Source organism: Sebastes umbrosus, chromosome 11 (genome assembly GCF_015220745.1).
Source record: "Sebastes umbrosus isolate fSebUmb1 chromosome 11, fSebUmb1.pri, whole genome shotgun sequence".
NCBI classification, from domain to species: domain Eukaryota; kingdom Metazoa; phylum Chordata; class Actinopteri; order Perciformes; family Sebastidae; genus Sebastes; species Sebastes umbrosus.
Window position 1 is genome coordinate 11,027,185 of NC_051279.1, and position 144,179 is coordinate 11,171,363.

General features: G+C 39.3%; 1 protein-coding gene across 1 annotated transcript; it reads right to left on the minus strand.

Annotated features, from left to right (window-relative positions):
• Nucleotides 1-8,281: 8,281 nt before the first annotated feature.
• On the minus strand, nt 8,282-120,796 carry LOC119497121 (glutamate receptor ionotropic, kainate 3). The gene is made up of 16 exons (XM_037784991.1): nt 119,772-120,796; nt 62,682-62,855; nt 62,208-62,465; nt 60,420-60,601; nt 57,145-57,198; nt 53,183-53,353; nt 49,822-49,965; nt 45,806-45,913; nt 42,796-42,909; nt 38,342-38,545; nt 30,603-30,826; nt 23,742-23,860; nt 16,854-17,071; nt 12,928-13,153; nt 12,423-12,673; nt 8,282-11,682 (listed from the first exon to the last, which is right to left on the minus strand). The coding sequence occupies exons 1-16, from the start codon at nt 119,893-119,895 to the stop codon at nt 11,317-11,319; spliced, it is 2,937 nt and encodes a 978-aa protein (XP_037640919.1). The 5' UTR covers nt 119,896-120,796; the 3' UTR covers nt 8,282-11,316.
• Nucleotides 120,797-144,179: the final 23,383 nt, after the last annotated feature.

Below are 144,179 nucleotides of genomic sequence, written 5' to 3' on the forward strand. Positions count from 1 at the left end.
TCGAGCACCTTCCCCGTGGACTGTCCATATAACGTCCTCTTATAGAAGAGAGAGAAGAGAGGCTCTTTGGCTTCCATCACTCAGGATGTTTCATGTTTTACTAAGGAGGCAACAATAGCAAAAGACATACTTACATTTAGTTTCTGGGGTAATTACTTCCTCTCTGCCATGCAAAATTGGCCTCATCCTTTTCTAGTAAAAGAAAGTGTCCATTAAACTTATCATCGTGATCGTGTCATTATAGTGAATATGCCAAGCCAGGGAAGCTGCTGTTAGCCAATTCTGAAAATATACTTTTAGCTCCCAACTGACAAGGCTGTGCTTGAGAAAGCCAGCACAAACCCGTTCACCCGTAGTGGTCAAGGTTAAGTCAAACCATAAATGGTAAACATTGCCTTTACGCAATCTCGATGTTTTTTTTCACCTCCACTCTTTGTATGTTGTAAGCAAATTTTAGGGAGGTTTACATGCTGGCTGAATTGGCAGCTTCCCAAGCAGAGGGATGGAACTGTAGGGATGGAGTTTGATAGAGAATAGCAAATCATCTGCTGGTGAACTTCATCCCCCTATGGAACCGAATGAAGTCTGGTCCTGAGCCAACATCAAACAGCCTTGCTGTAGGCTGCAAGCATCCTTGGGATAAAACACTGGCAGTATATCCTCAGGTAGAAGCGAGCAAAGAGGTTTGGAGTTCCTGTTTGATGATGAGAGAGACCTGACTTAAAAAACGAATCCAAACCTTAAAAAAAAGCATACTCAGTGGTCATAATATTTGATAAACCTAGCCAGGATCACTTAGGAGGATCCATCTGTTTTGTTTTAGATACAAAGCAGCTCGAGATACTGGCTAGTAACTCAGTCTCGCTCACAAACTGACTCACATTTGGCAGACTGCAGATTTGCAATTGCAGTTTAATCAAGCCCCAAGGAAAAGTGCCGGGCTTTGAAGCAAATTATCGTAGTGGTCAAACAGTGGTACTACACCTTCCGTGTCCGTCACGTGATGCCATTGGGCCCAAAAATACTTTTTCCCATAGACTTATATTGGGAAAGAGACATCCGTAATTCAGCAGAAGGCTGGGAGGCGGGGTTAAAGGAAACGCTACTGCGCCTGCTCTATGGGCCCAGTGGTTGCGGAAGATCGCCGGATGATCCGGGTACTTTATCACTCGGCGTTTGAGCCATTTTTGCTTCATGGGCCACTGAGCAACTCTCATAGGAATGAACGGGCTCCCGCCTCCAACACTGTATCCAGTTCTCTTTATACATCCATGAGTTTAATCCTATAGACGTAGATAGTGATAGCACCTCCCAGAGGAAGTTAATAGCTCTTTAACTCGAATGCCCCCTGCTGGCAACGAGCTTTACAGCTCTGCAGTTGGATGAAGCTCGTTTTTTTAAGATCTTTGCATCTGTGACAATGATGCAAAGCTGTTCCTGTTTCATCTCGAGCAGAATTTGTCTATGCATGGACTCAACAAGACGCTAGAAGCTTTCAAAGGGGTCTTTGATGACTGGTTAACATCTAACATTTTCTGAAGTACCTTCAGTGAAACATTCATGCCGTCAACATATCATCCAGCTCATCTCAAAGGCGTTTTGCTGGTTTATGATCCATTGTGGGCTAATATGTTTAGTCTTCTTACAGCAGAAAACACAACAATTTATGGATATGTGGGGACACACAATCTGGTTGGAAATCCCTTCAAATCAGCACACTTTAACAAATCTGGTTGTTTTTCTGACTGTTGAGCAAAACTGAAAACAGCAAGCGTTATAAGTTATGAAGGCTTTTGGAGTCTTAAGTTCCTGAAACCATCTTGGGACAGATAATATCTACTTTGTTGTATAATATCTGCTTCCACCTCAAGGTTTTGCTTACAATCTCGAAGCAATTCCCCTCTGCCTTCAACTATCAATACAATAATTGCTAGGGATGCACCCAACCGACTTTTTCATGCCTGATAGCGATACCTGGTCTTTGGGTATCGGCCGATACCGAGTACTGATCCGATACCAATCTTTAATTAATAAGCTGTATGCTTTATAGTATATAAACATAGAATTTAATTTAATAGTTCGGCCCCACTATCACCGATAGCCGATCCAGTATTGGTATCAGTGCATCCGTAATAATTGCAAGTAGAAATTAACATTTTATGTCTTATGTATGTGAATATATTTATGTTCCATGTTACCATTAAGCAGTGATATGGGTAACTAATGTAGTATAACATCTACAACTGCACAGTACCTGAATTATCCATTTGTAAAGGTACTTTAAAGCTACTTGTAGAAAGCAAGACGTTTGGTATTCAAATTATATTTTATTGGTGTGAAATGGTGGAATGAAAACAAGATGGCGTTATGTTGTTCACATCACATTCTTGCTCATCAGCATGTTGCAGTAGAATCCCTTTCAGCATTTTTCCATCCTCCATCACACTGTTACACTTCAGCTTAAGCTACTTTACTGGTTTAACCTGGCTAATGTTAAGGTTCAATGAGCTGTGTATTAATGAGATGCCCTTTACACATTACTGTTGTACTGAGGGTATTCTTTGTGTACTTGTGGCCCGCATGTCAGCTTGAATCAGTCTTATCATTGCCTGACACCTCCTTTGAACAAGGTGTTTTTGCCCTCGGTACTGCAGCTGACTGCATGTGTTTTGTCTGCTGCACAATTTTCGGTAAAGTCTCAGATGCTGGGACAAACCATTTTGCATTTTAAACATGTTATTATTGCATCATGTGCATTCAAATTTTTAGCTCAATAGTGATAATAGTGAGTGTAAGCTTTACAGTATGCTTCATTGACATGTGACTCGCTCTCTAGAGGACTGAGTGATTTACATAAATGAAAAGGTGTTGTGCCCCTGAGTGCACAACGCAATGTTAAACTGCAAAAGCACAGTACCTTCTTGACAAACACTACTCCACATTAAATGTTCAAGGGTGTTATTTTATGTACACTGGAGAAAATTGCCTTTCATCCAGTTCTATATTTGTATTCATGAAAAGCCTCGATTCCAGTCATTATCAGGGTCAAAGACAGAGAACAGAAAGAGCAAGTCACTAAGGCATTTCATGGGCAATGTCTCTATCAGGCTATTTCACCTAAAGTCAAATGGATAATTCAACATGATGGTGTGAGGATAAAGCTCTGATACTGGTGGTGCCAGTGATTTGCAATAAAAGAGACAGGGTCTGGAATAAACAATGTTTTTTCTCTCATTCAGACGTTCTGCCATATGGTGTCTCGCTGTACAAATACGATACATGTAGCCTAATGCCAAGCTCATTATGGAAGGTAGAATATGCATGAGTATTCCCTCTGTGGTACCACTTCATTAGAGCATCATGGTGTGCTGTAATTACACACTCATTAATTGTTTATCATTTTTAACGTTATTGGGATGGACAGTGCTATCGATCTTCTAATGGTCTTGTAATCCAGCTTCTTTGGCACACTGCCCACGTGTGAAAGTGAAAATGTATCAGAGTCAATACAATCTTGACGTTTGACTTGCATCACTTGCGCGTGATCGATAATTGTAAAATACACTTTGCCCTGTGAGGAGCTGGAGATGTTCAGTGTGTCGCTTTCATCTAACAGCTCACTGTGGCTCCATTTTGTGCCATTACTCCTTTGCAAAAATTCGAAATCATCCACTGACAAAAAAAAAATGCAGAAAATGACTTGTCTTGTGTTGTAGACGTTTTTTAAAGATGATCGACTGCTGTCAGCGCCACCCCGTGTTTCGCGAGTTAAACGCTTTTATTATGAAGCTGCAGAAGTAAGAAGTGTTGACAAATAAACAAGAGGCTGATATCTTTGAAATAAAATGACTGTAACGCTGTATGACATGATGCATCTTTTCCTGTGAATCCCTCATGCATGTGCAGGCAATCTGAATCCAACGCAGGAATGGCGGACTCCGCCACTAACAATGAAATCTACTATATAGAGAAGTAATTACAGAATGTGAAAACACACCGAGTGGCTATTACTGAAAAATTACGACCATAGATATTATCAAAAACGGGGTTTGATTTGACCCTAAAGGGCCAGTGTGTAGCATTTAGAAGGATTTTATTGGCATAAATTGAATTTAAAATTGATAACTATTAGGGATGTCAAAGTTAACTCGACAACGCAAATTTGTTTTAACGCTACTAATTTCTTTGATGCTTTAACACAAATTGCGTTTTTTTTTAAGTAAGCAGGCTCAGTTTTAATGCTAAATGAAGATGCTGGCATCATATGAAACTAGAAAAAGGAATTCATTGGTTTATGTCATACTAGCTTCTCACGAAGGTCGCTAAATAAAACTTGCGCTAAATTCTGGCCAGCAAAAACTGGAATGACCATTTCAAAGGGTTCCCTTGACCTCTGGCCTCAAGATATGTGAATGAAAATGGGTTCTATGGGTACCCACAAGTCTCCCCTTTACATACATTCCCACTTTATCATAATCACATGCAGTTTGTGGCAAGTCATTGTCAAGTCAGCACACTGACACACTGACAGCTGTTGTTGCCTGTTGTTGCCTGTTTATTATGTTATGATTTGAGCATATTTATTATGCTAAATGCAGTACCTGTGAGGGTTCCTGGACAATATTTGTCATGGTTTGTGTTGTTAATTGACTTCCAATAATAAATATATACATGTTTGTTTAAAGCAAGCATATTTGCCCACTCCCATGTTGGTAAGAGTATTAAATACTTGATAAATCTCCCTTTAATGTACATTTTGAACAGATAAAAAAATGTGCGACTAATTTGCAATTAACTATGGACAATCATGCGATTAATTGCAATTAAATATTTTTATTTGACAGCCCTAATAACTATGTTTACATTAGTGTATAATCACCTGAAACCAAGAATCATTGTGTTTTTGTTAGCTTAGAAGGAGCCATTCATATCTACATAGGGAGCGGGTCCTCGTCACAGAGTTCGCCATGTTTCTACAGTTGCTCAGAATGGACTAACCAAACACTGGCTCTAGAAAGCCTTTCGTATTTTTATGTGAAGGCCACCGTAGTTCTCAGACACGCTTGGAAAGGGAGGAGTGAGCGGAGGGGTATTCATTTGGTTGCAGTCTGCAACCCCACCGCTAGATGCCACTAAATCCTACACACTGCTCCTTTAAGGATTATAATTTTAAAGTTAACTTTCCCTATCCTGGTTTGTTAAACCCTCTGTTCCTCTGTTCGAAGGTGATATCTACCTCCATTCCCCCAGCTGAATTTTTTATTCAGCTGCATCCTTTACAGGTACATATTCCGCGTTTCCTAGAGGGAATTCAGTTTTCTGGGATGATGCCATTGCCTATAATAAGATTCAGTGGCTTTCCCATCAAGCCAATCCTCTGGTGCAGCTTCTCTCACCCAGTGGATCCACAGAAACGGGCATGGCACAGGTCGGGCATTCATTCACCCCCAAATGGGTCGATGATGCACAGCCATCGGGCTCCAGCACATCGCCCCGGAGTGTCAAGCAGAACATCACCCGCTGACGGCCCTGTCAAGGTCATCAAAAAGAGGTCTGGACATGTGCCATCAGAGTGAGAAAAACCGCCACGAGCGCGCATGAGCAACAGACCGAAGCAGTCTCCATAATGGCAAAGACGCTGGAGGTCAGCTTTAGGTTGTACTTTCTCCGTGCAGCACTTCACTTATCGTACATGGTACAGTACAGTGATATATATGTGAGAATAAATCTGAGGACATGATGTTGAGGACTGTAAAGGTACTGCAAAGTCCTCATGTCATTCCATGCCTCTGCTATTCACAACATGAGGAACACTATGTAAAACCACTCTAGATAAATAGTTTATGGCTCTACATTAGACTGAGTCCCATTAACATTAAATCAAACATAGACTTTCCATCATAAAAAAAAGAAAATGTCCCTTTTCTTAAAAGCCACTCTAACATAATTGAGCACAACCACATACAACTGCCTTTGAACGGAATGATTCTTTTCATTAAAATCCATTTAGTAACCGTGTAGTTTATTTTCAAAAAGGCTCATTTCTTAAAATAGTCTAGTCGTTGACCTACTTCCAGAGATTATCTACGTTATTGCACCACCAGTCTAGCTCTAGTGTTTTCAAACTGAACATATAGCTAATCTTTAAAAGCATGTGCACAAAGCAGCTCGTATAGTGTTGAATCAATCTTCAAAATTCTGTTTTATGTTCCCTGAGTCTCCCATAGTGGTCTTGGGTTCTCTTTATCTACTGTTGCTTCACTCATCATTTGCTCTCCTCTATCTCATTCTGCATTGTTTTACCTCGCTCATATCTTATTACCAACTATACCTCTTTCTTCACTTTGTCATTAACCCTTTGTTCTTCTCCATTCGCCATCTGTATAGCTCTCAAATCTGTGTGGGTATTATCTTCAAATCATTCTCTCATTCTCCTTGCCTTTTTCCTATTCTCACCCCATCTTTTTTCATTTCGCCCCACTGCTCCTGCTCCCTCCACCTCTCATGTCCTTTCACATCTCTCTCTCTTCATCTGGCTGGCTCCCATCCTACCTCGCTCCACCTCCCCTCCCCCCCCTCTCTCTCTTTTACATACTCCTGATGCGCTCCTGCTGGCCCCGGTCTGTCCGAAGGGATTAATTGATAGTGAGAGATAATAAATCTTCCCATTAGGCGCAAGGCCCCTGCCCATCGCTCATTATGCGCCCGCTGCTCCTCAACGCCATGGCCTGGGGTTTCCCCTGCTTTTTTAACACGCACGTCTGCCATCCTTAACGCCAGCAAGGTTAATCTCTGCCCTATTGCAGTCGTTTGGCTACTGCACAACACGTATTCATTCATTCATGCATGAACACCATTTGAAGCACACATGTTTGTTCCTTTCTCCCTCTCTAGTTTTTGCAGTGTTTTACATGATAGGACCTGAGCAGCCTTATGTAGCAGCTGTTGCATGCAAACGTAATACAAACATACCGTTTTGAATTTGTGGACTGCTTTTCTTATTTAGTACAAGACAGGAAGGTTTAATGGTACTAAATAATTCTGTCTACCATGAGACACTTTTGAGAGATCTTCAGATGTTCAGCCTTCAAAGGTTCCTCCATTTTTTTGTTTTCAGCACAAAGAACTGCCACATGCATTAGCCTGTTTGTTAGTCACCGACCTGTATTATGCTACCAATCTAGGCAGCTCATCTATTTTCTCATATTTAATCTATCTCAGTGTGAGCAATATAGTATTATCTGCTTTACTTTGTTTGAACTGAATATGAATGTGGCAAAACATACTGTGCTTATTATAAAGTCATGTAGCTAAGACCATTGCTTTATGTTATTATGTGTATGTGTCCCTTCAGTTTGACCTTCAGTCACATAATGCTGCCTGGAAGTACTTAATCCCAAAAGTAAAAACCCTTAAATGGTGGATATTCAATACTTGGATCAGCACGATATTTGGCCCAGAATGTTCTGTTGACCAAACATCAGCCACATCTGTTTGTATAAAACAAAGAATCCCGCACACTGTCCATCACGTGCACTCACTTTTATGAAAAATACAATAAATAAATGTGTACAAGTGATGGACAATGTGTTGCATTCTTTATTTTCTTTAATGGAAATAATAATTTGAAAATTGTTAATGTCCTGAAAATCTGCAATTTACAAAATGAGTTTATTTCATTAAGTGATACGTTCATATTTGCATGCATGGAAACATCTGAAGAATGCTTGAATTCAACCATCTGATATCTGGTAAAATAGCCAGCAAAGAACACTTAGAAATAAGGATACAACATAATCACTTACAGATTTTCCATTTGTTTAAATCATTTTTCAATACATTTACTTGCTTTAATTATTCACTTTACTTTTGATGTTCGTTAGTTTTATCTTCTTCCATCTTATATAGGGCTGCGATCCCCACTGGGGTCATTAAAAACCTAATCTACAATAATCTAATCGAATCTAATCTAATCTAATCATGTTGCCGGTAATTTGGAAAAATCTGCATAAAAAATACTGTGTTGTAAAATGAAGTTGGTGTCAATATTTTACTTAATGTAATATTTCTAAATGTTAACACTAAAGTACGCCTAGTAAGCCTATATTACCAAGCATCCATAACCACAGCATTGCTAATAATCTGTTCATTGTAAGACTCAATTGAGAGCCCAAAAATAGTTAAGTCAAGTGTCCAGATAAAAGAGACCCATATTTCACTTTACCATGCTAAATCCATGCATAGTAACACAACACCAATCAATCAGTAGCTCAACAGGAGATATAGTTTATATTTTTTATTTAAAACTTCATATAACCCATACAGCAAACTGTACAATTGAATTATTCACAATGTGTTAAAAAGAAAATAATTCAATAGCTTTTTCTATAATATTTTGTTGAAGTTCCCCATGTTTTACTCGGATGTCGGTTATTCTAATGTTCTCTTAACACATACAGTTACTAGGAAAACAAAATCGTTTTTTTTTTCCTTTTTTTTTTACAAAACCTTACAAAAACTATATTCATAGAAATTCTGCATGTCCACAAAGAAAACCCTGGTTGGCACCAACATATTTATCGTATTGTTTGAGAGGTTTTCTGCCAAATGATAGAAGCTGTGCAACTCAAAAGAAAGGTATACATAAAAAAAAAGGCATACCGTTGTGACTGCTGGAAAATCAAAACTCATATCACACACTGCTAATGGAACACAGGTTATGTAGCTTACATTTTGCATTACTTTTCTCTCACGTTTCATACAATTTTGTGTAAAATGACATTATTATTCACATTAATTTATAAAAAAGATGTATATATTCAGTAACCAAACTGACTGAATCAGCCAAATCAGAAACCCTGTTGTAATTCCAACTAATTTTGATTATGATGAAATTTTCAATTATTTTCACATATTACAGAGGTGAAATACAAGTAAACTTGAGTCTTTGTATCACCTGCATGGGAAGCTACAGTACACATGGGGGTAACAGTAATATCTTATAACCACGCATCAGCCGCGGCCATACTTTCGACCAGGTCCTGATCGGGATTTCAAGAGCAGTAAAGGTCCAGTTACACAAGATAAACCCTATTCTCCCTATTCTAAGAGTGTCCCCTAAATTCTTAGGGAAGCTCAACATTTCCATTTCATGTTCACCTTATAGAAATATATCAGCCATCATAAATGAAGATTTACATACAGTTTCCCATCTTGATGATAGTAATCCAATATACCATAATATAATGCATTTCCATTAAATAAATAAACAAGGTTTGGGGCTGTGCAACTGGGGTAAAGTGAGGAAGTAGGTTAAAGTGACCTCTCTAACGAAATAAATAGCATCTATAACATATTTGACTGTGAACAGAAATCATTTATAACAGTATAAATTTAGCAAAATACATTTTCTCCTGCTGATCTTATCTACATACTCTACTTTGCAGAAGGGAATTGATAGACAATTATACAGTGAATCTCTACCAAACCAATGCTAAGTTTTACAGATTGGAGTTTCCTTGAATCATAGATAGTAACGATTTTTTTGTCTCGACGTATCGACAACGTAAACCTCACAGAGGTTTGCTGTTCGTTTGCTGAAGATATACACATACCTAATAGGCATTAAAGTCAACATGACCACACAAAATCATCATTTGTCTTTTGTCTATTCACCACATTATCTTTCAGCATGTTCACACACTACACATATGGATTTACTCTGTCCACACCAGGTAATCAAACAAAAAAAACCTTGTGACTTTCAAGTCTGAGTTAACCTTCAAAATCTGTTCACATTTAAAAACCAAACACTTGCTCAGTTTTCATAAACGCTCATAATGTAAAACAACCAATTTTCTGCCATAAAGCTTCTAGATCACACATGAAAAATGAAGTAACTGTTCTAAAAAGTGTACAGAAGTACTTTGGACATTCAATGGTCCTGTAGACACACAAGTCCAGCACATAGTTTGATGGATATGTCACAATTAAATGCACTCAAAAAAATGCACTTTACTTTTTAGGTCACAGTCTCTTACCTTTTGTCTCTGTGACTTACAATTCTTTATTAAACAAAGATATAAACAAAAATCCCTGATCCAATGCCTTCCAACCCAGTCTGTACATATATGTGTATATACAAAAACATATTTACATATATGCACAGACATACTACTATCGCATCAAAGGTGGCCACAAACTTTTGAAATTGGTTCATATACTTGCTTAATATTTCTGTGGTTATACTTTTGGAAATTACACAGTACCCAGGTTGTGTTTTAAGAAAGACGTTGTATCAGGAAATCCATGTTTTTTTTCTCATGCTTTTTAAGCGATGATTGTTTTACATTACAGTGTTGATAACAATAGAAAATGGCGTGGTTGCAAAACCAGCAAATACAGTGCCAATTACAATTTAGTTTGGATACATATTACCCTGCATGGTTGGGAAAACCGTTATAGCAAGATCCCTTAATAGTCCCATTTAAACCACTCCAATTTACTTTGTATTGAACGCAAGATTAGTGCTCTCGAAAAAGCTAAGTGAGCAGGAATTGGCCCCTACTGTTCTGTATCTAGTTCTGTTGAATGGTCAGATCTTTGGCAATCAATATTTTAACTGATTAAAATTAAATCATTTAGAAAATCCTTTTGACATTAAAATGTACTTCTGCTCAAATCATTCTCTGCATCAGTGATTAATTGTTTGTGTGTAACAATATGGTTAATTTCACATGACAACTTCAACAAACATATTTACTGCTGAACAGTTGTGTCTCTCTATGGGTTTCCACCAACAAGAGTACTGCAGATACTAAATGAGTGTTCTTACAGGTTATCATATGTGTACCTGTGAACCATGCTTTCAAAAGATCCTGTCTCATATCCCGCAGCTTATGACTCAAAGATAACCATTGGAGTCTAGACAACATGTTTGAGGTAACATCATTTTCTGCCGTCAAAGACCTTTATGTAAATTAACAGGATAAGGTGAGAACTCAATATCATAATTTTAACGTGTGGCAAAACTGAACTCTAATGGAAACGCCTCTTCCTCGTCCTCCGTGTATATCTGTCATTTATTGCCATTCTTAACAAAGCCTTTCTTCTTGCTTCGGTCCATATTTTCCAATACAATTCTCAGTCCTTTCACTGATTGAAGATTCCTTCAACGATGTGTATTTTCTTGTGTTTTTTGTGTTGCGCACGTAAACATCAGACTTGAAACTGATTATTTGGGTGTACTGTTTTCCCAGATCCTCCCCCAAATATTATTTTGACCTCTTGTGGTTTGGAATACAGTGGTGAACTTTGTCATACCTGTGTGGCTGATGCTGCCATTTTGAGATGCCCATGTTTTGTTAGTGTCCCCATGTCACTGTGGTTAATGGTGAATCTGGTGATCCCGTCTATGCCATTGTCTCTAGTCTCTGGCATCGCCCCCGAGACGTTGCTCAGGAGGTTCTTGCCCTGGGGGGAACACAATGTCATGGGAAGACGGGAGTCATCCCAGTGCTGCAGCTCATGTTGTCCTTTCCCGGGAGTCGTCGGTCGTTGTAGGCGTGCATGTTGATCACTGCATCCATCTTCCCCATGACTGGAGGCTGAGACTTGTGCTTCACCCGTCTCTCGCAGGTGAACGACAGTTTGATCTCGTCCACCATGGCATTGCACAAAGACCTCTGGGCGAAAAGGGAGGATGCGGGGAGGGGAGCAAGAAGAAGAAGAAGAAGAGGGGAAAGGGACGTGGGGGTAAATGCCTTAGCTTTAAATTGTTCTGACAGCAGAGAGTGTTCGACAGTCTAAAGAGCACAACATGCATTACAACACAACATCCGTGTTGTGTTACTGCTGGTGTGTGTACGTCCATGGCTGCCAGCAATGTCAAATCGCACCACCACCACCATCACATGTAGCCTGCACACAGTTCATTATTGCTGCTGTGTCAGAAATACTGAACAAGTATGGTGCGTGAGCATGCGTGCAACTGCTCACTTAGCGTGACTCAAATTAGTGATTTACAACAGTAAAGGGTTCATGCTATTCTGACAACTCCAATGACTAATAATGGATTCATTCTCTATGCTCCAATTTGCAATTATGCCTGTTAAAATAAGTAAATGTTGTGGTGTTATGGCCCAAGTACTCCTAGGGATTAGCCGAAGGCATGCAAATCCTTTTATAATGTGTTTGAACTAAAAGCCATGAATAGAGCACGGCTTTGGTTTAGAGGCTATGTGGAATAAGTATCATAGCAAAATAGGCATGGTTAGCAACTTCTTTGCTAAAATTGAGGAATTAAATTATAGTGGAGTGTAATTAAATTAATGTTACACTAATTTCCCATCTATCCTAACCACAGAGTAAAGATCAAATTAAGAAAATAACACATTAGGTATGTGATTTATGGGGACATATACCTGCTCGCGTTCTGCAGTCTTCCTTAGCTTGTAGACGAATTCAGCAATCGCCACAAAAACCGACAGCACTAGGCCAGACGCCAGCACAATGAATATACCACCCAGGTTCTGGATACCCATGGGGCCTGTCTCGTGACGCTCTTCATCCAAGCAGCTGCTCCCACTCCACCACTTCTCCTTCAGCATGTGTAGGCGCCCATCCTCCAAGATGCTTAGAATTGCTATGGTGATTTTGTCCCTGTATGGGGAGCCTGGAAGCAACATAAGGCATGTTTTTACTTTGGAAGAACCGCCAGCTGGATTCTGTGATAATAAGGTTCATAAACACGTTGTGGCATACTGTCTGACTGGTAGCTAAAAAGAAAAAAAAATAACTCGTCTTATGCTGCTGCGTTGTCTAAAAAAGCAATCCATCACCTCATCCTTCAAAAGGCAACATAAAAAAGAGGTTGATTTTTTTTTTTTTTAATTACTTGGCAGTCTGAAATGTATTCATAGGTCTTACCGAGGGGAGTGCCGATGCCATATCCTTTGCTGTCGATGATTCCTCCCACCTGTGTCAGGTTACAGTTCCTCCTAGTAATGTAATCGATAGTTGTGGACTCCATAATGAGGGCATAGTCTGACTTCAACACCCTCTGAATCCCATCCTCGATAGACTTCACCAGCGATGTGCTCGGCTTGCTGCTCATAAAGGCCCACATCTTCTCAAAAGTAGAAACCTTAGATTTCTGTAAGGTATGGAAAGAGACAGTTTAAAAAAATAAAAAAAAGTGCCTTTGAACCTCATTTGAACAATGTCTCTTTCAGCAGGTGAGGAAAAAGTGGTTGAAGAATATACAATGCTATTACCACCATAAAAAGGTTGAGCTTGAACAAAATTACTTTCAAACATTATAGCCAAAGGTGTTAAAGCTGAAAATACTGCTAACCCTGAAATCTCGCCGGTCCCTCTGTAGCCCTGACGGATTTCAGAATAACTTTACACCTGTGGGGTTTTTGAATGCTTGAATACAAAAGATGACATATAAAGTATTTGTTCACTTGCTGCATTTATGAATACAGATTTTAGCCAGTGCCCAAATAGATTTATATGATTACTCCTGCAGATCTCCATTGTCACAGGATTAAAGGACAGTAAATTGAAGCTTTGTGCACATCTATTCTCATAAGTGCTACTGGAGCAGCAATAATAGAATGCCTCTCCATTAGTCTTGCATCAGGCTATGTGGTATTTCATGCAATTTTATGTGAGGTCACATTTATGCCATGTCTAATCCTAGATAATTACTGTCTAAAGACTATAAGCCATTTCAAATTGTGAAAGATGCTATTATAAGAAGCCCTCCATTATGTGTAACTACAGTAGAAGCACAAGCTCCTGGTTGCTTAAAACTGAGACATGATAGTATGATATTAAAACTTAAAAGTACCAATTAGGACGTATAGCAAGTGTTGCCAAGTTGGCATCTTTATCACTAGATTTAGTTTTTCTTTGTTCTTTTGTACCTCCCAGATGTGTAGATGAGGTCAGAAAGGAAAATGGACCATATGGCAACTTCGTAAAGCTGATGGTGGTTTGCATCACAGCAATGTGTAATCCAAAGACATAAAGAAAGCTTCCCCATAGATCCCTTATCTCTTCTAAGCGTGCAAAATGGCGTGCTGCACAACCACCAATTTCCTTCAACCTTTTAACAGTTGGTGAAAGCTACTTTCTTTTGAAGCAATTGACTTGCCCTTAAATGCTCTCCATGTGCAATCTAACAAAACAACAGCTCCTCATAAGAGGGCTTTCAGGTGACATGGCAACCTCCTAGCCAGCAGTGGCTACAAACCTCTGACTGTGTTTTTAATACAACGTGTTTGTTTTGTTGTTCAGTATATTGTCTTCTTGTTGGCTATCAGAGTTCCTGCGGCCTGTACTACGAAGCAAGATTTGGGGTTAGCGGGGTAACTTCTGGGTTAACCTTTTTCTGTCCTGTGACGGTTGTTCACTTCTTACTGGGGTAGATCGTCATGGTAACTTATGCTGAACACCTAACCTGTTCCGGAGCAGGTGTTATTTTCCAGATAAGAGATCAACTCGTATAAAAGCACCGCCTACTGGCCAATCAAAGCTTGGTGGATCGTATGATAATATTACACAAAGAAGTTTAAGTTATAATTCAGGCTGAAAGCAACACAGTTTAAACTGACAAATGCAGGAAGGACAGCTGGTTGTAGGCTGTGGGTGCTTACTGCTTTGAATTATGTTTTTATATTTATTTTTTTACTTGCTCTCAAGTCTGTTTCACACCGCCGGAGTCGGGGACACAGCTGAAAGAAGGCTGAAATAGTCATACACGCCACAATTTTGTCAAAGGGCACAATGAAGTGTAATCTATTCATCCATTATGTTCTGAAAGCTTTTTATAATATCACTGTCCCATCTAGATGACTATATCTAACTTTTGAGTATTCTGTTAAATTAATAAATCAATTCATTTATGCATTCAAACATCTGCAATTTTGTCTTCCTGCATTTGGCAGCTTCAACTGTGTTACAATTAGTCAGGATTATGTGTTTAATTTCTTCGTATTTGTCTAATATTATAGTGTGCTCTGTTTGTAAAATATGCCACTCTGCTGACAGTAGACTTGTCCACGTCTGGTCATATGCTGCAAACACCACCTCTTTCATGTGAACGCGCTCATAGCCAGATTGAGATTGTTGATTAACTGAGTTGATAACCACCATCGTAGGAATGCTTAGCAGGATCACGTTTGTTAGGGCTAGTTAAGCCAGATAACAAGAAGATACCCTGGGTATGTTGAACTTGCTTCGTAGTACAGGCCTCAGGTCAGCCACCAGTATTTGTTTGCTGTTGAAGTAGTACATATATCTAGTAGACGTTGCAAGAAAATTCCAAGGAGAAATTTCTACACCCATCCAATGTCTTGTGAAGGTGGTGGAAGTGGTGATTCTAGTCAGAAATCGCAAACAAATTGGACCAAAAGCCTACAGGCTAATGTTTTGCCCCTTGTGGATTATGACTAACCATCTGCTATCTGGTGGCTAGTTACTTTAGTGGACTCTTCTCAAGCCACAACTAATATCACATTTGAGTAGAATCGAGAGGAAAAACACAGACAGTTTAGTATGTCACCGAAAAATGAGTTTATGACTAAATCCATCCTGTTACGTACATCTGCAAAGCATTTTATCTACTCCCCGGTCTCCTCAGTATTTATCATGCTTCTCCGCCTCATTGAATCGACATCATTAGGCTTTTCTGTAAGTGCAAGGGGGAGCAGAGGGCACTTGAGCCATGCGACTCTGATGAGGTAATTAAACACCTGTTTCTCCTTCTATTTATGACGCTACAATCACAACTAGAATTTATCAAAGTACACAGAATGAACGAAAAAAAACTTCCTTTACATGGCTATTCAGAGGAACGGATGGCTGATTTCTTTTTTTTTAGTTGAGTTGGATCCAGGCACGCTAGTTATCATTACAGGACATTTCGTATTCACAAGATGCAATGCAAAAAGTAAGCAATCTTCCAGTATCGTGATTAGTGTGGGTACAATTCCAAGACACTACTATTGTTTTGAACCTACTTGATATCAGCAAAAAAACCTAACTGGGGATTCAGTATACACCCCATCCAGCAGATCCAACAATGAGGCATGCAGTCTTTATGAGCTCCACTACACATTTTTTGGGGGCATTAAAACTAGGGCAGAAAGATGCCCTGGAAGAATCAATTTGTTTCTTTTCTCGCTATTGAATGTCATAAACTTATGGACTGCCTTCACTAGAAATGTGCAGTGTTTTCATTTTCTTACTCAGAGAAACTGTAACTCTGTTACATGTGTTATTCAGCACCACAGTAGCAGCAGCATCTAAAGCAAAGCTCAAAATAATAAAATAAAGTCAAAGACCCTGCAGGCACGCTGAAACTTTGGAATAAAAAAATCATTATGGAGAAACACATCAAACAGTGTAGAGAAGTGGAGAAGCTGAAGACTTTGCCTTTGCTGTGGGAATTAAGATCTAACTAGAAATATAAATACATATACGTATACAGATAGATTTTTTTTTTCCTTTGGAAACATAGACCTACTATATATATAAAAAAAGTTTTCTGACAAAGTCAACTTAATAACTACTTACAACTAATTTCTTACCATACATTTTACATCATTATTATTACTGTACATGTTTGTGCTTGGTGTGCTTCAGCTACTGTACGACTCTTCACACTGTAAAGTACATGATGAGACCAATTTCTGTGACTATATTGTGGTTGGTATATTTTATTCTATATCTGCATAGCACCTTCAGTAATTTATCTAACTTGTATTTTTTTTTAAATTTAAATCTTCATAATGATAACAACAGCTTGACCCAATCATATATACTCTTTATTGTGAGTACTATACCTTGAAGAAAGTCATGGTTGCGCCATCTTTGACCACACCGTATTCAATCTTGGTCTGCTTAGCGATGTCATCGGCTGAGTCCACAGGCGAGTCCATTCTCTCCACGGTGAGGAAAGCGGCTAAATTAGCTGTGTAGGATGAAATGATGATGAGCGTGAAGAACCACCAGATCCCACCGATGATCCTCGTCGACAGGGCTTTGGGCATCAGTTCTGAGCCTGTACGCAACACAAAGTGAGAGACTATTAAGCAATCATCTAGATGAAACTGTACCTGCCAACACTGCAACTGAATTAAACAAATGCAGAAACACGATTGCTTGAGTTTTTGTTAATTAGCCTGCAAATGTTTTTGGCAGTGCCACTGAAAATGAAGCCAGTTTGGCAGTTTAGCCAAACTCTAAGCTAAGAATTCAGAATGGGCAGATCAGACCAGCAAACCGTGTGTTCCTCAGGCTTCTACATTATACAGGTACAAGAGCCTTTCTCAGCAGCTCATGTAAGCCTTTATTGTTGACAGCAATAATAATATAACAGCAATAATTCAACTAAATCACTATGTACTCAATCACACTCACAGATGACTATCATTTTATGTTAATTTGAGATCTAACTTATATCGAAAAACAAAATGTGTTTTGATTGAAAATATTACGTGTATCAAAAGCTTGTAATGAGGAAATATAATAACTAGGGCTGTCAATGGATTCAAATATTTAATTGCGATTAATCACATGATTGTCCATGATTAATTGCAATTAATCACACATTTTTTTATCTGTCAAAATGTACATTAAAGGGAGATTTGTCAAGTATTTAATCCTCTTATCAACATGGGAATGGGCAAATATGCTTGCTTTATGCAAATGTATGTATATATTTGTTATTGTAAATCAATTAACAACACTAAACCATGACAGATATTGTCCAGAAACCCTCACAGGTACTGCATTTAGCATAAAAAATATGCTCAAATCATAACTTGTCAAACTCGAGCCAAACAGGCAACAACAGCTGTCAGTGTGTCAGTGTGCTGACTTGACTATAACTTGCCCCAAACTGCATGTGATTATCATAAAGTGGGCATGTCTATAAAGGGGAGACTCGTGGGTACCCATAGAACCCATTTTCATTCACATATATTGAGTTCAGAGGTCAAGGGAGCCCTTTGAAAATGGCCATGCCAGTTTTTCCTCGCCAAAATTTAGTGCGTTATTTAGCCTCCTTCGCGACGAGAGAGTATGACATGTTTGGTACCAATGGATTCCTTAGGTCTTCTGAGCCCAGTACAACCTCCGATGATCAATTGCGTTATCAATATTTCTAGTATGGTGTAGTTTAAGACCAGTATTTGCTGCATTTATCATAAGCACTATAACATGGAAGACTAATTGATTGATTAATACCATTTACAGTTGATTCTAGTCTATTACTGAATCTTTTGTCTGAAAATAGTTTTGATGAACCATTTGAAATATGTAATTCACATCACTACTGTATAATTCAGACAGTTCCCTTGCATGTTCCCATTATGCCACTGTGTCAGATTTATGTTTTGCAAACAAAGCATTACAGTATGAAAAATAGAAAAAGAAAGATCAAGCTAGTAGTACATAGCCAGACTGACAGTACGCTTCAGCATCAGCCTTGACTTTGAGTGGTCCTCTGCTGAGCAATACTATGTTTACAATGGCTCACTGACTGGTGTTAAAGTTACTTTATATCTCATCTCTGACAACCTTTAAAATACCCTTGTGCTTTGTGCACTCTGTTACTTTACTGAGAAGATTTATGAGGGCAATTCTAAAGAGTAACAAGCCCACAGGAGGGGGGCAGAGTGGTCAGCTCTTTAACCTCTTCTCCCAAATTTGATTGGATTTGTCCTTTGTGGTTTGACAAAGACTCTACATGGTTACAAACAAGGGAAGACAGTAGCATTCCTTAATTCACTGTGACTTCACAGCGGGAAGATCCAGATGCATTCTCTTGTTGCACTAAAAATGAAGTGAAGCAACGGGTAACTCAATTGAATTCCACACAATAAAGTGCTGTTGTCAGCAGGGAACAGTATATGGCGCTGCATCAGAGCACTAATAAATACAAAAAGCAGATCAGTCAAATGGTGCCAGGGAAATAAAACGGTGTCAATATGCCATACATTTCCTTGAGGAAGGACTCATGTCTTATAAACCAAGGAAATATAAATGTTCTTTCAGGAAAGACAATACTGATTCTATTTCAGTAACCAAAACATCACATCTATCTCACTGACTGTTGCACTGCTCATTCACATGAAGGCTGTAAATAGCTGCCTACAACTATACATACTATTAGGAAACACTGAAGTGCAAGTATCAGTGTGGGATATGTGTTGTGGCAAAATAGACATTTTTAATTTGGAAACCAGGTTCAGGAATTTACTTGTAATCAAAACTAATAAATCCGTATAATAACATATTAGTGGATTTAAGATTGTTTCATCACCACGCCCCCTTTTGGGGGAAAACAGTCCTACATCCCGGCAACAGCGTAGGAAGGAACATAACATAGGAAGTTGACCAATGTCTCCAAACTTCTACTTTAAACAAACCAGTCATAGTAACAATGCTATGCCGAAGAGTTGCTGTATAGTTGGTTGCACTAAAAATAAATCCAAAAACGCTAATCTCAAATTTTTTTCTCTGTCATGTCCTAAAAAGATATAATAGAGGGGCTTTATGGCTCCAAGCTAGCAGCATCGCATCATTGCCAAGGCTGCGCTCTCTTTTTACAACCAAGGCTTTCACACTAAAATTTCAGGCACATAAGTTACGTGAATATTCACTGTCAGTGTAGTAAATCTCTAAGAGATGCTGGTAACAGTGACTACGATGGCTAGCTAACGTTTGCTTGAGCAAACAATTGGCTATTAACATGTTGGTTATTTACAGACGACACTTAGCCTAACGTGATTCAATCAAATACGTATAGATGTCTGAAGAAGCAACCATCGACTGTGTTAGACGTGGGTAGACTGAAGGGACATGATGGCGATCAAACTTTAATTTAGTAAGGTATCACGAACGGTGGTGCAGTGGTTAGCACTGGCGCCTCACAGCTAGAGGGTTGCAGGTTTGAATCCGGCTTGGGACCCTTCTGTGTGGAGTTTGCATGTTCTCCCCGTGTTAGCGTGGGTTTTCTCCGGGTACTCCGGTTTCCTCCCACAGTCCAAAGACATGCAGGTTAGGTTAATCGTGGACTCTAAATTGCCCGTAGGTGTGAATGTGAGCGTGAATGGTTGTCTGTCTATATGTGTCAGCCCTGCGATGGACTGGCGACCTGTCCAGGGTGTACCCTGCCTTCGCCCAATGTCGGCTGGGATCAGCTCCAGCCCCCCCGCGACCCCTAACGGGATAAGCGGTTGCAGATGGATGGATGGATGGATCACGAACGCTCACGCCGACATTCAGGCAAAATACTTATTAGACATGTACAGTATATAAAACAGATGTTTGTTTAAGAAGCGATAAATGTATACAAATTTGTCAAAATTACAATCCAAACACATGTCAAATTGGATCTTGGGTTTTCGATCCTCCCAAAAAGGGGCGCGGCCTTGACGTTTTGCCAATTACCCATATGTGCCGGTCTGATGTATAGAAAGAGCCAGTCTTTATGCTAAGCTAATGACTCCATACTTAGCAGTAACTGACAGCTGTGAGAGTGGTTGATTACCTCATCTAACTCTCAAAAATAAAGTGAATAAAGGTATTTCCAGAAAAGCTGAGAATTTTTATTTTTAACGGCGTTATATAGCATATAACATGATATTGTTGTACACGGAAAACAAGCAATGAAGTAGTTCATGTTAGATACATACTCTAATGCAGCCTAGCAAACGTTCACCATAACTCCCAATCACCAACACGATGTAAACATCCAGCAGTCACAAACAACATTTGTGTCTTCTGTTATTGCCCGATTTGTCGGTTTAAACAGGAGCGAAAATACAAATGAAATATTAAATATGAGATAAGCTAATCTTAGCATTTACTCGTAGCAGGGGTAGTGCAAAGCATCCCCTCAGTCTTGTTTGCCATAATTTAGAAAATCTTAATTTCTCAGGAGAGGGTTCGAAATCTTAGCTCAAGGTCCATTTACAAGCTTCAAAAGGCTTTAGAGAGTTTATTTGTTGATTATATTAAAAAGTAGACTTTTGAAATGTTAAGATTATTTTAGTTGAGAAAAACTGTGCTGTTGCATTTTTAACTCCAATTAGATTTGTTGTATCATCCAGTCTTATGATTTATAGATATAGGTGAACATGGCGTTTTGAGGCTTTCCCTTTCCAGTTTAGTTTTCAACACTTTCTCTGTACTGCATACTGCAATATTTTTAATTAACCAGCACTCAGGGAAACTGTCAGTGTTTTTAGACTTAATGTTGTCTGAGGTTGCATTCCAGTGGTCCATTCATTTCTTGTGTGTGTGCGTCTTTTCCTGCGACATCTGTGAATACTATATACAATAGGGGAGTTAATATATAAGTATAATGGATACAACACGTCTATAACCACTACAGCACACATTTCTTAAGAGGAGATCATGAAGAAGTCACTCTTACATTTCTCCTTTTGAATAAATGAACACAATGTTTTGTATCCAACGATGCTTTTTGAATTGTCAGTCTGGGTAAAACAGGCTGTTCTCTGTGGATTCAGTCGTGCATCGTGCTAAACGTGTCGTCCCGGTTCTCTGTAGTGTTTCTGCCCACTAGCTATGGCTCACCTTAACATGAGAGAACTAGGCTTTCCCCTGAGAATGATTACCTGCACTTAGCATTCCCTTTGTGGAGTCATTGCACAATAACTCCTTTTCAAAGCTTGAGGCTTTTACTTGTTGTTAATTGCTTTTGAATAATGACACTTGTGAATGGAAATGTTTATTGCGTCGCAAGTAAATCTTGATCTGAATCTCAAGAAGGGGCAAACTGCATTTTCTTAACCACAGACAAAATGTCAGCGCATATTAGTTCTCGCATAAAGAACCAAATAAAGAATACAATATTTTAGGCTTTAAACTATGCATCTTGGTAATGTTTAGAGTAGAAATATAGTGTAGAAAATCAAGGAATAATGTCAGTGAGAATGAGAGAATTGGGAATAAGTCAACTCGTAAATCAAACAGGCTTTCTAAAATTATTTTATGTGGGGGAAACCAATTTACAGGAAATGATCAGACATATGTTTGTTGTGAGCAACAGCCTACTGAGACCCCCAGGAACGCATTTGAAGTACACAAAGTGTTTGCTTTTGCACCTCCTCATATTTTGCGTTCTTTGTCTTGTCTATGACACCTCCCTCCCACAGACAAGCTGGTGGATTTCTTTTTTTATTTGGATCTCCTCAAACACGTCCATTTGCATTTTAAACATGTCAAGGAAATGGCTTCCGTCTCAGCTGCTGTCACCGTGTTTGGCAGACGAGCAGAGGAGGGCTGTTTATGTGACACAGACAAAATATACCTCGCTGCAGATACCACCGTGCAGCATGTGTTACAAGGTGCTGCGGCACAAATGGGTGTCACGGTAAGCCAGAATCAGCCTGTCAAATTTAAACTCAGACGAATCATACGTTCAAGATCATTGTCAAGCTATTTTTTGACAATACTCAATTTAAAAACCATGTAGAAACAGTTATGCAACATAAAGAAACGCGCGTCATACTGTATCTCCATAATGTACATGCACTTCATATTCACTTTGATATCCCAATGTGATTTTATTTTATTCAGGGAACTCAGGTTTCAGTTAGCGACTGTAAATATGAGAAACACTGGAGCTCAGGCATTGACAGACAACACTGTGAGCCATGATACGCATTATAATAGGGAATTTTCCCCAGTTTAGCTTAATAATAAAGACTACTAACTAGCTCATTTTGTTTTGATTCTCTCCCTCCTCTCCCTCACGGCACGCTGGTGCTCCACTCACAGCCCTCTGCCTGCACCGGCAAATTGGCAGAGCTGCTATGCAGTTTCACAAGAGTGCTGCCGAGCTTCTGTGCTTAATGAATTGCTGAATGTGTTTGCTATCCTTATGGGCAAAGATCCACTGTCGAGTCTCGCTAAGCCTCCTTGATTTGTCTTGTTACATTGAGGTTAAGCATTTTATTACTTGGGTCTTTTTTCCTCCACAGTTGACTTCATTATGTTATTCCTGGGCCTTCATTTGCTTACCTATCTCTTTAAGGGACACCTAGCAAGTGAAAACCTATTTGTATCCCTTTGTTTTTTTTTAGTCAAAAGGTAGAATTAAATCTGTAGTGGGAGGTTTAGCAATACATGTGCGGTTCTTGTGCTGAAAGAAGCTTCTACTGGATTCAAAATTATACATCAGCATCAAACAAGATCGCAGTGACATTTAATTGGTAGGCAACTTGTTGGACAGTTAATAGTGAGACGGAGGGATTCTCTCTATCACAACGCCTGAAAACATCACACCAGCCAGCTCTAGCATGGCTGACAGCTGGCATTTGTCAGACATGTTGCGCAACTTAGCCTTTTTCGTCCCAACACTCAGAAAGCTCTTGAGCAGGGCCAGCGACTGCGTTATGGGGGAAATAAATGCAGCAATATTTCCCATCCTTACCTGACAATCTCTGACAAGTGCCTGGCACCTACTCTTCCCTTTTTAAACAGCAGGTAGGTGACAACAGACTTCCTTTGTCATGTAAGGCTGAGCTCCGCAGTTGTTCTTGACAGGTAAATGTCTTATGAAACAGTCACGGAATGGAAATCATGGAGCTTGTCAGTTAAAGAGGTAGAAAGTGGGAGCTAGCAGTGCACGGGGAAATAGGGATGGTATGATAGTATTGTTTCTGACAGGGAAGAGGATGTGTGCGCCGTCGTACCTTGTTGCATTAAGGAACCGACTCCAAACCAGAAGCTGTTGAGGAGGGTGAAGTTGTTCTCCACCACATCTGATCCGGGGTTACAAGGATGGGCGTCGTACCATTCATATGGGCTGAACCTGGGAACGAGAAAGGAAGTTAGAAAGCTGTTTTTAAATCTTTATCTTTGCTTCTTGAACACCATTCGTTCCTCAAGAAGAATCTCAAAAACTGAATCATATCAGCATGAGAGCTATTCTGAGAGTTGCAGCTATTTTAGAGTTCCGTAACAAAACTATAGTACGACTGCAGTCGAGCAGCAGCTCTACAAAGCAGCAGCATTAACTGATTTGTTGACCACTTGGTGATAGCAGAACAAGCTGTAAATACAACCTTGACAAAGGTGTTGTGGCAAAAATCTTAGCAACATGTTGCCTATTTAAATATCCAGCAAATACAGAGCAATACTAACATTAAATTGGAGTTGTGTTTGTGGCCACCTGATAACTTCCGATATTCCCTCTGTTTTGGTCACCACCTATAGTACTCCTAAGAAAAATATCAGGCTCTTTACATCCTCCACTTTGTTCACCAGTTAAGCTAGTTTTGTTTGTCTGCCGTTTGGTGCTGGCCGGTCAGCGTTCCGTTCGTTTATCAGAGATTTTTCCCTGAAAGCTGCTGTCTGCGGCTGCTGGAAACGAAATTGAGGAGAGCTGTAAAACTGAACCCGAACATTAAAGCTGCGGGCCATAAAAAACAAAACAATGTGCTGAAAAGCATCAAGTTGCTCTGTAAAGCTGAGGGGAAGTGCAGAGTTGGGTTCATCACTATGAGCAACAACTTTCAAATCAAACAGTCTTTTGATCCATTGTTTACATAAAAAAACATTGACTAGTGCACCTTTAATAATTAGGGCTGTCGCAATAAAAGCAATATTGCAATACCGTGCCATTGACAAGCCAACGGCAGAGGATGGCAAGCAACCGCCACAACCGCTAAGATCATGTTTTTCCTTTCTTCAGTTCTTTACAATGGGAGCAGCATATTTACGCTACTAACGTCAGCAGTGTGACGAGGAGCTGAGCGTATATTGAGTGCTGCACGTTTGGTGTTTTTTCCTGGTCTTTCGTCACTGTCTTTCCCAGCCGTCCAAACACAATAGGGGGGGGCAAATACCGCAAAGACCAACCATTACATCACTACATAGGATAAAACAACAACAATGGAGGAGAAATTAATACAAATAAATCTGGAGGTCCGTCCTCTCTCCCTACGCGCTTCAGCAAGTACTCTACCTTGTGCCGACATTTTCACTTACTCGGATATTCCGTATCATAGCAACCAGATGCAACCTAAGCGTCTCAGCTGAAAACAAAACCCAGTGTGCCTCATTGCCATTCTGTGTTCTGCATTTAACAAAAAACAAGTATTTAATTAGTTTTAAAACTGTCATCTTTGTCATTTAAAAAGCAACAGTATAGCTAATAACAGCCTAACAATAAAGCTTATTTATATAGCACTAAAATCAGGATAAATTAAGCAAAATTGAGCCAATCATTATCCCTGCAGGGGAAATGCCTTCACCGCGACAGCCCTATTAATAATGTGACTTTGTGTGCGGTCACAACATTTCCAGAGGTTTATATGCAGTAGTTTCACTGGTTTTATAAGTATAAAAACTATTATCAAATGTCACATCAAAACATTATAAAGTCATCTGGTCCTGGTTTATCCCTACCTCTAGTCCCCTCAACTATTTCATATACGCTTTGTACTAAAGGTGGCCAACGAGGCAGAGAAATAAAATTTTTCAGAGGCTATAAAATGTCATGTTTGAGAATGTGAGGCATTAAGACTCCTCTGAAACCATAAAGCATGCATCTTTCCATATCTCTGCCATTTAGTTTGACACCTGCTGAAAAGACTGCACACCTTTCATTGCACAAGCCATTTTCAGAGGCAGATTCGGAGATAAAACATTATAAATGTCACTACTTTCCCCCTTCTTAAAATGTATTTATATAATGTGATTTTTTTTCTGGCTCTTTATTCTGGCTGCTCTGCTGAGTACAATCGGATCATGTAGACTCCAGATAGTATCTCCCTAAACGTGGCATATCTGTTACTTTGATGAGATATAGTAGAAAGTGCTAATGACAGAAAAAAATAAACTATTTAATTAAAACCCAGATAAGTAGCTAAAGTGGTCTACAACACTGAAACACACAATGGTGAGTCCTCGAGTGCATATTCTCAGATCTGAGGGACCGTTGTTAGAATTCTCTAGAAAGATTTAATTGACTGAAATTGATATTGTTGAAGAGATAGATACACTTCAATCTAATTACATGCTGCAGAAATATTTTCCAATATGTCAGCAGTCTATTTTAATCAGACACTGAACAGGACTGATGGTTAATCATGAAACGGCTCTAATGTGGAGTCTTTTCCAGCCAAAGCATTTCTCATCATATTTAAGCAATCAGACATCTGAACTGATGGACAATAAGAGGGTGCTTTTGCTCAATGTCGGCTTGCCTAAGTTTTATTACAAGTCGCGACAGTGACGCTGGTATTGTTTTCACCTTGTGAGTCTTTGTGTGTGTGAGTCATCCTGGCAAAATGTGGTCCTGGAGACACATTACTGTAGCGGGAACTACCACAGAAGGTTTGGAGGACTTTGTCTGGTATTTATGTCCGTCTGAGAATAGATTTTGTGACCGTGATAGCGTCGCAACCGTGCAAGATACAGTCACAAAACTGTACAGATGTGTAGTTAAAGTCAAAATGAAGGCCGAGTTTGAAAATGGGCGTGGTCTGACCAAGAATAGGTGAAGGGGCCATTGCCCCCCCATTACCCTCCCACTTTTCGCCCCCACTATATGCCCTCTCTTTTACTCCCCTGTTCCAATTTGGCGTCACAAACTTTACAGGTGTGTAGTTAAGCTCAAAATGAAGATGGGTGTGGTCCAAACAAGGGCGTCGGAAGTATGGGGTAGGAAATGGGGAAGGGTCCATTGCCCCCATTCCACACTTTACGCGTTACGGCTGCAGTGATTCCATTACAAGATGATCTCTAGTTTCTTGTGCATTAAAATGAAATATACTCACTAGTGTTTTCATCTCAAAGTGTTCCTCTTAACATTCCCCTTAATAACATTTGCAGACATCAGAGAGGCCTTGGGCAGCTGTTGTACAAATGTGGCTCTCCCTGCCATCTCATTTAGTTCCTTTAGTCTCATTTTGTTTGACTTTAATGTTAAATTGAAAGCCATGGTAAAATAAAATGTGATAGTGAAGAGGCATGGAAAATAGAGGCTTTCTGCTCATTTCAGAACTACACATGTACTGGACTTAAACAGGCCACACATGAAGAAAAGAGCAATGTCTTTTGTTCACTATTTTGAGTGCAATTTCTACACAGACAATGTACCACTGCTGATTCAATACCCCTGGTTCCATGCTAGTTTATACAAAGGCTGTGTCGGTAAGCAAAGCCATAAGCTTGCTTCAGACTGCGTGCTGAACATCCCTATAACAAAACTGTCTGCTAAACAACACTATTAGCTGTCGGCCAAGAATGCAGCCCACACATACAGTAGAGGAGGTGATCTGGAAACAGCTTGGTGTCCAAACATAACAACAAGTCAAATATTATATCGACTTTCCACCTACTTCAACTCTATGAAGCAATATGTACCGCCATCCAAACATTTGCAGTTCACATTTATTTTCACACCCCAGTAATGCTGTAATTTATTCTGTTCCATATTAATTATTACATTTCATTGTAAAAGTTTACATTTTTCCAACAGCGCAAGTATAATTACTTTTAAATCTCTCTACATTATTACAGTCAAACACTTGTGAATATCTTTGTTAGCACTTTGAACATGTTGGGAAAACCATAATTCCAATCACTAAGAAAACGCTAAAAATGTTGTGTAGAGTAGGGCTGTGTATTGGTAAGAATCTTATCATATGACACATATCATGAAACAGGGGTTACAATTCAATATATTGCGATATATTACGATTTTTTTATCTAATTTTAGGAAAACTGTCATAGTATAAAGAACACACCACCATATGCATAAAATCTGAATTAAAAAAAGGTTTACTTATTTTGTGGAATCAGAACAGTGGCACCTGCATTTGTATTTATCACAGTCCCTGTAACATCAACAGCACTACTTTTAGAGAGCACATACACTGAGAGGGTGCATCTCTTTGCAAATGAAATCAAGTATTGACTGGTTAATCTTTGCATGTAAACTATTGAAAAAGCGATACAGTATCAAAAAACACAATATTGCAATATTTGATTTTTTCTATATTTTCTTACACCCTTAGTATAAAGCCTGGAAACATTTAACATGGAAACATATTTTAGATCATTACGCACTTTGCGGAGCATAATCGACACGTTAGAGAAATCTTCTAATAATCCATACTGAGCAGCTTATTTTTTTTTTTAATCTTTTTTTCAGATGTATTTCTCCAATATTTGAGTCATTGGTTGGATGAGAGGAGCAAAATATTTTCTCTTTTTACGTCCTCTTAAATCATCCTTAGTTTTAAGGTATAAGCTGATATACGAAAACAAAGGGCAGCTGTTTTTTTCACAGCCACATAAGCATTACAGTATATTTTAAATGCCATTTATCTCCAACTACGGACTAAAATGTGTGTAAGGGTACCCTGCAACATAATTGTTATGGTGCAGTAGAGCTTTTGAAAGCCAAAGTGTTTTCTGCCTAATATTGTTGGTAATGCCGTGACACCCCCGTCCAGCATTTAAAATTACCTACTTGTGCTGAAGTAGCCCTCTTACTGTTCACCGCTGTCTGTTTTATACTCTCACAATGCACTTTTAGGGATGCAGCAGCTTTCCAGCTATCTAGGCCGGCCTCCAAAAAAACTGATGCAACAATTTAAGATGATTTTGTACTTATGTGAAGCCACTCCAGAATTTGTTTGGTCTCGAAACAGCCAATGAGGATAGAGGAGTGCAGCTGTTTGCTCTCAAGCCCCACAACTCCTTTCAGTGCCCGTTTTTCTAGAACTTCCTCAAGCACCACTTTGCATGAGAAGCAGCAGGAAACACTCACAATGATGCTAACAGGATATTCATTATATCCATGAAAAAAAATGTACAAGTGAGATACTTTTAAGCCAATCAAACAGAGCCCATCCATAATCATTTTATGACTTATTACTGCCAGGAATTAAATTTTTTTTATGTAAATGCTGATGTTCAACTATAAATAGCCTCCTCTGATGAAATTTCACACCAGGTGTGTATATCTTTTTTTTCTTTGTACTGCTGAATAGGATCGTTAAGTTATAATTTTATTCTTCAGCAAGTAGTTCTTCTTTTTAAATGATCGTTTTAAAGTGCATCGTAAAGCGGCATTGCCAATTCCAAAGACATCACACAGGAAACAAGAAATTGCCCACTGAATGAGACTTTGCAACTCAACTTAAGATTTTTTTTCTATTTCTCCTCCCACTGCTGGGCTGCAGAGAGCCCATGCAGACATAACTGCCTTGATCACTACCCAGCAGCTAACACAGTATGAGAAAGTGGCTGGTGGACTCGAATCTCAGCCTGCGATGATAACAGCGTAAATTACTATGTCTATTGAGAGACCTCTAGGAGAAATGTATGAAGGACAATGGGTGTTTCTGCAACTACGGGCATTTTTAAGTCCCAGCAATGATATTTTTTGGATTTTTGTTAAAATTTGCAATGCAATGCTTGATAAATATATACACAGTGTTATTACCCATCTTAACATAAACATAATTACTAAAAAATAAATGTGATTTAAAAAAATTTGAGGGGAATTAATGGGTCCAAACACCAATTTTCTTCATGTACCACATCTGTGGTTTCAATGTTGAGATACGTAAAATTAGCTAATTCAATTATAATATGACATTATTTAAAATTGAATTGTTTAATATACATATTGCTTTACACCATATTAAAAATAGAATTTGTTTACAAATCATTTATATGTTTTTTTTCATCAAAATGTGCCTGTCCTTACTACGATACCTAACAAGTACCAAAGTAAAAGTTTTATTCAAAGGCAAACAAATCCAGTTTCTACGGAAACAGAAGTTAGCAGGTGAGCACACGGATGACAGGTTGGGCCACCCATAAAGGCGACCCTCAAGATCAAGAAAAACAAGGTGAAGGTCACACTTTTTCTGAAGTATTTATTGTGTGTCCTTACCATACAGCTTAGTAATTGTGTTATTTCAACTATATTTTAAAAATAACTTAATATTACTGTTGAATTCATGTATATTAGATGCTGAGAGTCAAAGTTAATATAGCAGACCTTGCTAGCTACCATTTATCTGCAATATTAGCAAAAATGTCATTTCCGCGACAAGACAATTGCAATTATCTGTCATAAAACACAAAATATTTTATGTTTTTTGTGTATGAAGACTGACCTATATGGTTACAGTCTAAATTTTTCAGGGTGTAGAGAAAATCATGAAATCCCCTATTTTTAGAAAATGTTTTATATCAATATTTACAATGATGCACAAAGCTCGACGAAAATTAATTTAAATGTCTTAAAATATTATGGAATTTAAAAAAGGAAAATGTATAAAATGAATGTTATTGTTATGTTGCAGTAAGGACATTTAGTAAGAACACGTGATAAAAACCTTAAATTATAAACATTTTACTGATTAAAATCTTAACGACGTGTAATTTTGTGTACCTGTTTTTATGTTTTACATACTCTGATGGTTAAAATTAGGTTGATTTTTCTTTTTTTATTTGGGAGAGTCAAAAGTGACAGTATTTGCAGAAAGACTCTGATACGCCAAACAGTATGCAACTTGAGGACTTACCTGGCAATGACAAAAAGAACACAGCTAACACCGAGGTAGGCCAAGAGGATGTAGACCCAGATGTCAGGAGTCATGGGGTTCAGGAAGGAGAAGAAGCCGTTGTTGGTGGTGTTGGGTTTGCGGTACACGATGCTGATGCCCATGCTCATGAAGGGCTTGGAGAAGTCGATGACCTTTTCACGCATGTAGGTGATGGTGAGAGGAGCCACTGCCAAGTCTGCTCTCTGTAGCGGAAAAAACATAAATAGAGAATTGCTGTGATTCCTATTTTAATATTGGCAGTGTTTTTTTGGCCAAGCTTGCTGCGTTGCTCGAGAGGTAGCAATGTCTGTCTGTCGGTCCACCACTTTGATCAGGGCAGAAATACCGTATCTAATTTGGTTTGGCAGATATTCATGTTTCCCAGAATTTGAATCCTAATGACTTTAGTGATCCCCTGACTTCTCCTCTAGTGCCACCATGAGGTTGACATTTGTCGCTTTGAGCAAAATGTCTCAACAACTATTGAATGAATTACCATTAAATTTGGTACAGACATTCATGTCCCCCTCAGGATGAATTTTGTTAACTTCCTTAACTTTTCATTTAGCACTACCATCAGATTAAATTGTAATTTGTCAAATACTTTGGTTTATGACGAAATACTTGCAAAATGAATGGCATTCCCATCAGCCTCAACTGTTCTTTTCGTACAAATTAGAAAATATTAACATCCTAACAGGCTAAAACGAGATAGTGAAGATGGTAAACATTAAACATACTGCATGTTATCATTGTGATAAGCATGTTAGCATGTAATCTGTAAAAAGACCATGCCTAAACCCTGTCTCACACAGCCTCTAGTATGGCTGTGGACTCTTCATCATGTTTTATCATTGATACTGTGAATTATTTATTGGGAGGTTGCAACTAGGCTATATAAGGTTTGTGTTTTATTTATAAGTTTGGATACACACTATAATATACTGTATGACAATACGCACAGTATATATGTGTGTATGTATATGTATATGTGTATATATACACTGGTCAGCCATAATAATAGGACAGCATGGGCACCCTGACCGGTCTGCGGCTACGCAGACCCATATGCAACAAACTGCGATGCATTGTGTGTTCTGACACCTTTCTATCGGAACCAGCATTAACTTTTTCAGTAATTTGAGCTACAGTAGCTCTTCTATTGGATCGGACAACACGGGCCAGCCTCGGCTCCCCACGTGCATCAATGAGCCTCGGGTCTGACCCTGTCGCCGGTTCACCAGTTTTCCTTCCTTGGACCACTTTTGGTAGGTCCTGACCACTGCAGACTGGGAACATCACACAAGAGCTGCAGTTTTGGAGATGCTCTGACCCAGTCGTCTAGCCGTCACAATTTGGCCCTTGTCAAAGTCTCACATCCTTACTCTTGCCGATTTTTTCTGCTTTAAACACAAAAATCTAAATGTTCACTTGCTGTCTTATATATCCCACCCACTGCCAGGTGCCAATGTAATGAGATAGTCAATGCTATTGACTTCACCTGTCAGTGGTCTTAATGTTATGTCTGATCTGTGTATATGTGTATATTTGTGTTTGTATATACAGTATATGTCTGTATGACATTCTCTGTAAAACGTATAATGTGAATGTGAAATATGTTTCTGTCTCTTCGATGATACCTTTTCGGAAAAAGTAGAGACATCATTCCAAAGTACCAGATGCGGTTCCATCTATAAAGCCATTATCTAGTATCAATAGACTGACACATGACACCGTATAGCATTATGCAATGAACACGGCTGAGCATGACAGATAAGTTGCAGTCGCTATTATATGCGTATGACTGCATATTCAGAAGGTTACCATTTAAATTGGCGGCCCCCACAACTCCCCTGCACCCCGTCTGGACAGGAGGTTAATGAAACCAGCTGCTTGGTTCACGCTCGGATAGCTCTTTCCTCCAAGAAACGACACAACTCACAAAGGGAGGCTTTCTTTTCTTCCAACATACTGAGCGGCGAGAGAGGAACGGGGCTTGTTCATACAACAGTTCATCATCGTACGACATTTTAACCAAATAAAATGAGATCTCGTGTTTGTTTGGGATTTTTATGCAAAACCATTAGACCTAATCTGACAGGAATTGAATCTGCTGCTTCCAGAAACACACACAACCTTATTAAGATGAAAAGACATAGAGCTGAATGATGCAGTCCTGCATACTTCTTGTATACTTTTATAATATAAGGCTGCATGAGTTTAACTTTCCCCGTGGCTTAAACAGCTCTTCCCTCAGATTCATGTGATAACTACCACATAACAGTAAACAAAGGTCAGGAAGAAAACATTTCCACTTTGAGTGTGGCACTGCGGATTATGTTCTCCTGTGGTCAACACCATGGTAGCTAAATACACGGTGGCCTCTGAAGAAATGGAAAAGATGGGAAAACCGATGTGTCCTGCAGTGCATCTGCTGTCTCTCTTAAACTATTCAAATTTGTACATCACATACTGCTCCCTCTGTTCTCGGCTGCCAACTGCAGCTTTGAACCAACCTGCCACTCAGCCGGAAGATCAACCAGCATGCGATTTCAGACATCCCCACGGTGGGCTAATATACATGCCGCATGTCCTTGTTCTGCTTACTGCTTAGGCACACAAACTGGGCACAAGCAAGATAACCTGATAGTGCCCCGCTGTGTGCCACATGGCTGGGTGTTATCTGGGTTTGCAGATGGTGGGCTTAGCAGTGTTCTCCCTCCGGACCTCCTCACCTGATGGTAGCCTGGAGGATTCATGAAGTTACAACTAACATACTTTTACAAATCCACTGACTTGTACAAAGAACATATATACAGAACCTGAGCATTAATACAATGAGCTGTTTCTTATTCTTTGTTTTTTTTGTGAAATGATTAACAGCCTAGGACATTAGTGCATTAACTCCAGTGCCAAACATGCAGTAATTACATACTGCTTACAACCACGGCTTTTTATCCTTCAACAAACATTTCCACACTACAGTCTGTATGTGCATTTTACGGCTTGTAATCACAATGCTAATATAAGGATTGTATGGCGCTTGCATATATGGCTCCTGTGTTGCTCCTTTTTCTTCTTTTTATGAACATTTAGCAGATACAAGGGCAGATTTTGCTCCAGTAGAATGTGGTGCAATTGCAGAAACACACTTTGCTGAACTATGCAATGGTCACCACAGATAACAGAGAGCAATTTCTGCTACAGGGATGCTGAGGGGAATATAAAAAGGTCCGATTCGCCAGTTGAACAAGCGCTTACAAAACCAACAGCGTGACACTTGTGTGCAAGACAGTGTAGATATGCTTCTAATATAATACAGTCTAATATCAAAACATACAAAGGGCTAATGATTAAGCATATTCAATGTAATCATGAAATTGTTGCCTTGCATAAGCAGCACATTCAGAGCGTGGTGAGCTGGGACTGTGATTTACGTAAGGGGGCTTTGACAGGCGGGACAGACGTGTTTGCTGTTGAGGCAGTTGAACTTTTGCCCTCGCAGCTACGGGTCAGACACTCTCACCATAGCAGGTCATCCTGCTGTCTCAGATCAAAATCAAAATCGCACTTGTCCATTCACTTGTGGTCACATGTTTTCCTCATTTACCAAAATATCCTGAGATGAGCATAAAAACAGAAAATATGTGTGTTTTTAAGCCAAGTTCCCACTATGTGACTTTCAAAGTCATCAAATAGCTGTACTGTTCACACTACACAACTCGCTTTCTTGTAATCGGGAGTCTTTAAGTCGTTGTGGTTTTCACGCTACATGACTGACCGGCAACAGGGGGTCACACACTACAAGATCTTTCACCAGGAGGAATCCCAGATGAGGTCTCGGCGAGAAATACACGGTCAATGACGTGATACCATACGTGAGACACATTGCTGATGTTGTCGGCACATGTGTTTACAAAAAAGCCACCGGTTTCCACACTTTTTTTTTACTATTTATTCATCTAGGTGCAACAACTTTGCTCCGTGTTGCAAATGCAACACATACATTAAGTTCCTATTGTTATAGGTGACCCCTTTTCCCCCAGGTTTCCCCTCAACCTGTGTCTCGCGCTGATGAAGGCCGTAGCTTGTAGCTGGAGTCCCCGACAGGTCCAGATATTTAGCATTTTAGATATCTGGAATGTGTCTGAGAGGCGTCGACAAGCCTCTCGGCGAGCCTCTCTGTGTTTGCCTTTAGTCTGGGACTTTTGTTGGGGAGCTCCAAAAACTGTCGGGGAGCGAAAAAATCAGTGTTAAAGTCATGTAGTGTGAACTAGGCATTATTGGAATACACATAAATTAGTGTAGCCTTTCATTTAGTCGACCTCGGTGTCTATCTGTGCAGACAAAGTGGATGTGGGCTGGCTACAACCTTCCAGTGTATCTGTCTGTCGAAGGAAACATTAATTGCCATGACAGAAACAAATGATGTGCTAAGCACGCTATTAACATTTGCATCACAGCATGATTAAAGTGATCATCTATTGTGACTAAATCAAGTTTAACAAGGCCTGTTGCATCATTTAGCACCTTCCAAACAATGCCCTTTGGCACTGCAGTGAGCTTTGTGACTACACAGAGGAAAATAAAGGCTGTATGTTGCACAATGCTAAATCGTTGCACTTGACAACCATGGCAGTTTCTCATTCACAGGCATCAGTTACACGGGGAATAAATCACATAATAGTATCACATCCATCCAAAAATATAGGCAAACACACACTCTTACGGAGCTTCACTCTATTTCTGTCACATCACATTCTCTGTGTGACACAACTTGATGAACTACAGTACAGAGATGAAGGCTTACAACTGATTTTAATAAGCTCAAGTCTTGTTCTCTTAAAAAGACGTCAGTCAAGCGGTTTTGTGTAATTCTGTAATGCAACTATGATTTATGAGGGTGCACTATGTGAGCTGATAGCATGGATACACAAGCCTTGTGTTTCAGCCCCCGTTTTATCAGCTAAAACCAAACCGTTTTCCCCTGTTTTCTACCTCAGACCTTATCTAAATCTGTGACCCTTTTTTAAGTAAACACACTGATCCCCAGTAAACTGTTATATATCTTATCGGTCTGTATTACAATGAGGGAGCAATAGGTTTTTAAGAGGTTAATAGAAAGTAGTTATGAATACAAATTGAACAGATAACAACTACGACAGCAGCAGCCATTTACTTTTCCCTTCTCTATCTCTTTGTATATGGTGTACGCAATGAATGCAATTCATGCAAACAATATCTTTCATGAATAGTATTTTGTGTAAGATAGATATATACGAAAATAGCATTTTGCAGTACATGTAACAGTTCTTGTTAGAGATAGGAAGAAATACAGCTCAAGTTGTGTTAGCTCAGTGAAGGAGATGTGGTAGTTTGAGGTTTCCTCCCAAGGAATCTGTAGCCATACTGGCCTCTCATATCATTCCAGGGTCAGATCTCTTGAGCTTGAGTTAAAGTTTATGTTTCAGGTCTGCTGAATCACGATCAGCTTATCCATGCCAACAGGAGCAAGGAAAGCACCAGACCACAAAATAGAACCCACTAAAAATCCACAAAGAAGATGTCATGCGCCCTTGGTCATGCGATAAGGAGCAGTAAAAGCAATAACTAGCAGTATAGATTCTAATCTCCACTTCTGCTACTATGTACTATAGACCTACTAAAATAAAGCTAAAACATATACATACATTCTTAACCGTATTCATCTGCTGATTTATCATTTCTCTTGCATAAAACACAAGCAAATGGAGCTACTCATTGGTGTGAATGTGTGTGTGTTCAACAGCTTCCGTTCATATTTACAGTAAGCTCAGTCCAGAGGTCTCAGTCGCCAAATGCTACATCTTCACAAAACGCATGTAAAACCATATGTCACAATCAGCTATTTGGCTGTAAGATAATGAACATACTCTCTGAGGCCACCTGCACAGTCTCCCTTTAAAACCAAAGAACAGACTAAAACAAAGAGCATATGTGCTGTTTAACGATGGAGTCATGCATCTCTATTTCGTGCCAGCATTCTCTGCCTTTAGTAATCCATTTGTTCCCCTCAAGGTTATTGTTATTATCATGGATCTAGCGAAAAGCTTGGATGGAGAAATAAAGTGCTGCTGTGGGAGCCCACCTTTCCCAACCCTTTCAGCACCAAGCCATTGACTCCTGCCATACGATTCCCTGCACTAAATGCCACTTAAGCTATTACAAGTTTTCAGCTGAGTACAGCGCTGACCCGATGGGGCTGAGGACAAAGAGAGAGCACTGACAGGGACACTTATGAAATGCCAGCAGAGAATTGCCACCATCACTTCGATGCGAGGCTGTTTCATGGCCGCTGAAGCTTTGAGTTTGACACAGACGGCTGCGATTGCCCACTATGCCTCGGCAAGCCGATTGCCGGTGTGTTCTCCTGCATCTTTTACAATATATGCAGGATCACATGCTCATCCTAGATCTCTGGCTTACCCAGCTGAAGGAAGTGGTTCGACTCGCTGAATGGCATCAACACACTTGTAACTTTTAGGCAACCTTGACATAATTGTGCCATAAATGTAACTGACAGCTTTGCAGGCTCTCCCTGGCTTGTACTCAATCATAACTGTATCACCGCCCACACAGAGGACATAACCTTCAATTCAGTTCAATGGCATGCTTTTGTAAGTTTGCGTGACGATGTAAAACATTTTTACGGCGTGTGAGCTGCATAATTTTTAGAGATGCAGCAGATAATGGAGTAGTTTGACATTTTTGGGAATATGCTCATTAGATAAGAAGATTGATACCTCTCTCGTGTTCGTACAGTAAATATGTAGCTGGAGCCAGCAGTTGATTATAGCTTAGCTTAGCATAAAGACTGGAACCAGGGGGAAACGCCTCCTGGTCTAAAGGGAACAAAACCACCAGCACATCTGAAGACAACTAATTAACACGATCACGATGGTATTTGTTTAATCGCAATTACAAACAAAATCGCTGTTTTATGGGGGTTATTGGTGCCTTCAAATGAAACTCGTGAGCTTGTGTTTACAACATGGAAAGTCGTGTACACAATATGCTTTGCGTTCAAGTGGTTAAATCATGAGAACACCGCTGCTAAGCAACGGCAATATTAACGTTACTGTTGGCGTTTAGCAATTTAGCAAGCTAGCAAGTGGGTAACATAATGTAGTAAATGCAAAGGCATAATGACAGAGGAAAAAGATGAGGCAGTTGGGAATATCAACATTTTCCTCAGACATATTATAAAATTACGAAGAAAAACAATATAATATGACTAAAATTTACAATATATTAACTTATTATGCACCGAAAAATTAACTTCCATGGCCTCCGCCATTTCTGACAAAGTCAACAATCGCTTCACAACTTGTAAACTTGGAGCTTTCAAAAACGTTCCACTTGCGAGGTCGTGAATAGCACAAAAGGGGGGCGTTCATATGGACTCTTCTCGTAAACACGGTAAATACGACCCTACTTGAAGGCACCATATATCCTGGACTATTCCTTGGCTTAGAGCAGTAACTTCTTGGAGTTGCCTGGCAACTGCTAAACGAAGCTAACCGGCTGCTGGCTGCAGCTACATATTTACCGTACGGACATGATAATGGCATTGATCATCTATCTATATTTTGCAAGAAAGCAAATAAGCATATTTCCCAAAATGTCAAACTGTTCCTTTAAGGAAACATGTGACACAGACAATATGAAGTACAACTTACATGCTCTATAAGTTCCCTTATCATGCCGTTCCACTGGCCCTTGTCGTCCTGTGAGCCGTATCTCCCATCAGGCACCAGACGGATCTCGTACGTGAAGCCCAGGACGCTGGAAAGCTCTTTCAGCAAGTCGATGCAGAATCCTTCGAACCGGTCGTTCCCAACCAGCGCCTTGTCAGACTTCTTAAGCATGACGTATGGCTCCTCCTGCACAGACCCAAAAGATCAAATGAAAAGCAATGGTGAGGTCAGCGTTTTCAATTTATTTCAGCACATGCACTTAATTGAAGCAAAGTGATCTGAGCTGATGAGTCGCTGTTGCATTTAACAGGCAGTGACAGCAGATTCAAGTTCAGCGTGCCGATACAGGGAGCGTTAAAATATGAAAGACGGCTGAGGTTTTGTCCTACATTGATGTATTAACGAAAGGAGACCCGAGCTAATTTAAGACCGTAATGTTAAGTGTCTTGCTATAGTGATGGTTATGCACATAAAAAGGACTGTTTATACTATCAATGTGCCTGCAGTGTTGAGCTAACTAAACCTACTGTCTCCCCCCACACTGCTGTGTGTTGACCTATATAGCTGGTGCACAGGTCGGTTCGTTTTATGGTCAGGTAGATGACACTCTTTACTGGCCCGTAATATCCTGCCTGGCTGCTTATAATTTGGGCTGTATAAAAGCTTGATTAGGACCAGAATGCCGCAGTGAAATGGAACATGCCCACTACGCTGCCTTCACCAATTGACACCAATCTCCAAGGGAGGGCAACAGAGCTGATGCCTGCAGTGACAATGACTAACACAGAATAGCTCATAAATGATTTCCTTTATTTCGTGCCTGTTACCATTTCCCTGCCAGATTAACTTGGGCGTCCCGCTGTGCATTACAAAACATGTTGGTCCATTTATGCAAGGGCTGTAATACAATTTATTGCCTCCAATAGCCAGATGCATGATTTACAAACTGCAGCTCAGAAGCAGCGTAATTGATTCGGTAGTGAAGGTGACCCTTGCTTAGTGTTTTTTTTTTTTTTTTTAACTGTATCTTGTGTGGCAATAAGTAAAAATATATAGTCAAAGAGGAGAAAATAGGCAGTCTAAGCACTCCTTACTCCCTTAGGGACTTGTTTTCCAAGGGGGAAAGTGGAGGTGATGAGTGTGGAGGTGGGGGAAACCAAAATAAAACCTCATGCGCTGGTGGCATGTGGTTACACTGTTTGTTGAGGTTAGTTGCCTGCAAAGAACTGTGTAAAACTAACATTAAGCAGGGCATAATTTATTCCATAAATTCTAACAAAATAAAAATGCCGAGAAAAACATACAGTAAATGATAAACATCTTTAATTGTTTGCTCTCAAAATATGAAGCCACTTGGACATCACAATTAGGATGGCCTCTTAAATAAATAATAAGCTATGAATACTTGATGACAATGCATTTAGAGAGCAAGTGCTCAGCCACAAACTTTGCTCAAGTTGTCCAATTAACTTGATCAAAAAGTTTGCATGTTAAGGGAAAAAGTCATTACCATCTGTTTCTAGCCTTCCAATTTTTGCTATTCCCCAAGGTTTGGACTCAAATCAAAGTGTTTATACCAGTTTCTACCCTCACAGTCGCAGCATGGGCGTGCATAACAGAACGAGGAGGGAGGTGGGCTTGTGCGGAGACATTACAGGCAATGGAGTGCAAACAATTAATGTAAGGGGGAAAACAGATTAAGTGCCTTAATCTCTTCGACAAAGTTATCACTATAAAGCTGTCAGACGTCTTGTTCATGCATCACTGGAATCAGTTTGATGCAATGTCATTACACTAAGAGGGGAGATTGATATTAAAGTTGAAACTCTCTTTAGCGATTCGAAAGTAGGCAATTTCATCATCTTAAACTAATGATTCACAACGAAATAGCAAATCGAGGAACATGTCAGAAACACTCAAATGCACTTTGAGGCAAAAATGATCCAAAACATTTTTAGGAAACTTGAAATGTAATTGAAACACTTGAACTACTTGGAGAGAAACAACTACATTAACGCCACTCTAACTACAACATAAAAAATCAGCCGATGCTGGCACTTCCTAGTGCAGTAGTTCAACATTACACCACTTAAATCCTTGTTCAATATCTCCTCTTTGAGACAGAATTAACATAGATGGCACCTGATAGGCATTAATTATGTCCTGCCTTGACCTCACTTGTCATAATTACAGCCTTGTGGTCCAGTATAGGCATAATGATAGTGTTTATCGTTGTGGCTTGTATATCTATCCTGAAAAGGTGCGGGAGGGGGAGCATCTGTGTCAGCACCTCCCTGGGAGCGCCACAAAACCCCAGCATCCAGTGACAGTGTTAAGTACATACAACTAGGGATCTACAAATGAATGTGGAGCTGGGGGAGGAATCACATAGTTCTTTCTTTCTGTACATGTAATTATTGAGTTCTCAGGAATAGTTCATTCTGTATCACTGCATTTTTATTTTGTTATTTTTGTTTCTGGCCTACTCATTTAACATGTCCATGATGTGACTTTAAAATCTAATCTGAGACATTGAAGTTACTGTTACTAAACGTGTCAAGCTTTTCATTCTGGCACGGCATATTTATGCAGTTTAGAAAGATGGCCGCAGACTCAACATTTGAAATTCTCAGTCATTTTTGAAACAATGGGCTTCTCACAGGCTTCTCATTTCTAGCCGGCGTTTAGCTGAAATGACATCGGTCTCTGGCTTTTATCAGCTTTAGCTATCTAGCAAATTAAGGTACCGTTAGCCCCATGAGGTGGTTGAAAGCACTGTCTGACTTCTTAATATTTCCAGCTGTCGTGCTTTGAAACCAGAACCTGTAAAAAGTAGGGGTGGGAAAAAAAAAACGATTCCCTTATGTATCGTGATTTTTTTTTTTTTTATGATTCAGAAATACATTTTTTAATGCCATAATCTTTAAATATTTGCTTCATTTGAGTCAATGCAGAGGTAAAAGGAAGGTACCACTAGCTGAGCATGGATGTATAAAGAGAACAGAGCTGACTGCAGAGCTAGCGATGGATTTAGCGAAGTAAGCGGAAGTATACATGTGTGACTACATCTGGTTTTCAAAATAAGGTGTTAACAAAGGGAACTGTATATTCAAAATACATATATGGAAATCAGATTGATTGGATTATATTCACCAGAAGTATTAACCATTTCATGTCCCTTATAAATTAAAAAGAAATTACCACTAATTTGTGAGGGAAATGTCTTTATTCTTTGATTTTTGGGTCGTTGGAAAAATTGTAATAAATAATGCCTGACAATGACTAATATATTTGACATCAGGACATGAAATTCTAAATTTATTAATGTATTAATATAGATATTTTCAAAATTAAAAGTCTCTAGAAGTGTATGATTTTACTTTTTCCTATGGTCTACTGTTAAAAAAGTTAACAATAAAAATTGCAATAAGTCGTAATATTGAATCACAATACTTAAAAATCGCAATACATATCGAATCGGCACCCGAGTGTCGTGATAGTATCGAATTGGGACATAGGTGTGTCGTCCCTGAAGCGTCTTAAATATGCACAAAATGGGTAAATGATCATGCTAAAAGAGACATAAGCATGCTAAAAAAGTGAGTCTTATTTCAATCTGATAACCCCTTTAGTTGTTTGTCTTTTTTTGTCCAAGCATAGCAAGAATTTAGTTTAATACTTTATATTTCATATTGTCAAACTGTTACACTTTTAAAGCTACAAGAAATAAAAGGAGTAAGCAAGAAGTTGGACAAACTTAAAGCTATTTTGGATAATACGTTTGGGGCTCCTGGAGTGTAAACTTTCCAAAGTACAAATAAAGAGCAGGACAGAGCCACTAACTTTAGCCTAAACTCTGAAATAGTAGCTTCCCTACGGTGGGGAAATGCGTAAGATACCTAGCCAGGCATGGTAATGTTTGCATCCAACCATAGAGCAGTTAAACACTGTTTAATCTAGTATATTTGGCTTGGAAAGACTAAAAAAAGGACACTACCATCCAAACTCCTTGAATGCTGAGTATCACTCTTATTTCAGCCCGGTGCACACTGCTTCAATATGTGAGGAAATCCAAAGCATGACAAGCCTGCTGTGCCTAGTAACAGTTGTTATGCTATGATTGGACAATCTCTGTTTGGCAGAGGGGTTTAGTGAACACTCAGTTATAATACAGTATCCTAAAGTGACATCTATGATTTGTGTGCTATGTTTAGATGGAGCAAATATCATTTGTGTCAGTCACCAGAGACCCCAAGAATGTAAACAGAGCACGCTTCTTCCAAATGGTGCAGTAAATATAGAATACAACATGGCTGATGCTGGAAAGAGCTCAATATAAGACCTTGTTGAAAGCTTGAATTTCAGTGTATTATCTGGAAGGAAAAGTGAGGAGACATGGAGGGTATCTTTTACGCCAGGCTACACAGGTGACTTACCAGGATGGTGGTGATGACGAGGGAGCGGTTAGATAGGGAATCAGTGATGTTCATCCCTTTTCGCTTCGGCACTTCTGTGATGTTAAGACCTCCCGACGCACTCCACTTCCCCACCTGCGGAAGATGAAAATCGTGTAGCTAAGTGTTCTGTGTCTGTTGGTGTGCTGTGACCCCAGCAGACTCCCCCGCCAACCAGTCTCCCACATTAGTGCCAGGTTGAACACATCTCCAGCAGCATTAGATGATTGGCTGAGTCACCTTTATATCAGCAGGTCAGGGTGTTTTGGAAAGCAGGGGGTGGTTAGGTGTACGTCTTTCAAGCATGACGGGCAAAATCAAAGAAACCTGATGAATTGTATGTTAAAACAATGGACTTCACAGATATGTTTGTAACAGAATAAAATAGATTGCAATGAGATCAAAAATTGTCAAAACATGTAAACCTACTGCATCACCTTCCCTCATCTTCATAAACTAAGCTGTACCATGCTTTCATGCATCTGTTTGCATCTTTGTATATAAATCGATTAAAGCATACAAACTATCAACGCTGTTAACGCGATAACGTGTTGATGTGAATTCGTTTTAATGCCACTAATTAACGCAACTTGCGATTTTTAGGTTGTAGCGGGTTCAGTTTTAAAGCTAGAGTGGAGATACTGGCCTAAGTTTTTTTGTCATACGTACGTCTTTGCTTGTTGCAAAGAAGATTAAATAATGCTCCAAATTTACGCAAACATTTTAGCGACGAAAAACTGACATGGCCATTTTCAAAGGGGTCCCTTGACCTCTGACCTCAGGATATGCAAATGAAAATGGGTTCTATGGGTACCCACGAGTCTCCCCTTTACAGACATGCCCATTTTATGACAATCACATGCAGTTTGGGGCAAGTCATAGTCAAGTCAACACACTGACACACTGACAGCTGTTGTTGTCTGTTGGGTTGCAGTTTGCCATGTTAGGATTTGAGCATATTGTTTTATGCTAAATGCAGTACCTGTGAGGGTTTCTGGACAATATTTGTCATTGTTTTGTGTTGTTAATTTATTTCCAATAATATACATTTGCATAGAGCAAGCATATTTTCCCACTCCCATGTTGATAAGAGTATTAAAAACTTGACAAATCTCCCTTTAAGGTACATTTTGAACCGATAAAAAATGTGATTAATTTGTGATTAATCACATATTAACTATGGACAATCATGCGATCAATCGTTATTACAATTATATACTATATCAATGATAATGATTCATTATATTATATTGGTATATTGATGTTGGGAGATTCTGGTGCAAATGTGCATGAAAAAGAATTATAAGGCTAAACAATGGGGCAAAAACAAACAGAAGATTATTAAAAGTAGCAAATATTGCAAAAAGGTTGCAGTTAATTTGAATGAAGATACAGCATGGGGTTGCTGGATGCATTACACTGTAAAGTAATTTCTCTCTGCAGTCTCAGTGAGATAAGCCAAGAGATTTGAACAAATAAAAGGATTTATACATGCGAGAACCCCGCAGGCAAAAAGCTCTGCATATTGTAGAGACACACTCTGGAACATATCATTAGCACAAATAGTCCTGTGGCTGTCGGTAACAATCTCTGTTTGCAAGTCGAGCCCTCCACCAAACCCTCCTCCTCCTCCTCCCGCTTTCTCTATTACTGCAGCTACAGCTTTTAATATTCACTGAGGTTTGTGCTCGAGGTGGATCCATTTAAAGACGTACAGCACCCCCCCATGAAAAAAGCATGAAAAACGTCATGTGTTAATGTCCTCCTTGCCTAATCCAGAGTGAGGCATATGCTCTAATTTGAAAAGCACATTAGTTACAGCTTGTCACACAACCAAAGAGGACTCCAGGAGAGAGATTTAAAAATATCGGTGAATGCTTTCCGCTTTGCAAAATTCTTTTCTAATTGTACCCAATTACAATTAGCTCAATTCATTAAACATGATTAGCAAAATACTTGATTCAAAAGTTATTTACTCATGCAACCGCATGGTGAGCATTACATTTCTTTCACCCTCCTGAGCATGCTGGCGCCGTTGAGTGGAAAGTGGCACTCTGAGAACCTGTTCATAATTCCAGCACAAGCTCAAACTTGGGCTAATATTCAATTACAATGGCTTAGTTGAGAAAAGTCCACATCTTAACCGGCTCAAACACTTAAAGCCGATTCCACGGATATACAAGAGAGAAAAAATCCAGCAATCCGCGACACGTTGCTGGATCAACGCTAACATGCATGAGCATGGGATTTGTCAGAGAGACACAATGAGAAGATGCTAATATGGCATCAAATACTTTTGCAAGATGACTGTGCTTCAACTTAATTGACCACACGCAGGACAAGATGCCAGTGAAATGAAGAAGAAGAATCAGTTCAAAGCAGCAGTACAAGCTCTATTCTTGAACAGAAGGGTTACAAGCTGAAAAGCCCCTGCTATTATATAGTGTTGAGCCTTTAGGGAGTACTTGAGGAAGTCATAATGGGACTTATCCCTATTTGATGTATTCATAATGTATGAAAGCCCTCCAGAAGAGAAAAGCTGTTATAGTCCAGAGGGTACTTTGCCTTCTAGTATAATAAAATAAGTTCTACATTACCAACCTTTTAGTTCCTTTTTTTGTAAAACATGTTTATACAGCTCATTACCACCAAACAGCATTTTGGGCATCACCTCAAATTATCATTAAGAGAGGCTGCAATTAACACCCTAATGTGTACCCTAATCCAATTTGCTTTATGATCCACTAACTTATGCTTATGTTGAAACAGCCAATTTGCTTCCTTGTTAGGAGGTAAATGATACTGTCAAATTTGCATTATCTGTTCCACATCGAGGGGGAAATCTGAAAGGTAGTTGTGAAATCAATAATCCATTAAATCTCTTTTTTTTATGGTATATTCCTCACAGAAGCTCCACTTTTCTTACACTGCATCTGATGACACACTGCTTTTATTCCATCTCAGCAGCAAAGAATACATTGATGTAATGTACCTTTTCAAGCCCGTCCTCCTTCAGGCTAATGATGTCCAGGTCGAAGTCTGTACGTAGGCCACTTGACTTGTTGAATGACAGTCTCCCCGTCAAACCATCCCAGTGGGACTGAAAGATAATATATATACATATTTATACTTATCCAAACACATTAATATAGCAAGTTTTACATTACCAACCTTATTTGGTAATGTAGAATTCTGCAATAAGTGTCTAAACCCCCTGTACAGTCTAATGCAAACAATACATTTGGGGACTTATTATGCCTAATTATTGCCCAATCACATTTGATTTTGTGTGTAGTTTACATTGCATTGCATTCCTAATATTGTGTCACACCTACTGTCTTGTAAGTTTATGTACATAACGAAATATAACATAACAATATGACAAAATAATGAACAAATAAGCAGATAGAAATGTTGGCTGTTACCAAAACACACACACACACACACACTACAACACCCTCTATCTTTCACCGTGTGTAAATTCACACATACACACCAACAGATCAAAAGTACAAACACAAACCGTACAGGCTGCATTTCCTTTTTTTAATTACATTTTACATCTCAACGCCTCCAACGCATTTTCCCTCCAGACTACGGAGTTAATTAACAACCATCTCCTTTTGCTTGATTCCCCATGTGGGGGGAAAAACACATAACTGCCCCCTATTACGATTCCCTGATACCCGCCACCTCCACAGATGTGTTTATAAGCAAACACACACGACAGTCTACATAGCATTTTTTCTCACACGTATGCTAATGGAGGTGGCCATCTTTCAGCACTCGTGACGCTAAGGCTTCTTTACAGTATCTGATTGTGTGTTTTAATTGTGTTTAGTCTTGGCATTTGTGGGGGGAATCCTTTTTTTTTTTTTAAATGTCTTGCCAAGATTTATTTTTATCATACTCATTTCCTCTTTTTGTCTGTTGTGATCTTTCTGCAAAATAACAAATTTTTAATTGTCTATTGATGTCACTTTCATTCAGTCACAGTCTGTGATGCAGGCGCTAGATCTCCAAAAAGTCTCGGTACAATGGAGCAATCAATCCATGTGTGTCGAGTCGCAGCACTTTTCTGATATTTAAAATCAAAACTGTCACAACCCTACGGGCTACAGCTCTCACTTGTCTTTGTTGTAGCTTGCCAGAATCTGTTGTGAGAAGATCGAAGCTTCAAGGAGAAATTTGTGGCACTCTCCTTTTTTCAAACCCCCTCATACCTCATTCCATCTGGCCTATCGCCACCGAGGTGGGTGGCATGTTCAAACAGCTCTAATTCAGAGAGTGACATAAATGCCTCAGCCACATCACATCCGAAGGGCCAATTCGACCTTCAGAACATGTCAGACGCCTATCTAGAAGAGAGTGTAAATCAGGCCTGAGTAAGTGTTTTTATAACCGAACACTACAGTATGTTCGTATAAGGACAATGCGATAATATTTCATTGGCTTTAGTCGTGATCACTACAAGTCACTAATATAGCTGCTAATGGAACAATACAGCTTGTTGGAATAGCTAACAATGCTCACTGTTTCAACTGACCCTATGTACCGCACACACACATACACACACAAGACATTGTTTGTTGTGCATTGTAATGGTATAAGCCTTTGTGGTATTGTGTTTGCACAGTTGGCAGACAAGCAGGGATTGCTGCTACAACTCAGACACAAACAATCGTATCCATGGATGTTTTGCCAGTTGGGGATGTGTAGCTGAGAAACGTTACAATATGGGGCATCTGATTTCAGAGCACAATTGTACACATTTTACACTACACTATACATTCTTGGTATTACAAGAATAGTTGAAAACAGCTACATCATGACTGGAAGCTGAGAAAATGTGCATTTTCTCAGCTTCCAACATTTGCACTTATAATGACATTGCAGTAATAACGTTTTGGATGGTTACACATTGTAACTCCCGTTCTATATATCCAGCCAGACAACAGGGCTGTATACTGTAGGCTTGACCCCCTATTTTTTTGCCAAACCACATACTGAAAATCAGGCCTGCCCCCACCATCTCCTTATGTTTACCTCTTCCTCATTTACTAAAGGCTTCAGAACCTAAAGAAGCAGCAGGGATGGCTTGTTAGAGAGCCCCACCTGTATTCATAGAGCCATAGACATTAAATGGCTTCACACAGGTTTATCTATCTAACAGGCCTCTGTAGACTCAAGGGGTCAATGCATGATAACTTGTTTCTCTGGAGTGGCCAGGTGAGACTGCTTTAGCAGAAGGCCAGAGGACATGAGAGACAACTAATAAAACCACGGATAGCTATGGGCAAACTAACCAACACCTCACTGGTCCTAGAGCGCTGCACTGAAAACACAAGCACCAGTCTTTAATCCTGACAGGTCCCTTTTTAGTGCAATACACCTCAAGAAAGTCCTGAAAACACATAGTGTGTTACCCTTGATCCTAAACAGAGGGACGAGGGAAAACCAAGAGGGTTTAACTTAAACTTATAACTTAAAAAAATATAACTTTATTAGCATTTAGGAGCAGTGGGCTGCTGTAAAGCACCCGAGGAGCAACTTCAGTGTCTCTCAAGGTCACTTAGACATTCGGACAGTAGGAGACGGGGATCAAACCGCCAACCTTGTGGTTAAAGGACAATGGCTTTGCAGCTCAAAAAAAAAATGGTTGGTCCCTGTCTTTGAATACCAGTGAAGAGAAAGAGCCTGGTACCATTACGGAAGATCAGCCTTTGCTCTCTCAAGGACGCTGCCGGGCCTACTGGTGAAGGAAAGCCTTGTAGGGAGCCACAAGCAGTGGCCATTTCAAACCTCCCACTCACCCACACTTTCTTTGAAAGTGTATGCTTTAGGGTAAACAAAATGTTATATTCATACATGAGGACATTTATACTGCTCCCCTTGCCTTTCTCATTAGAGGATAGGCTAGGCAATGGCACAGTATGACAAACTGATTGTGTTTTTTTTGTGACATCTGAAAGTGGCCATCCCCAGCCACATTGACAGCCTACTATAACTTTAGCCCTGGTTCCTCAGTGTTGTAGCAATTGCACTCTTTCTATCAGGATGTTAAAGATGCTCTTTAACATCCTGATGGAGAAGGATGCTGTCGTGCTGTGAGTATAGGAGAATAGGGCTCAGGAGATCTACGGCCACACTCTCACTGTCATCACAGTAATGCTCAAGAGAGATCATCACTGCAAAATAGGCCAAAAAGCATGCTTGATACTAGTCGCAAACCACAGGGAGACCTAGCACGTACTTGGACAAATCTTTGGACAAAGCCATGGGTACTGAACAGAAGTCGTCAGCCATTTTGCTAATGATAAGTGGATGAGGAAAAAAGGTTTAGCTCTGCCCTTTTATATGGACAGCCCCCTGTAGCCATCATTCTGATTGCTCTGTGGGTATATGCTAATTTATTGGGCAGTTACCACAGATGAAGGATCCTGGTTAGAGGGCGAAGCCTGTGCAAAATACAGTAGATCCAGGAGGTTAATGCTTTAATTTCACAATAATAGCGGCGTTTATAAGAGAGAAAAACAAATGGAATTCCTACCATTTATAAACCACACCCAGGACAAATAACAATACAAATGATTTTGTTGTTTGAACAAATCAAGATACAAATAGTAGCGTCTCTGCACACCCTTAATCTGCCATTTTGCACAAGCTTGTTTGTGTATTCTGAGACACTGTCAGACTCGCATGTTAGATTAAATAAGAGCCGACTACACTAGTTGTGCTTTCAAAAGGTTACAGTACGTGCTTTCTGGAAAATAGGTTATGAATACAGGGGATTTATAAAGCTGACAACAACAATGCTTTGATGTGTCTATCAAGGCTTGGTTTGCTTTGTGTGTGGATATGATTGATTTGCTGGGTAAATATCCAAGTCCCAAATGACTACACACTGTCCTCACTCCACTCCTACTGTTGTGTTCACCATTCAATCAGTATGCTCTATTATCAATAACACTTAAATCAAATAGCAACAGGCCAAAGGTGTCCCATCACCTCTTTGATGAAACTCATGAAGCGTCCTCCGAATCTCCAGGGTTTGTGGCGGTGGCACTGCAGCGAGTTTACCGTCATCTGCGGAGCGTGCTGGTATGAGACGGACACAATGTGGACTGCATCATAGGTCAGAGCCGCATCTGTCTGGAATAAGGGGTGAACATTAATTCAGCTGATGCCTGTGGAAAGACATACGTATATAGTTTGGTCACCATCAATTTAATTCACACTGAAAAATGGAAAGAATCCAAAGGAATTACGATTTTTTTTCTCATATCACTTTTTAGTATGGACATTAAATTTTCAGATAAGTTATATACTTTATGACATGACTTTTAGTACTTCATTTTATTACGTGACAGTTTCTTTCAATCTTTTTAAAGGCGTGCTTTATACAGCTATATACGTTTGAGAATAATTTAAAGAATTTAAATTATATATGACACATGAGCACCTTGTATGTTTCTCAAGTGATAATTCAATAAAGTATAGTGCTGTATTTGTCTTGTTTACATACTGTAACTGACATGTTCCTCAGCACCTTTAGACAACTTCAGTAATTTGGACTCAGTTGCTGTATTAGGGTTGGGCGATTGGACAAATATATCGGCGATTGGCTGAGTACGTCGCCGGTTGTTTATTTATTTATTTATTGGGCCATTATTTGGGCGATGTTTGTCAATTTATTTTGCTGATTTAATGGTCCACCTCTGAAGAACGAGGCAAAAAGATACAACGGGGGAACACAACGTGTAGAGCCGGCATATTTTCACATCTAACTCGGTGAAATAAGGTTTTATTTTCACCAAACCAGAGTTGGTGATTGTTGGAAAGACTAACCAAGACGGTTCTGGTGAGTCTTATTTAGTTTCTGTCGAGTTAGAATGAAGCGCACATGCACACATGCACACCTGCACAAATAAATTGGCAATCGCTGGTTGTTGGGCTGACGATAGCTGGTTAGAAAATTTGAACATATCACCCAACCCTATTCTGTATACTGTTATGCTGTATAGTATTAGCCAGCATACAGCAATGCCTGTTAATCAATTTAATAATAATCCGTTGCGTTTGAACTTTATGGTCAGCTTATACTTTTGCATTTTGGATAACAGACCAGGATTCATTTACATTTGATGATAACTTTGTAATATCGAATCAATGGGGATTACACATTAGTGGACATATGATTTAAAAAAATGTTCTAGTAAATGAGCTCCCCTTTAATTCGCTAGGTAAATAAGGAAAATATTTGTAATATGTTAGACCTAAACTACAAATTAGACATTATGTCACAAATGGTCCTCTGTTTATCAACACCTGCTCTATGATAACCATTTATTTCCGACTATACTATCTATTTACTGTCAACACTATACTGTAGCTACACAATCTGTAACAGTCCACCAGAAAAGCCTGAACAGCCTGTAGGTAATTGTATGAATTCAACAAGGACTGGAAACCTTCCATAAAGATCTTTCTGTCTTGATGGCATAATTACATTTCTACAGATTTGTTGGTAGCACATTCATGCTATGAACATCTTGCTCTATCTCATCCCAAACGGGCTGTACTGAGTTTGATATGTGAACTGTGTGGGCCATTGGAGTAACACGAAGTCCCTCTCATTTTCCTAGAAACATACTGAGACAATGGTGCATTATCCATAAAAAACTCTCCATTTCAAAAAGATTGGCTGTAAAGGGATGCACCTGGTCTGAAACAATGTGAAGGGAGAATGGCACATCCAAAGGATAATTGGTGCGAAAGGGCTTAATGAATGTTCTCCTCAGCATTATATCAGCCCAATCTGTACTGTTGAAAGCGTAAAAATAACCCAGTGGATTTGTACTATTCTTGCTAATATCTGACCCTGTCATCAACACGCAGAACAGAAGCAGGAATATTCTTCTGACGAGGTGGCATTTTTCTCCTCTTCAGTCATTCATCTGTTTACTCCTTGCTGTCCAAAAAGGCCTCTCAGAGTTGCTGGGTAATGTCTGATTTATACTTATCGCTGTGCGACTGTGCGGGCAACTTTCGCGCGCACCAGGTATACATAGTACTGCGGCGGATTGCGTTTAGTTTGTCATTTCTTTTTGATTTGGACCCGCAAGTTTTCAAATCCTTTGTCAGGCGGTCTTTGATTTATTTGATAAGCCTGATACAATAGTTCCATGTAAGTTTGGCCCAACACAACTCCATGGCTGGAATTTTTTTGGAAGAGTTGGATGATGAGTAGGAGCTCCTGTAACTATAATTATTAATAAGGTTATTTTTGTTGTAATGGACTTGAGGCACTTACGTCTTTAGCGCCTGGCACATTGTTATATTTTCATCAGTCACATTCACATTCTCTCTTCAAGCTCCGCAAACCATCTCTGCGGTTGAAAAAAATTACGCATTAGGCCTCCTGGCTGTTCCAAAGTCCAGGTTAAGGTCAAAGGATGATGGAGGGTTTGCTGTACCGGCACCTCAGCTTTGGAACAGTATTCCAGTTAGTCATCGATCTGCTGCACTGTTTCTGGTTTTAAATCTTAAGACACATTTTTACCTGACAACTAGTCTTATTTTAGTTTGGTTTTATTTTAGTTAGTTTACTTTAATAGTTTGACTTGTTCTACCTTTTGGGGGATTTATTTGTAACTTTAATTTATACAGCGTTCTAACTGCATGCTTATATTTTGCTGTTCATGAGTTTTTCTTTTTATATTAGTGATCGTCTTTTTCTTCTTTTTATGCCGTCCATGGGTGTAATGCTAGACAGTTTGTCCTTTCTGAGACCTCTTTTACACATAGATGGTTCACTGAGTTATGTACATTCCCTGCATACCTACGTATGCTACGTGTAAACTTGACTGGTTTTAGTCTTCTAACCTCTCTAATCAACAAGACATTTTTTCCCACTAGAACCACGAGTAAATAAGAGACCCAATTCCTGGACAGTCGTTGTTTATAAGAGGCTGGAACCACTCAGTATGGTACACTTTTAAATTCATGTAAAATATGCATCTTTCCCATTCAACATTTAGTCGTACTGTCGCTGAACCACTCAAATATGTTAATGTTCTTCTTACAAGTGTTTATGTTTTATTCATACATGATGAGCCATAGCCCGGAAGCGTCATCTGTTTGTATACATCAAAAGGTGTATCTAAGAAAGTGGTATATAATGATTGTTATTGCAGAGGTGACAGAGTTTGTTATGAGTTTCTGTTAACGTTAAAACCATTTCTTACCATGGGCAAAAAGCCATGATAGATAGATAAGACAGACACATAACTAGATGTAGTGGTGCCTTTTATATTGACATTTTTGTGACTGACTTTAAACGGAACAACACAAAAGTAATAAAACATACCGTCATGATGCCCTCCAGCAGGCCCGAGTCAGGTTTCAGTGGAATCTGCCTTTCCATCGACCATTTCTCCACGATGGATGCGACCTGGGGATTATCCACATTCAGGATGCGGAAGCCGGTCATGTTGACGCCGCAGAAGCGATACGGCTCCAGGTCAATGGCCATCAGGTCCTTTTGAGAGACAACAGAAATGAAAGGATGGACTCTCATTTAGTCTGCCAGCATCGAGCATCCTCGTTTTAAGTATTCATCTTGGATGCTTTCTCCTCACATGAAAAGAGAATGACGAGGCCGCTGATTAAAGAGATGCTATATTAAGACCAAATAGAGCGAAAGAAAGGAGAAACACAATAGTTTTCAATGTCAAATCAGGAGATTTAAGCATGGTGTCTAGAAGCTGTGTCTGTGTAATATATGAAATCTAAAAAGGCTCGGGTGGCGGAGTCGCTTTTCTGCTGGCAAACCCTTTTAGAATTGACAAATTGTTATTGTTTTTGTGCCTACATAATAATGAATTGCACCGCGCAAACTACAAGCTTGTGATATACTTTGTTTTTCTTAATCATGTTTGCGTGAAAGAATCTTTATAGGTGCAAATTTCTTATTTTGGGGAATTAATTATTGTTTGTAGCTCAGGCAGATTAAAGAACAAGACTAAAAACACCAATTCCGTTAGATCATATTAATAATTCAACACTTGCATTCCCTTGGCAACTTCCCTCAGCAATTCAATTTGAGCCGCTGTAATTTCTGGGGCAGCCATTGTAGCTGAAGTGTGAAGTCACATGTTGACACATGTCGTGCCGGAATAGGCCAGGGGGCTTGGAAAAGACATTTGGATGAACATAGATATTTCATTAGCACCCTGTGGGGTTAGTGCTGGGGGAACGAGAGCGTGTAAGACACTTACTAAAGAACGGTCGCCGCCAGTCACTGAAATATTTCTGCTCTTTTATTTCTTTCCCACTAGAACGCAGTACAGTAGTTTCTTTTGTGAGCAGAGATCAAAGTAAATCACTGTTGTTCTATATGACATTCACAAATGCTCGGAAAAGTAGATCAGGTTACAAGTTTCTTAGCTTTGAAGCTAAGAATACAAACTAACTGGGACAGGATTGTTTGTAAAAAATATAATTTGTCTTTTGTGACATCTTCGTTTCTATTAGGGCATATTGGGATGTCAGAAAAGTGACTTGTTCCAATTATAAGTTCACTTTTTGCCGCGCTGCCGTGTACACACGTTTATTACACAAAATCAACATAATCCTACAGCACCGTTACACTGAATACTTTACATGCTGTAGGTGTCTGAGTGCACACACAAGTGTTACGGCGGTGGCAAACATAAAGTTTTCAGCTTCAGGTTCTCAGAGATAGCTATGACAGACTCATTTTAAAGGACAAGGAAGTTATTACCCCCGTACACCGCTGTTGCCTTTTCACGCTCTAATAAGTCGGCATTTGCCTCACCTCAGAAGATAAAACACAGACATCAGTGGATTCCATCGGGAGGAAATTGTATTGCCATGTATACCACACAAGTCTTCATCATTTTGGATGAAATCAAGCCGCCAGGTATAATCTCCTTAATGGTGTGTCTATCAATATGACAGCTCATTGCAGCATTAGATAGATACCACACTCTGATTCTATAAAGATATCCTGCCTTCATGTGGAAAAATATTGTCGTCGTAGAAAATCACATCACATTAAAGTTTTTAAGCTCATCCTCTTGTAAATATTTTGCTGTTCCATCTGCTAGGAAGCTGCATAAACCAATATAATGGCAATAAAAAAGGGGTTTTGGATCTCCCCATTAAAGCAATAGATATGCTACACAAACATAACGTATGGCAGAACAATGTCCTTCCTAGCCACGCTGTCGAGTGTGAAAGATGACACACATCATGCTTAGACCGTTGTGTCATATCACATTATGACAACAGACTGGGCGAGCCCGGAGAGACAGGGAGGGTGTGTGTGCACGGGAGAAGCAGAAACAGAGACGATAACAGGGACTGAAAGGAACAGCACAGATCATGCTGGTATTCATTCCCATTCAGTCTGTTTGTCTCCAGATAGTCAGCGGCTCAGTGACGAGCAGCAACGGCTCCCTGCTGGGTCTGCTTGTATTAGTCAGACAAGATCTTTTTTTTTATCAGAGTGAAAACTTTAAATGCTCAGGATGGGAATGAAACAGTAATATACCCAGGTTACCTTAAAGATATCTGATCATGAAAAAAAATCATGTTCAAGCCAGAAATCATTTGTAATTTTACAAGATAAGGCCCCGATCAGATAGAGTGCGTTTTAGCAGCCTGAGCTAGCTTTTTGCAATTCTTTTCAATGAGAGTGAAGCGTTTTGCACGCTGCTTTTGCGTTGCTGAGCGCATCGTGTTTGTACAGGAGCGCCTTGAACGGCTTGAGTTGAAAAAACGTTATAAGCGTTTTTTTCTCTTTGTGGTCACTTTTGCTGGATACCCAGAGCTATATGACTATACCAACTGTAGTTACCATGATCTGAACAGAAAACAGCAGGCCTGGAGGATGTTGTTGGATACCCGGAGCTACTGTTTATGAGTTTACCAACCGTAGCTAATATGATCTGAACAGAACACAGCGGTAGGCAAATTAGTGCGGTACTTGAGGTTTCGGGTAAGTTGTTTATATTAATTTAAACGGTACTATTAACGATTTGGGTAGCGTACAGTTCATGGTTTGTATTAAGGTAATGTTAGCACTGATTTGGTGGTTGCATAGCAACAATATAAAATAAAAAGACGCAGCAAACTGTGAAAAAACGTTCTGTCCAGGCAACGAATGTGTACAAATAATTTGTACAATTACACTCCAACAAATGTGATCATGGCCTAAGGCTGTTGATATATATTTTTACTGTCTTCAAATCTCATAAAAAGACCAAAACCTACAACATTTTATACTCAATACTTTATATGTTTTAGATGAATTTAAAGAATTTAAATTATATATGACATATCAGCACCTTGTGTGTTTCTCAACTGACAATTCAATATAGTATCGTGCTATTGTTGTCTTGTTTAAAGAACTGACCTACTGTACGCCTTCAGCACCTTTAGACAACTTCAGTAATTTGGACTTAGTCTCTGTATTAGGGTTGGGCGATTGGACGAATATATCGGCTATCGACGATTGATACATCGCAGGTTGTTTTTTTTGTGCATTGTTAATACTGTATATATAGTCTTCAAATCTCATAAAAAGACCAAAACCTACAACATTTTATACTCAATTTGTTCCTATTTCTTTACCCTGTCTGTGGCAATTTGTTGCTACTGAAGACATACACTCAGTTTATTGGGTACACCTAGCTAAAACTAATGCAGTCTAACTCAACACAACAGTTTTGTAATAAATCCTACCTTCATGAATGAATAATGTTAATTTTTTATTGATTCTGAATTGTTTTTTACAGAGGTGTTCTTGTTAGGCAGCCTACCCTCATTGATATACATGGGGTGGCATAATAACACCTGTAAGTATAACACAATACAATGACACTAAATGTCCAAAACACACCAAATGACCGTGAAGTCAAATTGAACATTTGTGCTACCATTTTGGTGACATTTTCATCATTTTCACTTTAAAAACAAATGCTATTTAATTATATATCATGTAAGAGCTCACAGAGGACCACATTTGGTAATTTTCAAACTTGGAAGCCACATTCAGTTTTGAATCTCAAGCTGTTGTTTTTTTATGCTGCCATCTCAAAGACTTCTGTTGACTTCACTATAAAGCCGAGTGTTTACTACTGCACAATGAAGACTCCATTATGCCTCCAGCTTGTCAAACAAAATTGATATTATGGATTGGATCCAAACCCCATTGGCAATTAGCCACTATTCATCAAAAACTCAAGTGGTGGGGAGATGAGAACAAACGAGACTCTATTTGCATTAACAAGCATGGTACATTACCAGAGTGGTGAAGATATAGTGGTAATACTCTGTCATCATCCCCATGGTCTGGGCCTGGAAGGATACGGAGACAGAGGATGGGAAAGGAGAGTTGTGAATGAATAGAGACAGGGTAGAGAAAATGGTCATTTTGTCACATCAGGGCATTTTAGAATCAACAGCACAGTCAGAGCAAACGATACCAAAGAGATGCACAAAAACACTTCATCAGTAGAGAGAAAATAGCCAGGTTTTAATGAGCATATTGACTAACACACTGTTCCGTTTGTGTGTAAGTTTCTCTAGATTTCTGCACTACATGTGGTCCACAGAATAACAGAGAATAGCAACAGTACTTGATGCTTTTCTATGCATTTAAATGGTTTGCAATGGCTCGTGGCACGTGACGTTATTCCAGCAAAGAAGAGAGCCTTCAATCAAAAGAGCTCGGTAATCTTTGCCTCATATCCGAACGCTCCATCACTGCCACTTGTTTCACTCAATCTACATTCAAAGGCACCACATTCCCGTGGCGGCTGTTCTGCCTATTTAATTGTACCATCTGTTGTGGGAAAAAAGGCAAGGTTATATAAATAAGATGCTTATGTGGAGGCAAATTCACTTCTCCATCTATAGACATCAAGCCAAATACATGACATTGAAACTTTGCGTCATGTTTTGTATTATGAGCAGTTTTCTTTTATTACGTTTTTTTTTTTCCCCCACTTCATCAGGATGAATTTACATTACGATACAATATAATTCTGTCAACGTTTCTATTCATCAACCTCCTATTTTAGTAAACATCCATATGTCCCTGTTTCCACCAATATATCAGCAGGGTCACACAGCACAAGATAGAAACATATGACAATAAAAGACACACAGAGTTCTTTTAAAAGACACCCGGGACATGCTTCTCATTTTCTCACATCCAGTTGGAGAGGGAATATAACCTGACAGAGGCATGTTGAGTGCAGGAGAGCCTGTCAGGGCGAAGACAGGTCCCCGACATATCGTTGAGAATCATTGTATGACAAATGAAATATTCCAAGGGCATAACGCAGTGCTTGATATTTAAACCCTTTTTTAAAATAGTCGCATCAGATCCTCCTTCATACGCATGCACCTGCTGTACGAGCTGCTGTACCAGTCAAGTCACATTACGCATCAGTTCTATTCTGTTCTTTGAATGCTACTTATTGTCTTGGATAGGACCAACCTTTTTGTAAAGCTGTAAATGGAACCGTCTGCAAATCTTAAGATACTGTCATTCAGTAGCTGGTACATTTTGTCACTTCTGCCTGCAAATCAAATCGTCGCCATATTCATTCCAAATTTGCCTTTAGTAAGAAAGTCCTTTTAAGTGACTGTCACACTGAATTGTATTGCGAGATCGTACTTTGTATGCTGCAATATTAAAGGTGCTAAATTTGATATCCAGAGCATTAATATAGCAGCGAAAGATATAGTGGTGTAATGTCGCCATGTTGAGAGCTGTGCAAAGGCAATGGAAATGCTCCCAATCCTGTATTTAGCACCATTAATAGTGGCCGGATTTACCAGATTGTTTGAATATGTTAATATCTATTTTAATTTTTAGCTATATTGTGTTTTTTTTCTAACGTTTCCAGCATCTCAAATGTCAATATTTTCAGTTTTTCTTAGTGTTCTATGTCAATTAACTGAATGTTTTAGGGTTTAGGACTTTTGGTTGAAGAAGACAAGTGAATTGAATATGTCAACTATGGCTTTTGGAACTTGTGATGGCCATTTATCACTATTTGTTTTAAATATTTTACCGACCAAATTGGTTAATTGAGAAAATAACAAGCAGATAAATCAGTACTGAAAATATACCTTAGCTGCAGCCCTAATCGATAATGACTATGATGGACAGGTAATATGGCCCAGTTGCGTCTAATGCTATATTTTTACAAATTAAATCCGCACAAAGCTTTTCTGGAAGGTATCAGAGCAAAGCACAATGTGTGTCACACCAAAACAACCTGTCAATAATATACTCTATATTATCGAGCAACATGAGCTTTCACACATGCACATTTGGGCATCTATTGTAACTGATCAATGATGCGCAAAAGGCATTCAAACTCATAACCAACCACCTGTTTTCCCTTATTTTAAAAGCTTTAGTCTGCGCTGTAGTGCGGCACCCTGACAGTTTGGTCATGGACGGGAACTGTCAGGAGCATTTTTGCCTCAAAACCTTCTCTCACTTCTTCTCTCAAGAGGACACTGATTCTTTGGTGCGAGATGTGCAGACTGGCCACGAGCGAAAATATGTCAACTTAGATCTCAATAACTTGGGAGGACTGAGTTATTTAAATAACTTGGGAGGAGATGATGCATTCGGTAAACAAGTTAACAGAAGCTGACAGCACACTGAATGGAGGGTGGGGGGGGGATCCACCAGCCTGTTCCTGACATCTATAAAGCATTAGACCACCTACGCAATCTCTACTCTGTGCATCATACTGACAGTTCTTTGTTGACTGACAATCATTTATATCAAAACATGTTCGAGATAATGAAGCATTTTGGATCATATGCCTATTTGTGGGATGTATATTAAAGTCTGGCCAACAATTCATCCATGAAAAGTGTTTGAACCAGATCAGAATGCGCTAACATTTCAAGGCCATACACTAAAAACGTAGGTTTTAGCATTGTTTTCTATGCTCTATATTCAAATATTTAACTGGGAAACCCCAGATGCATTAATTGGTGAAGGCCCAAGATCCATTGTGAGAACTACGCCTTACATGAATACAGTTTTACAGTCTGCAATACATAGCTAGTTCCAACAGCTGCACGAGTGAACAGCTGTGCATCACAACTGATCACAGCTCGACATCAGTCTATGATATGTTTCTCTACTTTACATCATAAGAAGACTCTCCAGGAAATATATATTCCACAAGTTCACAAATATCAATTGGTGAGTTTTAGATTTGATATCTACCGTTGGACATGACTGTAGTTGTCTCACTTTAAAGGTGATCTGAGCAAACAGGTGGCACAAGTGGAAATCCCATGCTCTCCGACAGCAGAATTTCACTGCTGCTTAATTATTACCGACACACCTTCTGCTGCTACTCTCCTCCCAAGTTCTTGCCAAGTCAAAGCCTCCATGCTTTCATTCACAACACATCTGATCAACTGAATGCTAAAGAATCAACTGGTGCCAGTGACAGCTGTGTGGAAGAGGACCACATGCTTTTTGGCCATGCTAAGATCTGATATCAGGAAGGTCTGTGCCACAGTCTCTCACTAACCTGTTTGAGAACCTGTGCAGCCATTTGGTGACTGCAGTCGAAGATGATGCGAAACTCTCGGCTTCTCTTCATTTCTTTGAGAAGGGGTCTCGTGTCCTGTGAGTCGAGAGGAAGCTGGCGAATCTTTAGCCTGATGTTGTACCTGGACGGGGCCATTATCAGCTCCTGTAATCTAATAAGACCTGAAGACGAAAAAACAGCACAAATGAAGACATGGCCAACACAGAAAATACAATCCCATTCTTCTTTCCTTAGTTCATTGTTTTTAGTGGAACAGAGTACATGTGCACTGTGTTTATGAGAATACAGTGGCATTATATAATAGTACAGGCTGTTCTCATACTCCATTCATAGCTAACTATGAAAAGTAATGTCATCCATATACATCCCACGAATTACTTTCGTATTTAATCCATGTAATTGTGAACCAGGAAGTATATAGAGTGACAAACGCTGCGTAGGGAGGAGGTTGGGGTGGATTGGTGGGTCTAAAAACACAGGAATTTTGCCCAGGTGTTCATATCCCGTATGAAACCAGAAGTCAACGTTGATTTGTCACGCAAATTTTGTATTTAAGTAACGCCACTTGCGGAGTTATTTTTAACCCAAACCACAATCTTTTCCTAAACCTAAGTAGTTTTGTTGCCTAAACCTAACCAAATATTTCAAATGTAGTTATTTTAACCCCGTGAGCCCCACAGTTGCAAAATTACACACATCGGTAAAAGTGTAAAAAATCTGTAAATGTTCTTTCTTAAAGGGACTATTTGTAACTTTGTACGCGCATAAATGTAGCGGGTCGTCACACATGCGCGCTCCCATATGCGCGTTCGCGTGTAGCCGCTGTACACTCCTCCTCTGCCTGCTCGCCTTCACTCAGACAGCTCAGCTCGCTCCACCTCTAGACATGAACGCGCGCTCACTCCACACTGCAGAAGAGTTAGTTTAGCTCTGAGAATATCTAGTGAATGTACAGGGGACGTTTGTGCAGAAATAACTGCTGCAGCTCCTCCAGACCAACAGAGGTTTTCCGTGTCTTGTGAAGTGACGGAGCTCTACAGAGATTTACGTTGTCTTCTCGTTACCGACCGGGTGCCGGTGTCTCCTCTGCTCTCTCCGGCTGCGGGCGGAGAGAGCAGAGGAGACTCGCTGCAGAGCTCCGCTGCATCAGCCTGCACTTAGGCAGGAAAAGCCAACACTAGGATCAGATCTAAATCATGTTCATGGAGAGACCTTCGTCTGGTCAGCTAACATTACTGCCAAGCAGGTGAAATATAGAGTGATATTGTGGTTTTAGCTGACTTGTGTCGCCTCACTGTTTTGAGCGATGCTCGTTCAAGTATATTTAGAGTGAGCAAGCGCGAGCCCGACGCTGACTTTCGTTGATTTCACGACCACAGGTGTCGCTGTTAAGAAGCATTTCTGAAAGTTACAAATAGTCCCTTTAAAGACCACAATTACATAATCAGTAGGTCCTATTGTCCCTTTAGTATGACAAGTTAAGAGCACAAAAAGCTAGCTAGACAGTATTGTGTGAATTTAGTAGAATGTGTAAGTAGGTTGAAAATTCATCTGCCAAACCACCATATTTTCCTAAACCTAACCAAATTGTTTCCTGTGAAGTTGGAAATTTATTTTGAAAAGACTATGAATGTAACGAGTAGAAATTGATATGTGTTACTGGACATTGTTTGGAGAATACACAAAAATGAGGAATAGCTTTTAGTAAGATATCATATGATCCGTTGTATGAAGAGGATAAGTTGAATAGTATAATAGTCTGTTCACCTGTGCTGTCATCGTATACGACAGTGGCTGTTTTCCATTTGAGATACTGCACCAGGTCCAGGATAGCATAGCTTAGTGAAGAATAATCCGGGTATAAATTGGCGTAAAAGCTGTCCCTGTTGTCCAAGGGGTGATGTTTCCACCGCACCTGGACGTGCGGCACTTCCAATGCATTGCAGATGGACTGCACAGCATTTGACGACGAACTATGTGAGGGCCCAAATATTGCAACCACACCTAAAGACAGCTGGTCACAAGCTGGAAAGGAGCAAGAGAAGAAAGCTTGAGAATATAGTGTGTTACCTCTTCAGTCACAGTCCATTTAGTAAGGATAGGTTTGTTCCACTAAATACCAATCTTTGATTTGTGAGCCAAAAAAAACATTCATGATATTTTGTTTACTTTTTTGACTGACCAGATTCTTCTCCACACTTTAATCACAATCCTTGAATAAACACAGAACAAGCCACTCACCTTTCCTTGACGCCTCAAAACTGTCGTAGATATTAATCCTCTGTATGTCATATGTTAATGTTGTGTTTGGCAACAAAGTCCTGTTTCTGTTAATGTTATTGACAGCAAATTTAAAGGCAAGCTCCTCCGCGCTAACGAGTGAAACGGGTCCATCTGTTTGTTCGAAAATCCCACCTGAAAGACAAAAGGGGAAGAGACGTAAGGCCCATGAAAATTGGTCTCAAACATAATCACAAGCAAATGAAGAAAATGAGACAGAAATTCAGGTAGGGCTAAATGGAAAAAAATATTGAGAGGCATTTGCACTTAGGACTAGCAGTGAGGTGAGCAGCGCACATAACACGAGGTATTAAATTTGCTCAGCAAACATGGAGCAACCCTCTCCATTTTCAGAGAATGCTGAAAAAACCAATATCGGCTTTGAAGTCTAAAGCCATAATGGATTTAAGGAGTGTGTGTGTGTGTGTCTGTCTGTTCCATCAGGGCGGCAGGATATCTCAAGCTCTTGTCTCTCCATTAAAATGTCCTTTTATTTCACCAGAATATCACATTGGTGGAGCAGATAACTGGAGTTGAGCACTCTTCTTTGACATAAAATTCAAAGGAAAGTATTTTTCCATTTTTTAGATGGGCTGGACTGCTGCTCAAAACTTACAAAACATGTCTATGTGCACATCAAAGTAGAAAATCACTTGAGATCGTGGTGTGTATCAGACCATCGGTGCTGCACTACATCCTGCAGTGTAGAGGGAATTTGTTTTTCCAATAGTTTGCCAGATGAATGGGATTTTTTATGATATATTGGGCCTGCAGGGCAGACAATGAAGCTCAAACAACCAAAATAAAGGGTTTTAAATTCAATTTGGGCCATTTAAAGGGGAACTCCACAGATATTATACATACAGACCGGTTTATTTGTTATGCAGAGTACTACTCAATGTGTGTAAATAGTTGTATAATGTCTTCTGTAGCTCTAAAAGGAGCTTTCTAAATGATGATGTCATAGTGATGGCCTTGGGGACTTACAATTTACAACAGAAAACCTGCATTACATGGAGCTTGAAAGAAGTGGACATTTAACAGGCTTAAAGGGATAGCAAAATGATGCAATTGCATATTGGGAAATGTATGACCCAGTGTTTTTGGAGCATATTCCACACTTGGGAATTATGGTACCTTCCAATGGGGTTGTGTTTACCGTGGTTATGAGAAGAGTCCACATGAACGTCCCCTCTTGTGGTATTCACAACATCGTAAGTGTAAAGTTTCTAAAAGCTCCAAGTTCATGACTTGTGACGTGTTTGTTGACGTTGTCAGAAATGGCGGAGGCCTTGGAAGGTAATTTCAGGGCAAAATAAGTTAATATATTGTAATTTTAGTTGTATATTGTTTTTCTACATAATTTTATAATATGTCTGAGGAAAATGTTGATATTCCCAACAATCTCACCTTTTTCCTCTTTCATTATGCCTTTGCATTTAATGCATTATGTTACCCACTTGCTAGCTTGCTAAATTGTTAGAATTCATGGCTTCTAGACGCTGTCAGTAGCGTTAATATTGCCGTAGCTTAGCAAAAATAAATTGAATTGAATTTAATTGAATTGAATTAGCAGCGGTGTTCTCACCACTTGAATGCCAAGCATATTGTGTACACGACTTTCCATGTTGTAGACACAAGCTCATGAGTTTCATTTGAAGGCACCAATATCGTCAGGATATCTCTATTTCGGTTGCTTCACTTTTCACTTTTCTGAATCTATCTCTTATGATGTTGCATGGTGTGAATAGGTGTGTGTGTGTGATGAACACTAACACATTTATGCAGCCTATTCCTGCATCAATGTACATGTGCATCCATATCTTCATTAGCTTTATTTAAAATGTATAACCCTTGTTTATGTTATATTGCAATGTAGTGTTTTGCTCAAACAATCTAACACTTATGGGGCATAAATCCAGTTATTTCCGTTTCATTTCAACACAGAATATTGTAAAGTCAGAGTATTATCTTTTTGCAATATTTCACTGTCATGTCCTCGGCATCTAACATCAAAATAGTCTAAGTTCCACCATTTTATGTGTAATTGGTAAAGTAACAAATATTACATGCACTGTCAAATGTAAGACAACAAAGTGCCTCTGTGGCTCAGCAGCAGCAGCCTTTAAGAAGACAGTTTAGACAGCTTCTTAAAAGATGCCTGTAGGAACATCAGCTTATGGAGAGACTGGCTCCTCCACCTCCACTCTCATCACATTATACATTTCAATAACAAAGCAAAATGTCTCTGCCATCTTCCGTGATGTCTGAAAAAAAAGTTCACTGTCATCAAAAGTTACAAATGTCTGTGCTTAAGTTTAACTTTTATGGCCATCATTTGAGTTAAAGAGACAACCTTTTGAAACCTGTTTTCTCCGCATTGAGATCACAACATTTCGAAACAATAAATCACCGTAGTAGACATCTTTAAAGTTATTTCTGTTTCCTGTTTATGCTGCTTTTGAATCAGATCTCGTTTTAACCTTAAGATGTCCAATTAACAATGACATGAAGGGAAAAGCAGCACATCCTCACATTTAAGATGCTGGACCCATGACTCTTTTTGGCATTTTTGCTTGATATTGACAGAAATTTACCAGTGATCAGAATTGTTGCCAATTGGATTTCTACCGATCGACTAATCAATTAATCACCTTGTGTTCTCAGCAGTTGCTTTATTTTATTGGAGGATATGAGCTTTTAGTACGTTTCACTAGAATATTGATATCCTTGCTTTCATTTAGATGACTGCAATAATTTAGTTATTGAAATAATCTTTAAAAAATGTTAAATTAGGTACACTTATCCAAACGGTTAATAGATTTGTATGCATATCATTATTATATAATAAAAGACACAGAAAGAATCAATAAAAAGGCTTTAATTTAATTAGGCCTAATGGGATTTAAAGAGCACAAAGTGATTATTTTATTTGAGTGTTTTGGTGTGTTATTTGTGTTTTGGATTTTGCACTCGCATGGCCTATCACACAAATACTGCCTGCCAACCCGGTATTATTTCACTAATCCTAGAGAATACCTGGTTGCAGAGAGCTGAGCTTGGAAATAGCACCTGTGACCTGCTGATGCCCCTGAACAGACCCCCAGTGCCTGGATCACTGACTCACATATCTCTGCTGCTGTAGGCAGAGTGGCAATTCTGGAAGCCAAGCTCATCTTAGTATTTATGACTCAAAGCCTCCCTGGATTGCGAGGGGACGTGATGCATAAACCGCCCGGTGGAATGCGTCACATTAAAATAAATGAATCCTTCCATTTCATGGGGAAATCTCATTAGAGTACATTAAGTAATTGCTGGAGTATATAGTAATTTGACTGTTAAGAGGATAAAATGTGCATTGCTCAGAAGCACTTTAACAAATTTAATAAACAGGGGGGAAACCTGCTCCTTGGGAAGAAAATCCTGCGGATAATTTGCTTTGCCCTTTTCAGAAATCTGCCATAAGCACAATAGCCTCAAAGCCTTGATGCACAAGAGCCCCCGCAACTCCATCCAATAAGGGATAAGCAGTTTTTTTTTTAGCATCGCACAGAATCTACTCTAATGATGTAGAGATTGGAATATCGTGGAGCGTGTTTACAAGTTCCCATTTAAACCACTACACTGAATGTTCGTTATTGCGGTGGGCGCGTGCAAATTGAGATGCATGAATTTCAGACTTGTTCTTGTGAATCTCAGTCAAAAGGCTTCAAATTAGCATGTCTCCAATAGACAAGAACACAAAGGGCTTTAATTAGTCTCTAAGGTCCTACCACAATATATAAATCAGCCACTAATTGCAGCTGTTTCCATAATTTGTCCTTTGAGGACTTTGCGGATCAGCTGCATTCACAAGCCACAGACTGATGTATGTGAAGAGGGGACGATTCAAATTACACTCTTGAACTGCAGAAAGTGAAACCAGACCATTTAAACTCAACAGAAATGTTAACAGACAGCGGGGACAACTATTAGTGGTAGTGGAAAATATAATGAATGCTACAGTATTGTGTAGAATTATGCAATATAAAACAAACGAGGCTAGTCAGCTATTAATCAGAGTCACTGGATCCAAGTATTTTCCTAGTTTCTTCAGTTACAAATCTGCACTGCTGGTTTTACCCCAGTGCTTCAGTAACTAAAGCCTGAGACACACATCTGTAGCTGATCAACCTTATCCAGGGATGTTATACAGTAATGGTGCCAACATGTATTATAGCATATGTTAAGATGATTTACAGAACTAGTCACACAAAGCAAAGGCAATAAGAAAGTACAAAGCTGGGATACACTGTATAAGGGCAGTTAACCTGCAAGGTAATAGCTTACAGATTACTACGTTCAGTATACTGTTAAATATTGATAATGGAACAAAAACACAAAGGACTACAGTATCGATAAAATAGAACATAATTACTGTATCGTCATTGCACAGATACAACGAAATTAAATAGCAATCCTTACGGTGCATACACATATGTAGTAATAAAAGAAGAGTAAAAGAGAAGATATATTACGAATAGAAAATATGTATTTGCTTGACCTATAAAAACAGTAAGATATTGCACATCAGATATCGCACGTTGCTGAGTTGTATTTGGAAAGATTTAAAAGCTAGAGATTGCAAGGTGCACGGCTCTGTTGCCGACCCTGTGCTTCACATTGTCGAGTGTGTTTGTATGGTATGTTACCCACAATTTGAATTGCTACCCTCAGGACAGGCGCTTTAGACTGCCACGAGCCACCAAAAATGTCCATAAGAAATCATTTGTCCCAAGCACAGTTAAATTATTAAATACATAGTTAATCATAGCCTCCAGGGCCACCCCCTCAAACCCACTATGCACTGAATTTGCACATTTGTCTCACGTTTGCAGAATTTGCACATTGTACGTTTGTAATAGGCCCACTGAACTGGATTTGATTGCATATGATTGAACTCCGAGCTCCTCCAGTGTTTTTACTGTTCCGTGTAGATTGTGGTGAAGCCAAAGACAATTTTCCACATTGTGGACAATAAAGTTTCTAACTAACTTAAACACTTCAACTAAAAAAATGTGACCAAAGTGCAGATTACAAGTGCAATAAAATTATTTAAGCTATTAAAATGCACATTAATAAAACATTTGGCCTGCATGTAAATGAAAGCCTTTGGTAATCCTCGGTGTGAATTTTATTCTTAAACAGACGCTGCGAGTGCAGAGGGGTCTGCGAGGCCTAAAGGAACTGACAAAGACAAGCTGTGTCGAGTCAAAATCAGACGCTTCACATTTCAGCTGTACATGCCCTTCCAGAAATCCATGTTGTAGCATGAAAGCCCCACATGTTATGTTCCCCACAAACAACGTGGGCAAGTGCACAAGCATAAACCCACCCTCTGCTGTTATGGAGTGGCAGACTGCCTGCAAGCCAGCTTAGGTTGGAATCAACTGGGTACCACTGAAAATACTTATTTTTAACATCTACTGCATTTACAGACTTGAGAGAGTGATCTGAGTGACAGAATGACAGTCTGCCACAACAAAGCAATATTAAAAAAGAGTGAAGCCGGGCTTGTTTTTGCTCTTTTAGATATTTGGTTTGACGGTTTTTACAAATAAAGTCATACATTATACAGTTGAGAAGTAACATTGTACCAATAAATTTAACATGTTTCTGTTATATTACTCTTACTAATAGTACTGGTTTTCTAATTTCTGATGAAATTGAATTACCTAAAAGACATGTGTTTGTTTGTGTTTTTTCTTACTATCTGTGTATATTGGCTTAAATCCATCATTGCTTTTTAATTAAATTTCTTATTTTTGCTGGATGAAGTATAGGCAGTGATTCATTTAGTCTGCTTTCAAAACTGCTTTGTGATAAGATGGAGCCTCGTATGTTGTTTTCCCCAACTATGATTATTCATTCATTCAATTGTTTGGGCTTACATCCAAGATTGGAGAAGTCATATTTGTTTGCAATGTAATGTAAACATCGGTCTTTATGAGAAAATCTTTGTCCCTGTCCTTAAAACAGTCACACAGAAACACAACACAAAGATTGTCAGATTAACACAAATTGTCTCAAGGAATCAGTACCTACGATTTAAAAGCAAGGCAATGTCATTTTTGCTATCTGCACTTTCCACGACTGAGGTAAAAACGGTGATAACATTGCCCTTGTTCAACATGAAATCTGTGCAGAGGAGAGGCAAGATCAATGACCTTTCTGTTATTTTCTGCCAAGCAACAATCTGACCTTACTCGCAGTTACAACCAGTTTCGCAACAACATTGAATATGATTTCATTACCTCACTTGTCCTTCTAATCCTGGGTAATTGTATTATTTTGGGGAGGGGTTCTAAAGCAGAACAGCTGATTTTTATTGTTTTAGATTAAATCTACAACAAATAATATATACTACACTAAGATATATTTCCAAAACTGCAAATCAAAATGAATAAAAATGTATGTATTTATATAAAAATCCATTACCTCTGAACATAATGGACATATATTGTAGATGTAGGTAGATAAGTGGATGGAGTACATATTTTATTTTTATTGCCCTCCATTGTGTGATACAGTGCGCTTGTTAAAAAACAAACTCCTTGCTACCAGACAAACCAATGTGGAAGGCCAAACAATGAAACTAGCTCATTATGCTCTTGGATACATACAGTGTATGCTCGCCCACTGCATCCCTGAGTGTTGCTCTTTTGTACTTTCTTTTCACTGGTGGGATTCCCAATCTCCCGGTGAATAGCCCACTGTCTCCCTGGATGTTCAACAGCACTCAGTTACACAATGATGGCAGCAAACAATGACCGGCACAAAGCACACACACAAAAACCGCCATGAACGTTTTGAAATGCAGCCAATTTCTGGAAGAATATGTTCCCTCATAATTGTGGGTAACAACACAACACTTGGGACTAACTGTTATACAATACAGAGACCAGCGGTTTAGTTACCCAATAATGCAGTTTGTACCACACATCGGAAAAAAAAAAAAAAAAAAAGCAGTCAAGGCATCTGTAACATTTCATCAATGATAAGTATCATGAGAGGAAATTAAGTGTGCTGGTTAATTAATGGTGTCTGGCAGCATGTTGGCTCATTAGTTAACAAAGTCACCTCACAGCAAGAAGGTTCGTGGTTTGATCTTAGCTGTGGTTCTTCTCCCCATGTTCACTTACGTTTCTCTGCTTTCCTCCCGCAGTTCAAACACATGCAGGTCAGGTGAATCTAAGACTCCAAAATGGCCTATTAGGTGTTAGTGCGATGCGTTTGTCGATGTGTTAAACCTGCAGCGAATCAGTGACCTGTTCAGGGTGTTCCCATGTCTTCTACCTAATGCTCCAATCACCCTGTAACACTTATTAAGAATAAGGGGGCATAGGTGAATGAATGATTAATTACTTTAGTGAATAGTCTGCTAACAGATGATTTAAAATCTCAACAAATTAATGTTTAAATCTCACCATGAGAGGAACACACACTAGACGTGTGCGTTTGGAAATAAAACACCTGTATAGAGTTGTGAATTGGGAGGGGTCACTGGTTTTTCCCATTCTGTATTCCCGTTTAAAATTATTAAAAAAAAATGTATATGACAATATTACTTTACAAATAGAAAACCATGATTCTCATGGATAATGTTACAATCCTATAGGTTTATATTATGGGCACCAGTTTTAATTAATTCCAACTTTGTTTCTGATAAATCACGTTTTGTCTGTAATTTACGCTCAAATTACTACACTGCAAATCAGAGCGGTAGCAAATTCAAAATGCTTTCTTGTTGCAGCTGAGTGCTCTAACTGTCAATTGTCCATGGGAATTTTTTTTGTTGTGTGTGTGTGTGTGTGTGATTAATCACATGATTGTCCATAGTTAATCGCGTTTAATCGCAAATTAATCACACATTTTTTATCTGTTCAAAATCTACCTTAAAGGGAGATTTTTATTAGTATTTAATATTCTTATCAACATAGGAATGGACAAATATGCTTGCTTTATGCAATTGTATGTATATATTTATTATTAAAAATCAATTAACAACACAAAACAATGACAAATATTGTCCAGAAACCATCACAGGTACTGCATTTAGCATAAAAAATATGCTCAAATCATAGCATGGTAAACTGCAGCCCAACAGACAACAACAGCTGTCAGTGTGTCAGTGTGCTGACTTGACTATGACTTGACCAAAACTGCATGTGATTATCATAAAGTGGGCATGTCTGTAAAGGTGAGACTCATAATTACATTTTCATTCACATATCTTGAGGTCAGAGTTCAAGGGACCCCTTTGAAAATGGCCATGCCAGTTTTTTCTCGCCAAAATTTAGCGCAAGTTTGCAACGTTATTTAACCTCTTTTGCGACGAGCCAGTATGACATGGTTGGTACCGATGGATTCCTTAGGTTTTCTAGTTTTAAATGATGCCATATCTTCACTCTAGCTTTAAAAATGATACAATCTATATATATATATATATATATATATATATAACATGTAGCGGTCCACATGCTACACTGGTTTCATATTCCATCAAACAGGTTGTATTTACTGGCTTAATCAAAGTGTTAACTGTTGGATCATAAAGATCTCTACTGTTGATATTTACACTAAAAGTGTGACTGACGGCTCTCTGCTGACATGCTAATGCTTGCACATATATTAATTGCAAAACACCACCACTGACTATCAACAGTGCAAAGGACTTATGAGTCTGATGAATGAATCTTAATTACGGAGGTGTTATCTTTAACATTTGTGTGCTCATCCGCATTGCAGCCAGTCAGACTGTGACAGCACCAAGTAGGCTTGTTGAAAGCATACAATATTGTTGGGCTATTTAGTTTAAGCCAAAAGGACATCGCATTAACAAATAAACATATAAGTTCTGTTTAAAATTTAAAATGTCTAAAATATATAATGAATAGATAAATAAAATAAATATTGATATGTTTTTTTAGCCTTAGTCTTTAAAGACACACGATTAAAAAATATGTTAGAACCAAAAGGAGAATATTCTTGTTGTAAATGAATCATATGTTTTTCTGAGGAGGTTGTTTGGTTTAAAAAGCCTTCTTAGAGGGCTTTGCTAATGTGGATGATTATGTTACATATGTAAGATAAAGAGTGTTAAAGCTTAAACGATTACAGGGTCCGTGCTATGGTTGGCATTTGCTGTTAAGTGTTTGTGTTCACGGATAATGCATGAAAATGAACAGAAAAAAGAAGAAGAAAGCCTGTACTTAAATGGCTTTATTCTAGCCACAAGAATTCTAGTCAACAATGACATTATACTAAGCTCTTATTAACGCCTCTTTATTCCCTTTAAAAACAATTATATCATTCTCTGTACATGCAGTAAGACAACACTTGTGAGTACATATACATTTCTGTTCTCTAGCATAGTTATTATGCTTTGATAATGACATATTCAAATGTCACTGGGCAGTATGAAAATACTGTAAGAGTACTGCTAGATTTTGCTTACAATATTAAATATCAATAGCACTCAAATTGTATTAAACTAAATTATTTGGATTTAAGACATGTATTTAATAGGGCTGTCAAAGTTAATGTGATAATAACGCATTAACGCAAACAAATTTGCGTTAATGCGTTTAGTAGATAGTTATACATTTAACATAATGTAGTGACTGGTTATACCAATAGTCTCATTTAATATTTTACTTGGCTCATGTTCTAATTAAACCAGAATATGAATATCAAATTAGCCCTGACAAATGACCCTCTATATTAGCAACTTGAACCATGCTGTCATTAAGGAGATGGGTTATTATGGGTTACTTTCCTTATTCATAACCCTGACAGTGAATTGATCAAAGGTATTCTGGCAAGAAAAATGTGGTTTAACTGCAACTTCACCATAATGGGTTTGGCAGTTTATTTACACAGCTCCTCGACAACGGTTTGGATATTTAAACTATGAAATATTAACATTCTGACTCATGTCACCCAGGTAATAGCCACAACATCTAATACTGAGTTTATAGAGATTTGAGTATACACACATTAAGCAGTTCTCTTAACTTGTGACACAAACATAAAATGAATACCATTAATTAATGCCATTTTTACTGTACCTCACAACCTCAAATTATACAAAGCTGGTTGCCAAAGACAAGCAAATCTAGCTTTAGTCCCCTCCCAGCGTCCACAAGCGGCATCTGGTCTAAATTTAAGGAAAGTTAAAATGACAGATTGTGCTCTCATATGTGGGAAAAAAACGTACTTCCAAATGCAATATTCAACACTTGAGAAAACGTGAAACCAACTGTTACAAAATACCTTCTTACAACAGATTATTATTGACGTTATTAGTGCGAAGACCGTTGCACTAGAACAGATATAAACCATAGTTATCTATTCGAAATCTCGAGCAATAAACATCAGGTAAAAATATTTCCCCGTAGATGTATCAACCTTGGGGAATAAAACCCGCTACATATTTATTCATAGTGCAACACATTTGCAATGGTTTCACACACACACTATTTCTCCTCGGAGCATATACTGGAGATAAAGCTCGCTTCTGTGACTTGTCTCACACACACGCTGTCTCTCTGCAAGGCCGACTTGAATTAGAGCTTCCATTTGTCACTCAGACTAATTCATGCAGTCTTCATTGTTGTCTTAATGATGTATTTAACTACTATTTGCAACTACCAATAGCGTGGCAAATAATTGTTTCCTCAAATACTCATCCTCATAGCAATCCATTATGTAGAATGAGTGTTTATATTTCCTATTTTGACAGGTTGCGCATATAGTAAATGTATGTTTTGTTGTATTATTTATTCATTTTTTCACCACTGAAGACATTAGAGTATCATCACCTAGTTTCACTGTATATCGGTAATTGATAGTAGCAGGAACGTCTAGTGTTTGAATGGATAGATGATGCAGGTTCAAGCCCACTTAATACCAAGTATTTGTCCAACAAAAAGTGTCCTTGAGCCACACAGACTGCTCTGAAGCTTCACCATATTAGAAACATTTTAAAATACTGACAGAAATGCACATCAAGGACATAAATATCACCATAAGAAAAAAAAAAATATTCTTAAATTCCCAAAATATTTTCTTCAAAATGTGAAGTCAACAGTCAGTGACATTGTTTTTTTTAAGTGTCGCAGCATTTAGACAAATGTGTCATGTGTGTACAGCTTTAACGGATCATAATATATTATCATATAAATTGAATTTGGGGCTTCTAATGTTTGAGTCCATAATGGGAAAGGCTGTTTTAATTATGTTATTTCTCCCTCTAACTCTCTGTCTACATTGAATATCCATCCCGCTCCATCACAGCTGAGAGGCATTCTTATTTATTTGATACGATTAGTAGTACTCATGCGGCCCTATAATGTTGTGATATCTCCTCTGTCAGAGGACTGTCAGGTAACAACACATTTGTAAAATCTAATTTTATGCTCAAGTGGTTCTGCTTCTGCAATTTATCGCAGCTATCGCTCACCCTCTCTCCCCTGCTCGCTTTCCCGTACTCCCTCTCCCTCTCCAGTCTCCACCCTCTCTTCCCAGCTTAGTGAGGTGTTTTGATCTCATTATCATTCCCAAACATTCACACCGGATAATCTGTCAGGGCGGGAGCCTGTGCTCTGCACCGTACAGGGCACCCCGGTCATGATTAGGGGTGTCGGGGCGTGCTTGCAATGAAAATCCTTTTTTTTCCCCTTTAAACCAAACTAGAAGTAATGAGTATATCTTTCTCCCTGCATGCTATACAAACTTGGCTGTGTCAATTAGATCCTTTAGTAAAGAGAAACTGACTCATACTGTACACACACATACTGAGGACAATTGTGGGGACAACCCGGCGAGGACACAGAATTGATTAGCCAAACCGAGCAGTGGGACTCGGATGCCCTTTTACAAACCGCAAATCCCTTTGCAGAAACACTGCACAATGCCCAGTGAACCTCCATTAGACAATCCTCTTCCACAATACACGATACAAACAGCCACCTCCCCCGTCTGCGGCCTATTGTTATCGCCAAGGTAAAACCCACCCTATGCCAAATCCTCACCTCACCGCCAGTTCAATCAAAGGCTCTGCCAGGAAAACAGCGAGCGAGACAATGGTAACTAATGGTAACTAATGCCAGGTGGACGGGGGCTCTGAGCTGTGCCAAGCTACCTGTGTCCATCACCATCCCTACCCCATCTATCTCCTCACCCGCTGCCACCTTTCTTTGTTCGCATATGGTGGCAGAAAATGTGCAGACCTGCAGCCTTGGCACTCTGTCATAGTGGGACGCAAAGGTGGCCAACAGCAGGAAACAGCTCCTCGCTGTGCATAAACAACAGCTTTTGGAAGGTGCACCTTCAATAATGTGTGTGTTTTTAGGAAGTGGACTTACATAAAGATAAGTACAGGATACAGTTAAATATTGTATCCTTGGCAACATTTGTCGATATCCAATTTGATCATGACCCCAAAACAAGCTTACTCACCAGCTATGCTGTGGCTGCCTCCTCTTTCTGTGGTTTAAAAATACACTACGCATACTCCGCTGTGTATTTTTTGTCTTGTCAAAGAGCAATAAAATGACTCCAAGCCTATGCAATACAAAACTAAATGTACATTTTGTTTTGTGATATATATTTCTAACCCATATTCCCGATTTATATTATGATTAAAAGTCTTATCTGGCTAATTAATTTCAAATAATCTCTTTAACCTCACTGCAACATGACATTATGCCTTGAGGATACTCATTCACACTAACCAGCTGTGAAGCCTCTCACTTACTGTACTCTGCCGTTGGCCATGTATACCCGACATACCCTAAAATTGTCAGTAGCATTCATCCATGCGTGAAAATTGCAGAACTCCTCAAACATTTCTATAAAAAAAACTGGAATTGACCGTGTAGCAGTTTACTTTTAAATGGTAATTCAACACTAAAGCATGTAGTGCAGACACCTGCTGGCGCTTTTTACTGTACAGTATGTGCTGAAACTTTCAAGCAGCTGTGGTCACAACTGAAGTGGTGTCACATCGGGTGTTTTTCATCAGCTATGAAAAGAAAAACATCAGTCAAGTAAATCATTTCTGCATGACTAAACACTATTTTTGCAACAACAATGAGAAAACGATATAACAAAGCAAAATAAAAGTGACAGACCGAGATTATATCTGAAAGGCCAATTACAGGATGTTTTTCAGAAACTGGCATAAAAGAAGTATTTTTGCAAGTAACTCAAATACAAAAAAAATGACTGAGGGCTTTCCCCTAGTTTTGAAAAGAAAACACAATTTGAAGTATGAAACATTTTATATATGTAAGTTTTAACCCCTATTCCTATACACCCAAATCTTCACAACGTGCAAAAGATAAAGTAACAACCATGAAGTAGACACTAAACAAACTATAGCCTATAGATAGATACGATTTGTCTGAAAATATAGGCTGTCCCCCATAAACACATGGCTATGTTCCTTCCAGTCAGACCCCTGAGTGGGCTCTATCTGCCAGGCAACCGAAACACAGTGATTTCTCTGAGCATCTCAGCTGCTACCGTGGTGATGTAGAGGCCCTGTTCATACAGACAACAGCACTGTGTGCATTCTTCATTCCAATGAGACCACTGCGTTGACACAGCCGGGGAGCCACCACAGAGGGCTTTGGCACAAAACAAAGGCAAAAAAATAGAACCTGGCTCCTAATTTTTCTGCAGTGTAGCATGGCAACATATGGCAAAGCGCTGCGTTGGCCAATCAAGTACTGTACATGCAAGCACACTCCGGTGGACAACCATTGCACCTTATTTTGTAAAAAAAATATGTACTGTAGTCAACGGTGAGAGACAGATATTTTTTTGATCCCGTTTGAATTGCACCATGAATCACATATGATGTTTGTCAATTTAAAACATCCTTTTGCAAGTCAAGAAAGTTGTCAAACTGTTGAAGTATCAGACTGTGGAAATACGTATATAGAAAGACTACACATACAAACGTTGCGTAAGTGACGTCTCTCTCTCACTGAAATTACGATGCCTCTGTTTTTTCGTACTGGGATGCACTCACACGAGCAACGGGTCTCGCTCGTTCTTTCTCTTCCCGGCTGGTAAAAAGACCAGGAGTTGCTGGATAAAACACATCAGGTAAGATAGCGTGGCATCATCTGTGCATGGTCGTAGCTAACTTGGTGACGTATATTGTGCGAGACGAGATATGTTGTTCACTGAGCGGTTACACACAAAACTAAATGATACTACGACAAACCTACAACGAATTGTGACTTTCTTGACTTGCAAAATTATCTTTTAAATTGACAAACATCATATGTGTGATTCATGGCGTAATTCAAACGGGGTCAAAAAAAAATATTTGTCTCTCGCCGTTGACTACTGTACATATTTTTTCAGAAATAAGATCCCATGGTGTCCACTGGAAGGGGAGGGACTTCGCCTCTCTTACCTGATGATCCTCGAAACGGAGGATAGAATTATTCACTGAGATAATTTTCCAGAATTGTAACGTCTTTCCTCACAGTATTACAGTATTTGCACAGAGTTGGCATTTCATAAGCCTTCAATGTAATGGATCTATTAATTAAACTGGCCTGCATCTCATTATCTCACCGGTACTTGCAAAAGCACGCCCCCACCAATGTAGCTCCTTTGCAGTTTTTTATGCAGGGCTGTTTTCAGTCTGTGGAACTGGTGACTTGTCACACAATGTTCCATACAAAACACACTTACCAAATATTACTTTTTATTCTCACAATACTCATACTGCCTTCAGAAGTCAGATTTTCTCTTTATGTCGTTCGAAGGAGTCGGGACAAGAATAACCAATACTGAAAGTTTGTAATTCCCAAAAAAAAAAGTGAAGAATTTCTTTTAAGTCCTTTCATTCTTTCGCTACTGTATGTTACATTTTATGTCACAATCAATATAGCGTGAGGAGTGTCAGTGAAACAGCAGCACTGAAGGCTGAGTGTAATAGCCTTCCGCCTCAAGGCTTCACCATCGAGTTTTATGTTCATATTCTTTATACGGGTCACTTGGGGACTCCAGGGCTTCATTTTCATCAGAAGCACTTTGGAAAGGCCTTTTAATTTTACTGTCACAAACCTGTTGCAGACCAATTGACTCATCCTGAGGGTTAAAGCACCACAGTTGGATGTATAGTCTCTAAAGTGGAAGGTTAGATAACTACTCTGGGTCGCAAAAAATTGTGCGGTGTAATTGACATTGATTTTACAACTAAAGGTTCAATTAATATCAAGGCCTGTGTTTATCCCTGCAAGCTGCTTCAAAGTCCATACAAAAATGGAAAGGCATTGTTTAATTTGGGCCAGCTTATCACCGTGCAGTTTTGACAACCACTTAGTTGCTTTAATGCTTAACATAATTAGAACAAGAGTTTGAGTTCAGCTACGTATAAAACTCTTTGACAGTGCTATTATCGTCCCCCACCCACAGAAATTAGTGTCTTTTGCCAGGGGCATAATGAAAACAGGACGTAAGTATCCTTTTATGATCTCTTGTCTTACTTTCATAAAAGGCAGTAAACATCTCAGACATGCTTTTATTGTATTTTCAACTGCAAGACATAAAAAAAACACATAGAACTTGAATGTAACCCAATTATTGACAAAGACGCAGACATTTCAATATTTATTAACTTGATTAATATCATATTAAAAAAAAAAACAGCTCAAATGTGCGTTATAGAGACGAATAAGGGCCTTGAGCTGAGAGGTTGACAAGGGTCTGAAGACAAGAGTCACCCTGTTTTTCAAAGTCGTTGAAGGCGCGGCTAAATATAAATCTGCCCCACTTATTATTGGACGGACCACACATGCAAAGTTAATGTAGACAAATGAGGGGGAGGTGCGGGTCAGATCATTTGGGACACCTCTGGCTAGTTTCTGGGACAGGACGCACTCAAATGGAAATTCACTGTGTCTGCGAGAGCGTTCACATCGTCTGGAACAAGACCAATCTTAACACATCTGAATTGAAGCCCTGGGCGCTCATTTCTATCCACATTCTTCGGCTTTTCTGGTGGTATGAGGAGGGAGATTATTCCCCTCGGGGCACGTAGAAGGGGCCATGTACTCATGAGGATTAGCAGAGAGCACGGAGCAATGAATGTGAGGAAGCAGTCAAGCGAGGGACATTAACTGATACCTTCTGAACAAAATTCGACATTTAGAGAATCTAAATTGAAGTTGCCACAGGTAGAATTTCTTCATTTTTAGACACTGCAGTAAAATATATCATATTAAAAAAGCCCAAGACTGCAAAAAAAATATCCTTAATGATCAGCTTCAAAGCAGATTCCCTCATGACTGTATGTAAATCAACATGTTTGACTTCACTGATGTGATTGACAGCCAACACGAAGCCTCTCTTGTAAACACACTATCCACAGCCAGCCATGTAGTTAAGGCAAGATTTGAATCACACAGATATACAAGGACTATTTTCTCTTTTTATGATCTCTATTTCAAAACCCACTTGTTAAATAAACGTATCGACCTACAGCTTTCAGACACCTCACAGGACACCTCCTGGGGATGATGAGACAAAACTAAATTATGAGATTGTGTGTTGCGTACAAGTCGTGTCCTGAATGAGAGCCGTTTATTCTCAGCGTGGAGAACAAAATGCGCAGAGCTTATATTTTAGTTCTTTTTCAAACATGGCTCGACTATTGTAGGTTTATAATAAAAGCTGCCTGTTTTATCACAGAGCACAAGCATTATTCTTAAGCACTTTGCACCGTCTTTTCAAAGCCGATTAGAGCACGGAGAAAGAGGGCCAGCTCATCCTTGCAAAGGCAGGATATTTACATTTCAGTGCCATGTGCAGTGAATTTTAATTTGGCTGCTACAATTTAACACGCCGGCTTCCTAGTAGTTTCACACATGAGTGCTTAATGGCTTCGTTAACATCCTGAGGGACTTTCCTCATTACCTGATCTGGTCAACTCTGACAGGTGCAACGAGTCTCATCACTGATCTTTGTTCATAGTGCCAAGTTCTCTCGCACCATCGATCGCGTTGAAAATGAAATCAAAGAAACACATGTGAGTCAAAAAGCCAAAGCACAAAAAGAAACGTCAGTCAGCGGCAGAAGGGAATAATTCTAATGAGATCAATGACCTTGACAAAAATATACGGCCCAAAGTTAAATGTCTAAATTATTCCTGTATTGCCTTTCCGAGTATCTTTGGACGCAGACCAAGAACACCATTAGGCCATTTTAAACAAACCCATTAAGTATGTGTTTCATTACACAGGCACTGATAAAGTCCTAAGGCAATACTGCTTAAAATGCTTAAGATTTTTTATTTGTTTTCCTTCTCTTAAATACAGCAAAAACATTCGATTGTCAGCTGTAAGTGTCCTTGAAATTGAAATGCTGCAATATATTGTTTACAGTCTTCTAGCATTCCATGTATTTATATCTACTTCATTGAGACGCCCTTACAGGACATAATTCAAGATATTTTAATAATACATCACATATCAAATTCTAGCCTGAAGGTCACTGAAGTTATCTAGAATTGAAGATTGAAGTTCGTGTTCCAACGATAATTCAAAAGCCTTGCTTCCAAGCATCTCATGTTTCAAAACAACCATGTGTGACATATTTAAATGAGCAAAGTTCAAGATCGCACTGTCGTATCACACCTTTCTTTGTGTTGGATAATCTGTTTAATGAAAACATAAAGTGCACCCCTGATTTGTTTCTTATGTCCATCCTTATCAAACTAATATAAGTAGGGTTGTCAATCGATTCAAATATTTAATCGCGTGATTGTCCGTGATTAATCACAATTTATCATAAATTAATCACACATTTTTGACAGATTTTTCAAGTATTTAATACTCTTATCAACATGGGACTGGTTAAATATACTGGCTTCATGCAAATTAATGTATTTATTGATTATTGGAAATCAATTAACAACACAGCAATGACACATATTGTCCAGAAACCCTCACAGGTACTGTGTTTGGCATAAAAAATATGCTAAAATCATAACATTTGATTAACGTGATTATCATAAAGTGGGCATGTCTGTAAAGGGGAGATTTGTGGGTACCCATAGAGCCCATTTTCATTCACATATCTTGAGGTCAGAGGTCAAAGGACCCCTTTGAAAATGGCCATGCCAGTTTTTCCTCGTCAAAATTTAGTTTAAGCGTTATTTAGCCTCCTTCCCGACGAGCTAATATAACATGGTTGGTATCAGTGGATTCCTTAGGTTCCTTTCTAGTTTCATAAGATACCAGTGTCTTCCCACAACAACCTCCGAAAGATCAATTGTGTTAACTCGTTAAAGAGATTAGTGGCGTTAAAACGAATTTGCAGCCCTTAATATAAGATGTTATAATATTTGATTTGAAAAAAGTGTTATATGAAGGTGACTTGAGGAAAGAGTTGGAAAGGCATCCTAACAGCAGCACTGTCTTCCTGTCAACATCTTCTGACCAACACAACAACTCGTTTTCTCACATCACTTCCTCCACACTCGCCCTCCCAGTGATGGTCACACACGCTGCACATAAATTGTCTTCACTGTTCGCTTTGATCCCTGACATGGACATGGCATCCCGCTAAAGCAAGCCCCGTGTGGAGCACTGACAATCAGCCCAACACTTTGTTGTTGAAAGAACACATAACACGTGTGCACCTTGCGAATCGCCCATACAACAGGCTGTGCATCATGTCTGGTCATTCACCTGAAAAACACAGTGGGAATACTGACCTGTCTGAAGGGGAATAACAATCAGACTGCAGACAACTTTGAGACCAGAAACTGTATGTGGAATGACTCTACTGTGAGATATAAATAGAGAATGTTTGTGTTTTTAGGGCATACAAATATGTGTTGAGTAATTTAAATCACTGTCACTCCAATTGAGCAAAGGTCAAGTAAAGCAATCAGTTGTGACAAGCAACCACAGCAGCTGTAAATACTCTCATAATTTTTGGAACATGATAACTTTTAATAATCCTGGCTCCATTCTATTTATTTTCCAATGAAGCCTGCTATTATTACGTTCTTGACCTTGTTTATTATTCATATGTGAGCCACAGTTTTTTAATTCCCTTCATAGTGAATTTTGTCAGGAAATGCTTAATAGGCTTAAGGAAATGTGATGTTAATAGGGTTGCAACTAATAATTATATGCATTACTTAATTTCTGCTGATTATTTTTTTTAATTAATTGATTATGTGTTTGGTTTATAAAATGTCAGAAAATAGCGGAAAATGATCATCACTAATTACTAATTAAAGAGCCCCAGGTGATGCCGTGAAATATATTTTTGTGTCCAGCCAACAGTCCAAAACCCCAAAATATTCAGTTTACAATGAAAACAGAGAAGAACAGGAAATCCTCACAATGGAGAAGCTGAGACTAAGGAAGGTTTGGAATACAAAAAGTTACTTATAAGGTCAATAGATTGTCAAAATAGTTGCTAATTAATTAACTGACTAATTCCAGTTTTAGATATCAAAGGTTCAGTGTGTAAGATCTGGCCAGAATATCAGTTTAAAACATTAAAACATTAACTAATATTATCAAAAGAATGTGGAAAAGTAACAGTTTTGACATCACCGACGTCTATGTATTGCATTGCAGACTATATCACTGTAACTTCCGGTCTGTCCTCATTCCAACATGAGAGGACAAAGAAGTAGAGCTGCCCCGAGGGCTTGTTAATCACGTTGAAAGTACAGCGTCCGTGTACGATTTGATAGTTTGTTTATTTGATCCAAAGTGGCAGAAACGAGAAGCGCTGGCTGAATCTGAGTTACTTGAGCTCCGCTAAGTGAAGGTTCGTCTCCCGTACTTGCTGCACACTCTTCTCCCGGCAAAGTAATCATGGTGACGGCGGGGATGCAACTAAAGTCGTTTTCTCGTTTCTGCCACTTTGGACTTAATCCAATAAACAAACAATCAAAATGCACATGGATTGTACAGCCTCCAGTTAGTGGCACAGTTAACACAAATTTACTCTGCCACTTTTCGCTATTTAGTGAAACCTATTTTTAGTGCAACTAATGACAACACAAACCGAATCGAAAAACATTCCAAATGGCGTTGATATATGGTTTTGATGTGGCTGTTTTCTTGCTACTATGGTCTTGCTGAAACTGAGCTAAGCAATCTATGACATAAGGTATAGACCAACGCCACTCACGAGGATCATAAGATAGCAGTGTTATTGTGACCGGCTCTGAGAGTTTCAGCAGTTTGAATTTTGCATATTCCCGCCCTGCTGTTAGTTAGTAGTTGGCTGATTTTATATATATATATATAACTGATCGCTGTAAATTTAGATTGAGGTATTAGAAGTGAAATGCTGCCCCCAATTTGTTTTGAGCATGTGGCCAGGAATTGCACATTTTGCCTTTGATAGGAATATTGTAAAAGATAATTGATATATAATAATAACAAAAACCCATTTAGAAACATGTAAATATACATATACACATGAAATACACATAAATACACATGTTAAATATACACAATTACCCAATTAATCAATATTACTGACAGTGAAGTTATAAGCTGGTTAATGTCATAATGTTGTAAGGTGTTATGTGTTATTTTTATATCTTCTTTCTCTTCTTATTGTATGTTGTATTGTCAACCCACATAAAGTGAAATCTTGGCACATTGTGTTGTTAAAGTGCAATGTTCCTACAAAATCAGGCAGTTATCAGATAATCAGTAGCTCTTACTTCTTTCTGTACATGAATTTGCTTCAGAGTATCACAAGGCCATACAATACATCATAAAACCTTCATCCCACCCACTGCAGAGTAATGTATGCTACCTGAGCCGACGGCGTTTTCCCTCTGCCAAATGAAAAAGCCGAGAAATCTCAAATTAAGTGAAAAAGGACTGAGGCAAATCCATACCTCATACTAACCTCACCTTCTTGTGCAGTCAAGTCTCAGTGCTTTTATCTGGAAGGCCTAATACTATTGATGGGCTGTTGAAAAAGAATAGAAAATCCCCTTGCTACAACGGCATTTTGGCTGCTTAGCATTTGTGGGAATACACAGTAGATGCATTATGGGAGCAGATTATTTATTTTGAATGAGAGGCAATTCGATACCTCGGGTCCAATGGGAGAAGCTAAAATGTGTTCCCGGTGCAAAACAAGCGGCCAAGCGGTGACTTGAGAAATCCATTGGGGGAGAAGAGCGACCAAGGTGCTGAATTGAATAACAAAAAAACGACAAAGCCAACAAACTCTAAAACCTCAGAGCTGACAAGTTCATTACCCGCTGAAACCACCTGGCTAACAGCTTTTCTTATGAGGCTTTTACGAATAAAAGGTTTCAAAAAATAACTGCACATGCTGCAATTTCTGTCTGGCTACCACAATGCGTGTGGCCTGGTGTCAAATCGAGGTCATGCTTTTAATCCCATATTTCCTCTTCTCGTACTCAAGCTTTTCTATAGCTGCTGTTACTTATCAAACCAAGTATGTTTTTGTTCCATTATTTAACTGCAGAGGCTGCAACTTGTCCAGTTCATACAAAATGCATTTTAATGTAAATGAATGAGAGCTAATTCGAGATATGTTTAATGATTGGACAGATTAGATAGAATAAGAAATATCAACGCTCGTAAGTGGAAGGAGTGTGTGCATTTAAACACATAGCAAATATTCCATATACTCCAAAGTAGCCCCCATGCACGAATCATACTGTTCAACCCTGTCTCCTAAAAAGTAAATTTATATACACTAATATACAACACCCAGTACGTTTTTTTTAAGAAACATTATGTAGCCCAAATTACGTTTTGTATCAACAACCAGGCATCAGCTTTTGGTTGTCAAAACTGAAAATACGGTTGCCATTTTTAGTCACCTTATATTTTGAATAATTAAGATAATATGCAATTATATATCAACTTAATAATGAAAATATGACATGTATACGTACGTTATGTGTACATTGCACATGCTTTGCAGTATAATTTTCAATCCATAGAGGAGGGGGGGGACCCACTCATAAAGACAAAACTCCACAGGATACCTCTAATCAAAGTGCCTTTGTGGCCTAAACCCAACCAAGTGCAGGACTCAGGATTCAAACCCAGGTCTCTGGTGTCAAAGTCTTGGCCTTGTTCGCCTACCATACATGTAGCACGTCCTATACTAAAATAACATAATCCAGGCACCATTACATTTCACCTCAAAGCGTGTTTGGCAAAACATATTAGTAGTATATACTGTAAATGCCATATCTAGGGGACAGGGTGGTACTGTGGGAGGTTGGTGTTGGGTTCTTTGGTATTTATTGCGGACACCATTGGAACTTGGTGGGACTCTGCACTATAGCCTGCAACACAGACAGAGGAAAGTGCAATTGTTTTCTTCTCCCAATCTAACGCAGTATAAAAAAAGGCCATATGCCAGGAGGAAGCTACTAAATACGCCTGGCCAATCTCAAGGGTGCTTGTGGGATCAAGAGACCGAAGTAAGCGTAACGCCTTGCCTAAAGAGAGCAAACAGTGTGGTAAGAAGAGGAGACTAGCACACAGAGAAACAACCGTGATGCACTTGCTTCCTTAAGGACTTTCACACGGTACTAGTTTAGTAACAGTCACTCCAGCGGCAGTACTTGGAACGGGAAGGCAGAGATACTGTAAAGCCAGTGAGTGGACGGAGTCAAGGACCTATTTTGTCTTTCTAAAGGAGAGAGAGCCTTAAGCGCTAAGATGTTTGAAGAAACTTAGATATGAACTGCTCTACCTTGTCCATAATATCCTGTTACAGTTTTCTGAGGGGGCATGGCAGACTGCAGAAAATCAAAGTGTACAGCTGCATAACTGTTGTGCATCACTGAGTCCAGATCCCAAACATCAAGGGAGTCTCACTGTCAACTTTTAAAGGACATTGCACTAAATCATTTCGGGTGTCTGGAGGAATCAGGAAGGAACGGTTCATGAGTCATTACATGCAATGCGTAATGTTTCAGGCACTGTCATAATCCGTTAACAGACTTAATTAAAACGCTGAGTGACTCTGCAATCATAATTCGGTCTACTGCCGAACCGACGTCCCCTGTTTGTTTATATAACCTGGATTTCAAATGGGGACAGTCAGTCGAAATCAAGTCATCACTTGGTAATGCCCTTGCGAATGCGTAGCGCGCCACCAGTGACTCATGAAATATGTTACTCCGATCACAGGTTACATCCACGCCATCAATCCTCAAGATTAATTTGGCTTGGGAGATGAGTTATTCAATAATTCATTGTGTAATATTTGCCTGCAAATTAATCCTTATTCAACGTGACAAGGAGAATTAAATGATTGCTTACCAGGTAATTTGGACGTAATTAGTCTTCTTTCAATCTATGGTCTACTGTGCAGAATCTACAGGGTCTATCTTGTTTGTGCCAGGTGTTGTTGTTAAGAAAGAGAACCAGTCTGTATGTATTTCCCAAAAGACGAAAATAGCTAAATTTAGACTGGAGCATATGGAAAGGATGCATGTGCTCTAGATGTTGTTCATCTCCTTGGAAGAGATTTATGATTGGTATGTTACACAGGATATTAAATGATCATATTTCCTGGTAAAAAATCTAATATTGCCATGTTTTCCTGTAAGCATATTTTACTTAAATCTAATGTACACAGGGAGGACACGTTTACCTTCTTAACCTTCAAACCTTAAGAGATACAAAGCAATTAAGCTTGCTCAGCACCCACTTCTCTCTCCTTCTGGTGACCCACATTTAGCCTTAATATCTGTAGTGAACTTACCGTATGAAATTTGACACTAACAGCAGATTTTTATTTGCCTTTGAGAGCATTCATGCAAAACAAAATTAAGGTAGGAAAATGCTCAGGTCAGCTTTTACTTCACACTTAAGAGAGTGGGTATTCATTACATGTTCAGCATTGTCGTACAAATCAAAAAGCAATTTGCTTATGATACATAACCTTACTGGAGATGAGTTAGTACATAATCCTTGCAGTTAAGTCTTTCAAAATAAACATTGCATTCTCAAGACTGACAATGAAGTCCTTTTTTAAAAGTGAAGTAGCTGCGCTACTTGTGAATTCAATTCAAACTGAAGGTCAACTTGATTAAGAGTAAAGTTGGACAGGAATTAATTCATGTGAAACTGTTAACTCCAGAGTGAACTCTAATTATACGAGTCTACAGAATGGAAACAGAAGCACTTCAATGACCTCAAAGGCAGTTTTTCACTCACTGCTTTTTCCAATACAGTTGAAAGACTGAGTTATTGCACCAGGTTGCTACAATTACTGTCGAACAACAACCCCTTACTTTGACATTTTAAAAGTGCAACTTGAAATCTGCAAAGCACGCCACTGGAACAGGAGGAATAGATGGATTTATTACCTTAAATTAAATGGAATGGAGAGCGAGGACTGACCACAGTCCACACAGTTTTCAAACAGCCCAAAGATGAAAAACAAAACAAAACATTATATCAGAAACACTTGGAGTGATACAGCCCGCTCTGCACAGGAACAAGTATATCCTTTTTACTCACACCTGCTGTCTACCTGTCAAAAGCTTTCACCGTACTGCTGCCCCCCCTCCCCTCCTCAACTGCTACCCACCTAACCCTCACTAGTCGAGCCTATTCACAATTGCAGGCCTCCTATTGCGTTCTGTCAGATGCCAGCCAGCCTCAGACATAGTGCACCACTGCGCTGGAGTCTTTGGAGCTGACTGTCATTTTTTTTCCCCCTGTGCTTCTCGAGTAAAAGGAGCGAAAAGCACCGAAACACACTCGGGGTGGAAAGATATGGCCGGAGCTGTCAGCCAGTGCTAGAAATCATTAAGGCATACACATGTTGGGAGGCATGTAACATTAGTATTGTCAGGGATGCTACTACAGTATGCTAAGGGAGAATTTGAAGGCAATGGCTGTGTGTTGTGTGTGTGTGTGTGTGTGTGTGTGTGCGTGTGCGTGTGTGCGTGTGTGCGTGTGTGTGTGTGTGTGTGTGTGAATTGTTATCCCTTACATCTTATTGATCATCAAGATATAAAGGATGGCCTTAATGATGGCTCGCAGCTAACGGTGCTAACAGTGCAAACGACAGCGACAGTGCTGAGGGAGCTAACAGTATTAACCCGGAGGGGAACTGGAGAGTAGGTGTTACGCTTCCGCAACGACGGCGTTGGTTGGGATTGTGTAATCAGCTGTAACTGCTGTATGAGCACAGTGGCCGTGAGGTAGCCAGTGGGGCACGCTCAGATGCTCAAACTAAAAGCACGCGCGGCCGGCCCGGCTTTGTCAACAAAGCATGGAGAATCTTGGATTACAACACACACAGAGGGAGAGTGACTTCATTCTCTGCTCAGGTAGACATTACTCCTCTTTGATGGTATATTAATACTCTGGTTATTGTATAGACCAGTGGTTCCCAACCTGTGGTCCGGGCCCCCTTTAGGGGGGCGCCAAAAATCATAAAAGGTGCCCCAGGATTTGACTGCTCTAAAGTTCTAAAGTCAAAATAAAATTTTCACATGTATAACTAAAATCATTCATTCATTCATATCAGTCTGTATTTAAAACTATGCAAAAAGATATATATGTTTGCTACTTAATAGGTTACATTCTGTTTAAACCCGGTATTTGTGCACAGTTGCAGATCAAGTTTAGGCTGCAATTTTATTATATTATATTCAATTTGTAAAATTAGATTCCAGTGGTGGGATTGTTTCCGACTCGTGTGATCCAAACATTTCCATAAACTCCAGTGCGTTAAGTCCAGAGGTAAAAATGTATTGAAAAACTATAGATGTAATCATGTTTTTATCTAACGAAATATTCTGCTTCAATCCATATCTATTGGCATTTAGCCTTTCAAAAACATAATTTTCACTACTGTCAAAAACCTATTTGGTCTCCCACTTGCCACACACAAAGGGAAGCCTGCACCTGTACCAGTTCCCCTCAGTACTATGGAGCATTTTATTGTTTAGCTCATTGTTTTGGTTTTAAACCTGTTTTGGTTCTCTCTCATTGCACTCATCGACCTCATTTTCAAAAAAAAAAATATTGCAGGTTTAAACTTCCAACAAATAAATGCCTGCAAAGCCAGGCTCCTAAGGTGTTGCTGTGTAATGAAACCTCGGGAGGTTTCTGGTTCAGTAACTCAAGGTCCATCTACAAGGAATTGTAAGGTGCCCTTCAGTAAAACCTCCTTAGGACAAACATCTGGTGAGCTTGGGGAGTCAATATGTGGACGTCCTAACACTCCATAAAACTAAAAAAAGATCATGGGATCAATTTAAACTCAAGTTGAAGCAATTTTTAAATGGAAATCAGACAGAAGATCAGGTGTCAATCTTTAGCTTTGATTTAGTGTTTTTAATACATATTAAAAACACATAATCAAAGCTAATGTATTACTAAAGCAACTAATTATATACATCTTAATAATAACCTAAAAACAATTGTGTTACATTTGTGCTTTATGTGAAGAGTTTGGTCAAATGTATTGCACAACAGAGTTAAATCTGCACTAGACAGAATGTTTTTGGCATCATTGGGCAAAAAATCCATAATAATCTTTCAGCATATTGTAATTCAAGTGTTCTGAGAGAAAACTAGATTTCTGCATCTCCTCATGGCTCCGTTTTCAGGCTTTAAAAAATCTAGCCTGTGATGGTAGATTTTGGCCAATCACAGGTCATTTCAGAGAGAGAGCGTTCCTAGTGGCTGCATTCAACGGAAGCAGCTCTCAGTCACTTGCAACTCCGATCAAACTAGGCAGCGCTGATCAAAAACTGTTTGATCGGTGTTTGCGAGTGATTGACAGCTGCTCAAAGACGGCAGGCTCCAGCTCGGCTCTGATTGGTTGTTTTCCTCCGGTCTGTGAAATTTTGCAGATGTCATTAGGAGCACCGGAGGACAACGGAGGACAAAGAGTCACATGATTTCTTTTAAATTACCTGTCTCTTGCATTACTGTCAGGATATAGTGACCATTTTATAAAAATGCATGTTTTTTAATCATATTTGCTCCAATTCTACCTACTTCAGCTCTAACGCCAATTTGATGTGATACAATGATATGGACAAAATACTTTCAACCCCAATGTACAGTATATACTACTGTATACACCCGTCTTCAAACCCTCTTGTGCTTTCTACCCTCATAGCCACCACTTGAGGTGATGCTTTTGTGTTGTACATGATATTGGCCAAGTACAGCCCAGCTGAGTTAATCTGTTTTCTGCATCAGTGACTTGCAACAAGTCCACTCTCTTTTTCATTAAGTGACTGAGGGATCCTGGAGGCAGAGCAGAGCAGGGAGCAGAGCTGCTGTCAAAATGCCCTGCCCAACCATCACACACATTAGCAGGCGCCCATTTTGAGAAATAACAGGGCTTGCTTACATTTGATGCCTATAAACACAACACACAATCGCAAACAATAGCACTTGAACTCATTCTGCCGCGTATGTTTTCAACAAGTTAATTTGAGAAGTTTTCCACAGCAGACGAATCCAGTTTGAAATGTTTTCAAAATTATGTGCTGCATGAAAAAACAAAAAAAAAGAAACATATCAGATGGATTATCCTGAGGCAAAAGTATTTGGCAATCTGTTTGTGTTTGGATTTTTGTACTCTTTCTCGGTTAGAAAACTATTGTTTACAGCTTCTTTGCTTCCATAAGCTAGAGGAAAGAACAGGAGGGATCAGCCTCCCCGGCCACGAGGTGCCACCATCTCCTCTCTCCATCTGTCTGCCCACTCTTCCGGGGGCTAATTATCCTAATCCCTTGAATCCAGAATGTAGGCTGGTGGCACGCGCCTCAGTCCCAGGACGCTAGCGTTTTGCCTCCCAGTTAAAATGTGGAAATTAATTACCGCCTGCCCTGCTGCCAGTGGGAGGAGGAAGAGGAGAGGCAACCGCAGGAAGGCCTGTCCCTGGCAGGTGTGGGAGGGTGCTAGGGACTTCTCTTGAGAGCCTGATGTAGGGGCCATGACTACAGTTCAGTTTGTTGAACGCTGTATGGTATCACTGGAGTCCTGTTAGCGATTTGAAGTCTCTGTAGGCCACCGTACTGCTCGACTCCACCAAGCTACAGTAGATAAGGTTTAACCCAATGTTTACTCCAGTCAGTAGTGCACCACAGACAATGTGTGTCCTAGCCTGGCCCAATTTATGTTTGATTTTAAAATTGTTGTTTTTGATCATCACAGTTCAGGATTTTTTTTTTCCTGCTAGTTTCCTGCATCATCAATCAGAGCATGTAGTACCTTAAGCAGTTTAATTGGGTGTGACTGTATCATGAAGCATGGAATAGTATGATATACAGTATGGCTTAGTGTTTTGTTTGAAGAAGAATGGGGAACTAACACGGATGGAAAACAAACTTATTTACCATTAAGACGACAGAAGACAGACGAGAATGTCTTCATTTTACCGGCAGGAGAAACGTCAGCCATCGTGAAACCGTGGAGGGCCATTTTCAAAACATTGTTATTGTGAGAGAAACCTAACAACTGATGTACGCCGTATGTTTTCGCCATTTCCTTAACACAGTTGAGTGAATGAAAAAATAACCTGCAAGATATGTGAAAGCATGCACTCTATTCCAAAACACCCACGTGGCCAAATGACACAGACATACTCAGTCACGCTTTTACTTTGCCAAGGGAAGCGGGGTGAAAAATACCACTATCAGAATAATCATAGTTGAGAAATTACAGTTTTTGGCATCCACAAAATCACACTTTCTATTTTCCTCAGGGGGGCTTGTTCTCATTACCGCAAGTACTGGTCTTGAAAATGAACTGCTTGAATTGATGCCAGTATCTAGACAAGGTTTCTTATAAATTTATAGTCTGGACTTGAGGGACCAACAGAGGGAGCCACGTAGTTCTGTTGGCATTTGATGCACTATTGTATCAAATGAAAAAGTAAATGGAGGAGAGCGTTTTTCTCACATGGACACAATCAGCTCTTGATTACAGACACCACCCTTGCAGGTCTGGCCAAATACAAACCAGCATGTCTTTGCTCCTTATCCCCAAATATCCAATGTGCTCCAAAGTTCACAAATGGAGCGACACTACAGGTCAGAAAAATTCAACCTAACGAGTCTCGTCAATCCAATCCAAGTAAAGGTGTCATTCTCAAAGTGTTGATCCTGGAAATTTCTGTTCTGGTCAATTTGGAAAAACCTCTGTAGTGGTTGTTGGTGACTCCACTGGAAACAAAGCATGAAATATCAACCTTGAGTGACAATAAAATGGCTTGCAGTGTGTAGTCTGCTAGAAATTCCTTAGAAGAAGAGACTAGCCTGTGCTAGAGCCAAACTAATAACACAGCAGGGTATGTTATGTTATGAGTTTTGCACGATATTCAGTCTCTCTCTTTCTCTTGCTCTTTTTCTCTAGCTTTCTCTCTGCTTCACCACATTGTCGTAGCGTGTCCATAAAAAGTAATGCAAACATACGTCTGATGCTGCACGTAATTAATAGGGCTGAATGTATTTTTTTTTACATTTGAAGCTTTGATTGAGGTTTTCGAATGAAGCTTTGAATTTCTGTCCTCATATTTCATGACATTATCACCCTAAAAATAAGGGGGAAATATGATTTTGTGTTATTGTCGTTATATAAATGTAATTTATCATGATGTTAGATTGCTGCTAGTCCGCCTTGTTAATACATGTAGACGCGGTAAGGTTTTTGACCGCAGCAAAAATATAGTTTTCGATAGGCTAAACACCAACAAATATGGATTGAAGCAGAATATTTTATCAGATAAAAACTTGTTGTGGATTTTGGAAATGATTATTAGAGAAGGTGGAAGCCGGTGGACTATTGCACGCAATGTTTCTGTAAGTTATTAATAATAATAATTCAAATGTCAACATTATGAATGAAGCTTCAAACTATTCAGTACAGCCCCAGGTAGCCCTAACTCCATTAGCAAAGATGTCAGCTCTGGTCAGCAGAAAGAATGCAAATGGACCTATTTGGCGATTCTTTAGGAGAGCCAGAGAACGTGAACAAAGTGTCAGGTTAAAGATGGAAACACCACAAATCTCCGCTCCCATCTTAAAACTCACCATGCAACAGAATGCATAAGTCTGCCACCAACCCTCCACAAAGAGCAGCCAGACCAAAACTCCTACTCCACAGTCAACTGTGGCGATTCTGTACGAGGGCAGTTACTACCAGTTTGGATGATATGATTTATTCATCTCAGCATGCCGTTGTGTAAAATGGTGCTTACTGCGTATACATTGTGGCCACTTATGGGTAACAAATGTATCTCCAGTCCATAGATATTTATATCTACATGCGTCTCTCTCTTCAGCTTTTTCATTTTGTATATTGTTGTTTTTCTTAAAGCAATATTGTTAGCTGGGGAATTTCAATATCGCCCAACCTTACAGCTGGGCAGATATATCATATCAGCTTGTGCGTTTTAGTCTCTCTGAGGATAGAGCATCTCATTTTGGGAGGTTATGCAGGATCAGCTTAGCTGCTTGCATCTATAAATCCACTGTTCACATCCTTTGATGTCAAAAGATCATGCGTCAATATCACTTTGCACGGTCAAAATAAAGATGTGTATTATTCAAAATCCGTGTATGTTTTTAGAACATTAATGGTTTCTGAATTTAGTGGTAGACTGACCATGTGAAAGAGTGGAGAGCAGAGTGAAATGGTAGGGGAATTACATTTGCAATGCGGGATGTCAAACGTTTCCCCTAAGTACAAATAAATATTTCAAAAATACCATTTATCTCGACACAGACATCTGGGAGGGACAATAATGTATGTAGCAGAGCAGCTCATAATTGAATCAGCCCATAGTTGAGCAGGTGGTTCCATTGTTGTTGAGGGCCCTCTCCCAGCCTCTCCACGTTTTCTGTGGCCTTGTGTGTGAGATTGCCAGGAAGTACATTTTATTTGACGCAATACGTGCCTGACCTGTGTGCCAGGCAGGTAATGGGGGTCATCAGTGAGCAGGTTGCTACGGAGATAATCAAATCCCCGGAGGTGCTGAGAGAGTGTGCAGTGTCAGTAGTATCATGCTCTTTCCTGCCCAGACAATGTTCCCTTCCTAAAGCCAAGACAGACCCACGCTGTGCCTACACTGCTCATTTACTGATGTGCTTTAGACGTGACCATTTCAGCATAAGCAGGATTCTTACGGAAATAAATGTGTTAATGAATAAATGGTTTCATCAATAATATTATATTATTTTTGTGAAAAAATTAAAGTAATAGGCTGTTGGACAGCTAAAATCAGTCCTCAATGTCAGAAATTTCATATGGGACTTTTTCTAGCTAATATGTTAGCAAATAATTGCCTTTCATATCCAGCAAACACAGAGCAAAGCAGTTGTAGTTGTGTTTCCGGCTACGTGACGAATGTAAGTCCAGTATTTACTCTCCTATAATCTCTGCTTTGGTCTCCACCACCAATCTCGGACAAAAGTATCTAAGTATTTAGCTTCCTACTAGATGTTCAACTTTCTTTAGCAGCTAATCACTACTGTAGCTTTGTCATCTTGGTGCTAACCAGGTAGCTTAAAGTGGGTTTACCTGAACTTTTTTTTTTTCAATTGCTGACTGCTGCTGTTGAAAATATGTTTGCGGAGAGCGTGCTTGACCGTACAATAAACGTGCTGGCCCTAAAAGTAAAACAATGAGCTAAGAGAACCTAAAAAAGCTCATTTGGAAGATAATTCTAAGTTCAAACATGTAAGCAACCCACCCAACCACTTTTGCTTAAAAAATGTTGATTAGTGGAGCTTAGGCAGCTGTGGCTCAGAGGGCAGAGCAGGTCGTCGATCTCCGGCTCCTCCGTTCACATGTCGAAGTGTCCTTGAGCAAGACACTTAACCCCAAATTGCTCCCGAAGGCTGAGCCATCGTGAGTTTAATTTAGATTAGATCCTGATGGGCAAAATTTGGCACCTTGCATGGCAGCCTCTGCCATCAGTGCATGAATGTGTGTGTGAATGGGTGAATGCGCTTTGAGTGGTCGGAAGACTAGAAAGGCGCCATATAAATGCAAGTCCATTTAACAGAGATGAAAGACTGTTTGCCACAGTTCTCATTAGGCTTTGACAATGTTTCTGTGGCTAAGACGCATGGAATATGTCGGTGTTGCTTTGGAAGGCTTTTTAAAGTATGAAACATAAGGTGCTCAGCAGAAATCAACATTACAGGTATATGAAGAATAATCTAGAAGAATTATGATGTAAAATGTATCACTTAAATAGTGACATTCTGTCTTACAGGCCGTTTGATGTCGATTTTATACAAGATTATACTTGTGTTTTTGGTAGTATTTGAACCTTTATTTTGAATCAGTAGATATTGAAGCGACCAAAATAGAACTGGTTATGATCAGCTCAATTCTGTATTATAAGGCAGGGATAAGTAACCGTTTGACAGGGAATGGGCGAGAGTGTGCACGTTTTCTATTCCAACCAAACACTACACCGGGCGATTTCACTGATTAGCATGCCTACAAGCTGACAGAAGGAACCAATTAGTGTAATCACCTGCTGTACCACGGCACATGGTTTCCCATCGCTGCTTTAAAGCGAAGCAACTTTGTTTCTCCCTGAAATAGTGCTAGCTAAGTTGATTACAGCGTCTAATGACCTTGATAGTGTGATGAGTGGGCCTGTGTGCATTCACGGCTTTTAGCATACTGCTGGAATCTTAACACTACACTTGACTTCCAGAAATGTGATCCCACCTTCACATATCCTCATTAGGAACCCTTTGCTGATCATTAGTGCCTTAAGTGCCTTTAATTGATAGTCATCTCTCACAGATGACTTTCCCATTATTTGCTGACTAGCCCCTGCACTTGTTAGCCTTACAATTCCCCACTCCCCAACCTTTCACACCTGACTAGATTGCACAGTGATGCATCGAAACGTTGCTTATCATTCCTTGGAAATCAAAGCATCTCCTACTCTATGCTGCATCTAGGACCTAGCGGGTCATTTGTTTTACCATTCAAAATAATGCAGCACATGGCGCCTCCGATGGTATATCATTTTGAAGGTGAGTCAAATAAGATGATATTTTGGGGTTGGGTCCCATCAACAGAGCGCCATAAAGTGAGTGACAGATTACAGTAGGTGACTGCTACAGTCACAGCCCTCATTACCATTTCTCTCTTTCTCCTTATTAACCTTTCCGTAACCACAACCATCTATCTTTCTCTTTCTCCACTGTCATCCACATCATCTGTTGCTGTGGTTTCCATCCATCTTTCTATAAATCTCTGCCTAGCTGTCCTGTGATATACAAGTGGTGACGTGAATCCTTTGTGCTCTTTCACAAATTACAGTCTTACGATATCAGTTCCCACACTTTACTCAGGATATATTATAATGGATCAAGGCAAATTCATTCAGGATGTATACCAAACTCTCCATCAGCAACCCAATATAAGATACGCTTTGATTGATGTGATGGGCATCTTCAACAGCCTCTCATGTTCTATAATAGATGCACATTTGCTGAGCTCTAACTGGTGACATTTTAAACAAAGCACACCTGTAGTATGCCCCCATTAAAGAGTCAAAGAATAGATGCAGCAATAAAATATTCCTCTTTTAAACAGATTTTTTTCTCCAGTTACCACTTTGATGACCTAACATTATTGCCAAAGACACATATTGTCTTTACATTGAATGCTAATACATGTATTTTAGGTGAGAGAACAAGTAGTACATTCACTCCTAATGCAAACAGGAGACTTTATTCACATTTGTCATTGTCTACATTTAAACATGAGGAGCTAAGCTGCCGCTCTGAGGAATCAGCACTCAGTTTGAGAGACGTTTCTGATTGCTGAGTTGGCTCGATTGTCTATTCTTGACACAATAAATGTGAATGTATTTATTAATCACCACCCCTGCTAAAAGAAAGATTCCAAATCTCACAGAGATACGTCTGCGCTCGTGTTTTATCTGTTCACAAATGAATGAACAGACATCTAGAGCCGGCTCTTCTTTTCCTACAGCAGCAGGAATTTGGCAGCCAGTGTCTGACCTCCAGGCACGCTAACAGGCTAACGATACGCTAATGTGTCCCATTACGCCCGATTTGCCAGGAGGGGATTCTTTTTGTTGAGCATCACGCTGCTAGTGGATTTCAGATGGGCACTGTATAATGATGCGCGCCTTTCTTCCTGGCTCATAAAAGATACAAGAAGTAGTCCTGCTGAGAGTCATTAGGAGGGCCATTTACACTGTGCTTTTCTTATTCACACACTTTTTTTTTCGTGGTCTTTGAAGAGAGCCAAAAGGCTACGCAGACATCATGGAAATGAAACGTGAGCCTCCACTCGGGTTGAAAGTAGTTCTTGTGAAAGACTACTAAACAGCTGTTCAGCTCTCGCCATTACTACCAAAACCAGCGTTTGAGGTTAATGCTTTCAAAGTAACCAAATGGATAAATAAATAATTAAAGTACTTAAAAACAAACAAAAAAAAAGTGTGATTGTGCGCCAGGGTTGAGGGGGAGAAAAATTGTGGTCTGGCTTGCATTTGCAGAGCATGAAACACAAATTAGCATGGTGTGATGCAAGTGAGTGGGGGAAATCACATACTATTTTCTGCCTCCTCTCTCCGGCCTTACTATTACCATTCCATCGACAAATTGAATCCAAGGCTAATTTGCATTGCATCACTGTATAACCTCTTATTTATTCATTGCTTTTCTCTCCCCTACATATCATTAAATCTAATAATTTTTTTCAGTACAGCAGCCGCCACAAACTATGAAAACCGGAGTGATTCCATGCTTCCCAGTGCATGCTTCCCAACGAAAAGAAAAAGCGAGATGAAAATCTGCCACATGGTTATTAACTCCATCGTTTTCATCTCTGACCCTATGTTGCAATCATTTTCCAGCATACTGATCGATTTTGACTATAATCCTGATAACTCCTGCTATAAAGGTACTTGTTTGGGCGTGCACAGTGATAAAATATTGTATCACGGTCATTTTTTTATCACATCAACAAAATACAGTAATATAGTGATATAATACAATTTATAGAGAATCAATTGAGAAATTGCAAATAGATAAAATAACCAAAAAGGAATGTCTGTCTTTGTCTGATGTAGCAAATCAATGTACTGAATCACATTAATGTGTTTTTTTTTCTGACTTTGTGACAGAAATATTCAATGCTGTCATAAAGCACTCCAACTCAATCACAATCACAGTATAAACACAATGGCAAAATATCAGACGGTGGACATATTTCTATATATATCTGTGTATTAAAAGCCATAATAGAATAGCATCAAGGTTAAAAAAATGGACTGACTTGTGCTTTTGCAAACTAAGCTGCCAAAGGATACTAGCAATTAAAATTTAATACCTCAATTTGAGATTCCTTTTGATTTAGTTGAACCCGAATGTTGGTAAGAATCCCTGTGCAGTCCCCCACTGACGGGTAATTACTCTATTACAGTGATATATCTAAAATCTGTCCACTGTTTACTCTGTGCTTGCCCTCTCACATTAGGCTGTCTGCTATGCTTGACAAGAAAATTATGAAAGAGGCTGGGCCAGGCAGCACTGAGGTGTATGCGTTTGTGTGTGTGTGTGTGTGTGTGTGTGTGTGTGTGTGTGTGTGTGTGTGTGTGTGAGAGAGAGAGTGTGTGTGTGGTGATGCTATTAAATGGGGCTGTGATATTTGCCACTACAGAACCAATCAAGTTCTTATAATGGATGACTTGCTCATATCCATCCTTGCCTGATGTGAGAATACAGCCTGGAAAACACAAATGTCTTATCTGAGTGAGAGTGTGTGTTTGTTTGTGTGTGAAAATGAATGAGGGGAAGAAAGATGAATGGAGCAGAGAGGGAGATTAGGGCTGGTTAGCGTTTGAAAACTTTCGATATCGGTGCCTCGAATTCGATCCCAATACCACAACAATACTTCTTTCAAAACGTCATGTGTTTACTATATGTAAAATTCTGTATCATGTAAAGATTCCGTTTTTCTTGAAATGATTCATTATGTAAACCATATGTCATTGTGAATGACAAGTTAATTATTAGTTAATTGCAAAACATGTTTGCAACATTAAAAGAAAATAACCCAATTAAACACTCATTCTACTGCCTACCACGCCACCAAATTCCATTCTCAAATGTAACACTTTATAGTTTCTTGAAATATTTATCAGTTACTTTTTCTCAATATTTATCAGTCACTTTTCGGAATCCCACATTAACCACTCTTTACATCGGCATAAATTACATCAACCGCACAACACTTATTTAAAAAGAAAATCTGTCGGTTTCAAAGCTGTTTGCTGACAAGCAATGTAGCATTAAAAAGCTATTTTTTAAACAGAGTCCGGCGCAGTGCTCACTCCACATAAAACGCACCGGGGCTACGTTACATCACTTCCAGCAAACTTCAATGAGAACAATGGGGGAAAAATAGCATTACGGACCTGTTTTAACTGAATATTCTCTGGTCTAGCTCAACTAAAAACACAAAAAGACAGAGTCCGTCAGCACTTGTATCGATAGCGAATAGACGGCGTGTACCAAAACCTTGCCAAAGTGCTTTGCAGTGGTTTGTCAGTCAAAATGTGGCATCGTTTTCGTCAAAGTTTTTTTCTATACTGGGTAGGACTGACATAATTTGGTCCGATATCCAGCCCTAAGGGAGATGGGTAATGGTCAAGGTGATAGTGTGTGTAAAGAGTAATTTTTGGACAAGTTTCACTTCACAACACACGCTCTATCATCAATGCTGATCATGAACTTGGTAAGAAATTCAGAGTCACCCTTTTTCAATTAAATACTGTCATAGAGCATGACAACCATGCGGTGATATGGGAGGGAATGTAATGCATACTCCTTTGTTAATTAAGGGGAAACTAGAGTGAAGAGACGTATCACTTCCCTCTTATATTTGAACAAACTTTGAGCTGATTACATTTGGAGATACACTGACATCACTGGCAGAAATTTAATTGAAGGTCATTTCTCAAAATTGTGTGTTAGATGGAGACATACAGGCTGAAACGGTGAATGTAACTACACGTTAATGATAAATATATTCAATTGATAATGTTTACACTCTGCTGGATGTGCGCAGAATGACAAACCACCTAGAGGTTTTAAACTGAAAGAGGCTGCATGGGGAAGAAAGTAGGACTCAGCTTTAAATAGATGTTGATGTTGAATCACAACAAGTTCATAACCAGTAGCCACAATGCTGACTTCCTGCTCCTGAGCCAAATTCAGTGCAGGAAACATATGTCTCCCCTTTTTTCGTGACCTGAAGTGAGCACAAATATATCGAGCCTCTGGACAAGTTAATCAGAATGCCCACACAATGCCAACAACAGCCCTTATTGATTCCCACATTCCTTGTAGCTCCAGAGAGTTTATGAATTTAAAGTGTTGTCTGGGAAACACTAGGTTGAGCAATGCTATATGTGCATCAACATTGACCTTTTGCATTGGAAGGGGCAAGGCCATAATGCACACAATCACCGCCGGGCACTGCTTTGCTGTTCAACATTCATGTGGCTTAACGCCTGGAGATGAGGTCAACCGATTGGGTTTGCAACCAGGAGGTCGCTGATGCAGCCGGAAGGAGTTCTTATCTCACTTACAGAAACCACAATAAACCTGCCCTTGAGCAAGGCAGTTAACCTGGTACCCATAATCTGAATTGCTTCCCCCAGGAAGGTGCTTTAGACTACCACGAGCCACCAAAAATGTCTACAAGAAATGATTCATCCCAAAAGCAGTCAAATTATTAAATACATAGTTTATCATACAGGGCCAACAACCTCGCTGAATTTGCACATTTCACACAAGAATGAAACAACAACAATAATAATAATAATAATAAACGTACCATCAGTTGCTAGCTCACCCTGCTCGACAAATCACCCAATAATAAATAAACTAGTATGTCTATGAAAACAAAGATGGGGTTATTAGTAGGGAAATTATAACATGATCACGATGTGTTCAAATGTAATCTTGTAAAATGGACTTTTTGGCGAGAAACCTGAATAAATCCAATTGTTTGAAGATGTTTTCACAGCAATATAAAATAGATATTAGAGAGGGAATTATGACCTGTTTAACTTCCTAACACTAGCTCAAAGTGTTTATTTTTTTGTTTTTGCTTTTTACCATTGTATCGAATTGGGTATGGAGCATCGTGGAATTTCACTTTTATTGGTATCGACTACTAAATTTCTGGTATCCTGACATCCCTAGTTCTTAGATGTCTCTTGGTTTTGGCACTATTTCACTGATCGACAGTAACGTACAAATCTAAAATGTAACAACGTGCTGGCAAAAGGCAGACAAGAAGAACAAGACTATGTCTATGTAAGCATGGATGTAAATGATGCTGGTTTAAAAATGTTCAAATCGGCATTGCAAATGTTTTATGAGGAAGGAAATGCATTCAACATGTTTGTAGGACACACACAATGCATTTTGGTGAGAGACATTGAACATAAACATAACCGTTTACAAGAGACCTCCACAGGCTACCTCTAAGTTGGACTGCAGCATATATCTTGGAGACTAAGCCTTTAATGGCATTGCATTGTTAAGGATCTATAAATTATTTGCAACCCCCACCTACACTGCTTCTTACCTGCTTCTGTAATATCAGTGTGCATAAGCAACTGCTTCTGTTTTAAACATTGCATCAGCTCCATCATTATTTGGCCTTTGATTTTCAGCCACGTCTGGATGCTCCAGTTAAGTGATCTGAGCGCACAGCACTGACAGACTCTCTGTCACAATGCAGATTTTTTTTCAGAGAGAGAATACTGAATTACATGTCTTCTCAGGCATAAACATGCTCACAGGCACCCAGCTACAGCTTGTCAACAAAATGACATGCTTTACTTTGAACTGAGGTGAGTGTATCTGTCTCCAGCAGTGACACATTACCAGGATGGTGTGCAGCTTTGCAAGGTATATTATTCATCCTATAAAGGAGCTACTGAGGGTGGACATTGGATTCAGGAGTCATGTTTCATCTTTCATCAGTAAGTGAAAAACCTCCCATCGTTTTTTTGCCATGCTGAAAATACTCTGTATTTGAAGGTACATACAGTAATGTTTCAAGAACCAAGGCCAGGTATCTTTTATATTTTTACAATTATGAATCAGTTTAGGAAAAACGTCAGACATCCAACATAGTAAGAAGCTAAGCGACACCACTGCTCTTACAGTGCTCTTCTATTGTTTGTCTTGATTCCTGATTGTTCTGGAATTGTATTTGAGTCATAAAAGAAACCAAATATGTTGAAAGCAAAAAACACATTTTCTCCTATCGTACCAAATGCCAACTATTGCCCATCAACAATCAGTCAACATTTCTAGAGGAAGCAGACTCAATGTTTTAGCATCTGCTCTGCTCAGAGCTTTAATGAGGTCTGATGCAGCTCAGCATATGTTAATGCAAACACAATACTTCCTGTCACAGCTTCTTGTAGCCTTAGTCATCAGTGTTAGTGACTGCTTACTCTTCAGTTCGTATACAGTCCATCAACATAGGTAATAATGGTGTAAGCAGCAACACTCACTATGAGCTGATTTGTTGAGGTGTGTGCGACATGCAGCACTTACTGCAGTTTGCATGAAAACATAAAACATCCAACATATTACAAGGTAAGCAACATGTCTTAGGACTCAATTCAGGCTGTTCTCATACAGCATTCATAGCTATACCTACGAAAAGTTAATGCACTGTATTTCTTATATATCCCACAAAATCAATTTGTATGTAACCCACGTAATTGTGAACAAGGAAGTATAAAGAGCAGTGAACGCCGTGTAGGGAGGAGGTCAGGGTTGATGGATGGCTCAAAAAACACGGGACCTTCGCCATGGAGACCGGTGTTTGTGTCCCGTGTGAAACCAGAAGTCAACGTTGATTTATTTGTCACGTAACTTCTGTACTTAAGTTACGCCATTACTTGAGTTATTTTAACCCAAACCACGATCGTTTCCTAAACCTAACTAAATAGTTTTGTTGCCTAATCCGAACTAAGTAGCTTCGTTGCCGAAACCTAACCAAATTGATATTTTCCTACACCCAACTAAGTAGTTTTATTGCCTAAACCTAACCAAGTCAATATTTTTCCTAACCTAACTAAGTAGTTTTGTTGCCTAAACCTAACCAAGTCTGTCTTTTCCTGAACCTAACTAAGTGATTTAGTTGCCTAATCCTAACCAAGTTGTTTCCTGTGAAGACGGAAGTGTGTTTTGAAAAGACTGGAGCGGATTTGACATTGTGAATATGTGTTGTTGACCAACTGGTGCTGACCTTTGAGGGAAAAGACAGAACTTAGAGGAGCAAGCAATCATACCAGCTATGATTCACCATCCAATTTTATATAAACCTGCTCTGCCAAATGAGAAGCATCGCCAATATAGTTTTACTTTTTTTTTCAATTTTGCCACTAATGACCCTAGCCACAACCAACAGTAGCAACTGCATGACCTAAAAGTATTGACTATGTTACCAAGCTTCCAGCATCACCTACTTCATGATGATGAGCCGCCATACTCTTGAAGGAATCAGTTAGTGAAATCGAAAAAGCACATTTGTTAATTTATCTCCAGTTATCAAAAATTGGAAATCAATTTTGAAATACCCAACCTTATTTAGTATTGTTCACCAATACAGACCAGAAAGGATGCTGACCCTTGTTGTTGTGATAAGGCTGTGTGAACACACTGCTCTTCTGTTTGGTACTTGATAAAGTGCAAAAGGCATTGTTTGTCTTATTTGTGTTTGCAGGAAGTTTCCCTCATTTCCTTTGGTCAACACATCACTTAAGGTCAAAGTTTACCCTCAATTTGCTTGACTGTTCAAACAGAATCTGCAGAGGCTTAGATTTATCAGCAGTTGTAAAACACGCTTAACCTCACTGTGCTCAAAGCACCTTAACGTTTGTCTGTCTCCGTATGAGCAGAGTCATTCTGACAACGCCCTGAGAATAATCAAAAACAGAGGCTTTACAAGCGATACTGAGTTTGTGCAGCAAGAGGAAAAATGTTTCAGTTGTCAAAAGATTTTCATCAGAATTATCAGGAGCCCTGAGATCACAAAGGTGTGCCCTGATGCTTCCCCTGCCAATTAGTACATACATTGTTCAGATGTGTCACAGAAAGCGAGTAGATACAAAAAGGGCAACAAAATCAAATATAAAGCTGTTAAATTCATTCCCATGTATCATTGCCATGACCTAAATCATTTGATTAATACCAGGAAAGTAGAAAATGTTCAAGTTCCGCATCCTTGTGCAAAAATGCAATGCTATCACTTACTGTATCTTCATTATCTTTCTGCTGCACACTCAGACAGATACAAACACAGACACCCAAGGAGAGCTGGTATAAACCAACATGTCATTTTTACCCTGGTTACAGCACTCTTCAGGGACCCTACAAAGCCAATATTTTCTCTGAGGCTTCCCTTTTGACGCACCGCGAACACCTTGACTCATTTTTTGACTGAACAAATGTGTAATGTTACGACAAGCCACTCATCTGCTACAGCCCTCTACTTCTTATGTAAATGTTTGTGGTGAATATGACGGTGGATTTACTTTTCAATACAATTCTCCTCCGGCGCTGTAAAGTCTATCACCTTGTACAAGGCTAACACTGAGTCCTATTTCATTCAAGAGCTGTGACACTATAATCTCTATCACAGAAACACCAAGGAAAAAGTCATGTTTCATGCTCGACGTCTAGTAAACATGTTACAGGTGAAATCACTGAAATTGTAGTGGGTGGATAAAGCTAATGTTCCATTGTACATGGAAGGTTACACAAACCCAGAGGTGTGAGGAAAAGCCATTGCAAAAGTGAGCCATCGAAGACCATGCTTTTATTTTTGGCATGCGGGAAATAAGAATTATAAATAGAAGAAGGAATACGCGCCAAAATACACTAGTGAGTGATTTTAGCCAAAGCTTGACAACAGGAAAAAGCCTATTTGGTGAGTAAAAAGTCTGAACATGATAAAGCCTGTGGCTGCAGTCACCACTTCTTTGGTAGGAATAAGATAAAAGCTGGCATGCAGTTAAATGCAATTGCACACATCACAGACAGCAGGCAAGTTATTCTACAAAACACGGAGCTCGTCTTTTACATTTGAAGCTTTACTCCGTAGGTGCTATGTGCGACTTGAACATGGGGGAATGACTTCTAGGAGCCAAAACGGCAGAGAGATGTCATTTCATGTGTCTTGGTTGAGTGAAAAGCAGCTGCTGAGCTGAGTGACTGCAGGTCATCTCCACTCTGGTGCGTAAAAAAGCCTTACAGTTATGTGTGGACATGTCAGACCTGCTGGGCCTTTCACCAGAGGCAGAAATAAGGGCCGTTACTCCGAGACAACACACATTTGTCTTTTCATTCCAAACTTTTGCATCACAAGCCACTAAAAACATACTATGTGGGATAACAGAACATTGATGGAATCGAGACTAAACACCTCCCTGTGAGCCTGGATCCTGGACTTCCTGACTGCCAGACCTCCGGCGGTTAGGGTGGGAAGTCCCACTTCCAAACCCCTCACCCTCAACATAGGTACCTCCAAGGTTGTGTACTTATGCCCCCGCTGCACTCTCTGTACATACACGACTGTTTGGTCAGGAACAGCTCCAACTCCATCGTCAAGTTTGCTGATGACGACAGGTTGGATCACCAGCAATGACGAGAAGGCCTACCTGGAAGTGGTGGCAGACCTGTCACTACGGCACAAGGCCAACAACCTATTACTTAAGCTCAGCAGAACCAAGGGGGTCCAAATCTGACATTGTACACATACACCATCATTTTGGATAGAAAGGCACATCTTTACCACCTCCGACAGCTTAAGAAATCCAGTTTCTCTGGGGTCCTGAAGACCTTCTTTTCTGGTGATGTGGAAAGCATCCTAACAGGGGGCATTACCAACCGGTATGGGATCTACTCTGTTCAGGACCATAGAGCCTTACAGAGAGTTGCTTGGCCGAGCATAACGTCGGATCTCCACTCCCCACTCTGCAAGATTTACACACACTACCCCAACTTCTACACTCAAAAAATCTTCTTCCCTCGGGCTTCTGGGATGGTGAATCCTCTGTGAATCCTGCACACTGCCCTGCACATTTGCATATTTGCACTTGAGTGTGTACAAAATGTCACTGTTTACCTTGCCTTAGAATTATGACGTATGTACATATTAATATGTATCTATAATTTGTTTTATCTTGAATTCTTATCCTTGATATTTCTGGGGGGTTTTCCACACTAATCTTTTAGCACAGCCTTAACTTTTTGTATGTGACAAATAAACCTTTGAGTCCTTGAAGCCATTCACACATTCCACGTCCTAACCCACAGTCGTCCAGTGCAGCTTCCAAAGACTTGCTTCACACTAATGTCAGCCAGGGTGTCACAGAATGATCGCAATGACATGGGAACAAGTCTTTAAGAAACTTTAAGAAATTCAAGTGTCCCAAGAGGCTAATGCCAGGACATAAAAATAATTAAGACAGTCTATGATTTGATGAGTTCCACACCTTGGGCATTTCACCCAAATGAGCTAAATGAATCAATAACCTGGGCCAGAGCCCTCGGAGTTCTCCATTCTGACTGCTTTAACTTTCAATCATGTCTACCAACTCAATGATTATAAATGCCACGACGGCAATTATTTTTCAATTGCCTTACTAAAAAAAGACATTACACCGGGCCCATTTGCAGCTGCTGGTGCTGGCAGAGAGAGGGGAAAAAGAAGAAGCACTTCTTGACATAAATGTCACAATTCAATATGCATTATTATAACATGGCATTCCTTCGACCAGCATCTGTAATGGATCTTTTCATCTCTCGTTCATTGTACGTTGTGAGATAATTTTCAGGCCTCAAAGAGATGGTACATTTTAAGGGTAGTTGAATGAATACTATTCATTGAATGTCTGGAAGAGCATTACCGTGTAGTCACATTTTAGTAAGTTGAATCTCCCCGATGGACGGAATTTCTATAATACATCCCTTTCATATGGCAACATTTCAAGTGTGTACGTTCTGAAAAGCAACAGGAAAAGTCGAACATTGCATTTCGCATTCACTGACACGAAGATGAGATGGCAGCACACCGGACACTAAAGCAGAATGGGGAACAATTATGAAGCGCCGTGCAATCAAGGGGGTTCCTGACAGGCTGAGCGGGGTCTGATGAGCCAGTGTGTCACTCCGGAGCTCCAGGGCTCCACAGCTAATCAACCACCAAGGAGGGGCTGGAGGGGCGCGATCACTCAAGCCCTCCATCACCACGCGGGGAGGAAGGCAATCACCAGCCCATTTCCATGTGCTGTTATTCCCACCCCCCACCTTCGACTCTCAAATCAAGGTGCACAAATGACCAGGGAAGCACTGGATGGAGGCAAAGGTGGCGGGTGAGTGCAATCAAATGACGTGTGGAAAAAAAAAGAGACGAAAGAAAAGAATAAGAAGAAAAAACTTTTGGTTCTGCCAGCGGGTTTATTCAAGCCATTTAATATCTTTAAATAATCATAAATGGATTGGAAATATGAGGGGAATGGGTTGAATGAGGCTCAATTGCTTTCCAACCAGCAGCTCATAAGATCCCCGTGATTGGGCTTGCAAATTGAAATGTAAGCCTTGTAATACAGTGCGTTGAGGAGACAGAAGGACTACGGGTCAAGAAAGGTGAGAGAAGGGAGTTCTCATTTTACCCCGGCAAGGGATTAACACAATGAGCATATGTTCGCAGAGTCACATCTTCTGTCTGGTAAGAAAAGAGGAAGAGCAAGTGAATGAAACCCAAACAAAAGCTTATCTTTTACCCTCTTAAAAGAACGTGAATGGTTATTTCTTTTTTCAAGGAAAGGAAGATGGGTAATAGAAGAAGGAGACAAGATGAGGGGGCTCCATGATACTTATAATGTGAAACAAAAATTAATATACAGACACAGATGCATCACACCACGTAACTGGAGGTAATACCTCCTCCTGTTCTCTGTTTTAAGTTTGAGAGTGGCTGGAGAGGCTCCCTGCACTAATAGGCTCCACTCAGAGAAAGACACAGACACACACCAGGCTCATCCTGTCATCTCATACTGTCCTCTAATGCTTAAGCAGAATATTGACAAAGAACGTGAGCTATCTGATGTGTCTGGGCTTGAGCCAGCCATCATTACAGACTGGGAATCCCGCTCACAAACCCTGCTGATTGTCCCTTGGCCTCATAAAGGCCCTGATGAAGGAGAAGAAGATCCTATTACTCCCTTTTTAAAGTCATCCCTCCTTGTGTGGTTAAATCTTTGATTTTCCACCATGCTGCGTACAAGGGACATATGCCCATCTAACAAAGGGAAATGTGGGATTCTTATGATATGACAGTTTCTATTGGGACATTTCCAAGTCTTTGTGCTGGAATCTGTATCAAACTGACTGTCTACTTTAATTTTGCATTAGGGCTGCAAGTAAACAATGAGCTTGATCATTGATAAACATGCTGATTTCCTTTGGGCTGCAACTATTGATTATTTTTTATCATTGATTCATTTGTCTATTATTTTTGCTTGATTAATCGTTTGGTCTTTAAAATGTCAGAAAATAGTGAAAAACGCCAGTTGCAATTTCCTAAAGCACAAAAAGACAGAAAAAATTCTCATCATTGAGATGTTGGAACAAGGGGACATTTGGTATGTTTGCTTAAAAAATATATAAAACATTAATCCAATGTAATGTTGCCAATTAATTTTCTGTCGATTGACTAGTCAATTAATCAACCAATTGTTTCAGGTTTAGATTTTTTTTCGATAAATTGGTTATTTCATGTATAGAGTGCTAAAATAAATGTAAAAAATAACAAGATGCGTAGTGACCAACAGCCCAAAAATTATTCAATTTATGATATGAATGATATGAACTGTATTTTTACTGAATTAGTGTTAACTGACTGATCGATTAATTGACTAATCTATTTAGTTCTATTTTAAATTGCTTCATTATGTAAGAGGTTGCTCCTTGTTATGCTGTGTATTGTAGCCTGTGTTCTCCAGTTGTACAATTGGAATGGTCCTAACCACATTTGAAGTAATTACCCCTCTGGCAGACAGCCGATCCATATGTGAACAGTGCAGAGGGAGGCTGAGCAGGACATTAACTGAGCATTAATTCTGTGATGCCAGCGTGATGCCAATTATTTTAAATGTGGTCAATGTTCTGATGGTTATAAATTTCTCCAAGTACCAATCAGGCTAACAAAAGCTCCTTGGTGTAACATGGAAAAAGCACTCAAAAAGGCAAGTCTAGAGCAAAAGCATGAACAGCAATTTGGTTGTTTAAAAAGAAGAAATCTGCACTGTGAATTGGGTTGGAATTAAAATTTGCATCATATACGTACTGTATAAATGTAAGTCAGTGGTATAATGGCTTCATGATAGTTCTAGATGTCCACCATTAGAAACCTTGCTCCCACTTACATACAGTTTTTTACATTTCTAATTGACCTTTCAAGACATTTAGACTATTGACATTTCACATGTTGCACTCTAAATATTCTTAATAGATTTGTAAGTCTAGACATGTAATTACAGTGAAGAGCTCTTTTTTCTTGTCCTTGTTTTGACTCTCAGGAGGCTTTGTTTTACATTTTTGTTAGACCTAAAATTACATTTAGCATATTACAAGAGATGAGGCTTAGGTTTTGCAAATACCCACACACTCTATCACAGTTTACTGATGCAGACGTTAAATATTCTGCATGTCGAAAATACTGTGGGCAGATATTGTAAATGTGTTTTTAAAGACCGCATATTGTATTTATGTTAATGTTTCATGGCATCTCTGACTAAAATGTGAGGCAAGAAGGACATGCATTGTTTTCTGTAGCAATGGAAATAATCACCCTAATACACTGCAGATGTCTCATTAAATTTGCATATGATTATTGCAGCATTACTTCAATTGATCCTTTTCATCAAACCAGATAATACTTGCTGATTGCAGACTATTTTGGCGCAGGCAAAATTCATGTTATTATTTTCACTCTTGGTGAAAAGCAATTAGTAGCACAGCTCCTAGTTTGCCCAATTTTATTCAGAAATTAGCCAGCTTTCACAGAATTAATTCTCCTTTATTTCTCTGGATGAGTAAAAACACAACTCTGGGGTTGGTGGGTTAAAAAGGGGTGGATTATATGAAGTTAGATTTTCTTCTTCTTTGTCTCTAGATTTGTTGCATTTTCTTTTTGTGATGTGAATTTTGATCAGCTAACATGGTGAATACTGAGGAGGAAAGGGAAAAAGGGACAGCAGCAGATATTATTTCTTAATGTCTGAAAAACAAAATGGATGTTATAAAAACCACACACAAAATATAAACCCCTGTACTGTATGAATAACAAAGATATATTCTAATTTATGGTAGTGATGCACCGATCTGACTTTTTCAGTCCTGATACCGATACCGATACCTGGGCTCCGATACAAGTCTTTAATTAATAAGCTGCATGCCTCAATGGGTGGAAGTGACTGGGATCATTCTTGTATGTGTAAGGCAACAGGCTTCCCTAATTGTGTAAAACAAAATGTAACAAATAAATGCATAGATATACATTTAGTGAATTCTTATTAATTATTAAATTAATACATCTTTAAAATTAACAGGAATTACAATTCAAGTGTAAACCTTTTTAATGTAGCAACAAATTGGTCAAAACTTAAAAAGGAATTAAAGTTCCATTATATACAGTAATGTATATAGTATACAAACATAGAATTGAATTGAATAGTTTATGGTTAAAGACATTAAAATCATTACTTGTGAGCTATTATAAATTCCCAAATTGTGAGAATAATTAATTTATTAAACCAATTTAACAACATTTAAATTTTAAGGTGGGTGCAGTGACAAAATAAAAATAAATAATAGCAACACACCAGCCTGATCACTGAAAGAAAAAAAAAAAAGGAATTCGTGACTTAGGAACAAAAGCCTAATTTTTCATTAACTCTCTGTGATAGAGAATTGATTTGACAAAAACAAAAAAGAAAACGCTGCTTATATCCACCAATCCCATTCTATGACAGCCATCTCTAATTCTCAAACCTCATCTGAAAGGGTGAAAACCTGCAGGACAGTTAAGTCGCTACCCTTTCCGGCTTTACATTAAAGGCCCTAATTCATACAAGCATCACTAATAGCTTTACTAAAATGTACCGCCGGCCTCAAACTGCCCACAATCTTCAATCTTCTTCCCCTCCCTGTCAATGATAATCTCTGTCTTGTTCCATATATCTGAGGCCGGTCACATGCAGACAAGCTGTCTTCAGATGAGTCACGGGGGGAACATTTTGCGGTTAACCACACTGCTCTCCGGGGGCAACCTGGACAGTAGATCGGCAGCCGGTAAAACATTCGCTGAGACAGGAGAGACCATCCCAGATTGTCTTGCCTGCACACACAGCGCGAGTGCTGAGTGAAATCTTCTGGGTATTGGCTGTGTTAACTAAATTGACATTGGCTTTCAACCTCCTGGCTATCCATCAGTGGAGGGATGAGCACAGGGGCTAGAGAGGTAACCCCCGAGTCTTATGCACTCTCTGCGGTCGTCCTCGCATTTGTTACTGCCGGGATAAAAAGAGACGGGGAGAAGAAAAAAAAAAAAGATGTGTGAGGTAGAATGTGGAGGAAATATCTCTGTTTCCCCCCTGATATTTTTGGTGATAGCCATTCATTTGTAGTGGTTTTAGCCTGAAGAGGTTTGTCTTATCTGTTCCTTCTCTCTCTCTCTCACTGGGGGGAAAATAGAGGGTGAGTCTTCTCTAGCCTACTCTCTCACAGTTGATTAGTAACTCCTGCTCTACCCCTACGCTCCAGGGATTCTATGCCAGCTCCCCTTATACATCCCCTTGTCATGCACATACTCACACTTCCTCTCTTTCTCCCTCTCTCTTCTAAACACACACTCGTCTACACACATCTCCCCACAGTCATGGAACAGCAATTTGAGGGAATCACACAACCAAGACCTGACATTTATAACAATGAGAGCTTGATTAAAAGGGCAGAATGAAACAGTGTCATCCTCCATTCATTGTCCTTAGCCCAAGTTAAATAGGATTTAAACCTGTGCATTGCGGCTGATACCTCCACTGTCAATCCCTGATTGCTTTAAAGCACCGAGAAGAAAAGGTCTTGTTATTGTAATGCAGGTGCGTAACAGTATGTAACTGAGGTGTCAGAGGTGGCCAAGTTTACACAGAGCGTCTGGGAATAGATAAGGAGGACGCGAACGCGGGGAGGGAAAGCAAAGCTAATACTGCTCCGTGGCATGGTGTTTGAAAGGCACAGGAATAAAGCTTAGTTTTATCTGGCTTGGGGCAACACACAAAAGGCGCCAGCATTGCAACGTGGCGGGTTTTAAAATTGGGATCAAAAGGTTCAAGCTAATTAACAAGCTAAATAAGAGTCCCCTAGCTTCATCTATGTAACCACCCTCGCTCTCCTCTCCCTCCCTCCGTCTCTTCTGCTGCAGTACTTTGTGCGCCCATGCCGCCGTCTGTGTGTGCGGTATGCCAGCATAAGTGTGTCTGGGAAAAGTGAAGACAAATTACTCCACCGTGCTGAAATGTAAAAAGAATCACCAGATTACCTCCAACAAGATCATTCTAATTAACTATATTATATTGCTAGTATGACCCTGAGAGCGAAATGCCCCGTGATCAAGCTTTGTTCAAACTGTTTTGATGTTATTCGACTTTTTCCAGCAGAGCCCCGAGGAGGGCTGAGATGGGAGAGTCAAATAGAAAGGACAAGGGCACATAATAAAGACAAATGGCTAGAGCATGAAATTTGATTCATTGCCCTGGTACAGAAACATTCACAGGGAAATGGCCAACATTGACATGCCATGAATTTCAAAACACTGTCAAATCCAAAAAGCACACATCCTGCTATAATGACATTGAGTCCCTGAGGGACCTGCAGGGGGGCTCCGGCAGATTGTGGGCCAAATCAATCAGGCTGTTGTTTCTGATGGACGTTTCCATGTTTCCATGATCACGTCACTCAAATTACAAAAATTTTCAATTTACCTTTAATGGTACTGATGCTGATCATTTTTTTGTTTTATTTTATAAAATTTTAAGATGTCCTGTTACACTTGAGGCGGCTGTGGCTCAGGAGGGAGAGCGGGTCCACTAATCGGAAATTCCGCAGTTTGACTGGCTCCTCCAATCAGCATGTCAAAGTGTCCTTGGGCAAGATACTGAACCCCAAATTTCTCCCGAAGGCCATGCCATCGGTGTTTGTGTGTTTAGATTCAACGTATACTCATACAGCGGTTGGTATGATATTTTACGAAAAAGTTATTCCTCCTTTTTTGCTCGTTTTCCTACGAATGTCCAGCAACACGTGTCAATTACTGCTCATTACATGCACACAGTTTTTTCAAAATAAAATTCCATCTTCACAGGAAACAACTTCCTTAGGTTTAGGAAAAGATTGTGGTTGAGCTTAAAATAAATCTGAAAGTGGTGTAACTTAAGTACGGATGTTACATGACAAATAAATCATTGACTTCTGGTTTCACACGGGATATAAACACCAGTCTCCAGGGCTAAAGTCCAGTAATTTTTGACCAACCCATCCACCCCGACCTCCTCCCTACTCTTTATATTTCCTGGTTCACAATTACCTGAATTACACACAAATTCATTTTGTGGTATATTCATGAATCACAGTGCATTACTTTTCGTACGAATAGCTACAAACGGTGTATGAAAACAGCCTGTTAGATTACATCCTGATGAGCAGGTGGCACCTTGCATGGTAGCCTTTGCAATCGGTATATGAATGTGTGCTAATGTGTGAATGTTGGCATGTAGTGTAAAGGACTTTGAGTGGTTGGAAGACAAGAAAGGCGCTATATAAATATATAAGTCCATTTACCATTACACTTGTAGACAAGTGTTTTGTAGACAAAACAATAGTCGTTGTCATTTAGTCTCTTGGGTCCTAATTAAATTCTGTTTTATGTATTTTACTTTAGTTTCCTCCATTTCCTTCCCTTGGCTATTTTTATAATTTTTTTTTCCTGAATTAACTTTATGTCCTCATGGTTTTTTATATTGTCATTTTCTTATTGTTTTGAAGCACTCTATTGACTGCAGGGTTCAACGTTAATGTTTATTTTCACTTGCCCGGTCTGGCAATTGAGTCAGAAATCGACTTGCCCAAAGTCAATTTTAACTTGCCAGTATAGAAATGGTTTTATTTGTTAGCGGTTATCAAATAACAATAAAGACTAAAGTTGTTGATGTACTAGTCCAACGTGGCATTTTACTTGCCTCGGGCAAGCAGGCAATTCTTAATGTTAGGCCTTGTTGACTGCATGTTTTTATAAAGTACAATAAATATTATCTGTCTGTGAGGCAAAATTAATTTTGTTCTTGATGCTCACAGCATTAAAAAATCAAATCTTAAGAAATTAATTAGTGTTGTATTTTTCCAGAAACAAAGTCCAGGTTACTCTGGGTAATCACTGGTACCAGTTTTCATTGGAACTTCTTTCTACAACATAAATAGCCCTTATGAAAACTGTTTAAAGAATGTTATGTGGATTATAATAACATTCTACATTATCCGAGTAAAATTGAAATAGTTTAATTGTAATTGCTCAATGCTGTGAGCCTCACAAACACAATTCCATTCACCTGCACTGAATTAGGGTGGAAGTAGAAATCTCAGAGGCGATATCTCGAAACTAAAGTATGTGAAACCAAAACTGTCTGCATGGCTTTATAGCCCTACGGGTAAATAACAAACTATGTTTTGTTTGTAATTTGTGTCAACTGACCCTTTAACCTCCAGTTCCATCCCCAAATGGTTACAAATGACAACAAGTGAAATATTGCCTAAAATAATTTGTTCCATCTATATGACAGCAAGGTGATCTCCTCTTTCTTTATGAAAAAGATGAAATTTATAGCCATAAGGAACTCGGCACCTTATCTTTTTCAAAAGGCGTCAGAAGCATATGCTTTGAGTAGACCTTTCACTGCAGAGCACCCACTTTGTAGTACAATATGAAAACACCATCTGGTGTGTTAGCAGCGGCTAGGCTAAGCTAGCTGGGGCTAGATGGGGCCCTGCTGTGTCACAGGATTATTTTACTGGTTGGTAGATCCGCTCTATTAGCCCCTAGTGGCTGGGATTATTGGATGATCATTATTATGTGTGACTGAACAAGGAGCTAAGTACCTGCACTTCCTTGACGCAGTTAAGTCTTGTTAGTGTTAGTGATCAGACACATTACGAGCACATTTTCAGAGCATTACACATTTATTACACCTTGTCTGAGACATAAACACACTGTTTATTTAACGCAATTTGACTTTGGACTCACACAGTGCGTTTAAAACATATCGGCTGCCGAAAACTGACTTAAAAACAGCTTCGGAAAAGGCAGACTATGGCGCGCCTGGAGCACATATTTGTTTGTGGAAGTGGAATGTCCCTTTCTAATGCGTCTAACCAGGATCACAGGCGAGTACAGAAGACAGCACGTTCAGAGACGGGCCCTCTGCTCAACAAAACGAACATCTGCCGTTTCTCATCAGCGAGATTGAAGCTAATGACGAGCCGCGAGTGTGCTGACAGAGAGAATGGAATTGGATTGTGTACAAGAGGCCCAGCGAGACCAGACATATGTTTTGGAAAATGTTTTGGATGGAGTATGGCTTTATATAGTGTGTGCGTGGAAGGTAAGATACAGATGCCCGAGACTGGGAGAAGCAGTAAAATAGGCCCCTGCTTTTTTTTTTTTTTTCTTTTGCAGTTCATGTTTATACAAGCGGATGAAGGGGAGTGTGTAAGCGCAGGTAAAACAACCGTTGTGTTCTTCCCCCTTTCAATCTCTGCTTTCGCTAACAGATAATGGAATTACACATCAAAGAAGCTTCCTCCTGTATCCAATTCTTCTGTGACCTCTACCAGCCTTTGTTCATATTCACCACGACAACTCCCCAGCCCCAAGCCTCCACCAGCAGGCTTCTCCCTGCTTCCTCTCATCGTCTAGGGAGAGATTAAATTTAGATGAAAATGAAATATTCATTTCCACTCAGCAACTGATGGCCATCTTAATTTGATACAACTTTTGATGCAACATCCCCTCATTGTTCTTCTTCATCACCAAACACTTTTTTTTTCCTTCCTCTTCCCCCTCTTTGCCATACCATCCTCTTGTGGGTAATTCTCAATACAAGCAACCTTTTGGGTTTTGACTTTGTTAAAAGCAGAATTGCAAAGTAGCATTACAGCTTTTCGCGGTCTCTTGAAATATGTCTGAGTCATTTCAGATGAGACATTTGCACAAACCCCGGCCCGGCGAGGGGGATCTCAGGGAGCATGCGAGTGGAGAGAGCACTCCTCTATGGCTCGCTTGAAGAGTTAATCACATGAAAACTTCTCTCTCTGCTGCTGCTGGTACGGGGATAAAGACAAGCCTCTGAAGTGGCTCTGTGTTTGCAGACTTCAACCAAAGTGGTGACCACGGACCCGATTTATCCCACTGAAGCTTATGAGTGGTCACACTGCATACAGCTTCGAGTGCTGCACATTTGTCAGCTTACATTTAAACGTTCGGGCTGTTTCACACACAATAATTAAGTCTGCAGTCATGGCTGCCCAAAGCATTTTAGGGAGGCTAAATGAAAAATGCATGTGACCAGGTGTTGTAGGGGCAGAGCGGGGAGCTGAGGAAATGAAATCAACATGAAATCATGAGGGAGATTGATTAACTGGCACTGATTAAGTGCTTTAAGTATTAGGTAGATAAAGTAATTGATTATACAATAAATCCCTGTCAGGCAGTGAATAACCTCACCGAGAGAGAAAAGAGACAACAAATGATGAATTAGTTCATTCAATCCACCGATGAAAGAGACAATGTATAATAATGTGTCATTACTGTATGCTTTAAACCATAGATACAGTATATACATGCATGTTATGAATGCATTTCCATCTGTTCAAAATCAGACAAGAGAAGACAGCAATGTATTATGTAAATGAATGAATTGTGCTGCTCACTGGTGTTACAGAACAAAGTGCAAAAAGCATCATATTCAATGTAATCATCTGCGTCTTATTTCCATGTTGGCAAACATACGAATTATCTACAGACACGTGCAACCGTTTGAGAGCAAAAAAATACGTCCTCCAGCACTTTCCTCTTTATTATAACAACATTGCATTATCTGCTGAAATGGTTCGTACATGAGATGAGAGGTTGCAAAACATGTCAGGAGGGATAAAAAAAAAAAAAATGACGAAAGGCAGGCGGAGGGAGACTAAAGAGAAGCACAGCGTGTAAGTGGACAAATACAGAAGGAGCAGTCTTTTATTCCCTCCAACAAATAGACGCTGCAGAACAAGACGGAGCGACCATCTGGCCTCAACTTAGAGCAGTGCACTGTAAAAGCACTAAAATCAATGGCAACAACTCTACCTTGGATACCCACCATTACCCAGATGGTGTACTTGGAGAACTGCACAGGCCACCTAACCGAGAGCAGACACAGCACAGACAGAGAGCGCCGCCGCTCAAATACCGCCGCCCACCTCGAAGATTTTCACTGGTTTGTTTGTGTTGGGAACCAGTGCTGGGGAGCGACGTTGGCCACCGTGAAGTGACTATAAGAGAGCCCTCTGTTGGTTTTAGCAGGATGGCTGTGACACCGAGCGCACACACAGTTGCACACCAAGTACCAAATTACCAAAAAAAAGGGGGGACAAAAAGGGTCCACTACACACACACACTCAAAAAATCCCTAATCAACAGACTGTGAACGTACTCTCACAGAAAATACCACAGCATTGCTGTAATATTACACATATTGCATATTTTATGGAAACCCTCAAGCTTATCGTCTATTAAAACAGATAAAATGAAATTGTGTAAATGCAATTATAAAGAATATTATCACGTATTTCTTGTAATTTTCACACAGGCCTAATTCTTAAGCGAGCAAAATAAAATCGGATACACACATACACCGTTGTACATAAACATTTCAAAAGATAATTTGAAGACGTAAGCCTTTTCAATTTTTTTTTTTTTTCCTTTTCTGCTTTGGCATTGAGGCAAATTCAACAACCTTCTCTTGCATGTCCCTCTTCTCAGCTTGTCAAAATACAATCTTAGGAACACACAAAAAAAAAAACTGCTCCTGCACCGCCAGCAATGATAGATTCTATAAAAAGCAATAGTGCGACTGTAGCACATTTCAAGGTAAATTTGTCTCAGCACTTTCACATTTTTAAAAACAAAGCCTGTCAAGTCTATTTCAGGTCTTCATTTGAGCTGCTGCCACAGTAAAAAAAAAATGTCCCTTTGACCAAACGATTTCAGTTCAGATCAGTAAGAAAGAGAGCTTTAAGGATTTATGCTTTTTCTGAGACATCACCAAAGTCCATGCACAGCGATGTCACAGAAGTCCTGGCTCTTCAGAGTGCAGCAGTCAATCACAGGGACATCCTGGGCCTGCACCGACACCGGCATCTGCTGCTAAACATTGTTCTACAGTTTGTATGTTTCTGTTGAATCTCTCTTTTAGAATTTGTATCAGATAGACAGAAAGCTTGACAGCACTCATTCCGGGTTATAGAGCTGTGAAATGCACCTCAACCTGTTAAAGTCTAATAACTTTAATTTGAAATAAATGTAACTCAGTAACCACACATTGTGTTACAAAATCAGGGATGTTAGTGATTTGCAGATATGCCATACAGGAGACTACTGATTTGGAAAGGCCATCCGCCTCTCTTCGAGTACTGCAATATAGAATGTGCAGTTTTAACATTCATCCTCTTTTCACCCATCATGTATACCTCGAAGACAAAAAAGCTCCATGCCATTAAGATGCTCTCACACTTCCCTCGTCTGTACCCCGGCTGTTGTAGTGGTATGTTAATGTGGGCCAATGCCATTTTGAGTAATTGTCCTGCGTGGCACTCCTCCAAATGTCAAAAACGATTTGCCTCGTGACAAAAACCTTATTGATCTTCATTCTGCTCCTGTCTCTTGGCGGGCGCAAAATGTTTCATCGCTTCGCCAGCCTACAAATGACAATTCTCACATTGTTCCTGCAGTGAGTGATTGGAAAAAGACAGCGCCAGCAGCAGCAGCACCAGCACAGACCCTGCTTCTTCTTCTTCTTCTTGTTCTTTTTCTTCTTCTTCTTCTTCTTTTTGTCTCTCACACACAGGATTTAACGATTTGCATTTCAACTTTGAATGGAATGTTATACTGTTTAACTTGCACCAACAAAACCAAAGCAAATTCCTAGTGTATACCTCTTACACCTGGCAATAAACACGATTCTGATTCTGATGTTTTTGTATACGGTGTGTGCAGCGGATAAGATAATATAAAATAAGATTAGCTCAAACTTTACTTTTTTTATCTCCCCTTGGATAAACTGGTTGAAACTTTCTCCTGCATGGTGTGCATCTTAATGTCATATACAGTAGCATTTTAATTTAACAAGACTCTTTAAAAAAGCTCAAAGTTACTCCCAGAAGGCATGGCAATGAGCCTGAATTTTAGGCTGGTGACTCAACATGCTGGCTGCAGAAAAAATGGAACAGACAAAAGCATGGAGAGTGCATAGAGGTCACGGTAACACCACAATATTTCATGGCATGGTTCTCTGAGTGGAGAAGGCATCCTCAATTTTACAGGCAATCGTCTGCAATAAAGCACCGGTTCTTTCTCTTGTTGCTCTGCTGGCTGCTCCTCTGTTTATGTCAAATGAGGATTCACACACGAACGAGTAAATGAAAGAGAGACTGCTCATTTAAACCCCCCCAAAAAAAACCACACGCACTGCAATGAGTGAGGAATAAAGGAGCAACTTTCAACAATACAAAACGTGTATGTGTGCGTAAATGTAACAACTTACCTATTCGAATAACATGAGGCATCCCGTTAGAGTAGTGAATCCAAACAGAGAGACATGCGATCAGCAGTGTCCAGTATTCCCAAATCGCACTCCATCGTGGAGACAGCCAAGTGTTTCTTATCATGGTTGTTGTAAAGTCGAGGGATCCACTTTTTTTTTTTTCAAAATCCCAAAGAATTGCTCATCAGAACTGAATTCGACGGAGCATATATATGGATTTTGGGTGTCTGCGACAAAAAATGTGCGCTCATTGTACTTGGTGCAACATTCTTCAGGGTTTTTTTTTTTTTTTTACTCACAAGTCTGAGAGCAGCTCGATCAGGATGAAGATGAAGCCCCACAGCCCTCTCAACACAGGCAGATCACTGATACACCTGCTACAATTACCCTGCAGGAGTCTCTCTGTCTGTATCCTCCTACCGCCGATGCTATCTATCTGTCTACTGGCAAAGTAGCACGGAAACAGCCGAGCACGGAGGAGGAGAAACTGCGCCTGCGGAACTTTGGGTCGCCTCGAAAACGATTCTGTCGCCTCCGAAAGAGAAAACAGAGAAAAGGCGTCACACGATGAGTGCTGAGCAGTATGTGAACAGCACTCCAACACGTTCAAAAAGCAGTTTAATCACTCCCAGTCCGTCGTTCCAGTCCTGTAAAACTGTTCTTATAACACAGAGGGACTTTGTGGAAGGTGGAAAAAAAAAGACGCGACGCTCCTCTCCTCTCCAGTTGCGCACCTGGCACGAGGCTTGGTTATCGAAGAAATCTGTTATGGAAAAAAAAAAGGGCTCTTTGTTACACAGTGTTCATTTAAAAAAAAAAAAAAAAAATCTAGTTTGTGCTGGATGGAAAGACATGCAGTGTGCAGAAAAGCCCGAGCATCTGCGTGCGTCTGACGAGCCTCCTTCCTTCCACGGTGCCACTAGAGGCACGCGTCGTTACGCATACAACTATGTCCAAGAAGTGTTTTATTATGGAGGTGAGGGTGAGAGGGGGGATCCGAATAATGACCCGGTTCTCTTCTTTTTTCCAGTTGTTGTTCACACTTTTTGTTAAATTCATCACCTTTTTATATTATTATTAAGAGATATTTGGTTTTATTTTTTTGCTCCCTGGAATCTTAGAGATGCAGATTTTTTTGTTATTTATTTGCACGGAGATGGATTTGCTTTGCCTCAAGCAAGCAAGGAAAGGAAATCCCCCGTCTGCATTGTGAATGGGGATGAATTATTTTGCATGAGGGAAATAAGTGTCAGCTGAGGATTGGGCCATTGACAAAGCAAGGCTTCTTATCGCTACTATTTGAGACATTCTGTCTGTGTCAATGAGTACATTAAACCACCATAACTGCTTGGTGCCTATCTGGCTGTCTATTTTTCATGCCTTTACAAAGAGCCGTCAAATACAAGCTGCAGGTTACATATGCAATGACATAGAGAGAGTGCTGCTCACGTCTCTCTCTCTCTCCACTGCAGTGGAGGAGGCTTAACGTATTGAATTACCTGTTTTATTGTACAGATTGCAGTGTGTATTATGCATTTTGGCTAAAAACAGATAACTGAAACTTGTAGCATCATCAAAACTCCAGGATTCATAACTCTTTAAAAAATATATATCATGTTTTAGAACATTTTTAATAGGCACATAGAAAAAATAGATATTTCCTGGAACAATTTGAACCCATTTGACATCACAAATAATGATAATTAAGAGGAGATATTTTATATTTTATATTCCCTAATAAACCAACACAAATTGCATTCTTTCACATTAATGATTTTGCCGTTTTTTTTAAGCATATTGTGAAAATGCACTGCTACATTTCTTTGTGCTTAATAGAAGAGTGTTGATGATGAGATGGTGCTGTGGCTCATTGGTTTTATTTTTCTGTTTGGAAATGGGGGAGAGGAATAAAACTGTGCATCAGGGGGCATGCAAGCAAGAACAAGCCAGACTGACTGCCACTGCATATTCATGTCTCCCAGAGCAGATTTATCGCCTCTTGGCACAATGTAAGGACTATCAACGTGAGTTATGTGGCCCGGCTCTCGCATTATCGAGATTCATTGACTTGCTGCTCTTTCAAATACAAAATGTACACAGCTCTAGCAAACAAGACATTCTGGGTCTGTGGGTGCCCTCTATGGAGAGATGGCGGTCTGTGCTCTCAATCACCTGGGCTGATAACTGGAGGGAGTCAGACCCTGGAGCGGGAGAGAGTTCCCCTCTGTGACACAAAAGGGAGGAAACGGGAAGCACAAGATGTAGTATAGCAGTTAGATTTCTAAATAGCCGTCGAAGCAAACTGGATTTGAATTGTTTGTGTTTCTTACAGCCGTTGGCTTTAAATCTTTATGTATAGCCATCGGTTTTGTCTCCCTGTCACTCCGTCATTGTAAGAAGTGCCATATGTTACAATGTCTCCTGCCATTACGAGAACTAGAAATGCACTTCAGCAGTGAGAGGGAGCCAGGAGGGTTATTAGAGCAGACCAGAGGAGCAGTGCTGGCATCACCCACATCCACGTTATTTATGTTACGTTGTACACAAAGTCTGGAATCAATGTACTAGGGCTGCAACTAACGATTATTTTCATTGTTGGTTAATCTCTTGATTATTTTCTCGTTTAATCGATTATTTGTTAAGTCTATAAAATGTCAAATGACTTCCTCAAATGCCTTTTAGGTTGCAGCGGGCTCAGTTTTAAAGCGAGAGTGAAGATACTGACATCATATGAAACTAGAAAACCTAAGGAATCAATTGGTAACCATGTCATACTATCAATGGAGGTTAAATAACGCTTTAAACTTACGCTAAATTTTGGCGAGGAAAAACTGGCACGGCCATTATCAAAGGGGTCCTTTGACCTCTGACCTCAAGATATGCGAATGAAAATGGGTTCTATGGTTACCCACGAGTCTCCCCTTTACAGACATGCCCACTTTATGATAATCACATGCAGTTTTAAGGCAAGTCATAGTCAAGTCAGCACACTGGCAGCTGTTGTTGAGTTTGCCATGTTATGATTTGATCATATTTTTTATGCTAAATGCAGTACCTGTGAGGGTTTCTGGACAATATTTGTCATTGTTTTGTGTTGTTAATTGATTTCCAATACTAAATATATACATACATTTGCATAAAGCAAGCATATTTGTCCACTCCCATGTTGATAAGAGTATTACATACTTGACAAATCTCCTTTTAAGATACATTTTGAGCAGATAAAAAAATGTGTAATTAATTTGTGATTAATTGCGACTAACTATGGAAAATCATGTGATTAATCGCGATTAAATATTTTAATTGATTGACAGCCCAAATTCACATTTAAGAAGCTGGAATCAGAGAATTTTGACTTTTTTCCTAAAAGAATTACACAAACCAATCGATTATCAAAATGCTGTAGTTGGCAATTAATTTAATAGTTGACAACTAATCGATTAATCGATTAATTGTTGTGTGTACTCAGGTAAAAATACTAGAACAATGTAAAACATAGTCCAGTACAAGTAAAAGTCCTGCATACAAAATCCTACTAAAGTACAGAAATCAGCTAAATGCACTTAAAGTATTAACAGTAAAAGTACTCATTCTATGAGTGTTATTTTATTCTATAATATATAATTACATTAATACCATCACTGATGCGATCATTTTTAAGTAGTTCTTTAGTGTTATAGTTAGGGTGGAGATAGGTTTATCTACTTTATCTATAGTATGGTAGTTTTATTCCACTGGTTCCCAATCTGTGGGTCACAAGATAGATCTGAGGGGGTTGTGAAATTATTAATGAGAGAGTAAAGAAGAAAGAAATTGTGCTACAGAAATCTGTTTTAAATTTTCAATTTTTTTGACAAGTTTAGAGGAGAAATGTCTCTTTCTTGGCCACAAGCCTAATGTTTGAATAGACTTCCCACTGATATCAAAAATGGCTTTGCCAAAGGTTGTACTTCTTTATGAGTATCTGTGCAGGGCCATATTGAAGCAGAAGAAAGTGTAAAAGTGACTCTGAAGGACTCTTAGGGCTCGTACAACAACATCAAACCACTGTTGAAATAAATCAGTCTAGCCTTTACTTGAGTAAATTAAAAAGTAATTTAACTTGACACTTATTAAACAGGTCACACATCCAAATACGACAGCACCATCGCCTCTATTTTTTCCCCCTGTGAAATGATTGCTGTTGCATTTACAACCGGCCAGCGATCAATGCCTCGTCTGGCAAGTTGGTCATAACTAATGGCTCCAGAAGCATCAAGTCTCCATTGTGAAGCTGGAGACATTGACAAGAGGTGTACTTAGTTGACTGGATTGATCAGCACATTTTGTTTAGTTTTTTAAAGAGTGTGAGAGAGGAGAAAGAGGGACAATCAATTTCCACACGGCGTCTTTCACACTGCTTGCTTATACACCTATGATTGGCTGGAGAAGATGTGCAATCCAAGATGTTAGATTGTTCATAATTATTTGGAAAAATTGCTGCACTTCGATTGAGCCTCAAAAAATGAATCATGTGAAACATTTTCACCATTGATTTTGCTTTTCTCTTCAAGAGAAACATAAAGAACTCCAGTCACCAGACTGAACATAATGCTGAAGATCGAACATCTCCCCTCAACAATGGGTCAATAGGAACTCATTTCTAAGTCTAAGTCTGTGGTTACAAATTAAATGCCTTTTTTCAAGTCTTTTTGATTGGATTCACTTCTCTTTTTTTTGATGGTGAAGCTTTAGCTTTGTTAAAAGAAGAAAGGATGATTGTTTCATCAAAAGGCCACCGAGTCAACTTTTCAAACTCTGAGGGGGTTGTATTGATCTCTCGGAAGAAAAGATAGTGACGAATCAAAAATAGTTTTGAAGGCATAGAGGCTTGATGTTTGGGAATAAATATTCCATATTTGTTGTTTTTTTTTATTGCGAGTGAAATAAAGTCCACCTGAGATTTCATATTTCTTTCTTTTGCGAAGGCCCAGTGTCTTCATAGAATTAAAACATTGCAAAAAGTTTTGTTCAAAATACCGGTCCGCTGTCAGCACATACCTTATGCAACAAGATGCAATGTCATATAGCTGCCGTTTGTACATATTTGTGTCATGACAGGTCTACAATGCCCGTGCAGCTTTTGTGGGCAGACAGATAATTAAATGTCGATTCACCCTCTTCAACTGTACAGGGCCAATATAGCTGCTTTGCTGATAGATTGAACACTTGCTACAGCCTCACGCTCTTATGATTCAAGGCAAGGTGCCATGTGCAGACAAGGTTATGAGGAATTGGCCCAATTCTGGCGCTGATTGCAACGTTTACTGGGGCTACTGCTCTGGCTTGGAGTTAGAGACTGCTCAAGATGTATGTGCTGCTGCTGACGTATGTAGCGGCGGTGTGTTGGGGAGAGGGGAGACAATCACAACCCTGATCAGTCATCCAGACAGTCTGTGAGATGGGAAATGACTGCTAGCGGGGTTCAGCCACTGGTTATAGATGGGAAAGGCACAGAGTAATAATAGATTCCTGACCCAAACTGATTTATCAATTGAATTATTAGTGTTATCATCTTTATCATCCCCGTCATCTATCTTCAATAACTACTGAATGCCAGCTTAAAACTGTGGAGCATTTTGAACGCATGTATAAAGAAAAAACAAATCCCAGCCACTGTTTCATGACCTTTAAATCAACACTTCTATATTTGGAGTTTAAGTGAATAGATGTCTGAAAAAAAAAAGAAATATGACTTGATGAATGTCATGGTAACAAAGATGCTTATGTGAGCCTGTCAGATAAAAAACAATTCTCCTGCTACAACAAAATCCAGTCGCTCTCAAGTGACTGGTCCTTGATGTTCAAGCAGACCTTTAAGGTCAAGGAGGCCAACCGGGGAATTAAAATCACACTTGAACACTTCTGTTGGAGAACCTATAGAGTGCAATCACTGAGTGATTAATTTTCTCCTAAAACCCTCTGTGATTATACTTGACCCTTCGTGCACTGTATGCATCACTGGCCCTGACCTACACTCAGGCTGTCATCAGAATGTAGTCACGGCCAGGATGTTGTTTTTTGTCCTATATGCGGAGGTCATATCATTTGCATAGTTTTTGTCACGCTTTCGATGAGTTGGATTCTTAGATTGAGATTTTTTTTTTTTATGTTTATGTTTTTTTGTCTGAGCTCTCGGTGCTTCATCCAACAGTATGTGGCACTTAAACTCAATATTAGCATTAGAGCTGCAACGATTAATCAATTAGTTGTCAACTATTAAATTAATCGCCAGCTATTTTGGTAATAGATTAATCGTTTTTCGAGTTACAAGTCTTTTTTTAAGATAAAGAGTCAAAATGTTCTGATTCCAGCTTCTTAAATGAGAATATTTTCTGGTTTCTTTACTCCTCTATGTCAGTAAACTGAATATCTTTGAGTCGTGGACAAAACAAGACATTTGAGGAAGTCAGCTTGGGCTTTGGGAAACACTGATCAATGTGTTTCACCACCTAATCAATAATCGAAAATAATCGACAGATTAATCAACAGTGAAAATAATCGTTAGTTGCAGCTTTAATTTGCATGTATTCAGAAGCTACACATTTATATTGCTGTACATTGATTTATAATAACTTTTAAAATGCTACTAAAGCGAGGCGTCCCTGTTGCCTAGTGGTCTAAGGTGCACATGTAATCCCAGCTTTGATTTCCATTGTTGCATGTCATCCCCCACATGTCCTGTCCTTCTCCACTGTCAAACTATCAAACAAAAGCAAAAATGCCAAAAAAAATACTTAGTATTACAAACCCTTAAGTCCAAATCCTTAAAAATATGTGTAAAAAGGCCTTAACTTAAAATGCTCAAGTCATTATTCAATTTTATATTTAAATAAGAAAGAAAGATCCACGTCTTGCCCTGTTTCACCACATTTATTCCTTGTCTACCTGATGAGACTGAAGTCGCAGGCTGTCTGCTTTGTACTTCTCATGATAATCATATCTGATTTTGACTGAGAACAATGCAACATGTGACAAGTAAACCAACTTTTATTGAGCATTGAGCATTGTCAGCTGCTAATATCGTGACTGTTTAAATGCCTTTGTTTTGAATCAAATCATACTTCAATTTTCTGTGTACTAAGTACCATATAGGTAAGAGAATCTGAAACCTCACTTGAGTTTCTTTAATATACAAAATCAAAAATAACAACAGCCCCACCACAAATCCATACACTAATACCTACCTACCACTAATTTACATACTGTATCTAGGGCTGCAACTAACAATTATTTTCATTATTGAGACATTTGCTGATTATTTTCTTGATTAATCCGTTAATTGTTTTTTTTTTTTAAATGTCAGAAAATAGAGAAAAATGCTCATGCACAGGTGACTTCAAATGTATTTTGTTGTCCGACCAACACTCCAAAACCCAAAGATATTTTGTTTACTATCATATAAGAAAAAGAAGCTGCAAGTCTCCATATTTTAGAAGCTGGGGGCGGCGGAAGTTTGCAATTATTAATTTTTTGTTTCAAATATACTGAGCAAGTGTGAGGGATTATTGTAACACTTCTCAATATTAAAACGGCATCAAACTGGTATGTTTTATTATACTAAACAAAGCTACTGGCACTGCAGTGATGCTGATTGTCTTCCTGAGAGGTGGACAGTATGGGGCTTCATGCAAAGTATCAGGTCTGGAAGTTTTCACAGTGTGAATCCGTGTAAAAAACATAATTATAGGTTTTCAGTTTCTAACTATGGGAATGCCATCAGCGAAGCATCCTTAAAGTGTGTTTACCATCTCCAGAGAGTTCGTTCTGTGCTTCAAAGTGAGGCGGAGTGAGAGGCCGGTATCATGACATGCCTTGCAAATACTCCAGCAGCCAATACCCACAAGGCTTTGCTTCGGAGGTTATCTTCACTCTCCACTCAGTTCACTCGAGTAGCCTATCTATCAGTGACGGAAAGGGAGCAGCGGTGACAGCCACAGTACGATTAGACGCTATGTCGGCTAATATTGCGCCGGCAGTTGAACAGGGCCAGCCTTTGTTGTTGTTTACACAGCGTTTGCCCATCATTAGGCTTGGCAAGGCTGGCTGCCTGCTCCTTTTATATTAATTAAAATGAATGTACAGTAAAGACTGCACGTGTGGCTCCAAGCCAGAATTTTGAAGTAAGACTCAATTAACCTCAATGACCCTGTCTAACACAAACAATGAGAAATTAATTATATGCAGCATCCAACCCAGACAAGCTTAGTGGCTTCAAAACTACATTATAAATGGTTTAGAATGTATTTTCCACCTTGTTTTCGTTTGCGTCTGCCAAATCAATGGCCCATTAAAAAATCTGCAGCAACATAAAATGGATATCATGAAAGCGCAGGTGTCTGCAGAGCATGCGAGCCCGGAGAATCAGCGTTTTTTGTATATGATTATCCTCTCGAGGGCTCTTCATTGATTTAACTTTAATGTTAGACAGACATGAGCTTGTCAAATATTATGAAACAACAGTGAGCAAAATATATTATTTTTTTTGTGTGGCGAGAGGGACCTTGAGGTTTGCTGCATTTGATGTCAACTTTATTATTCTTGTTTGACATAACGGTACACAAGTTGGTTGTATTGGTCAAAGAGCACATTTATGTCCAACCAGCCCTGTTTCCTGAAAATGATGTTCCCATACAACGAAACTACATTGTGAATTACATTTCAAGGGAAGCCTATTTTGTCGCTGATGACGTTTGTTTTTGACGTATCACAAATATGTTTGTAACGATAGTCCACATAAGTCTGTCTAAGGAAGAAGTCTAAACACATAACTTTCGCCCAGGGCCGGCTCTAGCCCTTTTGGTGCCCATGGCGAAATTCAGATTTGGAGCCCCCAAATTCTTTGTCTTTGTTTTAAGACAAAAATCAAGATTTTCATTTTCACAAATAACTGTATTTATTATAATATAAATAAACAATTATATTGTCCCTGATGTTGTTGGCTTAACAGTGTGTAAAGGTGTATTTCTTTCTTTCTTTATTTATTTTTTTCATTTGTTACCTCAATGTAGAAAATGAGGAAGGGCACCAACCGGCATTTTACCTTTTTTTATTTTTTTTTTATTTAGAGGACGACCAGCGCCCCCCAGAAGGTGGTGCCCTAGGCGACCGCCTATATGGCCTCTGCCTTAAGCCGGCCCCGCTTTCACCCAGGAGACCACTGTTCGTGTCCTGTGTAAACCTAACCAAGTTGTTTTGCTGCGTTTTTGTTGTGTTCGTGTTTTTTTCAATTTCGTAGTCATCTTAAAGGAGTGTCAGTGTGTAACATTTACGGAGATCTATTGGTAGAAATGGAAAATACTATTAATAAGTATGTTTTCTTTAGTGTATAATCATCTAAAAAAAGGAGTCAGTGTTTTTTGTTACCTTAGAATGAGCCGTTTATATCTACATAGGGACAAACCAAACACTGTTGACTTTTCCTGCTTGGGCCGGAGTCAATAACATTACTCACCCCCGTCACCACCGCTCTCTCTCTCTTGCTTCACCACTCACTTCCCATGTTCACACACTCTAAGCACTCTACTTTTACAACAACTGGCTCTAGAGAGGGCTATTCACGTTTTGGCGGTGGCCACCGAAGCAATCCTACACGCTTGGCACACAAGGGAGAAATCGAATCTGCAACCTCAAAGGTAGATACCGCCAAATCTTACACTCTGTTCCTTTTACCCTCTGTTTTTTTTTTTTTTACTACAACTAACCAAGTAGTTTTGTTGTGTTCTTCTTGTGTTTTGGTTCAATTTGCAACGTACCACATGTTTAAAACTGTGATCTATCTGGGAGAAAATATGTTTCCCTCGAAATTTGTCTGAGAATGCAGTTTAGATGTATTGGAACGTAATTTTGTAGGAGACAGGGCTGGTCAGACAGGTCACACAGGATGGCAGCTTGAAGACTGCATGCATCGCCGTGTGTCTTAATGTGTGTCTTAATGTGTGTGTAAACAAGTCCCACTCCGACACCCACACACACACACATACACACATTCAGACAACCTGTGAAAGAAAGTGTCTCGCTAATTTGAAACGTGTTTGCATTTGTGCACAATACAGTGATCCGCAGACTTTCATGTTATCACATTGGCAGTTATGAGTAATTGCACCCTGCAGCAGTCCCTACCCCTGGACAACTTTTAATTATGTTACAAAGTGCACACGCTCTCCTGCATTAATGTCTCCGCTGGAGTCTTGAACGATTACATTCACTCCGGTGTTGTACAAGGACCGGCTTCCCTAAATCATGAAAACATGTTTATTAAACCGAGATAAACTCACACCATGGTATTTGTTGATGTGAGTGAGGGATTATCCTTTGTGTAATGTATGATAAGGAATTTCAAAATAATGTGTCGCAGAACCGTGGAATGCTTACAGAAGCTGAGAGGCGGCAGGGGAGCTGAAGTCTTTTTTTTTTTGTTTTGAAGAAAAGGAATAGCAGAGATAGAGCGCTGACAACATGAATGAATGAACCCACTGTAACGTATTCCTCGGGCACTGTGGATCATTTATGTCTTGTATGGCCTATGCCTGAAGCAGCTCTCCCTGTGGAGATGAATGTGTGTGTGCTGTCCATCATCTTAGGAGCAGATGAGTGTGAAGTGAAGCACACACCGACCAGCAGCATGTCATTCACAGTTCCATGTCGGGCAAGTCCCTCTTGTCACACTCGAGTCAAGGAACACGTCGAGGCGCGATTGCTTCACGGACAGTTTTGACCAACATATCGAGATACAAAACATACATCTGTATCTCTTTCTTTTTTTTACACTGCAGATGAGCAACATTTTAGAAATATTTTCTATTTTTTAAAAACCTCATTTGATTTTGTTATGCAGCACACGGCATGAAACATGTAGACACCAGAGTCTGTTCAATTAAAAATGTTGCAACAAGAGCTCAATTATTTCAGTAGTTTATCAGATATGTACCAGGGTGGAAAATGCAAGGAGCTCGCTAAAAAATGTGCAGTATTATACCAACAAATCTCCTATTCGTGCACTTTTCTTCCCTCCGGAATTTCTTAATATCCTAAGTGATATGAGGCCAATTTTCCAGAGAGGATTAAATAGACCTTTGGGAAACATCTGATGAGATAATATGATGATGAAACCATGAAGGTGTAGTGAGTTTGATAATAAGTTTAGAATTTTTTTTTTTTTTTGCGTTACACTTACCATCAAGACATCATTCATGGGATATTTATTATATATTTAACTGTTGACGCTTACAAGGCATGCTCTTGTTTATGAAACACCTATTTAACGCTTGACTGATTATAACTGCATACATTAAGCACAATGGAAAAATGACCACCTCGCTTACTGTAATCACTGACTGGGTTTAAAAAAAAAAAAAAAAACTGTATCGAGAGGCAGGGGTCGCTCGGAAACGTGCTCTTTCAATCAATGCACACCGCACCGCGCTGGCTTAATCACAGATCTTGTACATGGATAATCGCTACAAGTGAACCTTGCCTGGCTGACATTTGCATATATTGAGTTACAGGAGTCAGTCTCACTCAGACTCCATCCGGTGGATCACTGCATGTGATGTTATCTGCGTGGAGCTGAAAACATCAAAAGCACTTTCTTCCAATCATGTTTCACACATCAGCGAGGTTATAGTTTGATGTTGATTCTGTTTAATGGAGGGCTGGAATACAATTCTAAATCGATTATAGAGTTACTGTAATTTCGTTGAAGTGGATGTGGAAAATGTCACTGCTTTATATATTAGTTTGAGTGAACTCATAAGTGCAGTTAAAATTAACTAATGAACCGTAGTAGATTCATTAATGTGTTGTGTCCTGTTTGCCTCTAATGAAGTACATTATAGCTATAGTCTAAGCCAGTCGTTCCCAACCTGCGGTTCAGGACCCCCACAACGGGTTGAGAGATAAACCCAAGGGGTCACAAGGTGATTTACAGGAGAAAAAAGCAGAAGAAAAAAAACATAAACCTGCCACACAGTTATGTTTATCTTTCCAGACTTTTGTTGAATCTTTGTCTGACTCTTCAGAAATAGAATTGAGTCTTGCTAAGACCAAGATGAGGAATCAAACAGCGTCCATCCAAGCACACTGGTGACCTGATGGTGGTGCTAATGAACCACTGTGTTGTTGTTTCAACGACAATTAAACATTTTCTGGCTGACTAAAACAGACGTTTACATCGCTGATCACAAGAAAAACATCAGTTTCAATGGAGGTCCCTAATGTAAAAATCACCTTTGATGATAAATCGGTTGATTTCAGTTTATTTGATAAATAAGGGAAATAAGCTCCCTACATTAGAAAAAGGTTAAGATGATTAACTGGAGGGGAAAGCAGAAAAAAAAATTGAATTTAAGCTACAGGATCACAAAAAAGTAGGGTTGTCGATTAAAATATTTAATCGCGATTAATCACACATTTGTATCTCTTCAAAATGTACCTTAAAAGGAGATTTGTAAAGTATTTAATACTCTTATTAACATGGGAGTGGGCAAATATACTGGCTTTATGCAAATGTATGTGTATATTTATTATTGAAAATCAATTAACAACACAAAAGAAAGACAAATATTGTCCATAAACCCTCCCAGGTACTGCATTTAGCATAAAAAAAATGCTGAAATCATAACATGTCAAATTCAAGCCCAACAGGCAACAACAGCTGTCAGTGTGTCAGTGTGCTGACTTGACTATGAATTGCCCCAAACTGCATGTGATTATCATAAAGTGGGCATGTGTGTAAAGGGGAGACTCGTGGGTACCCATAGAACCCATTTTTATGCACATATCTTGAGGTCAGAGGTCAAGAGAACCCTTTGAAAATGGCCATGCCAGTTTCTCCTCACCAAAAATTAGCATAAGTTTGGAGCATTATTTAACCTCCTTCCCGACAAGCTACTATGACAGTTTCCAATGGATTTCTTAGGTTTTTCTAGTTTCATATGATTCAGTGTCTTCTCTCTAGCTTTAAAACTGAGCCCGCTACAACCTAAAAAATAATAAGTTGAGTTAATGCGTTAAAGAAATTAGTGACGTTAAAACGAATTTGCATTATCGCGTTATCGCGACAGCCCTACAAAAAAACATACCATTAGAACTGATAGCAATACAATCCTGTAGCCAGAGGAAACTTCTTGGCATCTGATTTCCCTTTTTTTCTTTTTTAATCATTCATTAATCATAAAAAAAACAGCAATAGGATATGATGGAAATATCGTTGAATTTACAATTTATTATTTTTTATATATAGTGTTGGACAGAATTCAGGGAGGAATTGATGAATTTAATTTTGTGAGAGGCTGTAATGCGATGTGATTTTCTTAATTGCAATGATTTTCTTAATTGCCAAATAATAATTGCATGCAATGCATTAGTTATTTAGCCAATAAAACCACAGCATTACAGTGTGCATGAGACTTTTATAATGCCCTTGCAACACTGTAAATCACATCTTGACAGCAGCATCATATGACGTTTTGTCTGTGAAACATTATGACAGCATAGTTATAGCAGCATAGAAATGTAGGTTACTTTAGTCGTCGTCATTCATGACAGAACCACATTTTTATGGTTGCGTTGCTGATGGTTGGAAGCTGCATTTGAATTACATTTTGTTAATGCTAGAGAGGCTGTTTGAATCTAGTCCAAACCTTCCTGCCACAACAGATCAATAGACCTACTGACAAATTACAAAATATACAATACAAAATATTATAGCAAACAATCTGGAAAGCTTGCGCTGCTCACAATAATTAAAACAACAGATGTTGCAGGTGACAGGGACCAGGAGAGGTGGGATGTTACACACAGAAAAAAGAATCCCAATACACCCTCAGCAGCTCTGAGGGGTGTATAATGACAAAGGATGTGATTTGCCATGGCAAGGTATTGGAAATATTAATTAAAAATTAAAAATACTTATACAAACTGAATTGTTGCTGAATTGGATGATCCTTTTCCAGTATCATTATAGAATATTTTCATCATACGTTGTTTCCACTGATGCTTCTTTTGCTGTTGCTGCTCATATCTAAGCTTTTCTTTAGTCTGCTCTGTTATTACATGAGTCTTATAGTCATCATAGACCAGAACAAGTCTCATGAGAATTAATTAACCTACATTGTTCATGATGACATCCCTTGAAGGCCCTGTGGGAAACAGTGCAACTGAGTGCTCCTCCTTTGCTTGAATAGTCAATAAGAGGGTGTGACCTGACAAGAATGTAAATTTTACTTAAGTTGTAACAGACGCGTTGTCTAATGAAGCGCAATGTTGCTCATTTCTTTTCTGTCTCTATTCCCTATATAGAAATATCTAATATCCTTTGACTCGTCATAGTAGCTGCTTTGTTGCTATAGACAACCGAGAAGACTGTCTTTGATCACATTTGTTTCCAGCATACATTTTATAATCCATCATAGGGGTGTAAGAAAATATCGAAAATATCGAGTATCGCAATATTATGTTTTGTGATACTCAATATTGATTCTTAAAAACACTGTCAATTTTTAATTAATAGTTTACATTAGGGATTAAAGATTACCTTAGTGAATGCTTTATTTAATTTGCAAAGATATGCGTCCTCTGTGATAAATGCAAATGCAGATCCCACTGTTCAGATTGTATAAAAAGTAAACTGTTTTAACTCCGATTTTATATACATGGTGGTGTGTCTTTATGCTATGACAGTTTTCCTAAAATTAGATTAAAAAAAAATCACAATATATCGCCTTGTTCACTGTAGCGCAATATATTGAATCGTAACCTCTGTATCATGATACGTATCGTAACGCCAGATTCTTGCCAATACAGCCCTAATCCATCAGTTTGTAATCCATAATGTGCGTTTACATCCTTCTCTACTGTCAGAGTGGTAGAGCTTCAGTTTCAAGTAAGCACCCTCCATTTTGTTAAATAAACCGCAGAACATCAAGCTCTGGCTCCACCGGGGAGCAGCCTTAAAGATTGGAGCTTCAACTCAAAGACCACACATTTAAGTGTTTCACCACTGGGAGGTTGCAAAGGTCTAATTAGCCACTGTGTCTGCTCTGTCAGCGATGGCAGACCTGTACAAGGCCCTTCCTTCCACTGCCAAGTGAGCTCCAGTTTACTGTAGCTCCATATTACGGTGTCAAGCACAACTACGCCTGTTTCCTGGCCACTGCTTGGTTTCCCCCCATGGGAACGCTTCTGAGGAGAGGATACAGCAATTATCCATGGACTGCAAAGTGAAAGGTGAAAGGATTTGTATTTACCAGCCAGTGAGTAGTTAATGACAATACAATATGCTGGAATTAGGAGGATTAGAGGCCAGGGATTTGTATACAGTCAGTGAAATTTCCAGCAACACCTTAGTGCTACCTCAGTAAATTGAAAGACTTTGGATGAGGGAGGGTGAGTTACTGTATATGCTGTGGAAATGAGTGAATTAGTTGGCAACAAGTTTTTTTTATTTTACTCATGGGGTGCATGAGATGTTTAAGTCTTTGTCTGTGTACTATAACTATGTAAAGGAACAGGACATTAGGGCAAACATCACATTATGATGAAAATAAAGGTGGCCCAGGACGGCGTTTAAAAGTTGAATTTATTGCCATTAATTACTGGTACAGTCTCAAAGGTCTCTGCAGCGCCTACATAATGAAACAAGAAGTCCCATAGAAACTGATTGGATATTCATTTTAAATGGTTAAAAATGACAGCAGGAACATACAGAAAAAACACAAAGCGTAATAAGAATGCTTGATGAATGTCCATGTGTGGCATGGGGCATCTAACTATAAAGCAAGGAATCTCTGTTTGTCTGTCTGTCTGTAATAGATCAGCCTGTCCACCGGAGGATAGCATGTCAGCGTCACATTTAGCCTCTCTGAGGCGTGAATATTACACGTGTATGAAGGTGCAGTGCCAGAAGGGGGCGACAAAGCCACTCAATTAGGTTTAGGCAACAAAACCACTTAGTTAGGTTTAGGAAAAATGTCATGGTTGGTCTTAAAATAAGTAACTATATTAAGTAAAATACGTGTGCAAACAACGTAACAAAAGTACGGAAAACACGTAACAAATGTCACTAAAAACACATCACTAACGTAACTAAAGACAAAACACTGGTCTCAAACACCGGTCTCCTAGTTGAAAGTCCTGTGTTTAGAATATGTGCATTAACATTTCAGTCAGTACAGACTACATGGCGTACAAATGACACGCCAAAAGCAAGAACGGCCTTCTTATTACACGCTTTTGCCTTGCCTTTTATCGTGTCATTCACACAACTTTTCGTGCGACTGGGCTGTTGTATGCGTGTGTGTCCTTTGCATATCTCGTGAACTGTTCATCCGATCTACCTCACATTTGACAGGTGTATTGCTGGGGACCCAAAGATGTGCAGTGTTGAGGTTGGTGTAATTTAGACACGACACATTCAGTGTTAATAAACTTTGAATAAACAAGCGATAGAACTCTGTGTAGCAGCGGGGGCAGGGCTTTAGGGCTCTGCGGACTGACTCGAGCATGGCGTCCTTTCCAGGCCCGGCTCATTGACGCAGTTCACTTTTGCTGCTGGTTGCTAGATATACTAACGTTACTACCAAACTACTCTTCTTCATTCCCTAGAGTCAACAAGTGATAAGCGGTTCTCAAAAACGCTGCCAGCAGCAATACCGGGGGCCAAGCAATCAGCCTGTTCCGAATGGGCACTGTACTAGTTAACTCAAACTCTATTACAATCATCATTCTCATTATTACAACAACAGATTCAGACACACACCAAATCATCTACAGTATACAGTAATCAAACACAGGTGCAGTGGTAGTAATTAACAACAGATTACCTGCACGACTAAATGTGTTTTTTTTTTTAATTATGTGAAAATAGATTTATTTTTTGCCTTCCCGTTATTGGTAATGTATGAAGTTGTGTTGCCATTTTGCAGGGTGCAATGATTACATTTAACAGTGCAATCACACAAAAAAGCAGCAGCAGTTAGTTTAGCACTGTGGGGAAAGACAACACAAAACATTTCTCTCTTCAAGCTTAATTTCAGGAGGGATCGCGCTGCTTTACCCAAACGGCATCAACCACTCTGTGGAGAGCAATAAAATGGCGCCAGCAGCATTTTGGAACGTACTCATCAAGGGGTCTTTAAACTTATTATGCATATTACACTTCATCTTAATCATCCACAGCTGAAAAAAGCCATCCATCCTGCCAGGCCTTTCCCCAGTAACTTCAAGGGGTGAGGGTTGGAGTAAGGTTGGTATCAAATAGAGAGGAAAAACTTATTGTATGAATCACTTTGCAGATTTTAATTTTTTCCTGTTTAGTTCAAAGGTTCATTGTCAAAGACTCTGTAGTTTGCATAACAATTAATGCCAGTAATATACCAATAATGGTATGAATAAGGTTAGGCAACTGATTGAAGTTAGGGCATGGTTAAGTCAAGAAGAAAATGTAAAAAGAAAATGCCGGTTTGTTACAAGATACAAACTCCGGTCTCCTGCATCAAAGTTGGACACATCCATCCATCACTCCAACCTCTACACCCTTAGTTTCCGCTTTGCTACAGAAAGGACAAACTAAATCCTGCATTGGACATGAACATGGGGATTGGACGTCAATTTTGTATTGCAGATTCATCCAATTTGGCCATAATTCCTAAAAATAATGAGGTAGTCCAAACGCAGCTACAGCATCACCATCCGTAACAGTGTGATTTTAAGAAGCTGTTTCATTCTTCACTTAAGTTTCTGATTTTACCGTAAGTAAGTTCAGTCTGTTTCAAACTGGTTAGTTCAATTCAGCACAAAACTAGGCCTATAAGCACTGTTTATGAGGTTACTACCACCACATCCACATATTCGCAACAAGTTAAAGAGTCATGATTGTTTCTGTCGCTTTCGTGGTCTTTCCATGAGCTTTGAACCAGGACGTTGCATACTGTATGTCATGTGTTTAGCTAACAATGTTGCCAAGCTACTTATTCAGTCAATGACGCTGGTGATTCACTGAGTTTGGCTTCAGGATTCAGTGTTAGAGATCTGTTTGTTCATGTACTGAACACTAAGATTTTTACCAGGTGCACCAGCAGCTATAGTAGGTGGCTATTTTCAGTGTGGAGAAATAGTGGTTTGACTCCAAGGTATTTTCAGATCACTGAACACCTTACTCTGTCATGGGGAAAGAGCCAAGCCACCCTACAGAGAAACCTAATTTCATCTTCTTCTACTCATGATCTCTTTCTTATGGTCACTACTCAAAGCTTCTGTCCATATATGAGAGTCAGTACAAAGACTAAATCTTTGTTGTCTCTGTATTTACCATCATAGTCCAATGCAGAGGCTGTATTACCATCAGAATCAGCTTTATGGGCCAAGCAAGTGTACACATACAAGGAATTTGACTCTGGTTTTGTCATTTCTCTCAGTGTACTTACACAGAAATAGACATAACAGCTAAGAACATATGTAAAGAATATACAGGACTATTACACAGGTATGTGTGTGTGTATATACATCTCGCTGTAAGTTATGACTGCAGTGCTTCAGACTACAGTGGGATATGGTGAAAAAATAGTCTGAAAAAGAAGTTTTTTACACCACTTGCAACTTGAATGATTTTTACAAAGGTTGACTCAGAGTAGCACATCAATTGTGACAACGCCATGGTCTAACCGCGCATGTAATTGAAACAATCGATTGCAATTTCATAAACACAAATGTGCATAAAGCACAGAACCGGTAAAGTGAGCTTCTGTTGGTTGAGTGATCAGAACTGCACGCCTATCAATCTCTCCGTCTCCCCCTCCAGGCTTGTTTATTGTTTTCCCATTGAGTGCTGGATAGGGAGGCATTGCGCAGGTCTTCTATCATCTCAAGGAGAGGCCGTTTCTGAGCTCTGCCTAAGGATCGGTTATCTCACTTCAACAGGACAAAAGGTCTTGTATTACAGGCTCAGAATATGTCCTCGATCACTTACTAAATTGAAGCCTTCATAGAGAAAAATGGTGTAAGTGTTTGAAATTTTTCTTAGTGGAGTGATGTTGAGAATCTCAATGCAGGTTGTATGAGACCACCAGATCTAAGCAACGAGTCTGTGAAAAGAAAGTGAGGAACGTTACCTGAAGCCCTTCAGTTTTTGTATTTTTTTTGACATCATAATAGACAAATGTAGCTTAGGTTCTCTCATCACAGATGTCATAAATATGTGAAATGACCACGGCCTTTTAGCAGCACATGACGTGGTGGTGGCACATAGTGTGTTAAAATTGTGTGTCTGCAACACGGAAACAATGCCAATGGGAAGTCAATTAGGATCCTTTGCCGTGGGTGACACACAAATTCCCAGGTTCAACAGTAATAGGTTTCATAAAACTCCCGTAGGCTATGTAAAAAGTTAGAAAACAAATGTTCTTTTAATCCAAATCTTTTTTAATTTCTTAGGCTACGTAATAAATTACGTAACAAACGTAGTTCTTTTAACACAAAGCTTTTAAGATAACATAGGCTATGTAAGAAGTTATGAAACAAACGTTATTTCAATTCAAATCTTTTTAGAATATGTAGGCTACATAATAAGTTACGTAACAAACGAAAGTCTTTTATTCTAATTTTTTTTAAATGACGTAGGCTATGTAAGAAGTTACTTAACAAACAGTTCTTTTAACCTGAATCTTTTTAAATTAGGTAGGCTACTTAAGAAGTTATGAAACAATCGTAGTTCTTTTAATCCAAATCTTTTTAAATTACGTAGGCTACATAATAAGATACATAACAAACAGAGTTCTTTTAACCAAATTATTTTTAAATTACGTTGGCTCTGTAAGAAGTTACGTAACAAACATAGATCTTTTAACCCAAATCCTTTTAAATTATGTAGGCAACGTAACAAGTTATGTAACAAACTGTTTTTAAACCCAAAACTTTTTGAAATTACATAGGCTACGTAAGAAGTTACAAAACAAGCGTAGTTCTCTTAACCGAAACATCAATCTTTTCTTTCCTAAACCTAACCAACGTTAAATTGTTTTACATTTTACACATTACGTGCCACCAACACATAATGCGCTGTTAAGAGGTCGTGGTCATTTCACGTATTTCTGTGACATCACGTTGGTCAAGTAGTGTGCATGGGGCTATACTAAGGCTGATAGAGTTTGTATTCCTTGTACCACCTTTCAAAACCAAAAACTCTCTGTAAAACTGTAAGAAATGGGTTAAACTGTGTTTGTCTGCTCGGACCCAAGCCGTTAACATTAGCATGCTTCACTATCTAGCTCAGTACAACAGTTACCCAGTGTTACTTCCAAGGTTGAGAATTAACACATTGTTAAGTAACTACATTATTACTGTATAGGCTTGAATATAAGATGGCTCTTGGGCATTTTTCAGACTTTTTTTTTGTTGCCTTTCTGAGCTCTTCATCAAGTGCATGAGAGTTGGTGGTCCCAGATGCCACTGTATCAGAGTTACACTAACATTAGTGGCTCTGCCCTGCTCTATATTGGATGTTTTAACTGAAATTACTTTGCCAAACACATTGGTTCATCTTCACCCTCAAAGCCTGTTCTCAATTAAAAAAAAAATGAATGTATTATTTGAAAATACTTACACTACATTATAAATGTTGCTTGTCCAAGTAGCTTATTATGTACAGTACTTCAATAGCATACTGTCTGATTAGCATTATGTTCTAAATGAATAATAGTCTCATATATTTTTTTTTCTTTAAATGCTTTAATATAATAATAGGGCTAACAAGCTCCAGCCTGCAATACAGGAACAATGCTGCTCCTTGATTTCCATGTTTCATCGACTAGTAAGGAAGAGTAGCTTTAGCCTTTAGTCTTTTCTGAATGAATGAATATTAAAATTATTTTTGCAGGGTTCTAATTTTAATATATGTTAGCTTGAAACATTAAAAAGTCCAAGACCAAGTCACAGAGCTAATGTTAGTGGAGGGTGTAGTAGTTCTACCCTGTTTAATTTATAATAGAGCGTGTTTGATAACATCAGCGTTCCAGACAGTATGGAGAGAAATGGGAGAAATATCTATCTATCTTACAGTACTGTTTGTCTGTCTCATTATATTTTCTCTTTCAATAAATCTGTATGTCTCTCTCTCTCTCTCTCTCTCTCTCTCTCCCTTGCTCTGCCTTTCCTGGTGTTAAATTAGATGGGAATAGGTAATGAGAACATTTCATGCCAGAAGCATTAGTAACGATGATAATTAATGTCCATTGTCTTTTGGATCAGCTAAATATTAGGCATCAGGCAGAATTATCTCCCGGTATGAAATCACATTAATCAACATTTGGAGCCACCTGCTAATCACGCTAATGTGCTCCCGATCCTGAAAATTGGAAAAAGGGGGCTGCATGAATGCATAAAGAACTCCTGAAATCAAACGTGGTGGTGAGCATTCAAATTTGTGAAACGCTGATTTCAACGAGGATTTGTCGAACAAAACAAGCAATCTTTCTCTAACAGAGGGAGCAACGTCTTTTTCCATTAATCAAGTCTGTGTTTTACCTTTTGCGGAAAATTCATCAAACATTCAATTTACTGTAACACTCTTAAATAACAGCTATCAGTGATGTACCTTGTATTACTAAGCCAATTTTCTTGTCTGCTTGTGGATAACTGGTCAACCGTGGACCTTGTGATGTGATATTTTCAGTGCAGCTGCATTGTAGTTTGATAGAAAAAAAAACTCATCTATCTTCAACGTAAATGTAAACATCAGGTTTTATTGTTAGGACTTCAGATGCAGAGAGCAAGGGCCTCTTTCTAGACATACTTCGTGGCCTCCCTTGTTCAGCAATCATAGAGGAAGAAATCCATTATGGACGAAGGGCAGGTTTTTGAGTAATGGGTACAACTCACCTTTTTGTGACCTGAAAAAATCCACTTTATTACTTTTACTATTTTACTATCAATCTTTTCAACTCCATGGACTGAACAAAAGTTCAGGTGTCTTCTCTGGGTAAGTCATTCTAGGATAAATATAAGAAAAACGTTGGAAAAAGCAGGCACAGGAAAAAGGTAATATCAAGACCTGTCACAAAATGATGCACTAAAAGAACACTTTACATACATTTGCATTATATCAGAGTGTCATTTTCTTTGAAGTTATATATTTTAGGTAGGGGATGGAGTCGTGTTGATCATGAGAAGGTGCTGAGCATTTTTTTCCACATTGTTTGAACTGCTGCCACCTCTCTCTGCCAGCAGAAAATCCTCCCAGAATTCCACTTTGGAGGTTTTGCCAGCTAGCATATGCATGATGAGAACCACGCCCGCCACAATCCTGCACAATATGGTGTGACCAAGCAGGCTCAGGTTGAGGCCAAGCAGTTGCTCTGCTCCAGGACCCTGATTAACCTCTTAAACTAGGATGCCGAATAATGCATTTCTTGCAGAAATCTCCAAATGTCAAAGGTTTTTGGATTTTTGACAATTTTTATCAATTCTCAAGAGGTGAAAATGGTTAAATTTAGCACCAAATCTGTGTAACAAATGGTATCAACCCCAAAATTGCTGCAACTTATGAGACTTACTAGAGCATGGGTATGACCATCACATATTTCCATCATAATGTTCTAAGAGCTCTTATACACTCTAAACATTCAACATTTGACTAACTAATCAAAACACAATGTTTATTACAGATTTATGACTAGCATCTCAAATTAATCTTCAGTTTCCTAGCTTTCAAAAGATATATACCAATTCTATGTCGCATCAACCCGTTCTCACTCCCAACTCGTCAAACATCGCCAATTGGGCAGCGCCAATTTGGCAGCGCCAATTGGGCAGCGCCCCTCGGCATTGGAAACGAACGCACGGAGGCACCCTTTAGCGACAGTTTGTGATGAACCAGGCTTTCAACTAACTCCAATGTAAACCCACCCGCGGCGTTATTCTATGGTCGGAGCAAGTGACGTAGTATTAGTAGCATGAAGGTCCGCTAAGTGCAGGCAGGTGGATGGGTCAAAGAAACACAAGACTTTCAACCAGGAGACCACTGTTCGTGTCCCATGTGAAACTAAAGGTAACGTTGACTTATTTTGTCACGTACGTCGTTAGTCACATGACTCATTGGTATCGTCAATCATGTGTGTCGTTAGTCATGTGACTCATTACCGTCAATCCCATGAGTCACTTGAGTCGCTAGTCATGTGAGTCACAAGTCACGTGAGTCATTAGTCAGTGAAGTTAACGTCAACCATGACCGCTTCTTAACCTTAACTTAGTGGTTGTGTTGCCTAAACCTACATTCCTAGGAAAATTTAAGTTTATTTTGAAAGAATTCTATGCATGTAATGAGCATATATTGACACGCCATCCCCGGTCCATACAACAGTAATGCAAGAGGGGTTCTCTGTGGGTCAGTCTCCGATACCGAGGGGCATTGATCAAGTGGCAATATTTGACGAGTTGGAGGTGACAGTGTGTTGGTCGCATACTGTATACTGTTTACCTTCTATCTCCCCCTACTGTAAAGATCCCATCCCCCCAAAAAAAGACACAAATGGGTCTATAAGCGGGGGAGTGGAAGAGGTAAAAAAAAAACTACAGCAATTAATGGCTGTACAGTACTTTTGTTCTATTTGTGTTTCAGTGTGTTGTCAAGGTAGTGAAGGAGACATTGATATGCGATGCACTGCCCCTGTCTTTAAAAAGAGTCCATGTTCAATCGTGGGTCATTTTGGACTGTATATCAGATTATCTGAGGCGGTGTGGCTGAGGACAGTGTTTGCAGTAGTTATTGGTGACGTGGGAGTAATCATAGAGGATTTGGAGGAACAGCAGTCTTATTTTGGAGTTATTGATTTTTTGACTGCCACTGGCAATGTTAGACAAGTGAGGCAGGAATTTCAACCCCTGCAAATGTTTTTTTTGTGGAGAGTAATGGAGCTCCTCCAGCAGCCACAATGGCACACTCATTTAAAATCTATTCCCTTGTAATACTTTTAGATATTTTAGGGCAACTTCAGACCTCAGTTGCCTTCATTGCCCACTGGCTGTGTTTTGTTGCCAGTGTAATTTACATGTCATGCATCTGGTACACATTCTGACAAGTATAAAAATTACACGGTTCTGTCAAACCTCAGGCTTCCAGTGGAAAGCTTTGCGAGCAGCTCTTCTAATTTCTCTTCCTGATCCGATCCCTTCCGTTTTTGGATCACTGCACACACGCAGTGGTGCATTACAACCAGTGCCCACTCACAAGCCCCAGCTGCCTTTCTTTCCTCTTTTCTACATCTGATTTCTGGAATAATCCAAGCAAATGTCCCACTGACATTCTACCATTGCACCACCGTGCTTTGATTCCCCCCTTTACCTCCACACACCAATGGAAAATGCCAATCCAAGGAC

Coding starts and splice junctions, on each gene's coding strand:
- LOC119497121 (XM_037784991.1), bottom strand. CDS start 119,895: ATGATAAGAAACACTTGGCTGTCTCCACGATGGAGTGCGATTTGGGAA. Junction 45,914..49,821: donor TCATGAGTTTCATCAAAGAG/GTGATGGGACAC, acceptor ATTATCTTTCAG/TCCCACTGGGATGGTTTGAC. Junction 11,683..12,422: donor AGACTGCAGAACGCGAGCAG/GTATATGTCCCC, acceptor TTTCGCCCAGAG/GTCTTTGTGCAATGCCATGG.